The sequence below is a fragment of the Buteo buteo genome, chromosome 17 (assembly GCF_964188355.1).
Source record: "Buteo buteo chromosome 17, bButBut1.hap1.1, whole genome shotgun sequence".
Classification (NCBI taxonomy): domain Eukaryota; kingdom Metazoa; phylum Chordata; class Aves; order Accipitriformes; family Accipitridae; genus Buteo; species Buteo buteo.
In genome coordinates this window covers 20474546-20618724 of record NC_134187.1, presented here as the reverse complement: position 1 = coordinate 20618724, position 144179 = coordinate 20474546, and the positions used below count along the sequence as shown (strand labels likewise).

General features: G+C 37.7%; 1 protein-coding gene across 3 annotated transcripts; it reads right to left on the bottom strand.

The window, feature by feature from the left end:
• Positions 1–49605: 49605 nt before the first annotated feature.
• On the bottom strand, positions 49606–138487 carry PXDN (peroxidasin). Of its 3 annotated transcripts, XM_075049213.1 has the most exons (23): positions 138178–138487; positions 109837–109908; positions 108160–108231; positions 101156–101227; positions 93854–93925; positions 93195–93266; positions 91029–91198; positions 89560–89677; positions 87271–87440; positions 86060–86332; positions 84626–84742; positions 83323–83481; positions 80760–80872; positions 79581–79737; positions 75776–75884; positions 75200–75357; positions 69200–70703; positions 68225–68359; positions 65618–65826; positions 57202–57322; positions 54553–54685; positions 53215–53328; positions 49606–52570 (listed from the first exon to the last, which is right to left on the bottom strand). In XM_075049213.1, the coding sequence occupies exons 1-23, from the start codon at positions 138396–138398 to the stop codon at positions 52448–52450; spliced, it is 4464 nt and encodes a 1487-aa protein (XP_074905314.1). In that variant the 5' UTR covers positions 138399–138487; the 3' UTR covers positions 49606–52447. The 3 variants fall into 3 exon arrangements, with proteins under 3 accessions (XP_074905314.1, XP_074905315.1, XP_074905316.1); XM_075049214.1 differs by lacking the exon at positions 101156–101227; XM_075049215.1 differs by lacking the exons at positions 89560–89677; positions 91029–91198; positions 93195–93266; ... (3 more) ...; positions 109837–109908; positions 138178–138487 and adding an exon at positions 88540–88564.
• Between the last annotated feature and the right edge of the window lie 5692 nt (positions 138488–144179).

Below are 144179 nucleotides of genomic sequence, written 5' to 3'. Positions count from 1 at the left end.
CCTCTGGCTGACACTCTAATACCATATACACAAATAACATCCTGGTGCTTTTCCCACACTGCTCTGTCCCACATCCGTCATCCTCTCTGTTACTACAGCAGAGCAGAATACTCTCTCCTTTCTGCCTCTTAATTGCTGGCAGTGAGTGCTCTGCAGGGACAGGTGCAAAGCTCTGCCTCGCAAAATGTAATGCAATTTGTGTCCCTTTTTTTGCTTAGATACTCTTTAGGGGCTTAAATTTTCCTGTGGCTGCCTGTCTGGGGCAGATGTATCTACCTTACAGACTAGTTCTTTTTAGATTTCCTTCTCTGTGTCATTGATTTTTCAAATCAGATATACAGAAAATTTATGTTAAATAAAAAAATTCAGCATTTCTTTTTCAGCAGTAGTTACTATATGTACCAGAAATGCTCAGTAGTGAAATTTCAGTGTTTATTTCCAGTCACGAACAATAAAGATTTCACACTCCAAAGTGTATGTGAAAGTCATGATTCTTTTTATTCATCTTTTTTTTTCCCCTTGCCTTAAAATCCAGTTTTCTTCAATTTTCTTATTCACTGTATCAAAGACTGATGATATTCTTTCCCTTTCTTTTCCTGACATTCTGGATTTTTTCATTTCTTTCTGACACTTCGCATTGTCCAGAGAAATATATCAGTGTATTTCTCATAAGGACTCTGCTCAAGAACATTTCCTCAGAGAAGTTTAACAAAGTTCCTCTTCTTCCCATAGGCAGTGGTGTGTATGCACTGCTCCAAGGAATGAAACCTGTTCCCACAACAAATTGGCCCAAGAGGTGTCTTAGTAGTGTCCTAGCAATGTCTGGTTTGCTAACTGCTAATTATTATTCTGTTCCTTAGGGTCTGTCCTATTAATAAAGGCAAAACTTTCCAGGGGCCTTTCTGAGCACTGATTAACTAGCATCCAGCATAAGGTAATCTACACTATTTTGCCATGTAACTGCACCCAGTGCTGTGCCTTTGCTTTGTGGGCCTTTCTTTCTGTTATAACTGAAATTTTGAACCCTCTTTTTTTTTCTGCATATGAATTCTTTTTAGGTATGGCAGCTTTCCAAAATAACACTTATATGTAACAATATCAAGAGTACTTCACATTTTCCATGTATATCACATTAAGTGAACTGAAGTTAAACACTCAAATTGATGAAAGCGTGACATGTATTCCTGTGCTGGCACAATCACACAGTCTAAATCACAGATTTGTCACAAACCAAGATACAATGTCTGAGTAAATTCAGATATATCCTTTACATACTGACCTTAATAAAGGCTGTGTCAGTGCCAGGTTTGCAAAGATGCTATATCTGTTACAACCAGCCAGATTTAACGACATGCAGTGCCAGAGAAATGCGCCATTCACCAGGTAATTAATTCACCAGTGAAGTTATTCCACATTTCTTAGTGATTTTTTATGCTGAAAACATCAAGTCATGCTGAGACACAGAAGCTGATGATTGTCTTATAACAGCCCGTACGGGAGCACCTTCCAGTAATTCAGAGCTCACTCCTCAAGGATTGCACAGGGCTAAAGGACTGCAATGCAGTAACTTCCATGCAGAGTGATTAGGTATCACTCCCTGTTTCTCCAGTAGCAGTGTAAGGAGACAAAGTAGGAGAGCAGCTGCTGGTTCATGTATTTGATAAATAATTGAAAGCACCCCTTTGCCTATATTATCATTCTACTCAGTCTAAGATTGTCGCAGCCTTTCTAAGGATCATCCAACTTCAGAGATCTTAAAGGAAAGCCAGCACAGGTAACTAAATAAGCCAGCCCTTTCTTTGAAAGGGATACAATTTTCAATGAAAAATCAGAATATAACATTTTCTGGTGTTGAATCTCCCTGGAGAATATATTTCTGCCTGACTTGCTCATTTTTTCATTTTTAAAGTCTAACCACTATGTTTATTTTTATAAACATAAACATATTTTATTTTTTAAATCCTGTTTGATGGGGTAAAAGAGGAGAAATTCATGAATGTTTACTTTCAAATACCTAAGGGGAAAATGTAAGAACTGGCTGTGCTAATTGCTGTGTCTTCAAATGCAAGTCACATCCATTTACAAAATAAATGTCTGTGTAATTGTGGACTACTGGCGGACTATGAGGTTTCATGCCCAGTTAAGCCAAGATATAAAAGAAGGCCCTACCAGTGGCATGTGCCTAAGGTCACCTCCTATGGAGGCTCCACACTGCCACTGCACCCTGTTAGTATCTACTGCATGTTACTGCAGGCTCTTCTCTTTGTCCTTGTCCTTGCAGGCAGGAGTTTGGTTACCACACAGCAACACTCCTATTAACACTTCTATGCTGCGTTACTCTCCCCATGCTGCTCATTCATGTTCACATGGTACTTCTACACATTATTTCATACCAGTGCTGGGAAGGTTTGAAGCATGAATATCAGCCTTCAGCAAATGTTCATTTAGCACGTTGACTCCTGAGGAACTGAGGTTCAAGAGGCCTTGAGCCTTTATGTCTTATCTTATATGGGTTCATAATTCAAAATCTGAATTTCTGGACTCCATTTATTTGCAGAAAGCACGTCTGGACACAATATTGCCCCAACAACTTTTCTAGACCCACAGCCTACACTTGATCTCAGGCTGCTAGCCTGTGAAAAAGAGTTTTGTGACTAAATATAAACTGAAATTCATTTCTGTACAAAGCTGATTGGTGTCCAGGGAAACTTCTGGGTTTGTTTATTTCACTTACACTGCCTTTTTTTTTATTTACCAGTCACCACATGTCCTAAACTAGAATTTCCATTAAAAATCCTTTGAGATGTTACTACAAATATGTAAGCAAGGTGAATGTGGATAAAATTGAGGAGTTTTGTTTGTGACTTTGTTGGATACTATAGCTAGCTCCTTTTAAATTCTTACACCCATATTTCAGATCTAAATACTGACATTTTTTTCCCCTCAGTATTTGGGACTTGACTTGAAAAATTTAGAGTCTGCTTTTCAGAAGGCGGAGGCTATCTGCTTTAAAAAATGAAGCTGATTACAGTTGGGCAGCTTTTGAAGACATTAATTTTAATGCTTATATATTTTCCCTTACTTATCAAGGAGGCAAATTAAATCTGATTTTGTGTCTTCCCATATTTACTATAAATACACTTGCTTGCTGAGAAACATCCTGTGAGAAGAGAGCAACAGCAAGTTCCCTGCTTGAGAGCTCAAAAGATTAAGCCAATTGCAAAGTCTCTTTCCCTGAAAGAAAGTTTAGCCCAGAAAAACATAACAGTTTGCCCCAGGCTTAACTAACTAGAAGAATCAAATCTCCTGCCAGACATCTTAGCTATGGGTTAAAGCTGGTTTACCATAAATTGCAGATATCTACATTTACCAGCTCAAATGATGCACTGAGATTCTTGCAAAAAGGTCAGTGGCACAGATGAAACCCATACTGGGTACAATGGGAGAGACAAATTTTTTGTAATTATGTTGGAGATTTAAAAAGTTAACCAACATGTTGTGTTGTGGGGTGGAGAATGCCCCTGAGAAAATTAAGGAGTTTCCATACACTTCTCTGGTTTTGTTACTCATCCTCCCACATTTCTCCTTCCTTCCTCATTTCTGTCACAGCTGCACTTTAAATACTCTGGGCCTGATTTTGCTTTCCCTTGCCCCAGTTTCACTGCAGTCCATTGGGGTTAGAGCTTGTTTTGCTTCTTTATTTCAGGTAGTAGTAATGTTATATCCAGGGACAGGAAGACAGAATTTGAGAGAGTGACATAAAGTTTGGGAATGATGCTCTGAGAGAAAAAGTAGAGTGAAGACTATTTATTCACACACACACAGTTGCTAAACTATGGAGAAATATTTTGTCCAGTTCTTTGTCTGAAGACCAAAGCATCTGCATACAGAAGCTTTTTCCAGTTCTGCAGTGACTGTGGACGAGACATCATGTAGAAAATAGTGTTTACTGATTTGGGAGAATTTTTCTCCAGATATACTACTGAGATATTTGGTGCATGTTGCAGGAAAGAGTAAAGTGAATTTCAATAATTTCAACCCCCAAATTAACTTTGTTATCTATTATATCCTGGAGCATTTGTAAGAAATCTCCCTTCTATTTTGAGTGAATAATGTCCTAAATCATCTCTAAGAAACAGAATGGATTAGTGTTTGGAACACACTTAGATCTATGGCATTCAACACTTAGGTCTACAGTTCTAGCATGTCTAATAAATAATGAATCACAACCTGCACACATATCATGTAAAGAAAACTAATACACTTCATGCATACGAGATTTGGCCCAAATAACCTGAATTACCTGCTGTGAAGAAGATGAGATAAACTTTAAAAATGTGGCAGTACTAACTATTGATTATTACTATATGTGTTACAAGAATTCTTGTGATGTAGGGTTCCGTTTTTGATTTTTGACCCTACCTACCAGTTTCTGCCTTATTTAGGTGAAGGGACTGGTAAGCAGTCCAGAACCATTGCAGCTGTTTCATATTAAGAGGGAGTGTAAGAAAAAGATAGACATCTTCAATGATTTCAACTATGTTATCTAAGTGAAAACAAATATAATGAGAAAATTTCAGCTTTTCCCTTGAAGTAGTTTCAGAACTTATGGTATCTTGCAGAGGAAATGATCAAAAATCCTCTAAATCTCATTGTTCAGTTGACTGCAAAAAGATGCTAAGGTTGCCAGGTTTTTAGAATTTTGTCTGTAACCCATAAAGAAATGCAGAAACCAGGTGAAGTTGAACTGGATTTTTGTTTCTCAGTTCCTTCTGTGCCAGTGGGCAGGCAAGATGACAGGAACTCAGCAAGAGCTGCGGAGGACCAGCAATCCCTGTTCCACAGCCCTCTGTCCTTGTACAGATAGGGATTGCTCTCATGGGGATGCTGTTGGGCAGCATTTGGGAGGTAAGGTAGGAAGCTGGCAGAGAAACTACACCTGTGACATCATAAAATCTTGAGTTGTCTGGAAGAAGTAATTTTATGTATCATATAGGTGTCATACATCATATTCTCATGCTGCCATATGTTGCTTTTTCTTCTACCAAACCAGTGACTGGCTGAGATCTGAAAGCACTTTCATTTTGTAAGTGTGACCTTCCTGCCAGCAATCACCGACAGCAAGGTCTGGACCCAAACTTACAATCCTCTTAAAAAGGACAGCCATTGTTATCTCAAGCCTGCACTGAAAACCATATATCAGCTTTCCCAGGGCACCCTTAGTAGACAGTTTTCCCTCTCTCACAAGCACTGAATATGCACACAAATCAAGGAACACCTTGATGAGGAAAGAAGCACATGCAGTATCTAGAGAAAACACAGGCATGATATACTTAGTGACTTTAATAGATATTTTCAAAATCAACTCTCTGTTTGGTGTGATAACCCAAGAGGTAAGTGCCACTTTGTTACATTACTTCACTGTTCTTCACCTGGCAAGCCTTGCTAACATTTTGGTGTCAGTACAAAACCCCATCTCCAAGTGCACGTGTGTAATGGGCCAGGTTGGCCAATTGTCAGTGTCTAAGGGAGTACCTCTTGTTCCTATACCGTCATTCCCGTGGGAGCGGGTAACCACCGGGATCATGCAGGCCTGCAGGGCATCCTGGCAAAAGGCCCCCTGTGCTGTCAGCCACGTCTCTACAGCAGAGGCTGTAACACTTCTTTCTCTTGAGAAGGAACTGTACCTGAAGAAGGAACCCGTATTTCCTTTTACATTCTTGCAGTGCCACTTAGCAGTAACTTTTAAAACTACACGCTGCAAAAATTTTGGAGGCAGCATCCAGGTATTCATCTATCAGTGAACAGAAGAGCTCATCATTACAGGGATCGCTTCGTGTGCATGATCTATCCACTCAGGAGTCCTGGAGCCTCTGTCCAGATGTAGCCTTGGCTAAAATATACTGTGTAGATAAAACTAGCAGATTTCCTGCTGATCACCAAAAGATGGGAGCAGAGAGCTCCTTCATCTGCAGGGCACTAAGACACAGTGTTTACATAACATCCTTAATCATTTTTTTCAAATGTGTCACACAGAAGTTTTATAGTACTGCTCATCTCAAAGCTTCTTCCTTTCACGGTAAGAAAAAAGGCTGCCTTTGAGTCTAATCCAAGTTATTGTTCCAACTAAAGACAGATTAAGTTGCTGCATTGAGCAGACCTCTGTTTATAGCAGATTTTTTATATTTTTTGTATTTTAAAGGTAGGTACAGGTCTGGTCTCATCTCTTCAGGCATTCAAAGAGACCAACAGCATGTATTTAGTGAAAACAAGGGCTTAGATAATTTTTTTCATTGCATTTGAGGTACCTTGAGATTGTATAATATGTACAGAGTTCGTATACTGTCTATGTACTATACATAAAATGCAGTCAAGATGAGAAGGGCGTTGAATGAAAAGCACATTGTAAAACATTGCTAAATTATGACAAACAACTTGATTTTGAGTAGCGTATGAAGTATATCACAGCACTTATTCCTAAACTAAATCAACAAGACCTTTAAAAAGTTTTCCATTTGGCCCTTACTTTCTGAGATTATTCAGGGAAAATACACATTGAATGAAGTGCCACTGATCCAATGTACAAAGCATAAAAAGCCAAAAATAATGTTAGCGGGAAATCCACCTACTTCACACACAACATTTTATACTGCCAAGCTACTCTGTTTTCTTTTACATCCTGGAGATTTTAGCATAAATCATTGTTTTACAACTGACAGCTGTTAGCATTCATACTGTTCAGTCCACTCTAATGAACTTCATTTGAGATTGAATTATATTAAATCATTCCCCAATTAGTAAGCTATCCATTAGCAGTGACTTCCGATGATTCCTTATAAAGGCAGGAGACACTGAACGTATTCTTCACTACATCTACAAATCATATGCTAGGGTCAAACAACCCTAGGGTGGCAGAGAAACCCTGGAATTACTTTAGATAATGTGAAATAAGTTTCTGTGGCGGTTGCACAAAGAAAAGAAAAATACTCCTTCCAGATCAGGACTGAAAGAGTTGTTCAGCATTGGCAGACTAGCAGTCTGGAAAGAGGATATCCACATTCAAACAAGGATAGATGATACCTTAAGTCTGCAAAGGTTTGTCCCATCATTAAGCCTCAGCTAGAATTAAATTGAAAGAAGGTAATTCCTAAGAATTAGCTTTGAAAACAAACATTTATTAAGTTATTTATTTTTAATTACAGATTAAATGTCACTTTGGCAAGTTAAAAGCAGTAATAATAATTCCAGAACTATGTAATTTCAGTGAAAGGAAGGGTATGAGGATGCACATTAGAGCTCCTACAGAGCCGCTCCACTTTAGCACTTCTATCACGTTTCTGCTCTTCAGATTCCTTTCCAGTTTAATTTCTAACTATTCAGACAGAGCTGCTACTCATAACTTCTTGCTCATCTCATAAGGGTATGACAAGATAGTTGAAAATATTCCGCAGGCTGAAGGGAAAGATATTCACAACAGTCAGTTTTATACACCCAGCTTGGCTGACTAAATTGAAAAGCCGTTATGCCTTGAGCTGTGTCTGAAACTTGCTCCTTTGAGGGAGATTGAGACCAAGACTACGCCATGTGCTTTCTGGCTAGAACAGCAGGAGCTGGGGGCAACCAGCTGGAAAGCAGAGAAGGTCCTGGGGGTCCTGGTGATAGGAAGTTGACCATGAGCTAGCAAAGGGCCGACACAACAAAGGCCAACAGCCTCTTGGGCTGCACTAGGCAGAGTGTGGGCACCAAGATGAGGGAGGTAATCCTTCCCCTCTGGTCAGCACTGGTGAGACCCACCTCTGGAGTGCTGGGTACAGCTCTGAGCCCCTCAGGACAAGAGACACATGGACATACTGGAGCAAATCCAGCACAGGGCCATGAAGGTGATAAGCATCTGACATATGAGGAAAGGCTGAGGGAGCTGGGATTGTTCAGCCTAAAGAAGAGAAGGCTCAGGAGAACCTTATCAATGTATACAAATGCCTTCTCATTCCTATTTGAAACTTTTTCTTGCTTCTTGAAATATAAGTTATATCACCACTGTAATTTTCACATCAATAAATCACTTCTAAATGATCCTAATAGCATTATTTAGTGGTAGGAGTTTTGAAAGAACTAAGGGATTCTGATTTACACATCACCCTCATGCTTTTGGTCAAAGGCCATGAATATTTTGATCTGTTCACATACCACCCCTACATATAAAGCCATTTCTGATGAAGCAAAGTGATGCAATTCTAAATATATATTCACAGATAGAAAGGCCAGAGAGTTAGAGCCAGATCTCTGTTCTGGGCTTTGTACTACGTAGCCCATATACAGAACTTGCTAATTCTGCTCTGTACATATAATTCCTACACTTTAAGAGTTTTTACTTTTAGGAAGTTACCTTGCTATCAAGAAATGCACCAAGCATAAGGCATGAAAATAACCAGTACTAAAAACTTAATAAAAAAGTCCTTGAGCCAAAAAACAGATTGTAAATAGAAAAATAGAAAACACATTTCAGGAAGCATCTTGACAATAATGTTACAACTGCCTGGAAGAATCACACATTAGGCTCCTTTTACAGCCATCCTTCATACCAATTTTACTGTCCCTATCCCAGACAGCAGGCTAAATATAGGTATCACTAACATATATGAAACCAGACGGCAGCCAGTATTCTTGCATAGCTTCCAGCTCAGCTGTCATCCTGACTGATTCTCAGTGGGCTCAAATATAATCCATTGAAGATGTCATTCCCACAGGAAGCTGAGGATCAGTTCACACAGGACTTTGTGTTTGTTTGCATATGCGTATTCACTGTAGTTAATGTCATTTTACTGACTGCACTTAAAAATTGCCCTCCCCCCTGCACCGTGTGAAATGAGATTATCCTTCAAGCCATGAGACTGTTTCTGACAAAATACACACAAATCAAGTCACAGAATGTCTCCCACGTTCATGAGAACTACTGGTTTCAGAAAAAAAACACCTAAATAGCTTCACATCCTATTTTGTTGCATTACTCCCAATAGAAATAATGGATTGGTTACCTTTTTAAGCTTATGGTCCAGAATGGTTGCAAAGTGATCATAAGCAAAGCCTTTATGTCTCAGAGAGAGATAAACTTTTTCCTACAGGATGCTATGTCATATCATCTTCCCAGGATAAATTTTGAAAAAACTGAAACTGTTTTGACTCAAAAAAAAAAAAAAATATTGTAAGGATAAATGTGCAAATGAAAACAGCAAAAGCAGGACTAAATAATAGCATTCTTATCTATTAATGAAAACTTTACAGCATCTCCCACCGTATGAAGAAATGTTAATACAACAATCAAAAATCATAATGTAAGAGTCAGTTCATTTACAGATAGACTTAGAGGAGAATGCATGTTATGCCATTGAGCAGTGAGTGGTAAAGAACTGCTACAAAATCACCTTAAGCTCATTCTTCCAAATCAGTTCAAACTCACTTCCCATAAGCATTGCCTACCAGGCTCTTTTCTGCTCCAAATTCTATGAATTCATAAAAAGTTACCGTCTTCTGAGAAAAAAAGGAGATAGCAAAATTCTGCATTTAGTACAATGGACTATGCTAAAGAAACAGGGATTTGTACATATGTTAATGTCTGTATATAAATGTGTGTCTTTATGGAAGGCAAAAGCAAAAGGGAGCTAAATTGAAAAAAATATTGACTGCTGAGATTAAGCTGAAACAAGAGCAAGATAAATCTTAAAGAACTGTGTAATCCTAAACCAGAAAAGTCCAAATGAGGATTTGTAGTATATCTGTTACTGGTTTCTGACTGACTGTGGAAAAACTAGGTATAGTTTCAAGAAAAATCTTACTACAACACCTTTTAGCCAGCTGAATCTCTTGAAGTAAATGGAGACACATCAATTATTGAGAGAAAGGTTGCAAGACAATGAGGAAAACAAATTTTTTAGAGAAGAGCTCTATAATAAGGAATAGTTCCACAGCACAAAATGCAAGAATTACCTTTATTTGATACCCAGAGCAAAGGAAGAAAAAAAAGTTACTAGAGAAGGTGGTAAAATTCTATTCCAGAAACAAGCATCTGTCCACAAAGAATAGGGAAGATCCATTTTGTGATAAACTTGTGAGGTCCCACCACTGACTAGAAACACACGACTGTAAGAATATGAGGAGAACAAACATGCATTCCACAAAGCTGAAGAACTCATACAAATAAGAAAGAGAAAAACAGAATGCAAATGTTGCCAGCTAGGATAGTATACATGCAACAATAACCATCTTGTGTGTATTCTTAACTATAGGAAGTGTTCTATCTTTCTGTTTCATAGTGTCTTCATCAAATTTTAATGTCTTGTGTACCCTAGAATAAAAGTATAGCATCTTATATGCCATAGCTTCCAACTATAGCAAAGGCAGCCAACAGCCACTCACCAGTTATGATGTGTTAAGTGCCAAGTCTTTACAGTGGTTCAACTGACCACCAGTTTACACTGTCTGGATGACAGAGTACCCAGTACTGGTATTATAGGACAAATCTTTCCAAATTCTTTAACAACACTAATAATACAGATATTATCCTGTGCCTGGACACTGTCAAGAAGTGTGATGCAATCTCAGAGAAGAAATAAAAGATGCAGTAGGTGAAGAAGCACAAATATGAGATCATGGAAGACAGGTCAGAAAATGTGAGTAAGGAACTGAGTACATCTGCTTAAATAGGAAGTGTGGAAACATCCCTTCTGTTCCCCTTAAACCTTCCCTTTCCCAGTCTTCAGCTTTTGAAAAGGTGTCTGGGTCACCCTTCTAGGAATTCCCTTCATTTCTTGACCAAGTCTCTATCCAATAGGCAAACTCTTCTGCTAATGGCAGAATAGTTTTATACTTTAAAACACATGAGTTGTGTGGCACCCAGCTTTTGAGATCTAAATTCTGGGGCTTACCCAGAAAGTCTCTCTGTCAGGACCCATACTTTGTTCCAAGTGAGGAGGCCAATGCTGAAATATACTCAAGTAAGTATACTTAATTCTCCTGAGGAATGAATACCACCAAAGTTGGTGGGAAAAAGCTTTGAAAGATCAGATCCAAATTCCTTACTGTTTTCTGTTTTATTTCTGTTAGTTGGGTTTTTTACATGTTAGTAAATAAATAAAAAAAAATTTAACATGTACTGGAAAAATAGATAAATATTCAGGCACAGTTTGCAGTAACAAATGTTTCCAGAGAAATCTGCAAGGTGGTATGGAAACAAAAATCCTACTTGGCAAGAAGCCAGCTAATAAGAGGACTTTTGCAATGGAAAAGCATGCACAGAACATAACATGACAAAAATTCTGATAAACATTCTTACTGCTTCATCCCCAGATAAAAATCCCTTCTATATAACGACTACTGTTGCTGTGTGATCATCATCTCCTGCATGTCTCTATGAAGAACTAGTACTCCAGGGATTTTTTTGCTTTTGATGACTGATCAATTGTCCCAGCAGCCAGTGGGAGTTTGCCCTTGACTTCTACAGAAGCTGGGTCAAGATCCAGAATAAACAGTGACAGAGATTGCTATTCTGAGTTGTATGAACTGGGTGAAAAAAACAAGTATAAGTGCAAGAAAAGGGGACAATGAAATGAATGCAAGGGTAGGGAAGATTCTTTACCTGGGGCACCAAACAATACATTTTGGGTCAATACTATAGGCCCACATTTCTCATACCAAAGCAGAAGCATTCAAATAAAGCTAGTTAGTCCAACTTGGCAAACTTATCTGTTGTTTTAGTGGACAGGCCAAGGATTGACTAGACACTAGATCAGAGCTGGCAAAAATCCTCATGGTTGTACTAGATGATTGATTTATGCTGACTGAAGATCTACCAATACATTGTCCTCTAATAAAGTAAGGCATACAGGAGGCAATGTGCTAAAACTTTTGATGGCTTTCTCTGCACTGAATCTATATTACTAACAGAAGACGTCAGAATTAATTCTGGCAACATTGAAAAACATCTACTTGCAAAACTTTCAGAGTCAAGCCATTCTGGCAGCAAATACTTGGAATAGATTTGAAAGGTATTATCCATGGCAATCTTTTATTGAAAAAAAAACAAAAAAAGAGATATCTTGGCAAAAAGCATACACAAAAATTTTACTCTGTAAACCAGCAGAAATGTGAGCCCTTTTCTTTAGGTGTAGACTCTATTTTAGCAATTAGACATAAAAAGAAAAGAACTTTCAGCCTAGCATTACAGTAAATTCAAGGGATTGCTACTGATTGCATCTATGTATAATTTCAGTGAGATTATTTCTGATATGAATTTAACATATCTAAAGCTGATTCCAAAATATTTTAGCTTTTCATCCATCATAAAAATATTGTACAATGCCAGAGGAAGTACTTGCTTCACACAGAGTTACTTTCGTGATATCTCTAAGACACTTGCCACCTTCCCATTTGAGCAGGAACATCTGTTATTGTAAATAACACTAGTGTTATTTTCTTAATGTAAATAATGTGTCCCCTGCAGCTCTAGAATGCAACAATTTTAAAATCCCAATTGCAGCGATTCAACTAAAAGTTTCAATCTGAAACAAACAAGTAAGAAGAAAAATAGCAGATGGCCAAGAATCTGGAAATATACAGCTATCTTTGTTCCACAGTTCTTTAAGCTGTTGCATTATCAGCAAATTTCTGCTACTAGTTGTTCAGTTTCACCGGTTTTTAATTTGACTTCATACAATACCCCCATAAATGATTTTTATATGGATTCTTCTCCCTGATTTTATGGGACAACTGTTCTTAAATGTTGTTTCTTTGATTTGTGGAAAAAAATAATCGAACCAACTCTTCTCAAAGATCACAAGGTTTTTTTCCTAATTAACTATTTACTGTGTTCACGTGTTTATGTATAGCTAACATAACAGAAATGCAACTATGCAAAAATCCTCAGGGTAGGAGTAGTCAAGATTGACCAGTCAGTATTGGCCCACTGTCAGGCTGATTTCTGCTTTACTCCTAAACCAAACCTGTGATTCCCTGCCAAGATTAAAAGTCTGCCATAGGAAGTAATTCTTACAATTAATGTAGCCCCTTATCCTTCAGCTTTCCTTAATGTTACGCTCTGCTAGACTGGTATATGGAGAATATGTTTTAAAGCCCAAAGTCACAAAAAGTAGCAGAAACACAGTATTTAAAATATATGGTCTGGATCTGCAGCTGGTACAAACTTTACCTTACTGCAAATATTGACATAAGAACCCATTTGCAATGTTCTTTTGTTCTACAGTTCTCATGTCCAGGAACACAGAACTGGATTTTTCATTTTTTTCTCCTCTAAGTGGATCAGATATGTCACGGAGATGGGAAAGCCTTCACTTCACACACAAGTGGGACATTCCTGAATGCAGCTGTTTGCACAGGCAAAACCACCTAATGCCTAATGAGGGTTATGCTAAGGTTCACATTAGACAGAATTATGGAGCTTTACCTGGTGATTCTCCAAGTATTAGTCCTACTTACATTGCTACTATGCACACAGATGCTGTTCTTCACAGATTAGCGTTTTACCTATGCACGGTGCAAGGACCTCTTCTTGACTTGGAATAGACTATCTTCTGGAGAAATGTTTTCTAGACCACAAATGTTTGTGGATATAAGGGCATTCATGGCTGGACAGCGTTATGATAACACCGTAGTAAGTTTGTCTGCACAGAGTTCCTGAGCAAATGATGGAAAAACAAGTGCTTTATGAAAAGAAAAAAAAAAGAAAAAAAAAAAAGTTAGGACATTAAAAGTCCTCTTAAAAAAGAAATTTAACTCATTGTCCATTGACTTCTGTGGAATTATCACTGGATGACTCCTACTGCATCTTTATGTTATTAAAAAGCTTATTGCCACACATTATAATTTCCAGTTTTGAGATTGGTTTGTATGTTTTTAAAAAATTCCAAAAAGATTACTTGAGAATGTTATATTTGGTGGTATATGCCTGATTCACAGCTTATTGTGGTGAATGGAAATACTAGTAACATCAGTGTGCGTCAGTTTGTAAATTTGTTGGAAATCATTAGAAATTATATTGGGAATCAACAGGAAATCATACTATTACATTATATAACTTAGAATTTGGGGAAAAATAATGAATGGGGAAGACTGCCTGATTTGCATTAATCATACAGTGTAATTATTCAATGAATCCAAATGAGTACAATATATTTTTGACAACTAAAATAGTGTGAAACATTCACAAGAACAGCTAAACTCTTGTATATATTCTCTCAGGCAGATATACTGGCAAATGCCCCTTGGTATTCAGGCTCTTCTTTGGTTTAGGGTATTCACATGGACAATTAAAACTTCCATACTCTCAGTCTGAGGCCAAGGAAGACTTTGCTGGAATCCTTTAGCTGCCAGATGAGTAGAGTCCCAGAACTTTCACAGATTTTTCTTGCAACCTTCTGCAATAAAACAACTGCCAAGGTTAACTGTCAGATATTTGTAAGGAGCAGTAAATCTCACAGTGAGAAATGTATTTCCCATTGTTTAGTAAAAAAACTCATTGGAATATGTGTGAGAGGGAAAGACAAACTGTGTTTTGAAGCCTGAGCCTTTTTTAAGACTGAACATCCTGAGTCTTTGCACCAAGAAATATTTGCAAAGAATTAATATGTGAATGGGATCTAGCAATTCAGCAGCCATTATGGAGCGAATTATAGATCGTAGTCTGAGACTTTCCAGGGCACAGCCAGCTTTATATATTAAAAGAATGAATCTATTAGCATCATTTCTCCTGGTCTGGCTATGAATATAGCTCATGATTAGTTTATAGTTTCTAATGGGTGGTTCTGATTTTTCTAAGTGCCTAAATAAAATTCCTTCAGCAGTGTTTTCTGGCCAACACCACTCCTGTTCTTGTATACGGAGCACTTCCAAATTGGATTGCTTATGATATTTTCTTATTGCAAGTTAAATCAGTCAGAAACACCTGTGATTTTTGCATTCTTTCAGCATCTTAGTATTTATAGGCAGGATCTGATATTTACACTGTAAAAGCAGTAATCTTGCTGGTCCTCCAGGAAAAGAATAAAAAATGTAACCAAAACTGTGGGCAGTACCATTTTTAATCAAGATAAGAATGCAATTAAAATGCACAAAGTCTTGAGGATTGCTCCACAGAGCTAAAAGAATAGAAACTATTGATTTTTTCTACACAACCCTTGTTTCCCTACCCAAGGAATGAGGTGGAGTTTCCTATTCTCCTCCAGCTCAAGTGATGGAGCTTTCAGAAAAGTTCTTCTACTAGACCCCATTTGGCAGAGGAATTGACCGGATGAGGCTTTACTTTCTTGCCTGGAAACAGTTTTCAATTTCATATAGCCTGTGATTGCTACCCTAGATTAGAGAACATCCATGTTATCTGAACTTAAGTAATAACTACGGTGATGGACAGTGCATGTCTTCACACTCATCTTCCTATTACTCATTACAACAGGGTGCCAAAAAAAAGTAAATATCAAATTGTGCATGAGGTTTCATTCAGACTCCTCTCTGTGTTGTCAACCATCACTTATGGGTACAAAAATAACTCCGTTCATCTCTGTTTTCACACATCTTTTAGAATATGGATGATAGAACAGTGGAAAAAAATAGATTTGGGTATTTTCACATCAATAGCACTTAACAACAGTGCTCGTAAATAAAAAACAGGGAAGTAGGAAAAATAGAATTGAAAAACCAAATGAAAAATTATAGATGCAATACAATTGCCATAAAGTCAACAGAGAGTTGACTTAATGGAATCACAGCTGAACTCTAAACCATATAATAAGAAAGCCCAAATAATTAAACAGACTTACTCAGCTTACCTAAATATGCAAACTGGAAACAGGAGACATTCTCTTCCTAAACTCATTCTTATGGTAAATATCAGTGGAACATCAACTGTGATCTAGATTCTGTTTTCTTCCCTACCTGGAGCCAGAAGAAATGTCTTGGATATGAAATTAAATCATTCGTTAAATGAAATGAAACTAACCAATGATTAGAATCTTAAAATCAGTAGTTTATAATCTATATGGGAATCATTGTCTGGTAAAGTAACTCTTTTCACCAAAAATAATCTTAAAGGTTTAAAGATCAATGCTTTATAAGATAGAGTACAAGATGGAGTATTACTTGCTGTGTTTTGAAAATCTCCAACTTATTCTATAGAATAGGATGAGCAGGTCTGTGAACATCAGCCCAATGAATCAGGAAAAGAAATCTATTACATGGAGAAATCAATATGAATGAAATGCAAAAATGTGATGCTGACAGTACTTAAACATCCTTGAAATTTCAGCATGTATTACATAGTAGTTCTCTCATTCAATGGGAGTATATACCCAAGAAAGTGAAATCCCGTTGTGAGAGATAAAGAGGAATTGGTTGTATAAGTAAAAATGAATGGTAGTGTAAGTACAAAACATGTTTGATTACACTTTCTACATCAAGCACAATAAAGTCCAAAGTAATATATGTAATTAGTGCTTTGAAAAGAAGTATTTCCCAAAGCTGAAAAGAATTATTAGTCAAGTCAGCTAGCAGAAAGAATGTAAGCAGAAAAATCATATGGCTATTGGGAATCAGTTACGGATATTTTGCACCATGCCCAGAAAGTCATAATCCTATAAGCAAGAAAGAAATCTGGCTAAGAAAACCCCAACAAACAAAATGAGAAGACAGCTATAAAACCAGAGTGATGTCTAGAAAATTGGGAAAAGTGATACTAACAAATAGATATCAGGAGTTGGAAATTGGGAAGGAAAAGAATACAAAAAAATTAATCTCCAACAAGAATAAGGGCAATGAGAAAGAACACTTCAGTACACAAGAATCAAAGTTGCATAGGTCTATTATTCTATAGAAATGGTACATCCATAAAATGATACAGAAAATCCAAAAAAGATGGTCAGTATTGTTTGAATGTGGAAGGAATCATGGTAATGCTTCAGAACGGACAGGCTTAATGCCATCAGAATGATGTCTCAGAATTTTAAAATCAAATGAGATTGATCACTATCTATTTTTTTCAGTGATTTATCCAACAGAAAATACATTTTTAACTGCAACTTTCATATTTCCCTTCATCTATCACTTTCTCCATCCCTTTGCACCATTTTTCTCCTACGAATACTGTAATTTTCTGCAGAGCTCATCCTTTGCTAGTTGTGTCTCAAGTGTCATCCTAACTGTCTAAAACAAAAGGCTTTTGGCCACTTCTATGTTAACAAATCAAGCAGTGTCAGGGAACATTCCTGGGCACTGGAAATTGAACATGTTAAATTCTTAGAACATTCCCTGGCACCTTATTTCTTGGGCCAACAATTGCTCTATCAAACAATTTCCAGGCACAGCCTGAGTGTTAGTGCAATCCAGGGACTGACCTTGAGGGATGTACGCCCTGCTTTGGTGGCTAAGATGATGATGGATCCTCTTCCATGCCACTTGGCATCAGCACCAGAGGATAGTCCCAGGCACATAGTTTCCTTGTAAATATGTAGCTTTTTGTGTCAGGTCAAATAGAGACAGATTCAGAAATAATGTCTCAGACCCTGAGCCAATGTCCTCTCACATTTTTGGCAATGAGTTTTAACTGTTCCCAGAGCTAAGTCACTTGATTTTACTATTTTCAAGCTGTATTTTGGGTTTAATTATCCTGGCACTATAAGCCCCAGTTTTCTGTCCACTTTTCATATTGGGATCCTGATAATATAAGTTTTCTGTAGACAGTTTTATTAGCCGTAGGATGCTCCTTTCCTTTGTAAAAACTAGGTTTTGTTCAGAGTGGGCCTTGAATCTTTCCCAGTCATTTTAATCTGTCTTCCTTTTTTTTTCCCCCCGGCTTTGTTAGTTCCCAGCACTGCCAAACAAATCTAGTAGCTTTCTAAAGGATAGTATGCAAATACCTTGAAACCTGTAGTTTTCTGTATTGTCTTTCAAACTTAGCATGGTCTAGACAGGGAGCTGCTGGCTTTTTCCTGCTGAAGGTTCCCATTTAATGACAGTAGTATAGGTATGAAATGAGCATTTCATGATCTCATGGCAGTCTACCTGAATAACATTTAAAGTATAATATTTGCGAACCTGAAGTCTGCCTGTCTAAAATCAGTGCCTGACTTCCCTGTATAGTGGATGGAGACACCTCCCTAAACCAGAAAAGGGACAGTCGTTCTGCCTAGCAGAAGCATCTTATGCAGCTCCAGTGGCATACACCAAGCCCACCTTCATCTTAAGACTTTGGGTAATTTAGAAGTCTACATCTGCCTTTAAAAGTACACAGAATAAGGATGCAGCCTATCCTTGGCTTTTTCTTGATAAGGCCATGTAACCGTAATACAGTGGATGCACTTTTCTTTGGCCTAACAGATTAATGATTAGAGAATTCAAGCAGCAAAGAATAAATTTGAGTTCTTGGCTCAATTTTGTGCAAAAGAGAAATCTTTAAGCACACAAACATGGAGTAGCTGGATGGAAGCTCCTTGCCTTCCATTTTCTTTTGAAGGCAAAATGCTGAGCGCTGAAGTAAGCCAGACCTTGTTCTGGGACAGTAAGCAAGAAGGCACCACTTTCCTATGCTGTTGCTCAAGTAATTAGGTGAGACAAAGCAGAGACAGAGATCTGGTGCCTGCTTGCAGGGAAGTTTTATTTATTTTGTTAATAGTCTAAAACAAAATGTATACACCTTCCAAGAAACAAGATCTGAAAACCTAAACTGTCCCAGCACTAGCTGTTCAGCAACATTTAGGCTCCTCTTCCCTATTCTTTTTTCACACAAAGCAGTTTGCAGACTGAACTGCAGAATGGCCTTGACTTGAAGTGAATAATATTCTCCTCCACACTCATCACTTACAAATTAAGTAACCGTCTAGTAAGGGGAGTTCAATATCTTCGCATTGAAACCTGTGCCTCTCATCTTCTGAATTAGCGCTTTAACCACCTGGGTATCTTACAAGAAGTAAGTGCTATGGATGTCTGCAGAAACATGGACAAAAGCAAACCTCCCAGCAAAACAGCCCCTCTGCAGATAGATGAAAGATGCCTGAAAAGTCTCATGGGAACTTCCAAGCTGTATTAGGATGTGTCTAATAAGTAATGATGCCCAGAATTTTAGGACATCCTGAAGGTAAGACTGTTAAGATTCCTGTCTGAAACCTAGATGAGTTTGAGGAATTCAAATTCTAACTTGGAAGGAAGAGAGACCTTAGGACTACATACATGCGACTAAGTTAAAAATGTCCGGGAACTGCTTTTGGCACCAAGGCAACCCGGAAGGAAACAGCCCCTGTCATTAATAATAAATGTTTTTACCCCTCCAAAGCAGGGTGGCTTCATCCAAACTGCAAACTGGAATTATTATAGCACTGTTTAATTTATTGCTATAGATGTTTTAGGTGGAATGGATCTCATCCAAAATTATCACAGTTCCATATCTGAAACAATCTTCAGCAAAGTACTGTATTTTACCAGCTGTTTTTCTTCTCTGTTTTCCTCCACAAATGCATACATTTCTTCTATGTTTGATTAGTGGAGCCCATGCTCCTTAACTGGTTCTATGCTTATATGATCAATATTGTTAGAACAAAGAAGATTTACATTGTCCACAGTGCATACTTTTTCCAATTTTCCAAGAAGCGGTCTTTTTAATACACTTACAACCTTCTATTACCCTGGATCTTCATTTGCAGCTGTTATTGCTATAAGTGGGTGACATGGTTTAAGCCCAGACGGCAACAAAGCACCGGGAAGCCACTCGCTCACTCCTTCCCCCCTGGCCCCAGGGGCACGAGGAGAAAATACAAAGAAACACTCATAGGTCGAGACAAGGACAGGAAGCAATCACTCAGCACTTACGGTCATGGGCAAAAGACAGGCTCAACTTGGGGAAAAAACAAAATCAATTTAATTTGCTACCAATCAAATCAAAACAAGGATAATAGGAAATAAAACTAAATCTTAAAACACCTTTCCCCCACCCCTCCCTTCTTCTCATGCTCATCTTCACTCCTGGTTTTCTCTCCCTCCTCCTCCCGGCAGCGCAGGGGGACGGGGAATGGGGGTTGGGGTCGGTTCCTCACACCTTGTCCCTGCCGCTCCTTCCTCCTCAGGGGGAGGACTCCTCACTCGTCCCCTGCTCCACCGTGGGGTCCCTCCCACAGGAGACGGTCCTCCATGAACTTCTCCGGCATGAGTCCCTTCCACGGGCTGCAGTCCTTCAGTCAGAGCCTGCTCCGGTGCAGGTTTCCCCCTGGAGTCCCGGCCATCCTGGGGGGCATCCATCCCCCTGCTCTGGCGTGGGCTCCTCTCTCCCCGGGCTGCAGGTGGGCATCTGCTCCCCCGCTCCCCTCCATGGGCTGGGGGGGGACAGCCTGCCATCTCACCAGGGGCATCCCCTTCTCCCCCGCTCCTCCCCTCCACCTTCACTCACCCCGTATCTGCACAGGGGGTCCTCTCAGATCCCAAATCTCCAGGTTCCCCTTCTTAAATCTGTTCTCCCAGAGGTGTGACCACCATCGCTGATGGGTTCAGCCTTGGCCAGAGGTGGGTCCGACGTGGAGCCGGGGAAGCTCCTGGCAGCTTCTCACAGGAGCCAGCCCTGCAGGCCCTGTCCCACCTCCAAAACCCCACCACACGAACCCAAAACAGTGGGAGCTGGATATAGGGGTTAAAAACAAGCTGTTTCCTTTCAGGTCTGGTGTTAACACTTCTGTTTAACAACACTGAGTCATCACATTTGCTCCAATGCTGTTCACTTAGTATGAAAAAATTCAGATCTTCCTTCCATTCCAGCTCACAATTTTAGCAGAGTATCTCTCTGCTCTAAACACTGCATTTTATTCTGTTTCCAGTGCATGAATTTTGTTAGCTTGAATTTACTCTGTGTCATGAGATATTCCCATATGTTTTATGGGCTGTGAAGAGCGAATACATTTTGAGAAGAATCAGACATGACGTTACTGAAGCCAAAAAGCTTAGCTGTTTTCCAAAAAGTATTGGATCTTTGTATGAATAGTAAAATTATCCAGAGGATAGAAAAGATTCAGAGAACTTTTCTTTGATATTTAAGTCCTCAGGTTTTAAGGTATGAACCAGCTTCCAACTGCTGAAGGAGAAGGAACTTCCCCATAGGTAGTATCTGCCACAGCAGCCTGTGACACCAAGCTGAAACATCTGCTTCCAGCCACTGCTGGGCTGAAATACACACCTAGTTGTCTGACAATAATTAACATTTGTTGCTTTTACCATTATTAACATTTTTCACAAACATTTCTCATAATTATTCACAGTTTTAACATACTGAATTTCCCAGTGCCATACCCATTGTTTATTATCATCTTTCATCAGGTATGTCCGTACAAATGAATGCATATGAAAAAAGGTGGGAAACAAGTTGGTGTATGCATCCAAGTCAGACAGTCAATTATAAGAAATATATTCAGCCAACAGGGTTGAAAAATTAATCCAGATAAGTCATGCAAACTTTGCAAGTCAAGCGACAGCGGCTGACTTCTGGATTTCTCTGTTTGACTGCCAAATGAAAAAATAGAGAGTCAAATAGTAAGATATCCAGTCCTGTCAAAACTTACTGAGAATGCACTGAAGCTCAAACAGTAAAAATTTCCAGGAAAACTGGAATCCCGCTGTATGTGTTCCTCAGAGACGTCTTACAGCAAAGCAGATTGGACACATGCACATGATTAATTACAATGACCTGCCAGGAGTATCCACACCGCCACGATCCAAAAATGAGAGCAGAAAGGACAGCAAAGCTACAAAAAAGGCTGTGAAAAAAGTCTGAATGAAAGCAGAAGTGAAGAGGGAGCCAGCAAATTAGCTGTCAGGCCGGAGAAAACAAGACAGGAAAAGGAGTAGCTCAACGGGAGACAGAACATTCAAGGGCTCAAGCTGTCATAATAGAACAGCTGGAACAGAAGAGCCTTTTCCTATGGTGGCTATTTCTTCACATTTCTATTTTATGCTGGGATCTTGGGAGAAAAAACAGACTCCATGTATGCCTTCCCTTTTCTTTGTTCAGAAATTCACAGGAATATGGGGACTGAGATGACGTTAACGTCATTTAAGACAAATAAATTAGAAGTTACATCAGCAGAGATGCTTGCCAGTGAAGTCCTTTCTAACATGACCAAGCAAGCTGACAATGTTTTGTCCAAGTGTGAACATGAACATTCACCTAGTTTTGAATATCCATTAAAACTGACAGCAGTTTAAAAAAGAGCTCTCCTGACAGGAAACAGGCAAAATCATCTAAAGCTTTGAACACTGCTCTGGAAGGAACACATTTTGTTCCCAGTTCTGCCAATGAACTCCTGTTCTTTCTCCATCTGTCAAGTTTCTCAGGTCATGGTTGACAGTAATGAAGTGTTATCTAGAAATAAATACACCATAAACTTGATAAAGAGGCTTGATTAAAAAAATGCTATTAATTTTATTTAAGGGTGTTTTAATTAAGTAAATGTCAGCTGTTACCATGGACTTCGGGGTTTTTTCTCAATTAAAAAAAGAAAATAACTTCAGTTACTGGTGCTTTCTACCCTTCTTTTTTTTCTTTGGTCCCTCTATCCCCTAATTAAAAGTGATGTGAAAGCAATATTAAAGAAATCAGAATTTAACATTGCTTGGTTTGCATGTTGTTTAGAATCAAAAAAAATTCATTGATGGGTATCTCTGGTGCCATCTAGTCCAACCCGCTCCACAAACCAGGGCCAGCTACCAAGCCAGGTCAGGTTGTTCAGGGCCTTGCCAAGTTGAGTTTTGACTGTCTCAAGGACAAAGATCCCACAGCCTTTCTAGGCAACCTCCTCCAGGGCTTAACCACTGTCACAATGAAAATTTTATACTCACATCCAGCTGGAATTTCCCTTGCTACAACTTGTGGCTGTTGCCTCATTTTACTGACCATATCTAAGAAGAGTTTAAATCTGTCTTCCTCTGCTTAGGTAGCTGAAGATAACAGTTAGATATCGCCCCTTTTCCTTCTCTTCACTGAGATGAATAAGCCCATCTTTCTTAGACTCTTCCTACACTTTATGCACCAGACCACTGTCTGTCTTAGTGGATGTCTGCTGGACTTGCTCCAGTTCTTTAATATTTCTTTTGCACTGAAAGGCCCCAAATTGGACCCAACACTCCACATGTCATTTTGATGAATGCAAGGTAAAGGGGAATATTCATTTCCTTTGACCTGCTGACTACGCTCGGGCTAATGCAGTCCAGCATGTGGTGGCCCTGCATTGCAAGCATGCAGAGATGACACATACAACTTGCTATCCCCCAGGACGCCCAAGTCCTTGCTAGCAGACCTGCTCTCTTGCTGGTCATTCCCCAGTCAATACCATTGCTTGGGGCTGTTCTGTCCCTGGAGCAGGACTTTGCGTTTGTCTTTACTGAACTTCATGAGGTACCTGTTGGTCCATTGCTCCAGTTTGTCAAGGTCACTGTTGATGGCAGCACCAGTATATCACATATTGACTGCTTGCCTCAATTTTATGAATTTGCTGAGGATGTCTCTGTCCTATTCCCCAGGTTATTGATGAAGATCGTAAACAGCACTGACCCCAGCATCAGCCCCACAGGAACACAATTTGTAACTAGCTGCAAGTTAGATTGTAAACCACTAACCACTGTCCTGTGAGACCAAAAAGATCCATCCATTCAGTCCGCACAACAATTTTAGAGGAATGATATGCGAGATTGTGTTTAAAGCCTTGCTAAAATCAAATGAAACGACATCCACTGCAGCAAAGAAAAGTCATTTTAGTGCCAAATGAGCCTCAGCAATTTTGCTGCAACAATCTGGATCCAGGCCTCTGGCAAGCAGTGACATTCCCGACAGTGGGTCTGGTCAGCAGATAGGTGCTGCCTTTCCCCACAGAAGGCAGTCGGTGACCACTGTCACCCATTGCTTCCTCTTTGCAACACAGGTTCTACCCTCAGACAAGGCATGGTCAGCTACGACACCTCCCTCAGATAGCCTGGAACATTTCTTATGGAAAATGAATTTTTACTGATCTGGAAGAAAACTTTGTTCCTATGAACTCCATGCTTTGCCTTGGAAAAATCGTTTTTCCTTCAGTTTTAAGGAGTGTGACAAAAAAGTTTGAGGACAGGTGAAATTAATTTATTTTTGGACAGAGTGATACAAAAGAAAATACAGAGTGATCAGCTAAGCTTAAAGTTAATCTCTTTATATGAGCTTTGCACATGCCAGACACCTAGATACTGCTGTCCATTCTGGGGACATTCTGAAGTTAGTGATCAGGATTAAGATATTTTGATAATGAGTCTGAAGAACTGGGTGAACAAATGATTACATGAAAGAGACATCCTGAAAGCAATACCCAGAAAAGTATGGAGCTTGTAGCCATCATTCCTGAAACTGAAATACTATAAGATTTTTTTTTTTTAGGTATTAATGATCCAGAAATGGATTACAAACGTTTTTCTCATTTAGAATGAAAAATAACCCCAAGGACTAAAATCTAAGAGTACAACAGTTCTACTCCCATATGTTGAAAGAAAATTTTTTTGTTTCCTTTGCATATCATAAAACATTTCTCTGAAAAAAAAAGCATGAAAGAGATGTTGAAAGAGTTCTACAAATTCAGTTCAGGACTTGTAAAAATGTTTAATGTTAAGGAACACTGGGCATTCCTGGAGTTCTCTGCCAAGTGAAGACCTCATTAATCTTAGATTATAAAAGACCCTTACACTTGAAGGAAAATTCCCAGTCATTATTTAGACTTTGACAAGTAACTCAATTGAGCAAAGTTGAGATTGTGTATCCCTTACCAAATGTGTGCAATCATCTTGCACCTTTAAATGCTGCTCACAAGGAAATTCAAGTTACCATTCATTATGGATTTTAATTTTTCTCCATAACAAGGAGGAAGTCCATCACCTAAGACAGCATGTCCTAGGATTTGGGTGAAATCCCTACCTTTTCCTTTGTAATCTCAGCATCCCATTTTCTCTTTTCAGAGAAGGGAGGAACTGTGAGAAAATCTTTTACATTGCACTTACACGAGGATGAAAAAGAGCATTCCTTTCTCAGCAACGCAGTTCTTCCTCCTGCTAGGATGTATTATGGTCTTAAATTTGCAGTTAGAACACATACGTATCTATCAGCATGACAGGCTAAGTTCCAATTACAGTGTATGGAGTTCTAAAGTGTGCTGTCAATGGAGCCTGGAGAACGTTTCAGTTCCCCCTCTATTAAATGCATAGGGGTTGATTCAGTTTATCAGATGAATCCAGTGCCATTTGAAAGGTCCTAGGATCAACTGTTTGACCCCTTGCTGCCACCCGGAGAGCACAGGCATCCCCAGGTTCCTGTACGCCCTCTGCCATTCTGCTGTGGATGTCTGGGCCAGCCTGGGGCATCTCAGGCAGCACTCAGGAACCACTGTGCTGATGGGCTGGTTAAGTAAATAATCCTCAAATACTCAGAAATCACAGTGAAACATGTTTTCATTGCCTGCAGTGGAAGTTGCCTGCAGTGGAAGTTTAAGCATTTAAAATGCCTGTAGATATCTATCCCCAAGCATCTAAACGGAGGTGTCTTCTGTGCCCTCAGTGTCTGAGCTACCCTAATGCAGAGTGACAGAAGTGGCACTGCAAACATTACCTGTGGTAATGAGGCATCAGTAACAGTGGCTTTAGCCACTCTCTGCTAACAAGAGTGGTTCTAAAAATAGGTTTACAGCAGAATCGCTGAGCAATTTTAGAGAAATTGTCTGGGCAAGAATACAATGCAATTCAGCAAGAGTGAATGTCAAGTTCTGCACATAAGTAAGAGCAATCAGCTACATAATGATAGGATGAATAATTATGATCTCTGGTGCTACAGAAAAGGGTCTCAACTACAGTGAGTAACAAGTTGAAAATGATTAAATGTTAGGCTGCCACAAAAAAACCCAGAACATAGCATACTGGGATAGATAAACAATAGTTTTGTCTGCAAAACATGTGAAGTAACTCTTTCATTCTACTTGTCAGTAGTAGGAACTCGGGGGAGTACTGTGTCCATTTTAGGGCAGTGCAGATCAAGAAGAATGTGGGTCAGTCCAGACAAGCAACAAGAATGACTTAAAGTTCTAAAAACATGGCCCATAAAGAAAGGTTAAAGGAATTAGGATTGGGTAATCTAGATAGGGCTGGGGGGAGAAAATTTGACATGATTTAATCTTTTCTGCCTTTAAGAGTAACAAAGAGAATGAGGAGGAGAGAAAGACACAAGGCCATTTCTGATGCTGATCTCTACTAAAGACTTTTGTCCACTAGGATTTATTTCTCCCATGCGCGTGCATGAGGAGCAGGGTCCATGCAGCCAGTTCGTCCATCACTACTGCTTATCTCACCCTCATGAGCTAGACTTTTGGCAGGAGAAGGCTCTCTGGAAACATGGAGCTACTGCCAAATACTGAGGACTGTCCAATCTTGTAACCTTTTTTCCCCTATACTGGGTATCAGCTTGCATTTGTACAAAGTGTGTTTATACCACATCAAGAACTGCCTGAGTCAGAAACAGAGGCAAGCTACACAAATCATTTCATGAAGAAGCTTGACTATCTCTCTTTTTCTTTAAAGGCAGAATCAGACTCTAACTACCAGCTGAGGTTTAAACGGTGCTGCGGAGTTGTACAGAAAATGTACTTCTATTTAAAAAAAATAAAAAGAAAAAAGAAATCCATTGATCAAAACCTGATGTCAGGGAGCAGCAAGGGCCAACTGCTGCCTAAGGGCATGGGAGTCAAAGGTGATGCAGCACAAGCTGTGCCCTCCCCAAGAGCGCCCAGTCCCACAGGGGCTGAGCGTGGTGGACAGAGCCATGGGCTGGTAGCTGGGTCCATCAACAGCCCCGGACCCAGGTCCACACTCAATGCCGGGGATCCCACCAGTAGCAAAAGGAGACAGGGCCAGGGAAATGGCTGCAAACAGACACAGTAGCAAGATATTTTGGACAGGGACAGAGAACCCTGGGCTGAGCTGAAACTGGGTCCTGGGCCTACAGGCAAGGAAGGGGGAGGCCCAGTGGAAGCTGGGCAGGGCCAGTAAGGTCTGTTGGTGCTCTCAGGGCCCTGGAAATTTTCAAAGGAACAAAAAATAACTTACTCTTAATTTAATATGCACCTGACTGATTTTAAGGATATCTGTATTTCAAAACAGTTGATTCCACACAGCACTTGTAAGTCCTAAACATGACAGATAAAATTCAATAAACGCAATGATTTGCTCACTACTGTTGAATTCAAATATAGACAATTCTACCAGCAACAAAACATCAGATATATTTGCTAGTAAATATGGGCTGAGGGAAAGTTTTTTGGCCTTGGCTTAAGCTTGAAGGTTTAAGCTTACCAGAATTACAGTTTGGGTTGCTGGCAGAACCAACCGTGCCAACATCTTTTTGAACAGTTATGTGGTTTTGGCAGAAATCTCATGAAATCGCCTGAGAATTGTTGTTTTTTGAGAATCTGACTGCATCTTAAATGGGAAACAGGCTTTTCAAGCTTTGGGATCTCACTGGAAACCATAAGCATAAGAGTAATGTTGGAGCTGGGAATTCAAATGTTTCCCCGCCCTTCTTGGCCACAGATAAGATGAGTTGGATGTGACATCCTAGTTTCAATCCATCTGTTCTTTCAGGCACTATCAGATGCATAGCTCATTTAACTGACAGCAAATTCTCAGAATAATTTGTATTACTTGCATTCTGCAATAGCCTCGGTGATCTCTTCTCCTTCCCCACTTCACCCAGAGACACAGACTTAACTATTCATCATGTGTTCCTCACCTCATTGTACTATGAGACAGCTGTGCTCTTATGGATTGCTTTAGACCATTTGGCTGCAAAAGCTGGCTGGCAATCTTGTACAGCTGTAACCTTGGCCTGCTAACTTTCTAATGAAAGCCATGCCACCATGGGTACCAAGGGGAAAACAAATACCCTTTTGTCCATGGAAAGCCTGGCAGGGATGCAGATTCACTTTTGTTTCAATAGCAAATTTCCTTTGACTGCAGCCCTCTTTCAGTCACTCCTCTGATTTTTTTCACAGTTAGTCAAGTTGACTGAATAGTCAAGGACAGGAGAAGATCTGCAGTACCTCAGGCTACAGCTGCCAATTATTTGAAATTAAGAATCTATGAACAATTAGCAAAGAAACTCTGCTACAAGAGTTCTTAGAGTACTGCCTTACTGGGAGGTAGTTTCATTCCTCAAACTGGTTTCTTTTTCGTATGCACACACATTTAATAGAAAAGCCTTGAGCAGTGAGGAATGTCTGGCATTTCTGCTGTCAGTGTGCATGTACACTGGAGTGCGATATTTTTAGAAGCCCATCACATCCAAGTATGCATGAATTCTCACGTAACCTCACAGTGCGAACAGCTCACAGAGTCAGGGATGTGAGGGCTTATCAGATTAAGCGCACAACTTGGTTCCTGCTGAGTGTTCAGCACATAGTAAAGATGTGAAGTTTTCCACACAAACACACGCTGCATATTCCAATCCGGGGCAAAATATGCTGTAAGACTCAAATGGAGAAGAGAAGCAGGAAAGGCTATGGTAGCTTAAGTATGGCATAGATCTGCAGCACAGAGCTAAAATTCATTAGCCCGGAGACTGCGTGGGGAAAGCTGGACTTGCAGTGCACGGTAGACAGCCACATGCCTTTTGTAAGCATATCTAAGTTGTTTCTTTCTTAGGGGAAATTTTTTGTAAATAGGAGAATTCTGCTGGGTCTGCTGTAGTGTCCTGACCTATGATCAGAAATGAAGCCCTTGTTTCTTCTCTCTTGGCCTGACCACCTGACAAACAGCATTTAAGTGCCTTCACAGCAGGGTCAGCTTTACAAAGAACACCCAGGGAAGGTCAGCTGCAGAGAATGTCTAGTTTGAGACATACAGTTATTCACATAAGAAGGTGAACTTCAGAGAAAGGGGAAGTTTGGACTAGAACCTTTCTGGAGGTTTTTCAACTTCCTTTTATTTCCAAAAGGATAAGAATACCATTTATTACAATACCAAAGCCTAGCAAATGTAAGGAAAACATTTAAGAAAATATCCCAATGCTAGGGATAGAGGTTTCACTGGTAGAGCCACAGAAGAATTTTACAACAAGCTTCCACTTAAAGAGTGCACTGTTTTAAAGATAGGGTAAGTGTCTCTAAACTGCTGAGTGATTTTAGATCCTTGAAATTTTGTAGGCAACCAGAGGAGAGTTTAAAGAGCGTTGCATCTTTGCCCTAGCACTGAAACATCCAAAATCACTTGACACGTAACTGATTATGTGCACTGAAAAATAAACAGGACCATATTCCACCACGGTACTTTTGAAAAAAATTAATTTTTGCAGTAAAACAGGGCAGAAATAAATGTGAACCAGGGGTCAAGTATTTTTTAATTTTTTTTCATTAAAGTGCTTAATCAGACTTTAAGTACCTAATTTAATCACCAAAGCTTCGGCCTAAAGCCATTTGCTGAGTAAAATCCAAGTTTAGAACATAAATACAACATTCTCGCATAATGCAGCTTTGATCTAATGACTAATAACAAGGAAGGATTCTTGTTCTGTTACTCCCAGAACACAAATGAAATGGCCTTTGTGTTAACTTTCTCTAATCCTGATTTCATTTGTATGTCTTGTAAATCTAAGAGGGTGAGACAAAAGTAATTATAATTCCCTTAGCTTAAGGGCGATTTCTGGTTTTGGATCCAGTGATTTTAAAAAGGCTTGCAGTGACTTCTTTCTCTTCTTCTTTTTTTTTTTTTTTTTAAAGTTTCTTTAAAAAGAGAGAATGACGAAATGGAAAAAAAATGAGCTAACAAGATGGCCGGTGCTACTTGTTGCTTCTTGTGAACTTGTCTAGAATTCAGAATGCGTTTTTCCTTAAGAGAGGAGATAAAGTCTTAAATAAATAAAGATAACATGGTGTCAAGCTACTGTAATTGTACAGGCTCGTAGAGCAGCCTGCAAAAACACTGTGGAAGAATATGCTGAATGTCTTTCTAGTCCCTATGGTAACCACTGGAGCAATAAGTTATTCTGAGGACAAGTGGAAAAAAATGCTATGAGAAAAACAGACCCTGACTACAGCAAGGAAAAGGCATGATCTCTGCAGCCGCCTAGCAATAACGTACACTGTGATTATAACTTTAAGTATGCAAACAGAGATCCAAGTGTCACAAAGGGGTTGAAAAATAAAGAGCTGGCCCAATGCTCTTTGGTTTTATGATGGGGCTTGAGGTACAGAGGTAATTTTCAGCCTGTAATTAATATTTCCCTGCTACTGCCAAGGCTTCCACAGACTAATCTCTGCTCTTTCAGGGTTCCTAATTGGATATCCTCTGAACAAAGTCCCATGGCTCTAAGTAATACAATGATCACAATAAAATTACCACATAGCAGTTCTCCAAATACTTCCTAAGCACTGTAGGTGGCTCTGCTGCTGTTCCTTTATTTCCTAAGTTCTCACTTGCTCCCACAACCATCTCATCATTTTGCTCAGTGCCCAACATCAATTATCTTCAGAGGTGCATCCAAGCCACTGCCAGCCATGAGTGGGATTTCCTTACTCCAGGGCAGAAATACCTATTTCCATCAGCATAATATATCTGCAGCATTCCCATCAGAGCTCACTAAGCTGAATTTCTTGACACAGCAATATCTTATGTGAATTTACACAAGAGAAAAATATGATTTGCTCATAATTGAATGTATAAAAGATCAGCTTTGTATACTGAAGATAGGGAATCATGCTGCTTCTGCTGTAGAAATCTCAGAGACCAGGAAGGAAATGTTCCTGAGGAATGTGGGGGGAAAGGAAGAGGATCTGGAGCATGAATTTTCAGCACAGAATTGGAGGAACTAGCTGGGAAGATGAACACCTGGCATAGTAATTGAAGTACTTAACATGATTTTACATTTGAACATCATATCCATGACAAACATTTAAAACCATGTATACTAACTAGTTTCTAAAAACATATATTTATACTCCAAAACATATAAAAATGTCACTAGCATACAATGTATTAATAACTGTAATAGTGAACAGTTCATAGCCAGATAAATATTATACCTTATTTTAATCATTGTCTAAATGACTAACTGAGCAACCCACAATGCTCAAACTAGCAAAATAGTCTTTTCTGCCAAATACATGATTGCATAAAAGCATTTTCTTGCATCTCACTCTAAAGGTCAAAGAGCTCTCTCTTGCAGCTCACCAGAGCAATGACTGCCACTGAAAGGGACTCTTCACGTTATGCCTCTGATCTAGGAAACATTTGCTCTGAATACAAATTTAGAAAAACTTCACCTCATCATTCTCAGCAGCCATTGATATCTCTCTCCCATAACTTGAAAAGGAGGAAGAAAAAAATCCAACATATTTAGTTTGTTAAATAGAGAAAATATATTCTTCCTTCCTGTATACCACTTCCAGAATTTCAGCAACAGATGTAGCTGAACTACCAAAGCTTCTGAGACCAGAAGGGTTGCAAATTCCCGTCCTCCTGCCCTAGGTAAGGTAAACTGTTGTCTAGGCAGTTTTTGACTGGTATCTGCTAGGCAGAAATACATGTACGTGTGCTCCACAACACAAACGGAATGAGCTGGCCACAGATCCAGGACACATGGAGCCCACGGCATACGTGATGCACAGATTGACCTCTCTGAGCAGAAGTGTACATTTGCAATAGGTCTGGTCCATCTAAAACATGAGCTATCAGTGAACCATATGCACAACACAGTTAATACAGCAGTCCCAATATACATACTGCACTACTAGCCTCCATTGTAGTAGCTATAGTTAGTGGCTAACATAAGACAGATCATCCTCACAGATCCCTGTAATCCTCAAATTCCATTCAGATAAGATTTTCAGGTGAAAAAGAGGATGTATCCAGGACATGCCCACGTCCACCTGGTAAAGAACTCTACTTCTAGGGAATATTAACAGCATGTACCAATTTGCTCTCCAAATCTAGAAATTATATTTTCCACCTCTTATATCTCATGAGGCAGAAATTTTCAGTCATTTCTGTTATTGTCACTCTTATCTTGACTCAGGGAATGCAAATCCGCCCTGCTTAATTTTGCTGCATTTATTTACTTGCCAACACTCCTTCTCTCTCATTGCAGAACACAAGTGTCAGAAAAGTCATGGCCATGAAAGAATGCTGTTAGCAGCAGCAGGAAAAAGATGGATGGAAGATCCAGTTTTGACAAAGCTTCAAAGTAAGGACATATGCACTCTTGTCACCCTTTCATCTCCTTTCCCCTTTATCAAAACTCATCTCTTGCTACTGTTAGCAGGAGGCTCCAGGCATCCCAAGCAGCATGAAGTCTGTCAGTGTACCTTATAAAATCAGTGTAAGTCCCTAGGTCTGCAGGGCCATGGGGGAATGAATAGCGTCACTTCAATCACACGAGCACATAATTAATCAGACAGTAAAAAAGTGCTGGGCTTACCAAGTTGTACTCTTTCTCCAGTTACGCTGGACTCTATCACTTGCAGGAAACTGTTGGGAGAGCATGACAAAAGAAGGGAAAGAGCAAGGATTATGATGACTGCAAATATTGAACATCCTGGGCTGGGCACCCAATTCAGGTATCCACATGAAGGGCTGTTTTTCACTCCTGCATATGCTGAAGGAGAGCCTTAAGGAAGCTGTACAAAGGCAGACTGAAGATCATTGCTCACCCCTGCCACATACTTCCTGGCCAAAAATAGGAGAGGAAATAGTGAAGAATATACATAAGGGAAAACAAATACAAAAAGACTGAAAAGAGGTTCCAATAAAACAGAAATTGGAAACAGGAATAAGTTAAAAACAAGAAACGGTCTAAATAGAGACAGGCTGGCAGCAGTTCAAGCTATGGGACTTAAAATAATTTAGACAGTCACCTTTAAAAAGAAGTCATTAAAATGCCTTCGGCTGTATCAACAACTTAAGCCCTACTATACAGTAAAACCTCTGTTTCTCTTTCCTTCTTTTCCCTGTTTTCTCTGTTTTCTCATGCATCTTGTCATTTCCCTCAGGTCCTATCCCTCACAGATAATTTTCCTCATGTTCGGAAAAGTATTATTTAGACTACTTAAAAACATTTTTTAAATTATACTGATAAGCAATGGTATTATTCTGCATCTTTGACAAGGGGTGAACTTATTTAATACAACACAATTGTTTAACATGATATTCTACTGTATCACAGCTCAAAATAATAACAATACAATTAAAAGTGTAGACCTTTCTGAAGAAATAAAAATGGTTAAACATTGCCATCTATAAAGGTGAACAAATAAGAAAAACTAACATATGAAAATTAGGTTACCAAAATAAAACAGCCTGGTGTCCTTAAGGGGAACTTTTTTGTTGTTTAAATGGAGATTAAATGTTGTTGAAAACTCTTTAAAAAAAAAACTTTTATAGAATGCCCTGTCACAGAAAATATGAATGATGTTGGCTATGTCCCAGGTAGAAACAATCTAAAATATCCACTATGAGGTCATAACAATTTCCCAGGACCTCTTTGAAAATGTGAAGTGTGTCACAAGGGGGATTTTCCTGATGAAATAATGTATAAATAGCCTCAATAAAGTAAGCAAGGGAGTTAATTCTGGCAGAAGGGATCTGCTTTGAGTTACTGAGAACTTGCTCTCTCCTAATGTATCTTTTGCTGACAATTTAAATCAATGAATACTACAACTCAAACCACCAGAGCAGAGTAAAACCTGGGACTGGTAACTTATTACCTCATTCCCAATCATAGATCTTGGGCTGCCAGGAACCTCCTCTGTCCCTTTTTGGCTCAGCATAGGACACCATTCAACCCATCTGTCTACCCCGCTGCCTCCTTACCCCTTTACAAACATACACACAGAGGAAAATCTAGCTACAGCTAGCTAGTTTAGAAAAGATAATTTGTTCCAAGCTGTTATGTTTCTCAAGTGAATATCAGATGAATTCATAATTGTGGGAACTCTTGAAACATTTCCAGCTTTACACAACGTGTTTGTTTTAGGGCTCCGGTGACGTCTGTAATGTGTGGGTCTGCTGAGATTTGGAACAGATGCATTATTTTCCTCAGCCACCTGGAAGAAAGTAAAATATTGAGAAAAGCTGGTTTATAAGGACTCCCTGGTGTCCACAAACTGGTCTGGTTAATAAGAGAGAAAATATTTCTGATTTTTTTCAACTGCAAAACAAATGGCTAAACATATAATTACTGCTTTCTTTCAAGGAAATAAAAATGTCAAGAGACTTGCAAGGCTTAAAATTAACACACAGTAGCTTGCCTAGTGTCCCATTTTGGGGCGACACTAAGGATTTGGGAATGTGTTTTTCAGACCTATCCTGCAAACCTGAAACTGAAGAGACCAAAACCTCAAACCTGTGTGCAACTCAGTGTAAACTAGACAGCTTTAGCAGGAGTTAGAGGAAATTCAGGAGGTTGTTTTAAGTTCTTAAATTCTTTTACTGGGGAAAAGACGCAGTTGAAATATACACTTGAGGTTGAGAGCAAAAGATCTCTGCCAAAACAAATGCCCAAGTTCAAATGGCAGCCCAGAGAATGGGTTTTTATCCAGACAGAGGGATGTTCAGCTTGTTGCAAATGTCCTTCAAATTAACAGGCAAACTGCTTCCCATACACAGACATCACCAGCCATATCGTTTGCTGGAGTCTTCCTTCACTTCCCCTCAATACAATTCAATGTGGCAAAATAGTTTGCAATCTCCATTCCCTCTTTTGAAAGACAGGCATCTGACTTTATCTTTAGGCTGAAAAAAGGAAGCCTGTCCCCCACAACGCCGAGCCTGTGAGCAGACTGAGTGGACGTCATCTACCAACAGCCACTTCGTAGTTGGAGCAGAGCCTCAGGCAGGGATCAGGAGCACCTGAGGAGATCCTGCTCAGCTGCAGAGGAATCACAGGGCTCGATTTACTGTTCTGCTCACAAACAGTTGCATGGCCTCAGAGCGTCAGTGGTGGCCTCCATAATGTGAAATGCCAAAGTTGGCTCAAGATGGAGCTTCTCTTACGTACCTGTCATTTCTTAACAACTGTGTATAATGAATCTTCCTACGTGCAGAGGTCACGGGTTGCTACAAGAGAATATCAAGTTTAGCTGCAGTTTTCTTTTGTCTCTGCATTTTAGAGATTGAACGGCACTGATTAAAAGATGATTTTGCAACAAATATTTACGCATCACAACAAAACTCTTGCATTGTTCTTCTGTGTTGGCCATTGCATAAGACAACTCTTTACCACAGTCAGTTCATCTCATCTTTGAAATATTGTGACATTTGCATGGCAAGTGCTGTGTAAAGGGATTAATGTGAGAGAAGTAGTTGGCACTTCTTAAAAAAAAATAAACCAAATAAAATGTTTCTTTTTCAGCCTGCCCTCTGCAAAGTGAGCTAGAGTATAAAGACATTAGCTATAATACTAAGAAAATAAAATATGGCATACATTCCTCTCCCCTCACCCCCAAAAATCTAAATCTTCATTACCTAGCAATGTATAATTAGCTACATCTGCAAAACTGCATTGCTGCATTTGAAAATCCCAAAAGTCCTAGTGCCATTTCTAACAGATGTATTGCTGCTCTTACACAAAGGGGAATAATGGTTCGATCAGCTCTTCAGCCCACTAACCACAAGAAATACATCAAGTTATATATCCAACATCTGGTGATGATATCATGTCCCAGTTTGTTTTCCAGCATCTTACATGGACGTAGACCTAGGTCTGGCTGTGAAGCTCAGCAGAGAATTGTACTACAGTTCACTTCTTACTGCATTTTCAGAAATGCTATGAAATGTTTCATTGAAATGATAATGTATTTATGAAGTCTATTATTTAGTGAGCCATTTGTCATCCTTGTAATATGGAAATAATCCAGGTATCAGGTTGACAGGAAATGTCTGCTTATGTTAGACTAAAAATTGCTCTGCTGGGGCTTGTTGACATGCTTGAGTCTTCCAACTAAGCCCAACTTGGAGCCAAAGTGGGAGTGAGATGAGCAGACTTGGACAAAAAGCTAATGGGAGTAGAAGGATTAAGATGAGGAGTTAAGGATGCAGAGGAGGAAAAAGAACAAGCAACCACGGTGGCAGCACAGGAGAGAAGGCAAGCTGAAGGGTGCATCAGGGAAGTGACAGCAGGGCTAGATACAAATAGACATTGTCAGCTAACGCAGGAATTACATAGAATTGTAGCCTTCAAGCAGCTCACATAATTGCCACTTACACCAGGCATCATCTAGTCCATTGGCTTTTAGATGTCTAAAAATTACCACCCTTCAAAACTGATTGGCCTCATTGTGCCAAATTTTTTGAAAGTGCTAGCTGGAATGAGCTGAAAGTGTTCGGGTTCTTTCTAACAAAACACTCAAGTTTGCAGGTACGGAGCCTGCCATTGTTTTATTTACTGTCATCCAGAGCTTCATTATCCTGATCCCTTGGAGTCAACTGCATGTCAGCATCACTGCCCTGCCTTACAATCAGCTGTTCCTGCATTTAGAGCAGCCTGGTCTTGGGATAAAGTTGTTCTCAAGTCACTACAGGATTTTGCTGTGAATTTTCTCTGTGTTCATTCCATGAACATTTAATAGTAGACAACGCCTAGTTCTCTCTCAGCCTCTCAAGTACTCCTCTGCCACTTTACAAGTCATCAAATTACTATAAAAGCACTAAAAAAATAAAGTCTCAGTAGAGTTTTAAATTAAGTGTTAGCAAGTAGCTGAAAATTAGCAGTAGCATGCCTTTTCTCAGTTATATATGAAGGAAAATGCAAATTCACAGAAGTGATTGTTTTAGAAGGATGGCTAAGGTGTATGCTCAGTGCTGTTCCTTGAAACATGGAATGGTGCTTTGGACTCCATGGCAAATGGAAATAAAGTCCAGTCAGGGGTGATATTTAATACATAACCTTATTCTCAAGGTGACCCTTCTGGTTAGTATATGTTGCTCAGTGTTCACCATATTCTTTTTCATACATCCCATTTTCAGTTTCTTAACTCTCATTATGCAGTATATTAAGCTTAATATCCAACACTTTGATTTCAGACATTTTTGCAGGACCCGAGTACCTTAATGATAAATATTTATTTAAGGAAGTTCTTCAATTTTAAGAGAGTTACTTTTGAATGTTATCAAATTATTAACCAGCTAATGTGCTGATTTCTGTAGATTCCTAGAACCCTCACACTTGCAATTTGGACCTCTTATTTACCCACAGGCCAAAAAGTCACAGTACCCTGTGATCAATCGCTTTGGGCATAAATGAACATAGATGGACCATAGATGGATCCTGTTTAATGTCATTAATGATCTGGATGATGAGGCAGAGCGCACCCTCAGCAAGTTTGCAGATGACACAAAAATGGGAGGAGTGGCTGATACACCAGAGGGTTATGCTGTTATTCAGAGGGACCTCGTTAGGCTGGAGAAATGGGTCAACAAACCAAATATCCAAAATATTTGCTTGAAAGAATACATTCCTTTATCTGATAACCCTCTTCCTCTTAAACAGCAGATTTAGACCAGCTATCTATATGCAAAGGTCTGTTAATTTTTAAAGACATCCTGTTTCTCACTGAGAGTTAGGGCCACGCATCTCTTTTGCAAGGTCCCACTGATAGTTTCAATACTTACCTACAGAAATTATTATCCTGTGTTAATAATAAAGTAAACCATTATTTCTATGAAGGGCTTATATTTTTGCAAAACAACATCAGCATTGTAAAAAAATTGCCCATGCTGCACTTTGGGAAGGCCAGTGGGGACTACTGCACAGGTAATAAAAATTAGGACACTAATGCTGGTTTTCATTTGCGGATGTCTTATAAAATGCTGTTCTACAACATGGAAATGGGAACTGTGGAAACCCAGTCATGCGGTGTGTTTCATCATTAGAAAAATAGACCAGCATAGTGACAAGGAGTTTTCAAAAAGATTTAAAAGTTGGACTGCTTCTACCTCATGCTTTCTGTTATAACAACAGCATGCTTATTCCACCATAGGGTACATAAATGTAAAATGCCCACTGAGCAAGGCTAGAATATCACTCCTAGAGTCTTGAATACTATTAGACATCACCTAAGCAGAAAAAACCCCACAAAACCCAGCACAAAACCCCCCACCCTAACCTGGTCTCCTGCAACTGTAGACTCTTCTTTCTTGGCCTCCAAGTACAGCCTGACAATTTGTGGTGTTAATGGAAAGACACTTCAGGTCTTGCATGAGGCTACTAGAAACATGACCTTTGTGATCAAAATCCAAATCTGAAGCAAATTCTAAAAGAACAAGAGGTCAGTGCTTAATCCTTATCTAACAACAAATTTCTGAGATGCCCAAAATGATGTCATTGTAAGATTTTTGATGTGTTATTTTTTATATCACAGTAAAAATAATATTAATGTTTTTACTGAACTGTAATAAAACATCTATGCTGGCAATTTTAAAAATAAATAGTAAACACCCAGACACAACAGCTGTTAATCATGAAGAATTGTCCTTCCCACAGAACTGGTCTACCCAACACTAAGGCAACTCTTTCTTGTGGGCCCTGGAAACATCCTTGAAAAACAGAAAACTTGGATTATTTTATGGAAATGTGGAAAAAGCAAGCTGTGAAGGTCCAGAGTTGTAAATAAAGGAAAACCTGCATGGTATTTCACCTTTCATGCCAAGAGGGTTTTAGCTCATGTCTTTCTCTGACCATAATTTTAGTGGTATTTCTCATAAAGTAGCCATCTTCAGACAGATTTCCACTCATTTGAAAAATGCTGTATCGATTCAGTGTCTACTATTGTACACAGTATTTTCTGTCAACAGCATCTAGATGACTAGAAGGTTGTTTTTCCTACTAGGGATATATATTAATATAAATTTACTTTTGATGTTACACCATCAAGCAGTTAACAGTCATTCAGAAAATTTGCCAAAGTGTGACAAGATCACTGGTCATTATCATATGAATCTTTTTGTAAAAACACCCAGGCAAATGAGAGAAGGAATTTTAAGACTGACAGAGAGTAAGAGCATATCTAGGAACTGCTTTGCTTAGTTTTACCTCTGCTCAACTTTCCATAGGGAAATCTCTAGTTGAACTTCTTAAATGGAATTAAAGCTGTTAACCCCTTTTGGAAGAAAGGAATGAAAATGTAATTCATGCCTATAAAGACAGAGGTATCTTCAGTCAGAAGAACTTGAATTCAGCAGTGGAATGAATTAGTTAGCCTGTCTCTCATCCTTTATCAGATGTGTTTATGAAAGGGGACATCTCTACAACTTTATCAAGATGCCTGTGATGCAGAACTTGGAAGAAATAAGCGGCCTACTGCGGAAGAAGATTGGACATTGCATGGCTGCGGAAGCTCTAGTGTGTTGAAAAAGTGGAAGCATGTCTCATCTGATCCCATGTCTGCCTGGGAAAATTTAAGGAAGGAAAAGATGACAACAGGCTGCAAAGTCAATGTTTTCCAGATGAATTCAGGCCCGAGATTGTCTGAAAAAATATAAATTCTGATGAAAGATGGGCTTGAAGACTCATCCAACATCTCAGAAAGTTAAACTGATGAAAACTTAATTCTATCTGCTAGCAGTGCCAACATGCTCGTGTATGTCTCGTCTGACAATGATGATTTAAGTTCACTGGGGTTCAGTGAAATTCTGGGATGTTCTATGATTGTTTTCAAACTATATTAACTAACATTTTTCCTTCAGTTTCATTTCAGGTAGGTAATCTGAGGTTCAAGTGATCTGAGGATTTATTTTTAAGGGTATAGGCTATCTGACAGGAATTAGATATGCGTAAGTATAGTCTCGCTGTTACTAACTCTTCACATGCCTAATTCCATGCACACGAAAGGAAGGAAGAAAGGACAGAGAATGTCAATTCCAACCCTTAATCCCCTCTGCAGAGCAGCTGGTAGGAAATGACAGGCACCACAATGCCATTGTCAGCCACTCTCAGACCTAGAAAACTTCTATGATAATCAGATCATCAAGACTCAGATGGTTAAACCCCTTCTGGTTAAAAGTTCATGAAGGTGTTGTAAATGGTAGCTTTTTCTTCTTTTGGTCAACCAAATTCCTATTCAAAATAAAGGCAAAGATAGTAAAAATGAAAAATAAACAGGAAAGGGAAATAACACAGAAGAAGGAACAACAGTAAGCTTTCTCTGAAACATGACAGACCACTAGTGAGCTTCAGAAGATTTTAAAAGACTTTACAGAGGCCTGCATTATTATGTCTTTTTTACAGATGGGAGACTTAAATGTTGAGAGATTAAATTAATTGCCCAAGCATGCTGAAAGCTAATCCAAGAATAAAACCACTCTGTTCCTTATCTTCAAGGCCATCCTGCCTTCAATTAACTGTTCAAGATTTAGCCAGACAATGGTTAAGAGAGGTTTTTCCGTCTTTCTGGCTTGGTCCAGAATATTTTTTAGGATCAAGATGTCAAATAGTGTCAATGTAGAATCCAGCAACTCTGGAGACAGCAGGGCCAGCAGCTCCGTTAGCCACATATCCTTTCTAACCATCCAGCAGTCCAGATGGTTTCTTTTGAGCACTTCTGATAAACAATCTCTACAAACATGTTGCAGCCAAACCCTTTTAAATTACTCATTCAAAACACAAACCATTTTGATGTGTTTAACAGCAAAACCTCCTCCTGAATTCCATTTAACTGCTTGGGCTAACTCACATCTTGACTGGAAGTGTTAAAAACCATTTTCTCTCTTTCTTATTCTAGTTTGGAGAATTAATTCTACCTCTGAAAATTACTTAAAAAAATATTTTAGTTACATCATTTATATAAAAAGCATAAAATACAGGATATTGTATACAGACTGCAGAGTACTTACAAACAGCACATTTCCACTTCTCAGTACACAGGTCTGTGCTGACTTCAGATCAGGGAAACAGAATTGTAATAGAGAATAGAAAAGCCAGTTACTGAAAAGCAACTAAAATATGGATCAATATGTAAAAAATGCTTATGTTAATATCAAATACTGGGAAAAAGACTCCTAATCAGGATAATACTGTCATGTTAATATCATTAGCAAAGGAGTATACAATTTAGTAACACAGTAATAACAACTTATCACCTAAAAAAACCCCATTTCAAATACTGCAGATAGTTCTTACACCATGGTATTCCTTTCACAAAGAATGGAACTTTCTAGATACTGATAAATAAATCAGCATAAAAATAAAAGCAGGTATGATGTAGTTAGATATGCTGCAATTCTTGCAAATAAGCAATTTATTATTTATTTATTTTTGTGTACCCTGAACTTAATGTTGTGGAAATTCTACCATGAACTGAACAGATGAATCTCTTCAGTTTACTTCAGGGATTATTCCCCACTTTGAGGAATTGAATAGAGTTGCTCAATGCTTAGTAACCCTTTTTCTCCTCCAAAACTGTATTCTATTTAAACCACCTCAAACAACCCCTTCCTTCCATTTTTCCAAATATTGCCTTCAAAATAACTGAATTGTTGTCTTATTTAGTCACTTCACAATGGTCATTTGGCAAAAGCTCTTTTAACCTCCCTTATGAAACCAGTCCCTGTGGTACCATAAATGTTGTTTTTCTCCCAGATCCACCCCCTTCGACAGAATACTTTGGAAAGGACTTTGGATCCTTTTTTTAGGTACAGGGTCACCAGTGTCATGTAAGAGAGAGGCATGAGGACTATAGATGTAACTAGATAGGCGTAAGAAATACCATATGCATCACAGAAATAAGTACATGTAATCATTGCAGTCACAGAAGACTAACTCATAATAATATAAAATATCTCATAATTAAAAGAAAATACGTGTAATAAAGGAATACCATATTCAGTGGAAGTTTCCTTCCTGCCTACAGCTGCAAATTCATGTATTCCGTAGAGACATTTTAACTAATTGGCTCTCAAGTTTACAAGACAAAAGGGAAGTATGGTTTTTCTGCCTGATTGCCAAAGATTTTATTCAGGGCCTGAGAGAGACATGTTTTCATGTAAGTCATGATCCTGTGCATGCTTCCTTGGTGTGCTGTGCCAAGACTGATGTAACAAGCTTTGGGAATCTTCACTGAAGACCAAAATGCGCTGAGATCTGAGACAGCAGCCATTATCCCGACAGTCTGGCAAGGTGCCTAGGAGAATTCTCTATATCTGCTGGGAGAGTTACGGATATTCTCTAAAGAGTGAATGATTTCCTGAAATCTGGCCAAAAACACATAAGTTAGTTTTTACACGGATTTCAATTTCATTTGTAGCTAGGCACTCACAGGGATGGACCTTGTGTAATAAAATGACCTAGAAAAAAATTAAGAATTATTTTCAAGGGTAATGTCACCAAGGCTTTTATTACAAAATGACAAACCTGATGGTCTCCTGTAAAAGGAATTCCTTTAGTGAAATCTGTCCTTAAACTGTAGTCACATACTATCTCTAGCAATCTAATTAAGAAAAATTTGTAAGTAAATTGGTTATACACGTTCCTTCAGATACTTCTCTTTTCAGGAACTGCAACTGTTCTGTTTATTCAGTTCTGTTGTACTGGGCACATGTGTAAACAAGCAAGAGTCAGGACATGGGCCTGGGAAGTTACAGAGGATAGGATTTCTTCCTAATAAAAATATATTGTTCAGTGCTGTTGTATTGACCTGTAGTAGACTGACATTATTGAAACTGATCTCCCAATCTTTTATCTTAGACACCAAATTCCTTCTCCCTCTTAACACACAAAATCCAGAGCTACAGGAATATTATTAGATTATTTGGGGTGCAATCCTGGCCCAACGAGGGTCCTTCCCAGGACCGACCATGCAGTGTTGATGACATTACCACATTGGCTTAGCAGAGACAAGATTCCAGCCCTGTCTTTTATCTCCTGTTAACAGATTTTTATGGAATTTCAGAATGAAAAAAAAGCCACCTGGCTGGAGGAAGATAGGAAGGCAAAACAGAAAATTAATGGTCCAGTTAAGGAAGCAGTTTCTACAGCACTTTTGCGAGAACATACCTTATTAAAATCCTGAATCATAATGCTTGAATTTTCCATAATCCCATAGGAAAATTAAAACCCATGATTTTAAAACGGCTGAAATGAGCTGGCACAGTCATTGCTGTCAGCTTTCTTCAGACCAGACTTAGTACTACTGTCTTGTTTGTTTTGCAAGAATCTGCGACAGTAACACTACATCATTTTCTATAAAGTCTGGGATGAACAATCTAGTTTGTTTTCTAGTAATAAGCAGTCAACCACTCAATTTTTGGTTTACAAAATAAAGGTGTGATTGTCGTGGTATTTGCATTTTCTTTTTCTATTTTGTAATACCCTTTTATTTTTACCATTTAAAGTAGTAAATAATAATTAAAAAAAACCATGCAAGAAACTCTTCTGTGTATAAATATACTAACATTTCAAATAATAAATATTATGGGTTTTAAGGTGGCCATAGTTATATACTACTGCTAATCTGAATGCTTCTAGAAGACAGGTAAGATGGTTTGCAGTGTTTCTAAAGGAGAAGCAAACCCATTATCAGTAATTCTGCACAGAACAGAGAGATACTCCTTTCTATCCCCTTGCAAACAAGTAATTTTCACAAAACCCACCAAGACCGGTACTGGCAGTGTTAGTCTCAACAGAGACACCAAGGCTTGAATGAGCTCAGGTCTTCATCTGTGTCTGAATAATTTTCCAGAGCCGTGATGGAGTTCACTGGCACTAGGAAGTTCTCACATCTGCAAACCATGGCTGTTCAGTAGGCCAATAAGGCATTTTATTTTCCAGTGGTGCAAATCCAACACTAAAATATGCAAAATTCCTGACCACAGCTATAGCTTAATGTAGCTCAAACTCTTTAAACTTCTAACATAAACATTTTCCCTATCCATATTTTTCTGCTCTTTCATAAGTGTGGGTATTCTTATTTTAATTTAATTTAAATTAAAGACAGAACTACAGGCTGCAATACAGACAAGCTTGTGGCCTGAAAGGGAAAGGAGAGACGAGATTAGCACTAGGAACACACAACCTACACAGTGTGTTACTACAGCGTAAATCCTGACTTTCTTATCAAAGCCTCTCTCTCAAAGCTTTCATACTTTTAAATAGTGCATCAAGAGTGAAGCAAACAGCAGCAGATGGGAAAAAACCCCAGCAACTGTCGCCAGACTGTTCCCTTTTGTGAATAACTTCTCACCACAGAAAGCAAGCAGCAGCTCAGCCTTTCTTTATTTTTCCTTTACTTTCTTGCGCTCTCAAGTGTGATTAGTCATACTTGGCTGATTTTTGCTACAAGGAATGTAAGAGAGGGATTCACCTGTAGCTTCATCAGAACATATATATCAGATTAAATAATTTGAAACCTTAAGTAAGTTACTTTCTAAAATGAAAATTAAAATAATTACAGATAAATCTGGATTGCTTTCTTGACTGAGTTTATCTGATTAGTGTAACACAGCTAAATGCAAAATCATGCATGGGAGAATAAAGAATGTGATTCCTATTAACAAAATTAGGGGCTATAAAGTAGGTAAAAGCAGCTTCAGGATCTGACTGAATTTGAATTCTTGGTGTGATACAGTGAATAAGAGTTATCTTAAACTGTGAATGTGCACCCATAAAACCGGGTAGTTTTTAAAAAAAGAAATAAGAAGCATGACCTATTTTGCAAATAAAAGTGAAACTAAGGGTCGGGATGAGCAGTACAGTAGCTGAATACCTGCACATACACACATAAACTATTGTAGTCTGAAATTCTTTGTGAGAGTAAGTAAGCCACTATTACAATTTACATTATGGTGATGCAGAAGTCACATTTTAAGATTTTCCATCAAGACTGCATGTCTTTTTAAGACAGTATTGAAAGGCAAGACAATGTCTTAATGTAAAAAACACTGGATGAATTGAGTTTAACATGCTGTGCAGATGCTAGACAAGACTGCAGTGACTTCTCTGGGCTTTAAAAGTCTATTAATCTAGAAGCAATAGGTAGGCGCTATGCCCCTTTTTGTCATTTCCAATGTGTGAAACCCTTGATCTTAAAAAAAGTAAAAAGTGACACGTTTTCTGAATACATCTGCAGTTCAAATGGAAAAAAATACTAGCTGCTTGTGAGGTAAGATTTGGGGTAACAATAGCATTCCACTGCAGAAAAAAGAAAGAATGTAAGATGAAGGTTTTAAAATCCACATTAACATTCGCCTGCACCAGAAACAAGATGTCATTTTCTGACCTCAAGGCAGCTATTGTTTGTTATTGCCTGAATCAATTGTTGATATAAAGGAAAATCCAAATAATCCCATGGCAATCTTTAAATACTCTCATATAAGAGAATAGCCTGGCAACAAGTAAGGCTGTATGCAACCATGCCAAGCCAGTTCAGCTGAAAGAAAACATTTATTCCACTCCTACAATGTCTGCAGTCTGCTGCACTGCATTCAAGAAGGCCCCTTCTACAAAGCCTAATTAAAAAAAAAAAAAAAAAAAAAAGGTCTTCCTTTCCTGTGACAGCATTTGAAGTTTTAACTTTTCACCCAGAGGGAGAGAAAACCCCTGATTAAAACAGCTTGAGTATTCCTTCAGCAACTGGGATTGGTCTCTGTATGAAAGCTGCCATACTTGCCTCTCACGTGTAGCAAGAAGGTGGCTTTCTGCGGGAAGAGTGACTTAGGAAAGAGCGAGCCCTCAGACTGGTGTCTCCTCGCAGAGTTCCTCAGAAGTGTGAAACCTGTATTACGGAAATTTGTAACAGACAGTGCCAAATCTGGCAGCCACGCGCAGGAAAAGGACAGGGACCCCAGTATGCCCCTTTGGCTAATGCTTCCAACTGGCTGACTCTGAACCCTCCTCCGAAGCGTCCCATTCAGGCCTCTAAGTAAGTCCTTGTTCACCAGCTAGGACCTGCCACTCTAAGGGGCCAGGCTGATGATTTGCTCCAATAAATTTTTTGGCTTGTAGTCTTGACTTCATACTTAAGGCCCTTAGCTGTGAAAGCATGGAGGATGAAAAAAACAAAAGGGGATCTTCACTGAAAGAGAGGCAAAGCCTCAGAGTGGAGGTAAGGGACTGAAAGCCTGCTTTACTATCACTCAGTAGCTGGTCCAATAAATGGCAAAATTGATTCCCATTCCCTGGGGGCTCTCTATTGCAGTCTAGTATATGTGTTGCTTTGGTATATTTAATGAGTTCCTATATTCTGATGAACTGTTGCATTCTGCCTGAAAAGAAAGTCACAGTGCTTGATGAAATCTTTTTTTCCTCCCCACTACAACAAAGCAATAGTTTCTTCTCCTTTTTCAGGACAATTCCTGATTATGTTTTTCCCTCTGGGTACTTTTTTCATGCTAATCTCTATGAAAAGAGACATGAAGCACTTTAGTGCACTGATCCTTCAAATGGCTGCGAGCCAGGTTAACAACAGAAAATATCTCATAAAGATATAGTTACAGAATCATAGAATGATTGGTAGAATCATGGAATGGTAAGGGGGACCTTAAAGATCATCTCGTTCCAACCCCCCTGCCATGGGCAGGGACACCTTCCACTAGACCAGGTTGCTCCAAGCCCCATCCAACCTGGCCTTGAACACTTCCAGGGATGGGGCAGCCACAGCCTCTCTGGGCAACCTGTTCCAGAGCCTCACCACCCTCACAGGGAAGAACTTCTCCCTTACATCTAATCTAAATCCATCCTCTTTCAGTTTAAAGCCATTACCCCTTGACCTATCACTACGTGCCCTAGTAAAAAGTCTGTTCCCATCTTTCTTATAAGCTCCCTTTAAGTACTGGAAGGCTGCTAGAAGGTCTCCCCGGAGCCTTCTCTTCTCCAGGCTGAACAACCCCAACTCTCTCAGCCTGTCTTCGCAGGAGAGGTGCTCCAGACCCCTGATCATTCTAAGTAGGTAATGGGATTTATTTCGGCAACACAGCAACATTTTTAAAGCATGTGACTTGTGGGAATGTAAAGTTGTATCACTGAGGGAGGCATCAAATAGACACAAACATCTTTACTGAATGCAACGATTAGGTTTATTCCTTTATCACAGGAATTGCTGTTCTGTTCCATTTCTGAATCTAAACAGAGATATTAAATTCATAGCTTTTCAGCTAAATACAGCTAGCCAGATCTTCTTCTAACTTAGACATATTTGATCTGTATTCTGCTCCGTCTGTTACCAGGCTGGAATGCTAAAGTGCAGTGAAAGGACCATTCATAACACTGCTGGATGGACAGCAAAGATGTTGGGCAGAAAAGGAAAAGTGTGTTGGAGGTGCAGAGGTTTCCTTGCCATGTCACAGCAGGCTAAGTGTGAAAAAAAGGAAAGAAAAGGAACTATTGCATGAAACTAAGCAGCCAGGATAACTGCAAAGTAACAGTCTGCTATTGCTAGCATCTCTGCTTTAAAATACGCTATTAGCAGACAACACTGCTTTTTCATGACTCAGTACAATCTCCTGACTAGGTACATCATAATGCAAAGCTGGTTACAACAGTGTTAGTATCTAGTAATTTATTACATATTTAGTAATTCATTGGTTCCCATTAATTTTAATAAGGATAATGTTGTTTCATTCCACTGGGAGCCTGACAAACTTTCAGCATGAATGAGATATGTGCATATGCTCATATTGGTATTTTTTGTTGACGTATTCTATCTAACAGGCTTTTTGTCACACATCTGATCTCATTTTTTCTTGTACGTAATAAAAATTAGTGAAATGAATTCTGAAATATACTTCATGGAACCCCACATTGTAGATGGGAGATACCATGAGAGGACAGTAAACAGTCTTTTTTTCTATTGGTAATTTTATTGTTCTGTTATCCTGTATATGCAAAACATTTAATCTATTTTAACAATACAACAACAGAATAATGCAGAAGTTTTGAGAAAATTAGTCAAATATACCAGCTTTTGATACCTTATTCAGGTTTCCAAATTAAAGCCATTGAACAGTCCCAACATGTCTAAAAATCTCACTGCAAAGAATTCTGATTTGGTAAATACTATAGGAAAAAAGCATGAAACTAGTAGGGGATTAAAAAGAAAATATAAGCAAAAATATTTTAGATCATATAATGACATAATACTATGGCAGCAAAACAAAGTTACTGAGTATGGGAGGTCATTCCCTATAAAAACAACTTTAATCATACTGCGGCCAAATGATTCTTAGCTGTAATCAACCAAAAGGAATAAAAGTCAATCTACTTAGATTATTTCAAATATAACTGAATCTTTCTCAAAATATATGAGTCCAACAGTTTTATTCTAAATGTCTAAACTTCGTGGTTTGTTTTTTTTTTTTTAATAACTGTTAGCAAACTTCTTGGCAATTAACTGTGTTGAACCCTGGCTGTTGTCTTGTTTGGACTAACAGAAAGTTATTTACTGAAACTAAACCTTCTTTTCAAATCTCTGCCTGTTTCAGTCTAATGGTAACAACAACAAAAAAAGCATGCATTACTCATCTAAGTTACTAAAAAAATGTATACCAGTACTTTGTCTAACTAATTTTATCTGAATTTGGAGAAAAAAAATAGTCTGATTGCCCTAAAATTTTTAGAGGATACTGACTGAATACTATTCATCAACATTTTGGAAGAGCAAGAGGATATTTCAGCAGCCTGCTGGAACACACATAAATGAAGCTATTGTAGTTCTGCTTTTCTAGATTTGCCTTATGCAATACTCAAAGTCAAACTACAGTGAGGCACAGTTAACTGCAACCTGAAAACGATTCTTAACTCTGTGCCTTGGAGTCCATCTTTAACTTCTCCCATTTCACTGTAAGGCAACTTAGAATTATATTCATTGCAATGACACTGTATTACAAAATGCTTTACTGTATGAAGTTGTGAAGAAACAGATGACTCTCAGGTGGATCTAACAAAGGAGCTGACCCAGTGCCCTAGATATCCTAACAACTCACCAAAGGATGAGAGTAACTCTTCATGTGTTCAGCAGTAATTCATATCCCGTGATGGAGAAACAAGATGAGGTAAATAAGAAGATCTCTTTTGCACAGAAAACTCATTTTGAGCTGAGATTGCATGAACCTGGATATCCATTTGTGAAACAATGTGGATAAAGAATGAATGTAGAATCAAGTGCATTGGAAGGTAAGCCATGACTGGATATATTTGAAGATGTGAAGAAGTGAAGAAAATGTGTAAGAACAGGCTGTATGTAAATATTTTGACATTCCCATAAAAAATGTGAAAAAAAAAAAAATGTTCAGCACTAAGAGTTTTCAAATACACATTTGTGCTAAGAAATAAGTGTATTTTTAAATATCCTTTCTGAGTCTGCATGTATTTTTTTCCCATCACCTAGAAGAGAACAGTGAATATGTATTTTAATTCTATGTGTCATAATATTAAAGAACCTACTGAATCTACATGATTCATTAGCTCATTGCTTAGTTCTCAGATATCTTGATCATGAAAATCCTGCATAAGATAAGTAATATGGATCTTTGATAAAAGCCTACTGGAATCATCAGCAAATAATCTAAACAATACATGTATCGAGAAGAAATCACTTGGAATTTACTTGGAAATGTGGCCCATTTTATTTTAACTGAAAAGCATTCATTATACAGTGCAAACAGTTCTTTGGTAAATTTACTGATTAAAATAAAAACAACAAAGACTTTGTTTTAGGTAACATTAAAAAAGAAAATAAATATGTAAAATTTGCAACATATTACAGCAATATTCTCACAGTGGATACTGAGGAAATGGTCATCTAGCCATTGGCCACTGTTTCAGAAATGTTAAAATCAATGCTGATTCTGCAGACACTGCAATAAAACTGAATTAGTACAACCCATGACTGATTACATTTTAAACTGTGGATAAAGACCTGTTTTTCCTGAATGGTTTATAATCAGATGGATGGCAGAAAATAACTCAATATTACACTTGTTTAAGCATATCCAGACTCCTAAGCCCATTTTTTTTTATATACCATATGAATAAACAGTGAACAACGAAGAAAACCTCCCACTTTACTCTGGAGGCTGGAAAAAAGGAACAATCAGATATAAGGTACTATTTTATAATGTATAAATGGAAACTCTCTTCTCCTATACGCGGAAATCTTGAGAAAGTTTATTTAATATAAAATTGGAATAAAGAATGCAAGTAGTAACCAGCTGGATGTATTACTGCCTTATTTAACTGTTTAGACAGTTAAATTATATTTGGTTTAGCTCCGCAATCCTTCCTCTTTGAGGAATTCCTGCTATAGGTCAATGGGAGTTCCATCTGAGTTGGAATTACAGGACGAGACATGTGGTTTGGACTCTCAACAAAAGTCAACAAAATACCAGAGTATCAAAGAAATACAGGAATGACAACCTCTAGGAACCATATGATACTCAAACATGCTCGCCACACACAATTTCTAAAAGTATTAACATAGAAAATTACATAAATCAAAACGTTGTATATAAAATCAATTAAAATATTCTTAAAAATATAAATTGTAGTTCCATGTGTACCTTTACCACACACCTTTAACACAGCACTCACGTGTACATATTGCTCCTACCATAGTATGAAACAAGTTTCTGTAGTAAGGTTTAAAGATACACCAAAGTTTGAGTGTGTGTCACGGTATCAGTTTATCAAATTAGAAATTATTAATGTTAGTAATCAGAGAAATTATGTGCCAAAATATTATAGTGGAACTCTTATTGCTGTGCTAGGTTAGTTATTAGATAGGTATTTGATCTACCATGCAATAATTAAGTATTCAGTCTGTTTGCATAATCTGAAATGTTTATGATGAGAATGTTTAATTTTGTGCAGATTTCTTTGATACCCAAATCTCTGTTCCCTACATTTGAATAATAAACTCAGAAGGCAGTAAACTATATAACTAAAGAATAGCTCTGGTTCTAGTTAGTCCTGACTTAGGACTTAAGGACAGACAGAGCCATAAATTCTAACATATTAAGTATTCAGGGAGAGAATCAATTCTGAATAAACACAAAAAAGCTGTAAAATGAGGTATGATAGTTGTCCTTCACTGAATATAATATATAATTCCTGGTCAAAAATGTGCAGTTTATATTCTAAAAAGTACACAACTTTGAAATGCTAGTGTAGACATATACTCTATAATGTTGAACATTTATTAATTGGGAAATAAAGTCCATTGGCAGACCATTTTTAACATGAATGATAAAAATATTGAGGTAAAAATACATATGCATTAGATGAAACTGGAAAAAAACTAAAATATCAAATACCTTGTCTGAAAAAGTAGTCAATCCACAATTAATCATGATGCTTGAATTTGATTGTTCTTTTTTTCAACAAACAGTGCCACAATATAATCCGGAACATATGTCGATTGACAATATGCACAATGAATCAGTAGGAATCTTTGTACACAAAATGGCATGTGACATCTTTTCACATTTTCAAAACAGGGCCATAGAAATACGTGAGCTGATCCGAGCTCAAGAGAAGCATGCTTTAAAACTGGACTGGATGGTCATGTTACAATGATTTAAAATAAATGAAACGAACAACAAAAAAAAAAAGGTTGCCAAGCAATTACATATGTTTTGACAAAAAGGATTATGTTCATTTTAAGATCAAATGCTACTCTGTCACGTATGTTTTCCTAGAATGAGGAACACTGTCAATTACATCTGTAATATATATTCAGTTGCTTTTTGTATCTTCCAATTACATTTATTTTTATTGCCTTACTAATTCTAGTTTTTTCGGTTTGAAAATTTTGATTAATTTTGCTCCTTGAATTAATGAAAGAATGTTGAAAGGTGCCATGTAGTTTTCTTTATTTCCTTGCTGGCCAGGCGCAGAAATGATAGTGTGATTCAACAGAATTTCCATGCACAGGTGTTTGCAGAAACTGGCCCTCTATGGCATTGCTTTGGGCACAGTGACCTTGTGTTTTCCTTTTCCCTGCATTTACCAAATAATAACAAAGAGCTAAATATCAAGTCAGACTGGTACTGAAAAGGGATAGTAAACTTTTAATATTGCTAATTAAAGATAGGAAACAAAGTGTTCATTTTAGAGTAAGTCTTAAGCCCAGTCATTTTGGGTACCTAAAACTACCTGACAGTGTTCTCTTAAAGTAGCACCAGTTTGAGTTTGTCTAACCTGAGAAGTTTAACACACAATTATCTTTGACCTGTTTGCTAATTTCCCTTTCATTCATTTTTGCATTGTGATTACCATCATGGGCAGAAAATAAAATGATACATTATGTTATACTGTTACAGCACCATTAGAATATTGTAAATCTTCATTTCTTGCTGTTGTTAAGACTGTAGTTACCTGGTTTTGCCATCAGCAGGCATCAATATGATTTGAGGAGTATGCACCCTAAATTCTTAAAAAGCAGACTTATGGCTTCTTTTTATTGATATTTTGTTTTAGGCAGACTGGACAACAATCTCCTTTAACCTTCACAGGTGCTTCGCAGTCAGCCGGCGGGCATGATTCTACAAAACAGGTAATCTGACCAACCTGTGTCAGCAAAAAAAGTAACAAAACCAGAACATACTTAGCTACATGTTCCAAACAAGAAATACCTTTTTCACATTATTGAAGAACACATTCTCATTCATCTTCTCTAAGATCTTGGCTACTATGATTAATTCCACGTAGTTTATTTCAGCATAAACTTATATTGAGAAGGCTCTTTGTATTATACCATCTTTAATGGAGCAGTATATCATTTTATCTAATGCTGAGGCATGAAACTCTGGGATAACAAGTACTGACATATTTCTTTTACTACCTTTTAAAAAAATTTCACCATGATAAAAGAAAATTAAAATCTAGCTCTAAGTTAGATAAGCTTTTATTGATTTTTTTATGCATTTTAGTAGAGTTTTTCAAGAAGACTCTCACTTTGCAGTTAATTTTGCCAGTGCAACTATACATCAGTGAAAATGGAGATACAATAAAAGTATATAAAGGCTGGATTGAAAACCAGTGTCAAGGGCAGTGATACCTGAACAATATTTTTTGCACCAAATAACTGAAGATCCGTAAAAAAACAATTAGCAACTATTACCCAGAAATTAGCAGGCACAAAACTGGAACTGCTGTTTTAGCAGCAGAACCTAATATAATTTCTATCTCAGAATGGATTTCTGCATACTTACTTTGCATTCACACACAGTACAAGGGTCCCTTTTCCAGGTTTCATTGCTGGAATATGATTTACCCTTTTCATCAGTGCAATCAGTTTTACTGAGGCGTGATTCAAGTTTTTTAATCTGAAAACATTAAAAAAAAGTTAATAACTGAACCAAAGAAAGGTTTTTATTTGTGCAAGGTATTCTGTCTTTTCTCTTATGCTACATAATCCATGATTAATACTTGTCTGGGTTTTTCTTCTCACTTCTTAGTTTTCATAACGCTAAAAGATTGGAAACAGGTAATACGTATGGAACCAGCCTTTCAAAAGAAAACTAACAGAAGATACATCTTTCCATTGGAATATAAAACTAGAGCATACAAAGAGAAGCAAACTACATGTGACATATATGGAAAGACAAATCTAAACTTTAAAAATGTCTGAATGTAAAGGGGGTGAAATAAAAAACCCCAAACCTTAATTAAAAATGTGTGCTTGGATTTTTTACTATCTCTATTTTTTTCCCTAATGATGAAAAAAGGAGTTACATAATTATTTTATCTTGCTGATTGTATGCTTCTTGGAAACAGCAATTAGGAAGGCACAGTTTTTAATAATCCCTCAGTCTTCTTTACATCCAACAAAGACAGAAGAACTGACTGAAATGTAATAAGTCTTAACATCGCATTTCCGCTGTCAAAATGGGAGCACTGAAGATGAGTACAACAATGATGACATAATACCATCAAAGATCAAATTAAGTTACTATGTAAATAAATATATGATTTGTATCTAGAAATTACATGGAAAAGCTGCAAACATTTTGGCCTACTTTGGATTTTTCTGTCCTGTATGGTATACATTTTCAAAACGGAATTCCACTATGGCTGAGTTATTCTGAATAAAGAGTTTCTTTAAGCCACATTGTAAGTCTTCCTTAAGTGATCTAGACCTTAACTATGTTTATAGCTATAGTCTGGCATATTACTTCTTATGAAGTCTACATTTTAATCACAGTTTTACATAGATTCCATATATTTCAGGTAGGAAAAAAAAGATTTTATTAACTATACAGACAAAATTTTAGAGAAAGACTAATTCTATGTTTAGTATACAATGGTTACACAAGGCTTCAGGTTCAAAAGTCAAGAGGGTCTAATCGTAGAGTATTTCAGTAAGATTTCAAAAGAACATAGAAATAAAGAATAATAACACACCAAGTTCTGTGTTGTGTTTTGTTTGAGATAATATGTGGTGTTTTTTGGTTGCAGTGGATGTTTAAATATTAAAAACGTAAGAGTGATGTTAGAAAAACATTATAAATTAAGTCTACAATTAGAAACTATCCATTATAGCACCTTACCTGGTTTCTGAGGCCTGAAATAGTTTTTTGCATTTCCAGAACGAATTCTTTGAAGTCATTCACTGCGGGCATGTTTGTATTTTCATTAGATGCTGATGTGGCATTACGAAAATATTTACTCTGTTTCACAGAACTGCAACAAATGAATGCCAAGTCAGGATATTAATCTAACTCATTTTTATTTGGCTAGATATTTTAGAACACTTAGCAAAAATGTAAAAGAAGAGCAACCAACAAATGTAGGAACTGTATGAACCACAACAGCGCACAAGACCCACTGGTGCTGAAGACAGAGTCAGGTCAGGTGAGCTGCGGATTATTGTTAATATCACTAGCAACAGGGAATTTCTTCTACTTAGAAAAATAATGTATATATTTCATGCAGGGGGACAAACAAAGTTGTCATCAGTGACACTGTAGAGTATCACCTTAAATTCACTGAGATCTCTCTTGAGCCTCCAATATGAAAGCAGACAAAAGTGAGTCTTAAAAAAGTGTTACTTCCAAACATGAAATTCACATTTCACATTCAGATTCATAGCTTCTCTCTCTATACGCCCATTAGCAAAGCGTGTCTTTAAAGAAATATGACTTTAAGAAGGAAAAAGTTGCATTTTATAAATAAATGAGAAGTACTTTTAGATATGAACATATTCCTGTGTCCCATTTTAACTAACAATTTGAAATCAATACTGATTATCATACACAAGATCTACAGTCTGTTGTCTATAGCACTTTCCAGCTGTTATCTGATAAGAGATGTACAAGACTGAATTGTGTTAATCTATTCAAACTGTTGAGGGGCAACAGTTATCAAAGGAACTGTCCGTAACTAATAATATATTATTTAGCACCACTTAAGAAAACATGTATTCAAAAACAAGGATAACACTAATTACTAAAGTCACTTATTACATTAAGATCCTTGAATCCACACAAGCATTCCTGTTTTGTTAGCATGCCTTCTCCAGAGCTAAGAGATACCCAAAGAATGAACTGGCAAAGAAATCCTCTCTCATATAATAGGGCTCATGATTTATAATCTTCTTGCATAAATTAAAACAGCACTTATTGGCAGGTGTTCAAGCTACTTAGTTTCCCATAGTTTTTCATCTAAATTAAAGAAAAAGAACTCTAAACAACATAACATGCCAAAATTCAAGTAAACCAGCTGCTATTGTATAACAAAAAGTTTAATCTTCCCCACCTGTTCAAGTTATTGAAAATGAGAAGAAAAAAAGGAGAAAAAAATCTTCTCACCAAAATACAATTTAAATAAAACAATGAGCATGAGAGCTGGTGAGAATGTTAAAGGACTGAGATTGCCTTAGCTTTATTTAAGCTATAAATAAAGTATTGTAACTTTACTATTTTGTAGTCCTAATTAGTAATTGGACTGTTGTAGATTTCTGAGCTTCATTTCTGAAACACAGTCAAACAGCAAGTTAACAAAAACAAGCTGCTTCTCAGATACAAGCGTTTCTTTTTTCTTGCTTTCATTTTTATTTAAACCCTTCTACAGTTTTAGAATTATGGGACTAGCATCTTTAAAAAGTGAATTGCTGTTTTGTAGATTTAAAAACTTATAACACTTCATTTGCAAACATCCTTCTTCAAGGATTACTTCAAAAGAACCTTTCTTTTTCTATTGTCTATAAATAAGCTTATACCTAGCTGCTGTCTTCTCTTGTCTAAAATCCTAAACTCTTCAAGGCTCTGTTACTTTAGGACAGCTTCCTATTAATTAAGTGAAATACAATGGTGGTGTTTCTTCAGTGCTGTAACACTCACATGAGCATTTGAAGCTGCTGAAATAAATTTACCTGTCTAATTATCTGTGTAGCTGCTTTCCTTGCCAGAGTGGGTAGACTACCTGGTCATCTCGGTCAAGTGGATATCTTCTTTGCTAAAAGAACACATGCTATATGGAAAGAGCTATAATTCAAGAGTCTCAAATTCACTCCTCATGAAGGATCTTTACAAGAAATATTTGGTCTAAGCAGAACTAATTTCATTTCACTAATTCATAGATAAGTTTTGACTCCCTGGAAATTGCAGGGACCCTGTGCAGTTGATCATTTGTGACTGACATTGTGATTTACTTCCTTGCTAGAGTATTTTGAGGATTAGGGAGTTATAAACAACATTGTCTATAGCACTACTGTTCTCCATTCCTGCTCTGAGTATTTTGGTACTAGAAGCAATCCCTACATCCCCACAAAATTTGAATCACAAATTTGTATGCTAGCATTATGAACATTTGGTTTCATCCTATTTCTACAGGAGGCCCTAGCAGTTCCAAGGAGGAAAGGAAATAATTTAGTTTGGTTACTGCAGGCACAGTAGGAATGCAGGATTCCAAATCCCCCAAATTATGCTTTATCACTGAGTTTTTTCATGAAAAGCACAGGAAGAACAAAAGCATTATACTATGTCACTCATAAAGGATCTTACACAAACCTGAGCTTGAAAAAAAAGTGGTTTACTGTTAGCAGCTATGCAGAAGTGTCAGAATGAGATACATCAATCATAAACTTAAGAAAGGAGACATTGGCAAAAAGTAGTATGCACTTACAAAGAAATCATTCAGTTTCATTCCATTTTGAAAACAAATGTTTTTTCACACTACTTTGAAAAAAAAAATCTCACCTTACTGTTTTGGACATTTTCATTTTCTTCAAGGGCTTGTCCTCCTGAAAGCTGTAATCAAGAGAACGTCTTCCCCGAAAGTGATATGAAAATGCATTAAACTGTCCTCTAGTTCTACAGTCTGAAATTAGACAAGAAATTATGCATTATAAACTACATAATTCAGCAGTTATTAATATGGTTTTACAGTGTCTTCTAAATTGGCAAAGGCAATTCATACATTCAGTCTGATCCCTCTGGAATCAGTTTGATGGCAGCTGAACATGTCTCAGTGATACAACATTTAAGCCATCTAGATGCAGAGAATTTGGTTATTCACAGACCAGCTTTTTGGTATGAAACAAAGGAATAAATATTATTTTCATAAATATATCAGTGCTACTTCAACTAATCTTTTCACTTCTGAAATCTCCACTCTCTTTACTTTTAATTATTTTCTGCTTTTGGAGTGGGGTAGTTACATATGGATGAAAACAGTGACAGAAAAAACAGCCTGTTGCTACCTCATCTATTCCAGACATTATTATTTGTTATTTTTGGCATCTGAAAGAGAATCTTTAATTAAATCCTGAAGAACATTTGCAGACACACTTTACTGGCTGACAAGCCCTACTTCCAAATTTGAGGGATTTGAAGGTATCACCAGTCACTTAGACCTTAAGATACTTCCCACCACAGAGTGAAAATCTCAAGCCTGAGAATAATCATGACAGAAATCTTCTCCTGAGATCCTAAGAGGATGGCTTCACAGGATGAAGTATGTCTCTTCTTCAGCTCACTTTATTTAGCCTTCCAACACACCAAGTGAGTATTTGGAAGGCGTCCCATTTCAAAAAGGAAAACAAAACAAAACTGCAACAGCACTTTGGAGGGTAGACAATGAGAAAACAGAAGTTTTCTCATTTGTGTTCCCAGAAGCATTAAAAGAAAAAGTTACAATCGGCCAAGCTGCAGCAGGAACCAACAGCATGTTCAACTGTTAGAAGCAAAGAGACTGCTAAGAAAACAGAAGGGAAAACTGAAATACAGAATGCCATGGACATAACCCAGCTGAGCCTGGTATTAGCAGAATGAGCCAAGAAAGCAACTGAACAGGGGAAGAAGTCATTTTCCCTAATGTTTCTCTTAACTTGCACCAAAACAAATTTATTCAGAAAGTCATTAACATTTTATAAAGTATTTTTCTGGAATTTAGCAGTAGCTATATAGAATACCTAAAGTATTAACATGAATTGTTGCACAAGTTGCAATTCAATGACAGAGCCTCAAAACACTGTTGAACTGAGCAATTTGAGAAACAAATGTAAAGTTGCTCTGTGATTATACAAAAATAAGTATCTTGGACTACTTTTAATTGTATTGGACTTTTATTTAAATTAGACTGTTACAATTGCCCTGTTAGGAGAAACTTAGTTTGTCCATCACTTTATATCAATTAAGACAGGAAAAAAAAAAAAAGACTAACAACAACAACAACAAAAAGTACTGATTGATTTTCAGTACAAAAACAATACCTACAGATCATTCTTGAACACAATTTATCCACAATTCTCCTTCCCTTTTCTCTCCTTGCAGCTTGCCCCATTCTTGAGGAAATTTACTACCTTCCTCCTATAATAACAGCATCACCAAAGAACTAGATGATATTTACTGCCAGCATATCGTTCATTCTTCTTGTGTGTTCTGCTGTTTTTCACACAATCTTCTTGCTGTGCACTCAGAAACTAAGCTCTTTCAGACGGGAATAGACTGCTGTGTCTAAGATGCTTGGCATGAAGGCATTTTTGATCATCCTTAGACACTTCTGTATTTAATATAGTGAGAAAGGGAGTCACACTCTGAAGGGCCACTGGAGAAAGAACTAGTTTTGGTCAGAGCAATTTTTTTCTTAAAGCAATCTGTTGCTTAAAGTTTTCCTGAGCATCATAGACATTTTAGTTTCTCCTGGAAGCAATTTGTGAAAGGTTTCTGCTATCCTCCTTTGTTTAATAACTGCTAAGGTCATCTCACATAATATAGATTTTTATTTTTTTTGGTACAATAACACAATGGCCCATTGTTTTTTTATTCCTAGGTTGGTTTTTAGAAACAAGGGTGTGAGATCTTGGGACAGTTTTATCACCTTAGACTAGTAAATATAAGAACCATATGTTCAGTGGCAGCTTCAAGTACACAGAACTGACATTTCTACAGTTTTTAAAGACTCAAATATCTCAACTTGCCAAATGAACAACTCTTGTTCTTTGTTTCTGTTTCAGGTATGAGGTAGAGGACTGTCACTGCTGAGAGGTGCAGGACAGAATGCTCTAGTCTTCAGAAAGCCCAAACCATGAAGAATACCTTAGCAGTAGTAGTAAGTGAGAAAAATGAGCCTTAAATTCTGCTTTTTTTCAGCCCACCCCAAATTAGCTATACCCAGTCCAATTCATTTTCTGCACAAAAGCTGAATGTTTAAAAGCAACCCAAGAATTCTTTTTCTCTATTGACAATATTTTCTTCCAGAACCTAGGTATTGTTACACTGCAAGTGTGAAGATAAACCATTTGTATATGGAAGCCATGTTCACATCTTCAGAAAATACCCTGTTTCCCACAAGGTTTTAAAAATGCATCTATAATGTAAACTGGATAGAAACCCCCCTGACATTTCAAAGTATTGAGCACTCTTAATTCCCAGTGAATCACCTCTCAAAATCTGGGTCAAGGAGTATTAATCTAACAGTAGATTAAACCAAAACAACTTGAGAGACTAAGGGAATATGACAAAAAGCACATATAATGTAACTATTGCTTCTATTTCTTAATACTTCAATTCTCTGATATTTATTGTACTGAATTGAGTTGTTGTTACTGTAAGCATTTGTATGTATCTAAGAACTCGTAGTCATGCCAGTAGGAGCAGTAAAAGGGAGGAGAAACATTGAAAATGTCTGAAATGTCAAAAGATTTTTTTGAGCAGATGTTTTCACAAAGCAGCTACTTAAAAATTATACAACATGGGAAAAAGACATTTCACCTCAAATGAAGCCCTAACTCAAAATAGCTGTTTTTGCTGTTGCTAAATAAGCCACATCCCTTGACATTACACTGCACCTCTTCATTTCTTCTGTTGAATAAGATAAATTAAATAGCAGCAAAAAATGTAATATGTTGGTCTAAAATCCAACACTGATCTGCTCAGATTGAAACAGGTGCACTTTGCATAAACATTATTTAAACATCTGGACAAAAATAACAGTATAGAAGGTAGAAGATAAAGTGACAACCCAGACTGTCATCTCCCAGCTGATATACTGGGGAATTCTAATAACAAAGATGTTCTCTGTAGTTGACCTCAAAGCCCACAGACTGATGCTACCAAAACTAGAATGCTCAGGCATCATTGGAAAGCAAATATCCAGATATTTTACAGAAAATGACTATATAAATTGTTAATATATGGCCAATGGTAGCCTTAAGACATTTAAAAACATATAAACAACATTAAAGACATATCACGTCTTCGTGATCTGAATAGGTTTTGGACAGCCTGCAGGAAGATAAAGGAGAGCCATTAGGTTCTTGACACCAAACGAAAGCAAATCCAACCTCCCCAGCAGAAAAATTAAACAGGACTAGTTAGAAAATTTTGCAGATCAAAACCATGCCTCTTTTGGAATATAAATATCAAAGACCAGTGAGTAAAAATAATTTCAGGCAGACTGAAAATCCATGGAAATTTGGAAATTTGAAAAGTGAGGACACTAAGAACTGACTTGCCCATTAGACTGTGAAGGTATCTGTCTTAGAAAGGCAGTGACAGTCCACAGGGAAGAAGGAAATCCTCCAACTGCCTAGTTTTGCAGAAATCACCCAGACAACTCCATTAGGACCCTTTCTTACCCATGTTTCGTTTACAGTCAATGGACATTGACACAGGAAGAAACTGCAGCCTGAATTGTCCTCTAGAGGCATCTCTTCCTCTACTGCCTGCAGCGGGACTTCGACAGGCTGGGATCTTCCATCTGGGGACTCATTCAGGAGTTTGGGTTTAAACACAACGACTGACAGCCTATTGTTTCCCTGTTACAGCTTTTTCACTATGGATGGCAACTACTGGCATGAGACCCCTGGTAGCAAAGACAAAGCAATGCCATAGATTAAGTCTCCTTATTTTGAGTTTATGAATTAGAACTTTATTTTACTGATCATGGATACCTGAAAAATATTCAGGTATTAAAATATTCTTGGGTTGGATGAAATATAAATAAAAATACCGATTCTCTCAATAAAATTTGTAATCAAACAGAAATGTTGGACTATATTATATGTACTTCTGTTCAAAGAAAAAAGAATGTAATCCTTAAAATTACAGACTACAGAACTTTATTTTAGTAGCCTGGCATAGTCTGAATTGTTATTAAGATAACAGATACCATCCTTAAATACAAATTTAAATGTAAAAAGATACATTTGATTGTAGAAAGCAAAAATAAATTTGACATGACAGAAGCAAACCACAAGATCTGTGTAAAGAGAAAACATGTTCAGGCATAAATTGCATCATTTTGGTGTTTTGAAGAGTTCTTGTTAAACAATTTCCACTGTCACAAAAGATCTTGCAGTATCACACTGAGATTGCTGTTAACATTTAAAATGTTAGTCTTCCACAACATTTAGTGCTTAGCCCAGTGTTGCTTAGTATTTTCATTGAAGATAAAAGGGCATAATGAGAAGGGCATAATAAAATATAATACTAGAAGTAAAAGCCAGATGATCTTTAACTTTGAATAAAACACAATTGTTAAAACAAATAGCTGATGGCTTTCTAGAAGCAATGCTTAAATCAAAGAGATTAATGTGGTCAGTACAGAAACAACAGATGGCATAATTTTTCGTCTGGTCTTAAAATGCAGGAGTTTACAAATATAGGTCTATACTAATGGAGGACCATGTATAAATGCACTCAGATTAAGAATGTGTCTTAACTCTTCTAATGAAATTCAGTGGGATTTAAACATGTTTAATCATAACTTGTATAAGGCTGTTTTCCTGAATTAAACAAAAAAGAACAGTATCTGATACAGGAGATACTTTGGTTGCTTACTGAGAACCAGTTAAGAAAAATCATCTTCCTAAATCAGTTTACGTTTATGAGGATGACTTGCATCTTGTCTGAATCACTGCCTCCTGGGTCATTGTTTGACACAAAACAAAAGGCTAAAGAAATTTTTCATTTTGATTTACAAAAAAAGAAGTGTGAAAGTTTTAAAGACTCACATTGGAAAACATTTCAAATGTACATATTTGGACTAAAATCATGTTTCTATTTAAGCCAGTATGTCCTTGCACTTAATTTCTAGTCTTTTTTTTTTACATAATTAATCTCACAAAATTATTTGGCATAACAGTAACAGTATGTTTATATTCAAGGGAAGAGAGGTTTATTGTTTCAATGTTTTGGTTCAGAACTGAGATACAATGTCAGTAAGAGTAATCATGGAAGCGTAGGCTGAGTACTTAAAAAAAAAAAAAGGCTTTTTTTGTACTAGAGAGCCTGAAAAAAGCACCAAAAGTTTCTTGTTTGGAAAATCTGAAGCTTGGATGCTCTTTGCTCAAGTAAAGAGCCGTAGTAAATCTGCAGTAAATCCTCACCATCTCTGACAAGACAAAGAAAGGTAGAAAGTGAAGGAAACCAGAAGAAAAACTTGTGTACCTCAGTGGAATACCTTCTTTTTCCCACCATCAACTAGTAATTCTGTTGTATGATTCGTTAACTGGAATCTAAAGGTAATCTGGTATTGTTATTATAAAAAGCAATAATTCTCTGCTTTATAAGAAATAAATACTAGCTTTACTCAAGAAATCTAAGAAGTAGCTTTTTGTAACTAAGAAGTTTTTCTGTTCTTCATATGGAAAAGTATTTTGACTTGAACAAAACAGGAAGGATAACAAAAACAGATGTGTTTTTTAACCAAACTGAAACAGCTGAACATATGGGTCACTTATTAAACATACATAAAGTGCAATGAACACTATTCTGTATTCTAAATTTTAACTTAGGATAATTTTAATTATAAAATAATCAGAATTATTTTAAATGTGGTGAATAGTTTTTTTTTTTTCTTTTTAATAATAAATTAAAAGAAATAAAACCCCCAGAATGTATCTAACTTAAAGTAAATGCTGGTCCTGGATGTACGTTGTGTATATCCCCCACTTCAGACTAATGGTGAGTCCCTAGTGCCACAGAATGAAAGAATTTTTTTAAATTAATTGCTTACATATGCATTCCCACAGAAAACATCACACCCATTCATACACGTAAGAAAGCAGTTCAAGCCATGCATACTTTGTTTTTTTTCATTAACCTTTGCACAGACATCAAGAGTTCAGAAAGGGATACAGATAGGCAATTTTTTAAAGAACATTAGTTATTTACCCTTTCTTTTGCTTGGCCTTTGTCTAACTACTGCATCCAGTAGTACTCTCTGGTAGTAACATTCTTGAATGAAAATACAAGCTAGGCTGTTGAATGACTGAATACTCTAAAGACTTTCCAAAGATAACATCTGCTCTAGAAGGCTCAGTGATAACATAACATTTAGAGAATCAACACATAATTTCTCAGAACAGCTTTACAATTTTTCCAAATTGATATAATTAATGTATTTGTGAAACTGTCTGTCAAGCTTCATGAACCATGGCAAAGTGAACTTATCCTGAACTGGTAGAATATGATTTATTTGCTTATGATAAAGCATTTGAAGAGTGATAATTGATTTTGTCTCAATGCTTCTGGCATATGTCAGGGTTATTTTGAAGAGATTCTAGGATACTTTGCATTAAAATTACAATGTGTCAACCATATCTAGAGTTTTATAAGCTATTATCATCTATTTGGGAATGGCAAAGCTGGTAAATATTGTTTAAAAAAATCTGAACAACCTAAAAAACAAACCCTGGTAAAAATTAGAGTAAGACCTGAATGAGATGATATCAGGAGGGAACTGTACAACATTTCATTGAAATCTAAATTATTTATTTCTCCTAGTCTCACACAGATAACTGACATTTTGAACCCAGTATTCCAGCGAAGAATTTTCTTAGACAGTGATTTATTATTAAAGAGTTATTCACTGGACAAGACAATACAATAGTCAGTTTAAAAGCTAAATTGTGCAGTATCTTTGAATAGTAAATCTCCATCTACTTTTTTCATTTTTAATGATACCTGAGCTTGTTCTCGTGGTAAAGTCACTAGTTAGAATCCTTCCCAAGTATTTACTGTAACTGTACCAGGTTGAAGGGACATCCTCCATCAGTTTACCCTTTACCTACTGCCTTAAATTCTGAGCTATATCACCAAAGGACTCTTTCTCATCAGGGACAATTATATCTTACCAAAAGAGTTAAATGGACACTAGTGGAAGAGTATGACCCCTCAGAAATATAATCCACTGGTTCTTTATTCATGCATATCTTTTGACAGAATATTGAATAGCCTAATCAGCAGGAGTAAACTCAAGAGAATCAGCAGTAGAAAAGATGAAGAACTCCGATCTGGATACCTTTCATCAGCAAACCTACAAGATACTGGTATTGAAAGCTAGGTTCTTACTAGGTAAATTATAAGATTCTAGTAATTGTCAACTGATGGTACCATTACTCTCTCTAAAAAGAGTAAGTTTTTTCCAGCTAGTAATTTGTTTGTCAGCAATTTCTAGATAATCAGAGTTCCACAGAGGAATTCCCAAAATTCCCGAATATACTTTTTCAGTCAGGGCATGTCATTTGAGTTTTGTCAAAAGAAAATGATAATAACACTGTCAAGGAGATCTCAATAAAGAGAGGTCAATGTCCTCTGAAGTATTTTGTTGTTGATGCTACTGCAAATCATTCTGCAAATCTGTGTGATCCAAAAGATTCTCTTGGGAAAGGATCTTCTAACCATGTTACAGATGCAGTGAAGTCTGATGGGATGATGGCTAAAGAGGGGCCATGCAAAAAATCTGTATGTGAGATAGAAGCCAACATACAGGCTACCAAGCAACATGGGATTCTCAGTGTCCTGTGCTTCATGCAGCTAAGTAAACCCTGTTTCTGGAGAAAAATAGTTTATTTCTGAAGAAAAACAAATCACCCCACTGTCCTAACTTTTGAAGATGGCAATGAACAAGAATATTTATCCACAAAAGGAAGAAAACAGGAAAACAGTTATCTACACCATGCAATGCTCAAATCTATGCTATGTTTTGAATGTGTCCATTCAATATAAAATATGGAATGATTGCTCACTTAACAAGGGTTGCGCTCCAGATTTAAGTTTGTAACATCTTAACAAAAACTGAACAACAGTCAAATACCTTCTTAAAATAAGATGAACAGACACTAAATAAAGCGCACATTAATACACCCAAATCCACCTGTATACAGACCTTCACAGCAATCTTGCCACATCCTGAGGTCCAGTTTAGGAATATCTTCGCAGCTACTATATCCATGTGGGAATTCAGCCACCTTGAAGACATCATGTTGTACCCTGGTTATGTTGTCTCCATTGTCACACAAAACTCTGGCAAGAGATGTCTGCTTGATCTGAGTGAGCTGAGCAGGCGTGAACACACCCGGGTTCTCATACCATAACCTGTAATCTCACAGAAAAGACAAATTTGCTAGTGAAAAAACAAACCACACAGTTTTCCAGAGATATTACAATAATGTATTCAGAATGAAATTAATTATTCCATAAATCCTGTTCTCAACTTTACATCGTATCTGAGGGAGTGATCCAGATGCCAAAATGTAAGCGCTTGGTGTCACTTCAGCCCTACTTGGTGTCATGCTGACACTCTGAAAGGACCAAAGTCTTCAACAAATCCTTTGATTTCTCTTCTAGTCCCATTTCGATGTCTTGGGTATCTTTGAACATCTAAAATGGCACTAGACTACCAAGTTTAGGGTTCTTTTAAGGCAGAGGCTTAAACTACCATAGATATCTTTCTCCAGGCAACTTTCCTATAGGTATGAAAAAATTTTGATAGAATTGCTGAGATTAGAAGAATGGTTAATCTATACCTAGGTAATTATCAAGATAAGTGAGAATGTTTAATTTACTAAGGAATTTTTTTCTGTAAAACTATTTTAATGACTATACTAATTCAGGGACTTATTAATATATGCTCAGTTAATTAATTATATTCAAGGAGGAAACACTGTGGTTTCAAATATATTTTTTTTTCATACGTAAAGGGCTAAAAGCCTGTTATCAATAAAAAATAAAAATAATACATTACTATGAAAAGCAAGCCAGCCCTTGGAAAAGAAAACGTTTTAAGTTACTGTCCTGGATTTGAAAACATTTTACACTATTCTAACACATAAGAATTGCTCACTGTGATATTGTTTACATCTCACAGAACTGTAAAGTTATAATTCTCTATTGATAAGTTTTTCCCCCATTTCAACCAAAAATAAGTAGGAGGCTCTTTAAACTTTATGAAAAATCAATAACAATTTTATACTAAACTTAGAAGAATGGTCAACAAATTTCATTTTACCTACTTATTGTATCATTTTCATAAGGCATTGGACAGCGGCCAATGAATTTCCAAGTACAGGGATCAGAAAAACAGCTTCTGAAATTTCCATTTTGACATAAAGTTAGGCTGCCTTCAAACATCACTCCTTTTCCCTGCACAGGCACATTTGTTTTGCATGGTGCTGGTAACTTTGATCCTCTGCCCATCGTAAAGGCTTTTCAAACAAGTGAGAGTTGCTTTCATTATGTCTAATAATATTTTACTATTTGCTGGCATGTTGCTTCAAAACATTTGTATTCTTTGGACAGCAGAATCCCATTTCCTAAATATTCAATGTTTTCCTATAGTTTCTGAATGTTGTTTCAGAAAAAAAAGGGGGGGAAAAAAAAGCGCTTTTGCTGGAAAAATGCAAACAGACACACACAAAAAAGCAGTATCACTATCCTGTTGTGACACAAATAGGTACTTGTCACCAGCAATCTGGAGCTCATACTGCATATATTTCTCTTTTACTCCTTCTGCCTGCAGGCACGAGAGTTTTATGTTTCACAGCTTAATTTTTAAACAGATTTCATGAAAGAAAGTTGTTTTTAAAAAAAGCATACAAAAAGGTTTGTGTTAGTGACTACAGAAATAAAAAAGCCTTTATATTATGTTGGTAGCAATTTTATAACTTAAATAAAGCAAATAACATTAGATAAAGTGAATCAAATTTAATTTCCGAATTCTTCCCGTTTCCCTTTCACTAGGATGGGACTAATCAGCATAAGTCTTTCTACCCTCATGCCATACAAAAACCAGGATTCCAGCTCATAAATTATGTTAAAATGAGGGAAATGTTAATCTTCAGATTCTGAACGAGTGTGCTGAAAGTATGCAAAGGAGATCTGGCTGCTGTAACAACAGCAATGACTATTTTCTTACTTCAAGTACTGTAGAAACTGAAAATGAGGAATTGCTCATAATGTGCATGTAAAGTAATTTAAGAACAATTATCAAATTGTGTTCTTTGTGATAACCTGTCTGCTTTTAAGACTCTCTTGGTGCACAGACTTCTTGTATTGAAATATGTATAGGGGTTATATACACCGAATGATACTTTTCCAACCTGTGCTGAAGTAACGGAGATGGTGAAAGTGTCTCAACCACCACAATTCCTTTGCCAATAAAATAATTAAATAACAATGAAAGGACATGAGTAACACCCAGTTTTCAGAAAGGTAAGTGACTTGAATAACCGGTAAAAGGAAACTCAGCATGTGTTTGCTGTGCTGCTTTTTGGAGGCCAGTATGACATACTCACCATAAAAAGTACAGATTTTAAAAATAAATTAATCACGGCTTCTAACAATGTTTTAAACTTGTATTCTTCATCTTTTTGACTATATATTAAAATCATAAATGAAAATAAAATGCACTTTGATTTGGAAACAAGACGTTGCAACTGTTATTAAGCATCCTCAAGTCAAAACTAATTTTGGTTTCCGTGGTATTTCGATTTACCTGTCTCCATCCCGAATACGCCTAAACTGTGTGCTTAACAGACACAGCAAAGTTGGCCCCAGTCGGCTCCCTGGAACTAAGTCTTCTACCATTAGAGCAGGAAATAGGTCTATGTTCAGTGGGGAACCATACAACCTATAAATAGAAAAACACAAATATTTAATACCAAATATTTTACAGTTACAAAATAACCAGTATGTGGTAAAACTAAGGGCAAGAGAGATGAACAACTCACAGTAAAAATGACAGTGATAGTGCTACATCTTTTGTGAACAACCTGTGTGTGTATATGCAAGAAATCCTGCAATGTAGCTTGTATATGTGACTAACATCACAGGGGTCTGCAAGTCTACTCCACAATTTCCTTTCTCCTAGTAGCTTTCTTCTGATTTCTTGGAACAGTTTCTTTTTCAATGGCCCCTCTTTCCTGCCTCTCTGTACACTTTTTCTTTTACCGTAGCTGAGACATTCTGTCTCTGATTTTGTGTGGACAAGCTAGGGGTGGCAGGTAGCTGAAGACTTATTTTCAAACTCTGAAGCTCTAAAGAAGAGCAGTTTACTGGTAGTGAAGGATGTCCACATGAAAATACAGTGAACGATATTCCTGTTTGGTTTAGTGTAGGGAATGGGTGGAACTGAACATGTAAATACTTGCATAAGACTGGCATTAAATATGACCTTACATTGAAATAACATTCATATTTAAAAGCATTTATAAAATCAGACATTTCAAATTGATAATTTCATGAACACATACAGTATATATTAACTTCTTATTGTTCACAGACATGTAGAAGTGGAGAAATTACCTGCATGTGGGAATTTTCTACACCTATTTCCTGGTATGGACGGAAGTTTCTTAAAAAATCCCTTTACCCCTTTCTTAACAATTATTTTCTTCTAGATAAGACATTTAGCTACTAATTTTGCATGCACATTTAGATAATTGATTGTTTTTCTTCACCTCAGGCTCACCTGCTAAGTTTCTCCCTGATTTCAGGATTCTTAATTTCATTTTTCAGATCTTCAAAAGTCTGAGCTGAAGAAAGATTACAGTAAACTCTAAAATCATGGTAGGGAGGAATTCCATGATCTCTGCCTCTCTGAATATTCATAGCTGCCAGATCTAAAGCCACAGTACGTGCCATGGAGAAGAGTCTTTCTGTTAATTCTGTATTGAGTAATTGTGATGGGACACGCATCTTACCAGCAACACCAAACAATCCCCTTAGAAGTGGATCAATGCCTCCTTCATTTACAATCCGAAATGGAGAGAAGAATGCCTTATGAAGAGGTAGATGGCCTTGTGGAATAGGTTCAAAGTTTTCATCCAGTCGATACAGAAAAGGATTAATGAGTGTGTGACCAAACCTAAAAGCGGCAGTTGCAAACTCATTAGTTATGCCAGAATTAACACTGGGATCATAACCCTTATATTCGCCAAGCATCTTCATGCCTACCTCTCCAAAGATCTTAGGTAGCCAGTGGCTAAATGTTATGTGTTGCATTTCTGCACCAACAATTTTGCGTGTTTCGTGATATATTGTGTCACCATCCCAGTGTGGATTGAGTTTCAGTAGCTCTGTGGCAATTCTGTTGTGTTCTCTAAACCACAAGGTGTGGATGCTGGTAAGACCCAGCTGCTCATTAGAACGCTGATCACCAGCTAAAAAGCAGGGAATTGGGCTCTCATTTTCATCTCTCATACATTCTGTTGGTGGGCCAGTAGCAAATGGAAGGAGGGGCTTGCCAGATCTCTGTACGATGCCCTGCCTCAGAAGACCCCTCTGACTTGCCAAGTCTCTGATTTCTAGTGCTTCATGGTCCGAACTGCCATACACATTGGACGCATCGATGTATGAAGTCAGCTGGTTGATCTGTTCTCGTGGGTACACAGAATTCATCAGGAGGGATGTCATGCCGCTTCCACAAACCGGACTGGAGCGTACGAAAAACATGCAGCGTGCGCCGTTTCGAACTCTGGGATCATTTGGTGGTATCATGATCGAAAAGCATGGAGGATCATTTGTACAAACTGAACTGCAATGCTGACCATCTGAAAACCTGGCCTCACTTAGGGCAGCCACAGTGAGGTCAAGGTCGTGGTCGAGAAACTGCCCCCACTGCATGAGCATGTGAGTATACTGGTCATCGGGAGTTATTGTTTCCGTTCCGATCAAAGTGGTCGAAACCAAGCGAGGCATTGGGAGTGCATAGCCGTTAGAGAGCCTCTTGGGTTCAATTCCCCGAGGCAAATTAAATCCATTTTCATAGACTGACTTCAACAGACGTTCAAAGGCTGTCAGAGAAGCACCCCACATGGGATGCTGAAGGTTGTTGCACGTTCCATCGTGTGTCCTGTACTTCTGGTGGAAGCACATATCTGAGCAGTTGTTCACTCGTCGATGGGCTGTACAGCCTGAGAGATTAGCTATCAGATTCAGGTACTGTGGGGATACAAGGTCATTATAGTGATAACCTGAAACCAGAAGAGAGACAAAGGGAAAATCAAAGACTTCATAGACTCATGGTGCCCACAGATCCATGAATTTATTTGATATGTTATTTTATTATATTGCATTTCCCATCAGATTAAATACCCCCATTCTTTAAAAAGAACAATAGTAATCACATATGTATATTAGAGCAACAACCACTATTAGGTCAGGAGGGAACTTCGTAAAATGCCAACTCATGTACAACTTTTACAAAATGTTCACAAAAAGAGCTCATTACTTATTTGGTCACTTAAGAAAGCAGAGATATTTTTAGAAATAAAAGCCTCATATTGAGACAAATGGGAAATTTTCCCCATGTTAGTAAAAGCATTTTAAAAACTGTCAGTAACATTTACTTGGACTTCAAGACTTTATCTTTTGAGACTTGATAATGCACGGAACATTACTATTTTGTTTTGCTTTATTACAGCAGAAGTTCCAGAATTTTAATAAAAAAAATTCAACAAGAACCACAAAAGAACATAACCACAGGCAATACAGCTAAACAGAAGAGTGATCTCTAGGACAAGTGCTGTGGAGTAACTCACATTCACATTACCCGGGACCAGTTTCTAAAGAAAACTGCTGTGTGCATATCACTTGGCACAGGTTTCCTCTGCAATCCACACCATTCACTTCTGGGACTACAACATACTTACTACTTTCCTGCATTTTTTCTCAGTTCATAGAAAAATAATATATACAAAATATATACCATAATTCATTAGAATTATGTTTCTGTAACTTCAAACTAAGGCTATGTGTTGCATGATCTCTGCTGTGGTATGATGGCATGCGGAAGGATTGAAGACTGTAAGGACTCCCAGTACAGTGTTGGATGACTGCAAATAGCAGAACAGTCAGGTTGTGCCTTGTCCATGCTGCCTATTAGGAGTCATTCTAAAAGTGATTTTTTTCTTAGAAACATTTGGGCTCAATTTCAGGGAAAAAAAGTCATTAATTTGGGCTATATCTACATTATCAACTTGTGTAGACCAAGAGAAATGTGTGTGTAGAATGAAATTTTGGATGCTGAGAAAGACATCCCTACTGTATCCATTATGCAACAGGAGCAGGCTTCCTTCAGAAAAGCTTTACTTTGTTCTCCCGGACTGAATGTGGCCCTGGACCACATTTTTCACTTAATTTGAAAAGACTCCACACGGTTCAAGACCATACCACAACTCACACCAAAGCACAGCAAGTGGGGACAGCTGGGAGATTCACTTCAAATGGGCCCTGCTGATCCAAAGCGCAGGCACACCTTGAGTGATTAATGGCAATTGAGTGGATGGCAATATTTGGCAGTGTAGACATACTTTTAGCCAACTAGAAACCATCATACACCACCATGGTTCTTCATCTGGAAAGCTTGCACTAAGGAGCAAAACTGAACAAGCAGAATAAAGGCAGAAGGAAAAAAAGAAATGAGTGAGTGTACAGTGGTACTGTGTTCCCACAGGCTCAAGGGGTTCCGACCATGATGGTAATCACTCAAGATTATTGAGTGAACGCAGTTTTGCAAGAGGTTGGTGCAGGCTAATTGCACACAGTCGGGAAATGTTCCTTTTAGTCTGGAGCTCGGTCCCAGCGTGCCTGCAGACACTCACCTTCATCTACATTCAACACATCAATGTGTGCTAGACACATTGGCTCTCTGCCAATTTCTACAATGCAGGGCAATTTCAAACAAACTACCTAAAGCCCCTCTTTGTCTTCGCCTTGAAACGGACTGGATTGCTCGTAGCTGCTCAGCTGGGACAGGACCTGTGCTCAGTCAGGGGATCTATGTTTTCTCAGCCTCAGGCTACATGTACTTTGAGTGGTTTACAAGTCAAAGCAAAGATACTAGAGACCTAGTGCTTCCATTAGGCAAAACTAACCTGGTTTTGTAGACATACTTAAATTATTTTACAGAATACTCCAGACTAGGAAAAAGAAAAACAAACCACAGAGCAAAACCAGTAAGTGCCACTGGCTAATGCAGCAAAGTAAACTCTTTGAGAATATTACTGATAACATATTATAGTATGCTGGGTACTAGGGCAGTTTAATTCTAAAACTACACCCAGAAAACATATCTTCTTTATAATAACAATCCTTTTCAAATGATCTTCATTCATCATGGAGTTCTTTCCTTACGATCATTATTCATGCACTCTTTACATAAACATTTGTCTGCTGTTGTTATCCTGGTTGCCACCCACATTTCTGAAATCAAGTTGTGAGCAAAACTCAACTATGAATGTTTTGGGTGGAATGACCTTCATTACCAACTTAAAAGGTTCAGCTTCTCTGTTTAAAAGTTCAAGTGGGAGGCAATGTGTCATCTATGGATTAGATTCCATGGCTTTCTGAGCAGAGTGGAGGTTGCCATAAATGCCATTCTCAGACCCTTAATTACCCCTCGCACTGTAGGCACTAACTCTGGCTCTGCTTTCTAAAAGGCTGGGCGCTGAGCATTTCCAGTGCTTAGAAGCTGGCTAGCTCAATTCACATACTATTAGCTATACTTTTTTCCAAACTGCAAAGAAGATGTTTCATAGTCATAGAAATATTGATTAGAAGGGACCTTTTACCCAGACCAAGCTCCTGCTTGAAGCAAGGCTGTCTCCAACACTGGATCAGCTCAGCTGTATCCCTGTCTAGTCGGCTTGAAAACCTCCAGAGACCGAGAATCTTCTGCCTTTCTGGATAAATTGTTCCAGCACTGCACTGGCCTCCTGGTGAGAAAGTGTTTCCTAACATCCAATCTGAACCTCCCAAGCAGCAATTTGTGGCCATTCCCCTTGTTATACAGTCTGGCACTGCAGAGGGAATTTGGCTCCATAGTCTTTCCTTGGGATATTCCAAGATTTTACATAAAAAATGTCTCTGAATGGGAAATTGTCAAGTTTCTCAACTGTTCCCAATGCAAAAGTGCTAAATAGCACCTTCCATTGGGCTTTGCATTTTGAAATAAAACCAAATAAGGACAAATACGAGTATTAAAATCTGAGCATTAGGCTATTTAAATGAAAACAGATTTCTTTTACTATCCAAGTTTCCCTAAAAGCCAGCTTTCTATGGATTTTGTAGGGCTGAGAAGCAAGCTCTGGTTGTGAACAGGATTTCCAGTATCACAGAAAGTTGCCTGATTTTGTGTTCATTAATTTGTACTGTATGCTTTAATGCCAATTTTTTGTAAACTTTAGATGATTGAATTTCACTATTACAAATCCTAGTAAAAAGTAGTCAAGCAATTCTCACACATCAGATTTCATAAATTCCTAGTATTATATTTGATATGCTTGCATATGCATCTAATCAGAGAACTGAATTAAATCGCGTTGCTCTTATAAAACACAAGCCTTCAAAAAATTTTGAGTAAGTTTTTGTGGTAAACTATTCATCGCAAATTATTTACACAGCTCTGATAACGAGTAACAAGATTCTTTTACTAGCAAATGTTACAGTAATCTACAAAGCTTGCAGTCTTTGGTCTTATAAATACTCGCCTAGTTCACAGTCAGAGTTAAGGTTTTCGGAAGTTACAATAAATACTCAATTATAAACATCAAAAAGAATATAATAAGTAAAAATATTTCCTCTAGATCTTCAGAGTAGCTTTTGGCTATGTCTGAAGTCTCAAAAGCTCTCCTAAAACTCTATCATTATTTCCAAATGCTTCAGTCCTATGTCTCAAGCCTATCCACACACATATCTACACATTAGTTGTATATGCTCCAGCTGGACTTCATGAATTTGAACTTGGACTTCAGTAACTAAAAGGCAGAAATAGTAAACCTTGCATTTTTCCACTATTTGTAAAAAGCAGCAAAAACTGTATTTCTCATTACATCAGATCAGTGTTAAAGGAAACAATTAGCTTAGTTTGACATGCACTTAAAGAATGCGTGGCAAATAATTCTTTGAATATTTTTGTGGTACATACAGAAACCCTGGTTTGTAAAGTATACAAACCTTTCTTGTTATATCATCTTTTCTCCTTGCCAAGGCATGCCGACACTAAATGGTTTTACTTAAAGAAACATGAACAAAATACTGATTATTTTTAATACATAACAGAAAAGTCTGTTCTGCTATGAAACAATGGTCCTAATGAATTAACACACAGGGGGTTAACAAACGGTATGCATTACGCACTTCTGTTATGCCAAATTTGATCAGTAGAAGAATCTGAACATGAATTTTTCCTTAATATGTCAATGTGAGGAAAAATAAAAACACTCTACTTGGAGAGCTCAAGCAAACTGAGTTACACCATAATGCAGCAATGTGCAAACCAAGGACTGAATTGGGCAAACACATATATATATTTGGTAAAGTTTTGCAAAGTTAGATATTCCACTGATTTCAATGTAATGGTTCTGCAATTGGGACCCAGACTTGGAAAATAAATGTCTCTTGAAGTATAATGACTTAAGAAGGCAAATACACTTCAACACAGAAAAATAAGGAAAGAGTGAGTACTGACTTGTTCCATTCAGGTCAACCATTAGACCATCTTGTACATGATCTTGAATAAGCTGTAATGTCCTTTCAAATATTTCCCCAGCTCTTGCTTGCTCAACAGTGTATGGATCCCTTGGGTATCGAAATAAGGCTAGCAAATCATTTGGAGAACGAGGACGACTGATAGATAATTTGAAAAAAATAGTTAAGTGTACACAGGAGTTACAAAATAACAAAACTACATAAATCATGTAAACGTTCAGCAACATGATTAGTACATACCTTGGTTACTCATCTCAAAATGGAAGGCAAACAAAAAAAATAATAAAACATAAAACATTTAGTAGCAATTAAACATTTAATAGCCTTTTAATACACATTATCTCAGCAGAAAAACTGCTGTAGTGAATAGAGATCTCAACATGAGTGTTTAAGCAACAGGGAACCTTACGTGTTAAACTGTTAGTACTCCCAGAACTAACCAGATGTTAACAATGTCATTTAAATAATAAAATGACTTCTTGCTTAATAAATCTTCCATCATTCCCAGTGTATGCAAAATTAATTTTGACTTCTCAGTATAAAAAAAGGGGGATACCTGTCAAACAGATGTGTACGTGTTGAATTTATTGCTCTGTCAACAGTTGCAATTGCTTCCACAATTGATGTTTGTACAAAAGGATCTCCATTTCGGCTGACATTAGGGACTACAGAAAGAGGAATTCACATGTTATTGCAAAAACGGCCACACACAAAAAGATACTTCTATAAAACAAAGTCTAGACACGACATCATTTCAGTTCTACAAAGTAAACCCCTGTTCTTTAAGCATTAGTTTGTCCAAATATAAAATTCTTAACCATTTTGAAGTTCTATCAAAGCATATTACAGTAGAGGAAAATACATTTAAAGGAGAAGTTATCGTAAGTTTAAAAGTCAGCTTGCTTATAATTCTAAAACAAAATAAAGTGAAGATAAATGCATACAGTGTTTAACTGTCCATTAATTAGTCCTACAATTTCAAGTAAAAATGACCAAAGAAAAAATGAATTATTATTAAGCGTTTTTTTTCTGGTGTGGTGTATTATCAGCTTTTAGGTGTTGATATCAAGAGTCTGGCCTATAACCACTGAAATCAATGCAAGTATTCCCTTTGACTGCAATTAGTACTGAATTCAATTTAAGAATTTAAAGGGTTTTCAGGAATGTGTTACAAGTGAAAAATACTGACGGACTTAGTTTGACTTTTAGAACACATAAATTCAAAGAAAATTCACAAAAAAATGAATAAACACACACAAAGAAAAACCCAACCAAAAAACCCACAGAATTCTATATATTCCAAAATAGATACAATAAATTAACATTGCTCCTCTTCTGAGCTTAGTCTAGTAAGCAACACACGTTAATTTTAAAGGGCTATAAATGTTTTATTTATTTTGATCACTACTTTGTTTTCTACTTTAAAATTATCTAGCTTTTTAATACTACATTAAAAATCACATGCTTGAAAGTTATTTAACGACTCTGTATAATACTGGAAACTCACTAACGCATAGGCCCATTCATCTGCCTTTTTATACGGTACTCAGTTGCAGCTGGATGTTTGTACAACATATCTAAGGCTAATAACCTTCCTTTCAGTCTAAACCAAGAACTACTAGATCCAGGGGCAACAGCTAACAATTTCCAGAGTATGTTTAGATTGGAAAAGTCACACAGGAAGAAGGGTAAAGTAGGGAAAAAGTCCAAAGCAAATACACTGGAATAAAATCAGCAGATGTACAAAATCAGCTGACATAAAAACTGTTGTTTGCAAGCTTTTCATGACTTTTTCTTTTCTTTTCTAGGCAATATTTCGTTATTCCTTCATAACTGCCAGCTTAGGCTGTGTCTATGTGGGTTGCAGAGTCTAGACCTGGGTAATCAAACGTAACCATCTATACCGTCACATAAAGCAATCCCTGGCACTCTACAGCTGTAGCTGAAGCCCCTTTCTCTGCCCTGAGGCCTGCTGCCTTGGGCTGCTGACAACATACTCCCAGCATCCAAAATGAGCTGATCCTTTCCTCAGCGCTCAATGGCGATGGTCCCTGACCTGTCCTAATTACCAGCTGTCCTCCTTGCTTGACAGCTTCATTTTCATAGTAACCATACAGAAACATCATCAAATAAGCTAATTATTTTAGGAAGAACTATCATCTACAGGTTTGCTATCCCCATTTTAGTTGTTTCAGAGAGTGCTTGTGTGCTATGAACCATCCTAACACTGCAACACTGCAGACTGTAAAAATCCAGTTGCTGGTTACCTTCCCTAGTGCTGTCTATGACGGATGTCATCTCGGTGTTCACTTTAGATATGTGTCTTGCAGAGCTATCTTTCTGATTAATGGTACATGTGGGCTGAATCATAAATCTTGGTCAGATGTTAACTAGGCTGTACTTTATTTTTGTTTAGACTATTTGCTGCCAGTAGATCTCTTTTTAGACTGATAAATATTAAAGCTCCATGCAAGCCTTTTGCACAATACCTTTTTTGGGGCGAGGGAAGGGGGGGGGGGGGGGGGAATGGCAATTTTTTTAAGCAACGAAAACATAATCCACACACATCCTGCCTTATACTTAAGCCAGAGACTTTTACAAAACAACAGAAAAGGACAGAAGAAAATGGCAAAAGAAAAGCATCTTTAAAATATTATCAAACATGAACAGCAAAACCTGCCCCCGCCGAGCTTCTACACATTTGCCTTTATTCTGTCTCAACGTTAAGAAAAGATTTTTATGCATTAGGAACATGCATAAAACATTAACTTTGTTTAAAAGAAATGCTGACATGCAAGTGTTTAGGCATTTCTGGCTACAGCATTATTACTACTATCCAGATAGCAAGTATCCAGTACTTTTAATCTGTCCACTTGTCTTCCTTGCTTCTCTGACAGCTTCATTTATATAGGAACCATAGAGAAACAGTATCTGATATCCCACTAGTTTTAAGGAGAAACATCATTTACAGTTTCAGACTGAATGCAGATTAATCAAGGGTAGTTTCACTAATTTTAGGTTTATTGATTATAAGAAAAATAACCACATTACAATTAAATACTGCAGATCAGCTAGCACCAAGTTTTGTAGTTTGCTAATTTCAGCAGATGAGAATGAGCAGTTGACACCTGCACTAAGTGAATTAAACTGGTTTCCATTGGGGTTATAGTTCAATTCATGGTTTCATTTTTCAGAGGTCTTATTGATATTTTTTTTTTATTTATTTAAAAAAAACACAAAAAACTTATTTTTCTATGCAACTCCAGAGTAACCAAGATTAACTGGTTTTTAGGGACTTTCATTTGCAGATTTCATATATGTGGATGAAACCTTATCATTGAGTGATTCCCAGTCCTGCAATTTTTGTCTCAGAAATCATAATTACGGATCGAAGAAATACTATTTTTGATAAAGGAGGGGATAGACTAATAGTCTACTAAAAGCAACTTAAGCCAGGGAACATCATAGTTTTATTGATACTATGTGATTGATATCATGGAAATCAATACATTAGAAAAATCACTGATATATATTCATGAATTTAGTAAACAAAATACTGAGCATCGGACACAACACTGGGAAGCAATATCCAATATGTTAAAGAAATCACTGCTCAATACTCATTTTTCAATGATACAAAAATATTGTGTCATATTTTCTACTGAAAGACAAAAAACCCACACAGTTTCCTTAATATTTTCCATCAAAATTAGTCTGAAAAATGAGCAGGTTTACTCAATAAGTCAGAAAAGCATTAGGGTCAATCTGTGTAACAGTTATTTCCATAGCCTCTTTGGCTGCTTTATTACCAATTATTATGTATTAATAATTGATAAGTATTATTTGCCATTATTACTTTCAAATAATTAGAATAAGCTCAAATATTCTCCTTTTCTTTCTGTTTTCTCTTTTAGCTTCTTAAGATCATTAAGGCTTTCCTGAATTCTTTCACAATGGTTGCAGTCTAATCTTCAACCAACTGCTGTAAGTGCCCCTTTAAAGATGCTACAGGACTTTTTGTCAAGTTATCCATAAAGATTAGACTGTGTATTCAACTAGCAAGTTCTAATAGGTCCAAATAATATCTCAAGAGGAAAGCAGTGTGACTAACCGGAGCCCAAAGCACTGTTTATTTTGAAGCTTAACTCCTAGAGACATTTTAGCTTATATATTCCCATCTTACTCACATCTGTGCAGATAGTTGCCTGAATTAAATGAAGGAAAAAAAAAAAAAAAGATGATTATGGGCGAAAAAGAAAAATATGAATAAAAGAAAGAATTTAACATTTGATTAACTTACAAATTAAGCAATTAGAATAAGACTAATAATCTAACTCATACCTCTGATTCATACACCTTACCGTTAACACTAAGCACCATACTAACAGAGGAGTATCCTATGGTATTCCGGGCAACACACTCGTATCGACCTTCATCAGCTGTTCCAACATCGCGAATGGTAAGAAATCCCTCTGGACTAACATGAAATTTTCCACTTTCAGTTACCTGTACTCCATCCTGCAGCAAAGCACAATGTTTAGTTATTCTAAACACTCTTTGTTTTCAAACCTGATTTTTTGTCTTCTTTTTCTTTTTTATTTTTACATTTTATTTTATATTTATATTTTGTATGCCAAGATAATAGTCAACTAGATTTAGATTAACTTATATAAAAAACTCACACAGTTATGTTGACAGTAGGATTTGCATGTATTTCTAAATTGTACAGTGTATTTACATACTTTTAAAAGTACTCATTATTATAAATCAAAGTATTTTAATAGTTATAGGTCCTCACCACATAAAATTTAAGACCCAAAAATAAGATAGCACCTTTTGAGAACATATATATTTGATTTTACTCAAAATTAACCAACTAAAAAGGATCTCAAGAGCTTTATATGTATCAATTCTTCATGTGCTATGCATTTAGAAGCTATTTAAGGTACACTAAAGTACATTTTCTAATTCTCGCTAATTGAAGAGAAGATGATATTCATGAAAATTGAAGATCAATATTAGCAACCCATTAATTCACCAGTACCTCTGCTAGTAACGCTAACTAACAGTTTGATATAATAATTATTGCACCAATGGAAAACAAAGCCACAGAGAGGTTACTGAAGAGTTACCGAAACATGTCCTGGTTGAACTGTCGACGTAACAGTGTCAAAGAGCTCAGCAACAGAGTATTTTTTATTGCTTTATATCTGTAATATCACTGAAAGTGTGAACATTAATAGGATATTCACACAGAACTGTCACTAACATACATAGGACTTTTAAGGCCTACGTTACGAATTTTAGCTGGTCTGTGTAATGATTTGCCTAACCACACATATATATTTTATATATATAAAATTCAGGTCTGGTATCTGTATACATGCTCTGTATTAAAGAAGATTTGCTGATCAAACTTTGGGTAATGTTTTCAGACACCAGAGTGAGCAGTAATTTGACAATGTGCTCTTTAAATAGCTAGTTATGAAGAGATGGAAAGGCTACTGCCTTTTTGCAACAACCAAACAAATATCTAGTACCTTATTCCATGTAATTACTGGCTCCGGCTCTCCTTGAGCGCTGCATGGGATCTGCACATTTGTGCCAACCTCCACTGTCATGTCACTGGGAACGCTGGCAAATACAGGAGTCACTAAAAAAACAAATGATACATTGACAAGGTATGAAATACAACTTGTGCAAAAGACGATCTAAAAAGAGGTCAGCACTGTTTAATTTTTCAGTTAGCCAACATTTCTTAATCTATAACCCTATTCTGTCTGCAAGTTTTTAGTTGCTTTTAAGTTTGTCTTAGAGATAAAATTCCTTATTCCTGATGTCTGCTTCAGGCTGATTTTTACGTACTCTTAACTTCTAAGAAAACAGGCTAGTAGTTGCTCAAAAGACTTAAGTTCCATAAATTAAAAGCTCTGAAAAAAATTTCTGTGAATAGCTAAATCTGAACAAAGTCACCAGAATGAATATCCCATCAACTTGACAATTTTTTTAAGTTTTAATTTTTTAAATAGCAACAACAGAGATCTCTTAGATGATAAAAGCAAAACCTTCCACAACTCATTCAACTGTGATTCCCCCAGCCCAACCTGCTGAGGTCCTAAGCCTTCACAGAGCTCCTACCCTCCTGACACCAATGAGCCCTAGCCCTTAAAACATCAAAAAATTACCTTCAATTTTAAGGACACAGGGTACACAGCCACCTAAACCCAGTGTGAAAAAAATGAATGCATTTTTTAATCCTAATTTCCTTCAAATCCGGGTTGACATCCAGCAGTCAGATATCACCATGAGAAGCACATACGAGATCACGAAGACACTAAGAATTGTATTTCTGCTGTAACATATCAGTATTTTGGGGGGAGTGGGAGGGGGCTGTGCTTTTACAAAGAAGTATTTGGTCACACAGCATACATTTATACTACCAACCAAATCTGGCCCTGGTGTTAAATTGTTTGTATGCAAATGGCTGTCAAGGAGCATCGACCATTTCAAATAAGGCATCCAGAGGCAGGCGACCAGCACCGGGAGCTCAGAGAGTCTGGCTCTGTGGATGTGAGCCATGTCATGCCAGCAAACAGACCTGGACCATTAAGTATTCATTAATACAGATTTAGCCACAGTAACCACTGACTAGACATTCCTCAGATGAACAGTCCTTTTCGTTAGAAGCGCAGAAGAAAAAGTTTTCTCTTCTTGCACAATTGAAAACAGAGTTGCAATGAATGTATGGAGAGCTCCAATTTCAGGCTGCATGTGCAGCCTTCAGTCTTGTATTTACTATCTTTTGGTGATTGGAATCTGCAACCCGAGTTTCACAAAAATAATTTTCTTAAACTTTACTCAAGTTCAGTGATGTTCAGTTGATGGAAGGCTATAAAACTTTGTAAAACTGAGGGGTTTTTTATGGCATTAAAGTCAACAATTTTATATAGGTGAAAAAAATCTCTATTTTGACAAATCAATCTTCCAGTACTACTCTTAAGTATGAAAAATTAATGGAATTTTTTTCTGACAAACATCTAAGCTCAGGAAGACATTTGAGCCCCTTTCACTAAAATACTGTTTAAAATGAGGTCACTAACAAGAAATGCTTTGAATTAAATGTTTAATCTCCCTGAATTTAGTTAAACACCAAAGTACTTAACTAAATTATAAATATTAATATGATTCTAATTAATCCTAGAAGTAGCTTACTTAGAATTTACTTGAAGAAATGCATAAGAAAAACGGAGTGGGTTTTTTTTCTTGTGTCAGCTTATTTTAAGTATAAGGAATGACTTTTCATTGTGAAGGTCATTCTGCTGTTGTAAAATAAAGTGTTCTGTTTCTGGACATCAAAACATTATGTTAATAACACTATTTAGTTAACAGCACAGTGTCTTATAAGAACCTAGTCTTTTCACAAAACAAAATATTTTCCCAAGCATGGGAATACTGTCATCCTCAAAACAAACCTTCATTCTTTACAAAAAAGAGTAAATCAGATAAATGTCTTCCACAGAAGACAAACTGTTCCAAAGGAATGACACTCTCTACAAATACTAATAAGTATCCATACATGTTACTTATTAAAAAACACCTGGAATCTAAAAATAGATATACTCAGTAATAATAAACAGAAATGTGAAATGTTAGCAATACCCTGGACAGCAAGTTTTTTAAACAACAAAAGATATCACCTCATTCTAACAAGCTTTTATCAAAAAAGGCCATGTTTAGTTGTAAGCTTATGTTGTCTCCAAGTGACTTTGAACAAAGTCTATCAGGGCACACTGTCCCACATGCTCAATTTATAAAAACTAATAAAACACCTTATAATTCAAAATCAGGAACATAGAATCATTGTAAAACACAGCAAAAGTCCTGAAGAAAAACCCAAGCACTATTCAAGCTGTTTCAAAAGCTTTTTTAATTCTAAACAAAGTTAAACTACTTCATATCAACATTTTGTGCCGTCAAAAATAATTAGTTCTCAATCTTACATTTTAAGAAAAAAAACCCCAAACACAATACTGTGTATTTTAGTGTAAGCTTAAATCTTCTTTTCTTTTTTTTTTCCCCAGCAGCTGTACATGGAGATCATACCTCTAGGCTGTACAGTCAGGTATACAACAATTCGTTGAGATCCGATAATGTTGACAGCTTGGCATTCATACTGTCCCTGGTCATGCAAAGCAACCCTGGAAATCCTTAGGGTTCCAGAGGATAAAACTAAGTGTCTTCTGTCAACAGACAACTGGCCTCCTGAAACACAGAGCAACAGCATTTGCTATTTATAGCAGTGCAGAACAAAGTCCCTTTGTGTCAGAAAAAGGGAAATCCAGAAGATTTTGAATTAGATAAAACGTTGAGATAAACATGCAAAGCAAACAAAACATACATATGCACACAATCATAATCCTGATCTCTTCTCTGTTTGTGGTAGCAATAAATATTTTCATTTAAGGACCATGATAAAGCATCCAAATGAGAAGGCATCATAAGAAGAACACCAACAGGTATTACTGTTCATTTTGTATTATTGCCATGTGTGTAAGACACAATTCATCTTATCTACCTAGGCCATCTAGAGAATCCATAGAAAAATACATACAGCCCTGAAAAAAAGGTAATATAATAAAGATGAAATAAAAGGCACACCAGTGTCTGTCTGTACCCTATTCCTCCTTTCTGGACATTTCATTTGATTGGAGCAATCTTGGTAGAGAGAGAAACATGGACATTATCAGCATCAAAATGATCAAGAGTTTGTTAAAAATCTGCTTTATTTAGGACTTCCTAAGAGTTGTTTTGCTTGCTAGAGCTATTTCATTTGATTCAACTGGAATATTTAATTACTGGTAAAACATCCACTACAGTATTTCCTCCTGCTGGATTTGGCTTAATGCCTTTACAGCCATGACCTGATAAAACAGTCAGCAGTGTGCACCCCAGTATTCCTGTCAATGCGCATTAAGTGACAGAAATGCAGTTATACTGATGCCAATTACAGGTTGGACTGTTTTGGTTTCTGAAGAGAGCACATCCCACCTAATTGCAGATCTCCAGTTAATGGTGGTCATCTCCATTTCTTCTGCAGTAAACCGGCAGTGATAGGTATTGCCACATGTGATTTACCTCATATTTCTTAAACATTTATTATTAGGAATCTATTATGGAGACACAGATTTTAGTGACTCTTTTTACTGAATAATGAAAAACGTTTGGGCAGCTAGCTTCTGTGGGACACCTTGCCTTTTCTAGCTAAAGCAGAAAGAGATGAGCCCTGTTTCCTTCAGAGACTGAAGCATCTAAACAAATACATGCAATTCCTTTCAATGCAGGAGCGATTCCAAAATGACAGCTAAACTATTCTAGTAGCTCAAAAGTAAAAATGGAACACGCTTACCTCCTTTAGTCCAGGCAATAACAGGCTGGGGATAGCCCTGCGCTTCACAAGGGAAGTCAACAGTTTGTCCCTCAATCACCATTTTGTCTTGAGGAGTGACAGTAAATTGAGGTAGAGCTACAGAAGAGAAAATAAACTGGCTAAAGAAAAACAACTGAAAAATGCACGACTGCCTGAAATTACATACTATTTCCTGTGTGACTTGAATAACTCTCATTGGTGGGAAAAGAGATGCTAATGGGACTCTTTTATATTGTGACAGCTATAGGGCAGAGAGTCAGGGCAGCCACCTGTGCAACAGGAACATCTCCCTCACAACCTGGCCCTGGTGTCAGTGAAGGCCTCTGGGATCTGCTGCCGTAGATCTGAACTAAGAGGTATGGTTAAGACTTGTAGAATCAAACACAGAGTGTTCCCTGGATTAAAAATACCTCCTTCTCTTTCTCTGAAAAATTCCTCAGTTAAATTGTGAAGAAAATGCAATGCGGTCAAAACCATCCTAAGCTCCTTGTTTTATTCTTTACGCAAAAGGAAAGCAGTGAGTGAAGCGTGGGCCAATTTCTGCAGCAACATCATGGCATTATCAGTGGGAGAAGTAATTTGTTCAGCTCTCAAAACAGTCATCCGTTGGTGAATAATAAATGAACAAACCACATGGACAAGTTGTTTTGTATAGCTTTAAAAACTGAACTCATTAACAAAGCATTTGCAACCTAAACTGTTTGCCAACTAGAGATCTTAATATGAGAAAAGAAACAAACTCAAATTTAAAGGTTACTCAAAATGTTTTGCAAATAGAAGTTCCAGCATGAAAACATTTGCAAAAAATATTCTCCATATATATATAGGAGGCTTTTGATATATTGTGCCTGAAATACTTTATATTTCGTATATACTTTGACTTTGTTTTGCAGAAAAGCTTTGCTAACACCTCAGCTGGCAGAGTGATAGTTTCCACGAAACTCAGCCAAAAATATTCCCACATTCACTGAAGTGTCTACAAAAGAAAGACAGCACAGATCTGTACTTGAAACTCCATTTCTAGTACTCCAGGCACAAATTCTAATCTCTAGGATTGCTGCCTATTACAGAAAATATTTAATTAATCCCCCACAAATTTGACACTGCTTGTTTATTCCTACAGGCAAACAAAACATAATAACAAATAAACATTTCAAGACACCAATGATTAACTTCTGAGAATAATCAGTGAAACTTAACTTTCAGAGAATTAGTATATATTATCGTACTCCGAATGAAATGTATAGCAACTTTTCTACAGATTACACTAGAACAGTGTAATTAAAAGAAAAAAATTAAGGTTTTAGTTCCACTCTGACAATTCAGAAAAAAATACAAAACCACACAATTTAAAGTAATATACTCTTCCTAATATGTTTTACAGCTTGTCACTCCTAGTTTAACGTTACTCACCTTGGACTATGATGTATGCAGTCGCGTGGATATTATCTATGCTGTTAGTTGCAAAACAGGTATACTCGCCACTGTCCTCCTGCTTCACATTTTGTATGTAAAGTCCTCCTGAGGGAGTTATCGTGATGCGAGGGTCACTTGGTAAAGGGGTTCTGTCACCTTTGGTCCAGGTAATTCGTGGCTGAGGGTGCCCAGTTGCGCTGCACTCCAAGGTAACACTCTCTCCAACTAGCACTTCGGTATTTTGTGGGTGAATCACAAAACTTGGCCGGGCTGCGAGAAATGAGCGATGCCTAAATATGACTTTTAGCTCACATAGCACTAATTTAGCTGAATACTGCAACAGTTTGGGGAATCTAGCTGGTTTTTAATAGCTCTGTTCCAACATACTTCTAATCTTGGTGCAAACTGTGTCTCACTTTAAGCCTAATCTAGCTGCAGACATTTATAAATATCAATAGATAAAAAATGAAAGCCCATATAATCGCACTGATGTTTTTTCTTAACTCCCATTAAAACAATTTTCAAACATTTCCCTCTCATTTCCTGATCTTTATAAAGGTCTCTTCAGAGGCATAGACACTGAGACACAGAAAACAAACCGGCTAAAATTTGTCATAAGTGCACAAAAAGAGAAAACTGATTAAACTATATTTTAGTAACTTTTCCCAACTACATCTGTGCTTCGCAGTGACATTTTAAGTTTACCTGATGCCGAGTGTCAAAACAAAATTTCCTCACAGCAAAGTTTGGAATTTGAAAACATTACAGTCCTGGACAGGAATTTAGTGCTTGCAAACACAAAGCCCTGGCTAGACAGAGATTCAGGTGAAAAAGTTCCTGAGCAAGGATGGCTGCACCGTGTGTGCCAAAGCCTTCAGGAGTGGCCTATTTGAAGCTTGTGGTTTTCAGGTATCCAGAGAGCACGCTACTGCACTGAGCAACGTGCAGCCTCTCTTCCTAACTCTTCTACAAACAGCCTACCAGACTATCATCAGAATTGCATACTACAATAAACATTTTAATTAACTGGCTGATTTGCATTTTTGTTCTAGGGATATTATAACTTAATGATCTAGTTCTTAAGATGCCCAAGCACAAGAAATCTACACGTCAAGAACATAAAACAGCCAAAGCATCTTATTTTTAGCAATCTTATTATCAAAACAATTCTCTATCTGAATGGAAAATTCAGACTTGATGTTCTTTACCTGGTGACTCAAAGTATCTAAGAGTAACTTCCTGAGTTTTCACTTCTCCAGCCACATTTTTTGCCATGCACTGGTAAATGCCTTGGTCTGTTTCTTGAGTATTCTGAATCATTAATGTGCCATCATCCAGCAAGTTTAGACGGGAATCTTCTTTCATACTGAGCTCATTACTGTGAAGAAAAGAATCTTCTGGAGTTAAACCTTTAAATCTCAAGCACAGAAAACTGCCAAATAAAAAAACCCAAAATATATTACCCAAAATAACTTGGGGAAAAAAAAAAGTTCTACTGTGTTAAGTAAAATAATAGAACTTCTAGTTTTCTCCTAAAGAGAAGAAGAAGAAGGAAAATAAAAAATGAGCCAATTTTGCTTATGCAAGTATTAGATCCTCAAAATGAAAAGCCAAAATACTTTTATGAGTAAAAGCTTACAGGGAAAAAAGTGAACAAAATACACATACCTGGCCTGTCTCATTTTCCTTTAAGGCTGTTCTAACTGGCAAATCAATTTAAAATGTTTCCACTGGAAGTACATCATGTAAGTTCAACACTCAAGAGACTTTCTACTAGGAGAGGGGTTAGTTGCTATAAAATCAGCTTTGTGCCAGCATCTGTCTGGATTGCTCAAGGAGCACTAATGAACCTGATAATAATTTGTACTGGCTTGAAATACAAGTTAAGATCATGTCTTCAGGCTATGTCATGGATGCATTTCTGTGACATTAACCAAGAACGGTTATGGGTTTTTATTAAAGGAACTGTTTCTCACTCCATCCCTCACTACATGATGAAGAAAGCACAGAGGAGGGATGAGATCTCACCCCCTATGAACAAAACCCAGCCTGACTGCTGATCTATTCAACATACTGCTCAACAGGTCAATGGCTTTTGACTGAAATCTTGCCATATTCAACTACCTTGCAAAGAGCTTTGGTCTCATTCATGCAGCCAGGAAACAAGCCAGAGTCAATAATCCCACACCCCAAGCTCAAATTTCTTCTTAAAACTCTTTCATATGTGTATTCTGAATACATGTTTTCTTTGTTTATTATAAAAAGTACACGAGCCAAAGAAAATTTTAATGAAATAATTACACCAAGTTCAAGGCTCTGTTCTTGACATACTCTATAAACACTGTACCCTTGCTGCACGTGGGGTTCTCACTGACATCAGCAGAAAGCTATAGAACCAGGGCTCTACGTTGTTCCATTCTATCAGCAACCAACAAACTAAAATGGTTCATTTGCTAATATCAAGTGAGGGAATTTACCTTCGAGATCAGGTTCTCCATTTGTGTAAGAGCATTATTAAGCCAAAGTCTGATGAAGCTAGTGGTAAATTCACAATTCACGTGTCCATCATAAATTCCCATCAGTTTAAGGGGGGCGATGGGCTGCCACGTGGCTGGTTCAGCTGTGCTGTGCCTAGTGCTGCTGGAGGGAGCCAGGTTCTGGGCAGAGCTTGAGCAGCCACTCTGCAGCAGGCTGGCCCTTGGGCTGCTGAAAGACACACATCCTTTATAGGTCCTTCCCTCCATCCCCTAAGCAGCGAGGAAAAGCAATGGAGCAGGTTGCCCGGAGAGCTTCTGCTACCTTCATCACTGGAGGCTTTTAAGACCCAACTGGATAAAGCAAGCTGGTATGAACCCGCTTTAAGCAGAAGGCTGCACTGGAGATCTCTTGAGATCCCCTCCAACCTGAATTACCCTACAGTCCTAAGATACAAGCACTTGCCTGCCTGCCTGTCATGTACCAGCCTGGGGAGCCTGGAAATAGATGTATCTCTCCTCTCCTGGAATGGAACTACACCTCAGAGGAAAGCTGCCTCCGAGGAGCTGGGGCTCACGGAAGACCTCCTCTGAAACCTAACGCTTATCCAGCTGGGGTTCTTTAAAAAAGTAGCTTTTGCTCTGCCTCAAAATGTATGCAAACACTAGCTAACCTACAAACTGCACGTGCAACATGTCCATATTGAATTGCCTGGTACTTACATATAAATGATTTAATTTTACAGGTGTGAGCAACTTTGCAGGTATAACTACAGTTGAAGATCTTACCAATAGTATTATAGTCATAAATTAATATTTTCTAAAGTTATCAGCTCTTAAGTGTTCAGAATTACTAATAAAACAAATCTGTGCCATTATTACTTCATATACTTCTTTTAATCATATGTTTCTGCTGTAACTATTCCATATATTAGCATGTAATGCGTGTGGACACGCACCCAGAAATGTACACACACCCAAACATAGTTACATCAAGTTTCTCTCTTCCTCTTTTAAACTTACTTGTTTCGAAGCCAGATAATTTCTGGTTTAGGATTGCCTTCAGCTCTGCAAGTGAAGTACACTGTATTCCCTGAGGTAACGTCCACATCCTGAGGCTCTGATGTAATTCTTGGCCTCTCTGTATCAACAATAAAACCTGTAAGGAGCTCTTACTTGTTTTAAAACTACTAAAGAATGGTAAATAAAAAATTTTCCATACACCTTGTAGAAAAATAATTTTTCACAAATGTTTTAACTTAAAATATTTATACGCTTAATCAGGATCAAACATACTTTTCCCTGTGCAAAAGTGACTGCAGGCATTCTGACCTCTTCCATTGTTCCTTAGGACTTTTAGCAGACTGGAAATGGATTGTGCAAATTTGTATCAGGTTCTAAAGTAGCTGTTTTATTTATTTGAACTGAGGCTGAATTTGCTTATGAAGAAAAACTTTAAAGCAGCAAGCACAAGTGCCATTTAAAATAACTTCCTCTAGATAAATATCAGTGCCTAACCTGCCTCCTACAGAATAATTTGTTGAGCTTGCTTCCTGCAGTTTGCATATTCCTGCTCCTTAGATGTGCAGAGAGCTGGTAGGATGCCATGTGAATTATTCTTGCACCAAATCCCCTTTTTACTATCTTTTTCACGAACCTTGTAGAAGCTTATGGTCATAATTCTCATGATAAGAATTATATCCAACACATAACCAAAAGGACAATTTACTTATTTTATATCTTGGCCTCATCATGTCGCTGGGCAGGCAAATGCCCATAGCTTGATGAGAAATCTGCATTTTGATTTCAGAACACAAGAGGTGTGGGGCCAAGTCCCAGGGTGCCCATGGGGCCAAGCCTTTGCACCCCTAGGCTGAAGGAATACAGACGAACAAAAGGATTATAATGGAAGTGCTTATCCATTAATCCTTCAGTGGCAGAGGATTTCAGTACCTGTGCAGGGCACTCCTTGTAAGTATAGCTGAGTAAAAAAGAAATTCAGTGGCCAACCCTGATTCCAATAATGTCAACAAGAGTTTTAACAATAAGATCTGTGAAATCAGGAGCAGTTCTGTACAGCTTCTTTCTTCCCCTTCCCTTGTACAGAAGGGAATAAAGGACACAAAACAACATTAACATAACACCAAAGACCCTAGCTGACAATCTTTTTGTGATCAAAACTGAAATATAAACAGGAAAAATAAACTCTTTCCAGATAATCACATTTAGTTCCTCAAGGAGATATTTCAAACATGGCTATACTTGTTTCATTAAAGATAGGCTAAGGCGTAAAAGCAATCAGTTCTGTCAGAAGCAGACAAGTGAGAAGGAACACAGGAAAATTTCTGGAAATAACCAATGTTGACCAGAGGTGGTTGGTGTTATCAAAGGGAACATAACAAATTCTAACAAAACAAAACAAAATAAAAAAACCACAACAGTTTAGGTACATTTAACACATTCAAGAAGCCATCAGGCAGTGGCAAACCCACCACAGTTAAGTTCTTCTGGTGTTATCATGGCCACTGATCTTCCCTGGATTCTTCGTGGGTACTCACAGGTAGCTGCTGCTTGAGCATTACCCGACTCTGCATATGTCTTCAGCAGCTCCGCCAGCCACAGGATTTCACAGTCACAGTGAAGAGCGTTTGAATCCAAACGCCTGCACAAAACAAGAAGCACCCACAAACACCTATTAGCAAGCTTCAACTATTTTGCTAGGATTAAAATGGTTCTGCAATACCAACAGCACCTTTATCTGCGAAGACAGACAAGGGGCAATATGGAATACAGGTGATGGTCACATGCTTGTGTGCATTCTGGTAGCCTTTATTACAAAAATGCTATTATTTTTACTGCACAGGCAGGATTGTGTTCAACACAGTAAACGTCTAAATAACATTTCTTTTTTAACGCAAGCATTCAGTGAATAAATCAGGTTTTATTTAGCTGTTATACAAACTTTGCTTAAATAAGGAACTTATACTATTCTCCCCACATTTTTTTCTTTTTAATACTTGTTACTGTAGTAACTTCACAGCTAACCTGACATTTTTAGAACTTCCCATTTTGCCGATTGGGCAACTGAGATAAAGACCCACAGTTTTATTCAAGCATTAAGCTCTCATTGAGTTCAGTGGGTCAGTAACTTTGTAAAACACCTGCCTATTGCAGATAACAAGAACCCATAAATTCTGTTGACTTTCTTTCCAGTAGTGAAGGGCCCTGTTACTACGTGGAGCACTGCACTTTCTGGTGGAGGGCCCTGTAGGACAATAAAAACATTAAGTACAGATATCTGTACCATTAAATATATCTATATATAGATTGGAAATAAAATTGCATGGCAAAGCAACCTAAGTTTGGTGTATCTTTGGGGGTAGTAAACTTTTTGATCATTTTGTCTTTCCGTATTTTTTTAACCTTTTGTACAAATGCCCAGATATTATTTCTTCCCTGTTCTCCTGCGAAAAATAGGCAAGAACAAGCAAAACTATTTTAAAAGTTACTGTACAAATGTCTTCTAGTATATCAGATGTTACAGGTAAAATTTAAATCCAGAACACGAAAGTCACGATGTGACCTTCAGGGACAAGCTGTCCCACGTCAGAGGACACCAGGTTCACCTAGCCCAGTGTCCTGTTCCACTCATAGCCACTACTAAAATTCCCCTGGACCTAGGAATTATGTGATGAAGCATCCCTTTCTGTTCGCTTGAACTGCATAAGAATTTAAGGGAGGTATGAGTGAAGCACCCACTAATGGAAGGTGCATACGTCATGAAAATTTACTTCATTCTGCCTTTTGCCCACAGTTAAAGGTACGGTTTCCTAAGCCAGCAGGACAACCTTCCTGTTACGTCCCTTGAGTTCTCTTTTCCCGGTAGAGTTAGCACTGTGACTCGTGGCACAGCACACCCTCAGCAGTCCCCCCTGGCAAGGAGGGGTATGAATGCACGAGTGCCTTTCTCAAAACGGCAGTCGTGGATCATTTAAAGAATGTTTATCCTAGATCAGTGGAGATCCAAAGTGAGGGAGAGAAAATCCTCTGAAAGTCACCTTACTATGGTACTTCTATTGAGTTCCAGTTTTCAAATGCTACTGAGGGACTAAGAAGCCTCTAATTTTCCAAGTTAATGGCATTTCAAGAAGTAGCTTCTGGAGTTGCTTTTGAAAGTAATACTTATATTCTTAAACCATCAAGCACCTTTTTATAACCACGTTTTTATCATAAGATAAGGACAAGCAAAACAATTAAAAGAAAAAAACAAAATAATCATATTGAAAGACATTGAAGGATCACCCAGTAAAACATAGACAAGGGGGGGGGGGGGGCAACTCCCAAACAAAACAAAAAAACAAAGAAGGATCCGTGTATATTATTTAGTCTACAAAAAAAGACCATATGATTACAAACAATTCCAAGACAGTAAACAAACAAAAGGGTTTAGTCAGTCACTAAAGAGAGTAGGATATGAAGCAATGGTCTCAATCTATGTACGTAAACAACCGGAGCACAGCTTAGGAAAAATTATTTAATATGTAAAATAATTACACAATGAAAGGCATTTGCAAGAAAGATAACTATTGCAAGATGAGATACAGTATAATTAGGTTATTTAAACTTTCTTTCGTTCAGTAATAATTCAATTTACTTACAGTCTCTTCATAGATTCTAAGTGACTAAATGTTCCAGGAATCAAATGAGCTATTCTGTTGTTATGCAAAAATCTGTTAAAAAGCACAGAAATATGCATGTAATAATTCAGACTTTGAGATGTACTCATTTCATTTACATTCTTCTGAAAGTCCTTTAAGAAGAAGTAATTTTACAAAATTAAAAAGAAAATGAACTTTTTTCAGCAATTCATTGGCTGCTATTTTTTAAGTGGCCTCCAAGGTGTATTTGGTGTGTCCATATGGGGAAAAAGAAGCCATAAAAAGATAAAGTATCCAAAAGGAAGGGAGTTCATAAGCATTCAAATGAGAAACTCAAAAAAAAAAAAGTCATAATATAAATATTCTACTTCGTCATTCATAACATTTATTTTAGGCCAAACATTGATCACAGCCCTTTGGGAAATGGTTTTATAATAGAAAAATATACCACAGGCAATGCTCACTTCTGCATGTCTCTAAGGTCAGCCTGACCAAAGTGTTCTTGGCAAAGACAATGTAGTAGCTACAATAAAAAATTTAAATTAAAAATAATCTATGGGAATGATAAAAATATTATTTTCCAGTTTCAAACATTTGATTTAATTCAAACAAAGAAGCAAGCTGACTTCTGAATCTTACCCCAAGAAAAACAAACTTACAGCCTTTCAAGTTTTGGAAGATGGGTAAAGGATTCAGGTTCCAACGTTTCTATTTGATTAAAGTGCAGATACCTGAAAACATGTTAAACAAAAAGAAAAATACTGAAACAGTTTTCTTAATGAAGCTGAAATATTATTAAGCATTTGTTATTATTTACACACTGTTTACACATCTAAATGGTGATAGTGATGTAGTGGATTAACTTTCTTCTGTTATCATCTGAATCCTGCACTTGAATCTGAGAAATACAAGACATGACAAGCAAGTAGGGTTTGCAGACCACTACAGTGTGTGTGTGTATGTGTCCGAGTGTGTGCAAAAAAAAAATTCTTTGAAAACCATTACTTTAGAGATTATGGAGATACTACTTTGAACAATCTTTTGCCAAGTCTAATATTCATTAGTATGCATACTTGAAAAAATATTTATGGAAAAAATTATGATTTTTAACAGGAAAATGTTGCAGGTTGTTTAGAAAACATTCAGTTTCCAACAGAACAACATTTTAGTGGGCACCTGTTTTCATTGCTATCACACTGAATGAAAATTTCAAAAGATGCGGAGAAGTAACCTGCTCTAGTCCATGAATACTGACATTTTAAGCTATGAACACTCTCAAAAGCCAAACAAATTCATAATATAAAACCAAGTTTGACTGAATTGCTTTTAGACAAAGGGCTTCCCAGCAATTGGTGTACAATTAACCACCACAGCTGTGCTCTGTTTGATGCTCTGTTGATGCTTATGTAAGCTATTAATATTACACAGCAACAAATACTACACTGAAAAAGTCTAATGTGACAAGACAATTAACCAGATTATTAATCTGTAACTGCTGTGAAAATGGACAGCAAAGGCAGGATCATTTCAGTCTTGACTATGTTGTGGAGGTACTCCATAACCTTGCAGATGAGAAAGCAAGAAGTAATTGATAAGACTTGCACAAGGAACTGTGCAAATGATTTATAGACTTTGGATCCTGATCATATCCAAATGTATCCAAACCTCCTAAAGTTTCTTATTTGACCTCTGACAAACTCAGGAACATCTGGAGAATGTGCATATATAGAAATCAGTGTGGGCTGAAGAGCGAAAAAGCCCACCATTTAAAAACAAAAACAAAATCTCAGACCCCCAAATCTCCTGAAAAATCAGTCCTTCAGCAGGAAAAGTAAAAGGATGTGGGAACTCCCTTGCGCTGGAACACCGCATGTGCTCTACTCCCGGATCCGAGCCGGACGGTCACCGCGGAGAGAGGAAAGCGGGAACAAGTGGCGATTACGGTAGAGAGCCGTTGTGGCGAGCCCTGGAAGGCGCGTGCGGCGGGGAAGCCAGGCATGTGCCTGGCAGCCTCCCAGATCCCCCGCCAGCAGCAGCACGGCCCGAGCGCGAGCCAGCAAGCGATGCCAGGGAGCAATGAATGGGGACCACAGAAAAAGCCAATAAATCAGCACGGATGGGATCAGGCACATCGGAGCGTCAAGTCTGCTTACTGCCAGTGCAACGCGTGGCCACACACTGTAGCGAGCATAGAGCATGATCCTGTTTGCATAAGGAAAGAAGAAGTCCGTAATCACGCTATGCCTGCCAGTCTTCATCTCCCTTTTGAAAAAACAGGCCAATTTCATCTAAATTAAAAACCCAGACATCTCAAAGGCAGATACTTCCTGCAAGGTTCATGCGAGTTGCCGGCGGAGGGAAGGGAGACCTCAGTCTGGTTCAGCCCCGAGGAAGGACCGGCAGGACGGGGCCGGTATCGGCCCCGCGGGCAGGGCCCGGCCACGAGGTGGGCAGGCACAGCTCACCGCGGCCAGGGCTCTGCTCGCCCAACTGCCCAGCATCAGCAGCATTTGGGAGGGGGCACGGCAAGGTGGGGATCACTGCGGTGAAAGAGGACAAAGGGAAAAACCAGGCACAACTATAGGGTTTGTTACTTCTTCTGAAGCAGCTTGGACTTCGGAAAAAAAGTACATACGCTACTTCTTGTGCAGCCAACAGGGATTTTTTCCTCTTTGACTTTGTTAATTCTACTTGCATTTTTATGATTCATGAGCACCTTGCAAACGTATCTCCTTATCTTCCTGATAAATTAATCTCTTGTATGTCTTTGGCATTGACAAGGCAAGATTTGTAGGTACAAGTCATACTTCTTACTAGAGCAACAAATAATGTTGGTAAAAGCAGGCACACTGAGGCACGCAACCCCTTCTTCAGGTCCGTGGATCAGAGGTGAGATTAGCAGAGAGAAAAAGAAAGGACACCTCTCTCAGATGGTTTAAATGATGTATGTATACATCATTAAACTCAAAGCAACAGCTCATAACTGCTCTTTAGTATTCACTACTGTAAGTGCAGATGTAAAGAATACTTTTTGTGCCTGAAAACTCAACTTGTTTTTCCAAGCAAATTATTCAGTCTAATTAAAACAATACTTCTGTTATAAACCTTGCCTTGTTTACAACCTCAAATCATCACAGATACAACTACAATAATTCAGGCACTGAAACACAGTACAACAGTTAACTTTACCTCATCAGAAATCATGCTGCCTAAAGTAGCTCAAAAAATCAAATCATGAAGTCCAACTGGAAAATACTCCTAACTGCTTCATATGACAAGTTAGTTGGGTTTTGCAAATCTTTAAATTATGACCTCAAAAAAGCCCTGAGGAACTTCTCAGGCAATTTATGAACACAACAAGGTACTAAATATGTGGGCAAAGTAATTAGCAGCAAGTGTAATTCTAAAAAAATAGATGCAGAAACCAGATTGCATTGTAAGTCTACAATAAAAGAATAGAAAAATCCTTGGCTTTACAACCTACACTTTAATCACATTTTATCACTTAGGTTTATCACTTACATTCTTTTATTCTATGTACGACATTAATGCTTTTTTAAAGGATTTTTAATATTTTAATTAATATGAAAATTTCTTGGACAGGAAATTCACTTTAAAGGTAATCAAATTCAGGAAACAATCTCACACTGACATGTCTTTATAGATATCTTTTATGTTCAGAGTATAAAATGCTCTTAAAAATAGTAGTATGATGTAATGAATTTGATATTAAAAAGACTTTAATAATGGAAATTTAAACAAAAAACATTCAAGAGTGATTTTTAAATACCCCTGTGTCTTCCTTTTCTAATTTTGAATTCGCTATCAAGGATGAAACAGAAGGGAAGGAAATACTTAAAGGAAAAAAAAGTCTAAACCAAACATACCTAGAGGAAGATAAAGATTTGATCAAATAAGCATGGTGCAGACTTTGTCTTTGTTATTATTAATCTTGGAGGGTGAACATTTAAACTAAAATTCAGTCCCAGTGGCATTTTTCACAGCACTATATTTAGGATTACATCTTCTGTAGTATAGGATTTTTGTAGAGGATTACTTCTATCATATATGCCAATTGTTCATTTCTGATACTATCTCCACATCTTTGGGGAAGTACTTAAAGTCCATTAGTTGAATATAATCTATGTTCTGAATATTTAAATAGCATGTTTGCTTTTTGATTATTTGAAAGAGAATGAACAAACATATTTTTCCCACATTTATCAAAGAACTTTCCCTGCCCGGGGGTATGACAAGAAGTAACAGGCTTAAGCCACAAGGAAAGAGATTTAAATAGGATGTTACAGTAATGATATAAAATATTGGAACAAGATAATTAAGGAAATTATGGAATCCTCTCTTTGAAGACTTTTAAAATAACACTAGATAAATATCTGTTTCCAGTCATCTAGGTTTGTTGTCCCTAGCTGATCTTATTTTAGAATAGTAAGAATATACTTCTCAAGCCCCCTTTCATACCTTTTGGGTTGGTTGGTTTGTTTATTAATTAATTCTCTTTCATTATTCTTTACCATGGGAATTTTTAGCAGCAATGAGACTTTAATCAGGTTCCACTGTGTTAAATGTGCATAACTGCTCACATACAGTTATGCAAAAACCAGGAACTCTTTGTAATATAAAACTTCAAAAATTTCATAGCAACATTTCAAAGACACTGAAAATTGAATTGAGGGAAATAAAATGAATATAACAAGCTGCATCACTATATGTAAGATAACATTTTTATCTATTAATTTCCCCCCAAATATGTACATGTGTATATAAACTACAGCATACCTCTAATAACAGCCTATAAAGAGCAAAATTAGTAAGTTAATATGAACATTAAAAGAAAATGTATAATTAGTATTCAACTAAGATTAGATAAACAGATTTAAATAATTCCATTAGTATTTGGGGATCCCACTAGTTAAGGACTCAAGTGAACACTTTTTGTCTCTGATACATACAGCTCATAAGCTGAGCTCTCAAAAAATATAGCAGATATTTGGAAGAAAAGCAACGTACACACATCTGGAAATAGAGTGCCTTTAGAACTCGATCTTGGGATCCAGATACAGCAAACTCATGACCTCCCAAGCCAGTTATTTGTGATATTTCAGGTGGGATTCAGTTGTCTAAGCACAGGCATATAGAGCCATATAGCGGTTGTCTAAGTGCAAGCATATAGAGGCAGCTTTCGTTGCCTTTCGGGTGCTCTGGCTGCCTTCTGGCTGCTGCTCTGAAAAAATGCAAGTTTCCTGCAGCTTTGTGTTGCGCTTGCCAGACCCAAACATATGTCTTGCAGATTTAATGGGGTCTAAACTGGTACTAAGCAGCTACTTTTCATCAGCTGACTTTCTCCCTTCATGCCCTGCCATGACTGAAGAGTTAGGTGACGAAATATGTATGGCTCAGTGCATTCAAGCATCTAAAACTGCCAAGGTTTTTCAGAATTTACTCTAGCACAAGTGAGTTTCAAGATCTGATTCAAAGATCTTATTCCCTTGGCAGAAATTTCTGAAGAAAAAGATACCTCTACTACATCAGCAGCTAAAAATTCTGCCATGGAGGTTTAAGAAGGATCCTGCCAGCCACAGTAAATACTGGGTTTGGGTTTTTTTCCATTATATATGCAACAGGTCTCCTAAATCAAACTATATTTACAGTTTCTCTTAAACAACAACAACAAAACAACAAACAAAAAAACACATAAAAGTGTTTGCTTTGCTCTTCAGGTTTTTTTAAGAAAATAACTATCAGTTTCATTCTGCTTCACTGAACTAGAAGAAATTACTATGAGTCAAGTCTTTCCCTGAGATGTGGACCACAGCATCTACTTCTGAGAACTCTGCTGAGCATTGAGAAGAGCATTTGGCTGAATCAACACATCCAGTAGCAAAATCCATTTGATAACTTGAGGCCATAGAAGACTCAAGTGCAGAAATATCGACTGAGTAGTCGATACAGTCCCAAACTGAAGTTAGAGGACTTGTGAACTTCTTCACAAAGACTAACTTCTGTCTTATGAACAGTGTTTCTACAAAGACAATGTGATAAAACAGACTGTATAGTCAGAACCTATTTTTACGCTAAAGATGCATAAATGACAAATCTCTCATAAACTACAAATCTCAATGAATACCCTCCATTAAATTTATTTCCAGGTCTGCCACTGGCTTCCTGCGCTCCCGTGTTCCCACCTGACAAGCCTTCTTTTTAAGATCTGCCCAGAAGAAGGGCTCTAAAAGAAGTGAGCTTTCTGATACGCAGCCAGCAGGGCAGTAAACCCCTCGGCAGCTCACCAGACCAGCCATAGGCACTACTTGTGGCAGCCGATGCCGTGACACGAAGGGCAGTCACTGAGCAGTGACTCTGCCAGGCTCTGTTTCCATACTTCCCGGCTAAAGATGAGACTCAAACCCTCTTTAAAACTTAATTTCATACAGAAAAAATGTTGATGTCTCCAATTTGAGCTTAAGCTGATACAGTGTGGTATCACCGCAGACAGAGACACTTAACTGCAACCTAGCGGAAAAGCACATTCAGAAGGTTTTAATAATTCCAAAGTGACTCATGTTTTTCAGTCATAACATAGATCAACAGGAAGTAGAGCAAAAGAAAAAAGGACAAATGTTGCCACTTGCAGCGTATCAGGCTTGTGGCATGGGGAAGAGTATTATTTTGGAAGCATTAGTAATTCAATAAATGCACCTCAATATTTAAAATTCTACAAAGAAAATAAGAATTGCTATTAGCATGCAAGTAAGCCCTACCAGTTGCTGTCAATATGCTGCAGTAATCATTTCTAGAGTAGGAGGAAGAGGAAGAGAAAGGAAACAAATGACATATTTATATATGTTTTATACTTATCACTTTTGTTTTATATAGAAGCTCTTCCTTCAAAAGGCATCTATTGCCCTCTAAAATGAGCTTTTATGATTTTGTACCCATCCGAAGTGTCATTTCATTTCAGATACACACTGTGTCCACTAATATCCACAAGAGGTTTATAACAACAAGGAAACTGTTACATATCATAGAAAATTTGTAATACACCAATAACTGTCAGGAGTTTCAAAATTTATGTTGCTCCTAGAAGAAAGATGTTCAGCCCCCAAAATTTATATGCTACAAAACTCATTGGTCTAGTACTGTTATTTGGCAGCCAAACTGTGAAACAGCTATGCATTTATAGCTTTCTGTTTTTCTAAACATTACCACAATGAATGTATAACAATGCTTTCCGATTATAAGACAAAATATAAACTTAATGGTATCAATACAATCTGTATTTTGTCATGCTAAGGACTGCATTTTTCATTCTTTTTCAATAGAAATTATTTTTCAGTCATTATACAGGAAAAGGAGTATGATTTTAATCAATCTTTCTAGAAGACATTACTGAAGCATCTACATTACAAATAATGAACTTTCTTACTTTTTAAACAACTGTATATGGTAATTATTAACACATATCCATAATAGTAAGGTTTTAATTTTAAAAACTCTTCTTGTATTAAAATATAACAAAACTGGGTTAAACTTCAGGAGGCTAATTCAGCTTTAGTTATGCTGCATAAAACAAAGTAACTGCTGCAGTCAAAGGAATTGCAATGTTATAACACCTACAGAAATGAAATCAGAATCTCTCTCTAAGCAATACACATTAGTTTTCAACATTTTCCACAATAATGCTTCTTCTTCGTCAAAGCTATGTAACAATGTATAGGGACACCGGGAATGCAAATCACAAATAAAAGACAAACATAGAAATGAGGAATTTGACACAGAGATCAATTGTGTTTTTTCACATGCAAATGATTATGAGGCTCTCTGCCTAACAACCCAGGGAGTGCGGACATGCAGAGCATGCAGGCAGGATGTACGGATCAAGGCGTGCACTTTTCCTCTGCAGGGGAACCATGGAGATGACAGCACAGAAGAGAAAAGGCACTTACAGTTGTTCTAGAGAGGCAAGTCCTTTAAATGCTTGCCTGTCAATTGACTGGATTTCATTCTTGTACAAATAGCTGAAACAAGAAACAATCAGTAATATTAGTACACAAACAAGAGCTACATGAAGGTGGAAAAGAAGAATTAAGTTGACACGTGAAGACAGTTTTTCAACTACATATTAGGAAAAAAATACAAAACAAAAAATAAACACACATAAAAATACTTTGTCCTTCAGATTTCATCCCAAATGTTTGCCAGGAAAGACAAAAGTCTGGGGCCTTGTAGGCCCTCAGGCTGTCACCCGGATGGTCTTGGGCTTCCCAGTGCTCACTGTTACTACTTACTGTTTCTTTGCCCCTCAGTTTCTTGATGGGCTTGCCAAAGTCAAAATAAATTCAACTCAATGGGACAGAATTGCATCAGAAGTGCCTTTACCAGAACACACCAGGGATGCCATTGGCCTCTTGCTTTCTTTAAAATATCTCATCTGAATACTGGTACAAATATTCAAATTATGATGGAATAAGTCTTTTTATTGGACTTGGAGAACAAACTGAGAATTTCTATAACTCTGCCAGAGTCACCTTTTGAATATTTACAAAAAAATACAAGTTAGAATATTGGTAGTGCATTCATAAAACAGCATTGTATGTTTGTTTTATCACTGTGTAGAAGATGGACATTAGGTCCCCAATGATACTCTAAACAGAATAAACATATGCAGGCTACCAGTATGTTCACATGTGTTGTCTGTATCTTTTCTACAGAATTAAAATAAGTGGGGATGGATCAGTGTACATGCTCATGTTCATAATGCTTTTAACAGCAAGGGTAGTTTAGTCAGAGGGTGTTGGAAAAAAATCACACAGTTTAGCTGATGACTGCAGTTTCTGCATGGAGGCAGCAAATGAAAATACTTTTGGGGTTCAGTGTCAGTCACCCTCTTTTTGTGTTAGGTTAGGAACAGGTTTGCAGTTAAGAACTTTCTCACAATTATTTGACAAATGATTTGAAACTCAGTTAATCAGGCACGGATTTCTATGAAAAAGGGATGAAGAGACTTTGGACCACAAATGGCTTTATTAGCAGGCATTTTATTAGTAGTGGGTTTGGCTTTTCTATTATTACAGTTTTCAGTAACTTACTGGAAATATTGCAAACTTCTTTTGATGCAACAGATAAATACTGGCTCTGCTGGAGTTGGTGGCAGTTTTTACACCAACTTGACAACAGGCAGTATTTCACAATAGGCCCTAAAAAGGAAAAAAGTTGTGCGTATCTGATGTTCAACTCATGACAACTTTGAAGGACAATATGGAGTAGTATCCTTCCCTTGAGTCTAAATTTAATTTTCCAATGCATTGCTTGCTGCGATTCCAACACATTAATATACAGAGACTCAGGTGTGCTTAATTAACATCGATATGCACCTGAACAAAAAGCAGAGTTCTTCCAATAACAGAATAATAAGGAAGGAAAAAATTCTGAGGTTTTTAAAATGCTCGAAATTATGAACAAATTAAACTGGAAAAAAACCACTGCCATATGAAATTACTGTAAAAACTTTAAAAATAATTTGAAAAAAGAGAGAGTAGATGTATTACACATTTTGGATGTGGAATTAGTTTTTATTCTATTTGAAAAAAAAATTTTTTCACAAGTATTCAAATATTTGTTTTGACTCAGATTCATCTGAGGATCATAGTCATTACAATTTTGTCTCTCCTTAATTTTCCTCTCTGTATGATATTAAACTCCTATCTTATTTTCCAGCGAGAATTTTAAATGCACCATTTCTTTTCACTCCTCAGAAAATTTCAAGGACTGAACAGCTAAAGCGTTATTTGCCTTTCTTAATACACTCCACTTGGCAGTGTGGAAATTCCTCCTATTCCTCTGAGTACAAAACTTCTGATCAGACCAGTGAACCAGAGTGGGCTAAGATGGTTTTAATAACCAACCTCAGATAAGTATCTCTTGTGGGCATTTGAACAATTTTATTCAAGAAATCTGAATTAATCCAATTTTTAAAAAAAAGTTTTACCAGAATCAGTCATGTTACTTTTATTTACTTTCTGCAGACAAAGTAAGGCAGAGTGAAAAATAAAGGTGTGTCAGAGAAAAATAAAGGTGCAATAATGACTTTGTAGTTTTGCAAACTTTTACCACCATACTGCAGGGAAGAGAGCAGCCCTTCATGTCCCCTTTTGGAGCTCTTACCAAGCCACCATAGTGGGACTTTATTTCGGATTCAGCTTTAAACCACAACTTTTTCCATTCGGATCAGAAAACCCTCACCTACAGGACACTCAACTGACCTCAGTCCATCACGTCCCTCCTCCACAGAGAAACCCCAGCAACCCCAAGGCTATAAACACGTATGTCCTATGGCAGATGTGTTAACCAGACTTTCATTTAATTGTGTAGATGTTTCACTGAGGATATTAACAGAAAGAAAATTTTATAAATATTTGCCTAATGGAGAGAGATGACAGAATACAAAATACAAATAAGTAGCACTCACAAAAAATATTTGTCTTTCTAAAGTGCTACTGTGCCTAACAAGTAAAACTTTGTAAACACTGCACTAATCTTTAACAAAAACATTCTCAAAATTTATCCCAGTTAATTAGCATAAAACAGATTTAGAGTATAATTAGGGAAAAAGTAATTTATCATTTAATTTACCTAAAAGCTCTCTTACAGAACTAAACCATTAGATTTTCCAAAGAATGAATAAACAGTGGATTAAGATGAAAAAGGGATACATTATACTAAGACATTAAATTATTTTCTGGCAATTACTACTAACTGTTTTCAGAAGAGTTGAAAAACCCAGCATTTTTCCAGAAATGCAAGCAAGGCTGATAGAGGCTAGAGGTACTGGTCACATACTTGGGAAATGAAAAAAACAAATAGGTAACCAGTTATCAGAAAATTAGAAAAAAAGTAGTTTTAATTAAAAAGTTTGCTAGATCCCCCATGAGGATAATTTTGGGGTTTTTGGGGTTTTTTTTGTTTTGTTTTTTTTTTTAATGGACCATATTAAAAGTCATGTGATTTAAGGCAAGTAAGGTCCAGATGTATTTGTTTGGAACTAGAGGGAAAAAAAAGTAAAAAGTAATAGCAATATCAGGCCTTGTAGAATTAAACCTGACAAGTAAATAAATACAGCAAAGAGAGATTTATATAGAAACATAAAGGAGACAGTGGAATTAGCAACATGAATTGAAAAGAAATGAGATCCAGAATCACTGGAGCTTGTCAAAGGACAAAGTAACATGACCACGACAGCACCAGTGGCAGAAGGCACAGAAGGAAACTTGACTTAATCCCATTTCTAGAAGGGCGAGGTCAGCAACTCAGCACTTTGGCACACCTATAATGTATCTTCTACCACTATTACTTCATTCACCAAAGGCAAAACAAACCTTGCATGTTCCCTTTTAGTATTTCCAGAACTGATACATTTCATACAATCTTAATTTCCATTTATCATATGCGTATCGCAATGTTGTCATGTCTGATTCCTCACCTCTCCATTTCTTACTAAGTGAACGTCTCAATGTTGTTGCCAAAGTTATTTTCATTCTCCATTTTTATTTCCTTCACACTAGCTTCTAGTTTACTGCTTTGTAATGCTCTGACCAAGTACCTTCTCTGTAACTGGAAAGGTTTTTTTAATCACTAATCTGTATTTCATATTTTTCCATATCTCCTCCCTAAATTCTTTCTTTTTAACTTAACCTCATTTTTTTCCACTGCTGATTCCAAATCTTCTAGTATCCTACATGTTAAAACAGTAGTATGTGTCTACCTTCAATTCCCAATTATCTTCTCTCTTGGAGAATAAACTGTTGACTTTCAGGATCAGGAAGGATTACCCTACCAAGTTGCCACAAATCTGCCTGCATCTACATTATAAGGTTGGGAAACTTTTTTTTCTCGTCTTTCTGCACTACCACCTCTAGTCAGTAAACTAAATAACTCACAGGAAGTCAATTAAATATATTCAGTGTACCATATACATCATGTACACATATACCTATACATCTTGTATCAGGAACAACAAATTGCAAACATGTTACCAATTATTTTGCTCATATGAAGACAACTTTTAAAGTTTATTTTAGACAGGAGTGTTTACAGTACCCTTTGCAGAAGGGGAACATAAGACCCAAAACATTACACAGAATCACTGAAGTGGAGATATGAACTATATTATGGATGGGGTCCAAGTTACTAATGCTTTCTTGATCCTTACTAAAGAACCATATTGCCAACACTAAGGTATACCTAAGGTATACGAAATAAAGACAGACAGACAGAAAGGCAGAAAGGCAGCAAAAAAAAAAAAAAGTATTCTCTTTGTTTCATAGCAAAACAGTAATAATAATTTCTTTCCAACTTTTAGTATGAATTCAAAGGCAAATTATTGCCACAAACAGCACAGCAAGATCACGCAAAACTGTTTATAGAACTGTTGAAATTTCAATTACATAAAGAACAAGATAACAAGATAACAAATATTCCTATAAATAAGCTTCAAAATTGTATGTGCATAATTTTCTTTTTATAATGTAAAGACCAACTTCTCCAATGATGAATATTTTTAATGTACAGAAAATTAAGGAAGTATCATTACTCTTTGTCAAAATTTGTTCTTCAGATAGAGAATTCTGAAAACATACACCTCATAAAACTCCAAGCTCAATTTCAGAAATAGTACAAAGAACCATTTGAAAATGCTAGGCCTTCTTTGACACTTGCTGGAAAAAAGTTTTGTCCGAAAGCACAAAAACTGATCTTCAGCAGAGATACAGGAATGGGCCTTGACATCTAATCACTCAGACTCTGGCTTTTTTTTTTATTATACACTGTATCATGTTTTATACTTACATATTTTATATATAACTATATAGTTACAGGTATTTTTATACATAGTCAAATATTCATATTTACTAATAGTTCTACAGTTTATATTTATATACACTTATATTTTGCTAAATAAAAGCCACTGAGAAATGACAGGCTTTCTAAAATTACTCAGTGAATTATATATTTTCAGAACCATCTGCAGTCCAGTACGTGAGTTCTCATAAGAACACAACTAACATCATGGACCAATGATCTCATTTTATGAAACACAACAATACAAGTTAGGTTTGCAAATATCCATAGGATCAGGCCATACAAAACCTCAATTATTCCAGATGATTTGGTTTTATAATATGAAATTCTTAACAATGTTTCTAACTTTTGTACAATCTCTCCCTCCTAATTTCTACTTCAGTTGATCCTATTGAGAAAAAAATGGTCTGTTTGTTCCCTTTGTTCCATAGAATACAGTTAGCATGTACTTAGCTGAAATCTTCACAGCTGAACTGTATGTATTTGGCACATTTAAGCCTTCCGCATTGATTATCTGACCAGTTTCAGCATTTTAATAACTTTAAGGCTGTATAGTTTAAAGCTAAACGTTTATATCGCAGCCACTGAAATAGGCAAAAAGATCTTAAAGTTTATTTTAGCAAAATGGGGGACGGCTTTAAAGAAGAGCTCTCTGCAGTTGAATGACCTACCACATTGAATTTTATATTCAAATTTCCAGGGGACAAGAGAAAAGGAAAAGATCTTCCTCTTAACAACATAGATATGGATAAACATTACTACATGTATATGAAAACAAATCATAGTTATCTCTTTTCACTCTTTTATTGAACTGAACAGAGTGCACAGTTGAGTTTTATCTCAGGTTTACTACAGGCAGGCAAAGGCAAGCATGTGAAAACAAAGAACTAATAAGAACCAACTAGTATTTTTGCACAGTGGCTGACTACGGAAAGAAGTTTAGCCATCCTGAATCAGCAGACCTGACGTACTCCACTACCAGGTCCACCATACAAACACATCTTGTAACAAATAAAAACATCATGGATTTTAATAATTCGTTTGGGATAGTTTTTTCAATATTCTTTTTCCTGCCATTATATATAGAAAAAAGAATTTTATTACTGAAAAACAATACACTTAAAAATGAGACCAGGAAGTGTAATCAAACACAGCTTGGAAAACCAGGTAATGTGTCTGCACAAAACTATGTGATTTTTGTTTTCCTCCCTTCTCCCACCTCCTTAGAGCTATTCAGGCTGCATTCTTGAAAACTAGATGGAAAATAAGGCTTCTGAATTGTTTCCAAAACAATGAAATCTCAAAGTGACCATTTTTTTCTGTACAGCATTCAAGCAGTGATCAATACTCCAAGACAAGGGAGTGAAACTTTTCTATGCGACACTACATAAGGTGGACTCCAGAGACTAGACCTGAGAATCCATGACAATTTACTATTCAGCTTTAGTCTTTTATACAGATAAAAATAACATTTTTGATGCCTTTTGTTTATTTGGATAATGAATACACTTGATATATTTGTTAAAAATGGGAGGAGTTAGTCTTAAAATATACAGGGTGCCTGAAGACATAGAGCTTAGGGCAAATCATACAGGTACTTTTCTATTTTGTCTTTGACTTAATTTTTCTCTTATGAATTTATACTGCGATAAGTGAATAATTTAGGAGCAGTTAAAAAGCTTATATAAGTTACAAGCTTCTGCAGACACAAATCTTGGACTAGCTGCTTTTAAACCACTTTTCAAAACACAAACTTAAAAAGTACCTGTATGAAGGTTTCGGTGAACCTTAAAGAGGTGACTTCCTAAACATTTCAACATATCCCTTTTTATATTATCTTTTAAGTTGCATATAGTAAACAGCAACTAGCAAGCCCTTTAAAATCTACTGCCTACAGATATCACAGTCTTATATTAGCAAATCTCAAAGCACCTATTTATAGAAACAAAGGTTCACAGTTGCCCCATCCCATAAATTAATTTCACAGTTTTTCAAAGCAGTTTATCTCCTGATATACTGAGTCAGATTAAAACACTTTCCCATTAAAGAAGTTCAGTTACACATTGATGCAAAAAGTGACATTCATTTAACTTACAGATATTTCAGATTTTCAAGGTCTTCAAATGCCCCACTAGGTATTCTTTTGATTTGATTATTGTTTAGAAGCCTATAAAAAGAAATAAACAGCCATTGATTTTAACATACAGGCACACTAGGGGAAAAAAAAGTGTAATAGCAGGTGTAATGTAGCATTAAAGGAAAACTTTAAAAAAAATAACAAAACAAAACACTTTCCCCTAACCGTAACTGTTAGAAGAATAAGTGATGTGCTTACAGCTGCTCAGTCACTGCCCTGCAGGAGAAAACTCTGAAAAAAATAGACAGAAAGAAAAAAAGAAGAAAAAAAAATAAATCTAAAAATTGATACAATGTGGCTTTTTGTAGGTATCCGAGATGAAGATGAAGGGAAAAAAAATCTTGGTCTCAAGTCTACACATCAGTTTGAAATTGATAAAATCACTGTTAACAAAGATTTGTCATTAGCAGGGGCATTAAAGTGAATGTTCCTAGATGATGCTTAGCAATATTCTGTGTACTGGGCCCTTTACATCATACAGGAACACAACTGCCTATTCACAGATTTGCACTCATCCCTCACACAGTGGTTTTATGAAGAGAAGGGAATCCAAACTTAACGAATCCTGTCTTTATCCGGGACTACTGGATCTCAGATCAGTGATTTGGACAGTTAAAACTTGAGGTTGAGAAATTGTAATTCAAAACTGGGGATCAACTGCAAACAGAGGTATGATCAAAAGTGACTGAAAGTAAGGATAGCTGGTAAAAACATCTTGGTAGCACAGATTTGGACAATATACTTTTGGGGGAACATCCTATCATTTATTCTGGTGTGAATATACACTACAAGATGTCTCAATACATTTGTTGTTATGTGCTTGCGAGATAAATAGATAATAGTGATCCAAAGCTCACTGATATTACTACTGTATTTCAGTTCACACACTACTTCTGTTCTAGAAAACAGTCAAATTTGTAATATATACATAAATTATGTACATTTAAAAGTAAAAATAACCATCTTACTTCTTCCTCAAGTCTGCTAATATATTAGAGAAACATGCATGCATTTGTCTTAAAAGTGATGTTTGAAGTAATGACAAAGATACGAACTTAAAACTATAATACACATACTATTTGCACTACAGTTTGTAAAAAGTCCTTTAGAAAACACAGACTTCTCTTCACAAACATATCTGATAACAAAGACCTCCATAAAAGGCAGCTCAGTGGGAGCAAAACCTTCCAACTTCTGCCAGTCCTGGTGAGCACGTTAGAACAGGGAAGTTCAAAACATTAGTTTGTCAAATATTTTTGTAACTGCAACACACTTGTACATCTGAGCCTTTGAACAGCTTTGTTGTAACTCCACAACTTATTATGTGATATTCCACGAAAGTAATTTTGCACAATTTGGAAAAAGTATACAGTAAAGCCCTGTATTTCTCATACCTCCAATTAAAGTATGTTAATAAAACATGAGGATGTAAATAATTTCTTTTTTTATTTTAATCAGGCTGGTTTTGCTTTCAAATCCTTTGGGCCTGAACCCCACTTCCGTCACCTGTGTAAATACTACAGCTGAAATTTGTGAGACTACTTACCTGTGATAAGTGAGCAAATTTGACACATTATCAAATTAATCATATTAAATCAAAAGGGGAAAGGGCCTTAGGGTTGAAAAAGAACTTACAGTGTGTTCAGGTTTTTAAGCCGTCTAAACTCTCCAGGCTGGATTTCTTTAATCCTATTAAATCTTAGGTCTCTGTAGAATAAAGAAAGAAGAATCATGTTATAAAAAACATCTATGTATTTCTTCATGTGAAAAAACGAACTAAGCAAAAGTCATTTATGACTACTGTGACTGGCCTCCATCCACAAACCATAGATTTTGACCAAAGGAGGAGGCAAAACAAACCCAAACACTGTTTGACAAGTTTAAGCAGAGGGTTGACCAAACCCAGCCTCAGCGGTCAATACTGAAGGCTGCATCAAAGCTGAACCTATGGGCATGAAGGATGTTCTCTTCCACAGTGGAGCAACTTGTAATGGGATGATGAATTGTATTTCACTAAACTGAACTGACTCCGTATTTTAAAAGCTGCTTGCAAATAATACAGGAAATAAAAATGCTTGTAAATAAAAAGATATAGAAAAATTGGGATCAGAGAGAAAAAAAAGCTCAGGAAAAAGAGACAGCTTTCAAGACTTTTAAGCTACTCCATTCTTTTGTTTTGGGTAAGGAGGCTTAAGTGCCTTATGTTGTCCTGCTTTTAAAAACTGTAAATCCAGCTGCCTGAAGCTATTTATGCTCTTATTCAATTTTACTTTCTCTTAGTTTTTCATATGGTTTTACCGTCTTCAGTTTCCTGTTAGATCTATAGCCTAATTAGAACCTCTCCCAGAAGAACGAAACCGCTTTCTCAAGCGAGATGCTGCAGAGCGAGCAAGGACAGGGAGCGAGGCGGCAGCAGCGTGCGGACGGGGGAAACGCCGTGGCCGCTCCAGTCCCACACTCTCTGCTGCTGGAGGAAGGCGGCAGGGTCTTCCACCTCCACCCACCTCCTGTCCGCCCCCGGCCCCGAGTCGCACGGTCTCGCTGCTTGCCTCCACTGGCTGTTGCATCCCCAGTGGCTCAGAAACTCAGGACCAGCAATAAACCCATGCAAAAAAAAAAAACCAAAGAACCCAGGAAATAATTTTCTGCCTGATTAGCAAACTGAACGGGCTTCCTGGGAGGGCACACAGGTGAGAGAGGGACTGCAAGGAGAGATCAGGACCAGGGGAAAGGAAGAAGGGCGGCAGGTCTGTCCTCCTCCCTAGCAGCAGACCAAGGACACCAGGACCTTAGGGTCTCTGGCAAGTGAACAGAAGGGAAGCAAACGGAAAGTAAGTAAAATCTGAAAGACTGTGATCACACCTATTGCACTGTCCTTCCTAGAACACACACTTAACCAATTGCTTTCAAAAGTAGGACATAAACATGTCATAACTTCAATCTTTGCACCAAAAGCAGTCCTAATTAAAACATAAATATGCACTGCGTTTTAACGGGTAATATGGCATCAAGAAGTCTCTTGGGAATTTGGTACTTAGTCAAAGGAAATACAGAAAAGCAGACAAAAAGTCAGCTGCATACTAATCCCATATAACCCCACTGTACGTAATGGAGGGTATAGTTGCCTGAAGTCTTTTGCAAAGAGCATACTTAAGCATCATTCCTCATGAATCAGCCCAACAGGGCTTATTCAGCTCTGGAATAATGGCCTCAGAAGGACTTTTTCTACATAAGTGGTTTAGGATGTGGCCTACTGTTCATTGTAAGGAAAGGATTAGACATGTGGTTCTGTTTGCATTACACTCCACCAAAATATTTGATCAGTGACTGGAATAAATGAGGGATGTAAACTGCTATCCCTTATTTAGATGCGTAGTTAAACTGCCTGTAGACATGCAGGACAGCCCCATTACTCAACTCCTAGCTCAACTGAGGATTTCCAGATTTAGAAGCACAAATTGTCATAGCTTGAATTTGTTCTTTACCAAAGCACCTTCTTCAGTTACTGCTAAACAGCATTACGTTTTGTTCATCACTCACACAAGAAATACTCACTTATCACATACGAAACACACATACCCCTGATGAGAGGGATGCTGCCTATGAATCACTGAATCTCAGGTGCCGATATTTTCTACACGAGCATTGAATGTCATAGCCTGCACTGAGAGAAGATACAGCAGATCCCTCTGTAAGCATCATTGGACATGACATTCCACTTTACTGAAGCTTTTTCTAGATTGTCTGAAAGTTTATTGTGTTTCAAGGAAGTGTTTTAATTTTTATTAAAATAATCAAAAGTGCAAAAATCCAATATTCATTAATGGAATATTGGAAACTGAGAATTTTTCAAAAGCCTCAAAATACCATTACAACTAGCAATATTTAGCTCCTAAACAACACAGGACTTCTCAAATTGATATTTCTTTTTTAAAGTTCCACAGTTAAAAATAAATCTTTACCCAAACTAAGCACAGACAGAATGCAGAATGTCTTTTTAGCTAAAAAAAAAACCCCATACATTCATCCATATGAAAAGCAATTCCCTACAGTGAAGCAAAGCTGATAAATAAGTACGTAACTTTCACGAATGCAATGAAGGAGCCGGTCCTCTGAGTCAGCATCAAAATGAGCACCCTTTTGATGTATCAAATTCATTCTGCAGTAAATTGCTAGGATAACTAGGGATTAGCAACATCAATCAAAATAATTTATATTATTTTACTATCTCTGCTTATAGTGGTATTTTATCCCAGCTCCTGACACTATTGCCCTTCTCCTATGAAGTTGGTAAGACTAAACAATACATTGTTTGAAACCCTACCCATTCGTTTTTGCTCTGCATAAAGGTATTAAAAAAGAGCTGTAATAAAGCACAGCACCCAAATTTTCTCTAGAGCCCAGTGCATTTGCTATCTCTAAGGAGATACCATAGAAAGCTATGATGATGATGATACATTTTTATAAAGATTAATTATATGTTTTGTTTAAAGTTAGTACCACAATTACTTTAAAATTGGAGAAAAAACAATGTTAATCTTACTAAAATGTAGGATTACAATTTTGGTACATTCCTTCAAAGGGGAGCTCTTTCTTCAAAGGAAGTAACACTTCTAAGTGCTAACTTGAAGTTTTTTCATTAATTTTTCAGCACAAAATCCCCCAAAATAAAGAGTGAGGCTGATCACAAACGCTGCTCAAAATAAAGAACACACAAACTCTTTTGTTCTCTAAATTAATATAATTATACTTCAAGAGGTATTTCTTGTACACAGAAAAGTTAAGTCATAACCACTGTAAATTTCTCAAGAAGAAATTCTGTCAAACTGTCTTAATTTATTTATATAACAGGATAATAACCCAAGTGGATAAAGGAGATAGAGTATACATTGCATACATTAGTTTAAGGGTTTTGATACAGGCCATTCACATAAACAAACCACAGAAATATGGTTTAGAGGAAATCTCTGTAAACCAAGTGTTCAACTGGTTGGGAAAAAGAGGATAAGCAAAGACCAGTTATTGAACTGAAAGGTTGTATCGGATAGATTTGGGCAGAAATCTGCCATAAGGTACTAAATATTTTAAGACAAGGTTGGTAGAACTAAAAAATAAGCTTTTCAAGTTTGCAGATGTTAGCAAATTTGGAGTGGCTGTAACAATTCTGGAAGATGTTTGAGATTAGAAACAAGCCTGAAGTTATAAATCCCTGAGAAGTGGAAATAACCAAACAGCTATGAGACAAGGAAGAATCAGACAGCCACCAGATCTTTCAAAGACAATTAAGGTTTCAGTAGATGCTGAAAAAAAAAGTTAAAAAGCCTCAGTCACCACTGCCATACCATTGTAGAAAACAAAATATTCCATACTAAACAGGAATATCATTTCTCAGGCTTGAAATGTCATCCTCCCATGGTGGTGACCCCATGTCCAGCTTATGGGAACTGACCGCATTTCAGAGGACAGGAGAGGAGCTCAGAGAAAAAGTGTAACAGCAAGGGGAGCACAGGGAAACATCCCCTCGGAGAGTGAACGGCAGGAATGAGGACTGTGTTAGATTGAAAAAGGAGTAAGGGTAGCTCAAGCAGGCCATTATGATCCAGACCTTCAAAGACACTTTGTGCTGCTGAAATAATGTGTGGTTAATCAGCATGATGAGGTTTCTTGTCCCTTTTTTTCAGACTAGCTCCTGCCCAACCATGCTGCCACATGACTTTTTACTCACAAAAGCCTGTTCCATGCCCATTCATTTCTCTTTCACCTTTTTCGTTGTTCCTCATTTCGCTCTTACAAACTGACTGCATCCTGGCTGCATGCTGTGCTTTGGGGCTTAGCAAGCCCAACTTCCACTGACCAGCCAGAGTGCAGCAAAAGGTTAAACCAGCAGACTGAGGGAGTCCACCCCAGTTGCTGACTGTCATTTGTCCCCTCCCTAATCTCTAAATAATAAATGAAACAACCAATAAAAATTATGCATACACCTATGATGATGGCATGGGATTTTAGGGTACTATAATAACTTTTGCATAATAATGCAAACCGAAATGTCATGCATTCAGTTTTTCAAATAAAAATCTAGTACACCTAACTCCTAATTCAGATTGTCTCCTGTATTATGTGTTTCACAGTGAAAATATTTACTCCGTAAAATGATGCCTAGACAACATAATAATATTTTAGGGAAGAGTACGCTACTGCTGCTTTCTTGTATTGAATTCTCTTAAGTTGTGGACCTGTACCTAAGCATCTTCCTTCAGAGAAATTCTGCCTGACCTCCAAAAAGTCTTTGCTAACAGTGTTATCTCTTGGCTCTCATTCTCAAACACAGCCATGTGTATATACATATGTAAAAAGAGAGTAATTACAATGAAAATGACCTTTCCCTTCTACATAAAGCCCTAAAAGTCGTTTTTCTGTCAATTCACAAAAACATCCTAAATACTAATGGTTACCACTCTCCTTCTTCTTGCACCCTCTGCAGCTCAACGATTTAAGTTGTGAAAATACACTTCAACTACACAGACTCCCACAGAAGCTAAGCCTGTCACTTTGAAGCATTACATCTCCCTTGAACAACACAAACAAAAGAAAATGTCGACGACACCTAGTAAACTGAATACTCCCAGGATTATTTTCCTGGCCCCACGTCATCTGCTCTGTGCTAATTCACGGAGTGGGATCAGGAAATGTTCAGCAGAGCACGAGGCTGTGTGGGCCAAGAGCGTGCCAGGGAGCACGCTGACAATTTAGCAATTGGATGCCCCTGAGAGTCACATTCCAGTGCCTGGGAACGGTCGGGGTCCCAGAGCATCACCAACAGTCGTGGGTCAGGAAACATGCCAAGCAGTACGCAGCAAACAGGGTGCTTATGCACAGTTGCTTAGCAGGCTTCCTATGCGCCGTTACGTGAACGAGGTTTTATGAAAATCTGTAAGATCTAGGTGTATGGCATGTAAACAAATACAATATTTGTATGTTTTCTTTTCTGTGACAAAGCAAATGAGAACTGTGCTGCAGACACTTTTTGTCTGGACAGAAATAAATTCTGTTCCTAATAAATTCTTTATTTGAACTAACTGTGTCCATTTGTCTCCCCACCTTAGACTGCCCATTCTTAACAACAGTAAACTATTTCCAATTTAGAAGTGAGAATTAACTTTTAACAATACTTTTATCTAACCAGTGAAAACTTCTAAATACATAAATATTAAAAAACATTACACAGCTGCTACTGTCCCATACAATCCAATGCTCCTGTGGCAGCTCCTGGCACTCCAGAACGCCCTATTGAAAGTTAGTACTGACAGTGCGCCGTAATGAAAACTGTGGGTTCTCTGTTAATGCATCCTGATGGGGCAAGGCAACATTTGGGCATATAAATTCTTTGCAAGTTTACAAAATAGTAGTTTATAAAATAAATAAAGCAATAAACACTAAAAGGCATTAATACATATTTGGAATATGAAATTCATACAGGATATGCAGCAAACAATACAGCTTTCAAATATATTGACCTTAAACATCAAGCAACTTATAAAAAAAGTCAATTAAAGAAGTTTCATATCACTCTCTGTTTGAAATACAGGAATCCCTTTTAGAGAAGGGACTGTTTTTGTTCAGAACAAACCAGGCACTGAAATTAAAACTGTAACTTTTTTATTAAAAAAACATTAAGTGCGGTTTTCCTTTATTCTTTTGTTTTCTAAATTATTGCAAAATGACATATGGGGAGGAGAGTTAAGGCTTTACATTTCATCAATTTTATAAAAGATTAATAATCTTAATTCAGATTTTGCATATGTTTGACTTTTAAAGATTCTGTTGCTTCATCAAACTAAGAAGAATCATGAACTGTTCTAAATCAAACTGATTTTAAAGTAGGGCTGCCAAGACAACGTCATGTACCCCTGTCATGCACCTCAAAAGGTGGCAGTCTGCAGATCAAGTTGTGGATACTCAACACCAAAACAAGTCATCCCCAGTCATTACCCCTATTTGATGCCAAGTAATAAGCACTCACTAATCGGCAGCTAATACAAAAGGTGTTGCCCTATGCGCGGCAAATGGGCAAAATCTTTATGAAGAACTGTTGGAGCAGCAGCAGGAAGGAGGACACCAGGGCTCCTCCTCTGCTTGCTCGAGCCCAACCATGTCCTTCTCATCTCTGCCTGCAGACTGGGTACCCTGCTGCTTATTACAGCTTGGAGGACTTCCCTGAGATCCCTTCATTGCTATAGAGAGAGTATGTAGGAAATGGCTTTCAATTTTTTTCAATTTTAATTTGTGTCAGAAAAAATTATCATGACACAAAACCATTATACTAAGATCTTTAATAAAAAAGGAAAAAAAAAACCCTTTAAGCTACTGCTTCATTTATAGCCATGTGTCTCTCTCTCTCTCTACATATAATTAGCCAATTCTAACCTGGATATAGAAACACTGTATAATGCGATGATTTAATTAAAAACATTTATCTTGTGACATAATGTATGTATGAAAGCATACTGCCAGGGCATTAGCAAAGAACTCTATACATCACACTCACGTCAAACAGAAATGCTGCAATTACACAGATTTCAAATCTAGTGCCACAACTACAAGTATTCCTGCCATTTTTAAAGGTTATGCAAGTTTTTTATTATACACAGTCTTCTATGAATTAATTCTAGTGCACTTAAATCCAAATGCAAAAGCTTTCAGAACATTAACTTTAAATAAAATATTTTGTAAGAGCAAAGACACCTTCCTGGCTGCAGGATGGAAATAAAAGCAAAAATAAAACTGAAGGCTTGTTTGCTAGGGTGTAACAATAAGATTTACAAAATGATATGTGCAAAATCTTAAACTAAAGTAAGAGAGATAACTTAGTTTGCTTTGGACACTTTTTGTCCTGTTATTAAAAAATGCTTGAGAGAACGTTATGTGCAAATGGAAAATTTTAAGCACAATGTGTAACTTCATCTTCTGTTTATGGCCCTCCTGATTTTGATAAAGACCAAAACAAAAATAGGCTATCAATCCTATTTCCCTCTCAGATTAAATAATAAATTGTAAATAATACCTTTATTTGTTAGTGTTTTCACCGTTGAGGCTCAGGAGGACAAGCAGCTTATCTAATCAAGCATTCATTGCTTGTACTAACCCCCAAAAATTCTGTGACATGAGACTATGTCTTACTTAGTACTTTTTGGGTAGACCTGCTGTTCCACATCACCTATATTTTCCAACTGGGTAATCTCCCAGCATTTGTCATAAGTTTTTCTTGTCCAAGAATGAAAATATTCTGTTGCTTTGCTTGGTAATGTTAGATGCAATCAACAGAACAAACTTAACACCATGTTACACTTTTTGCTCTGAAGGACTATTTCCAGCATACCACTCTCAGATATAATAGATCATAAATCACATTCATACGTTTATGCTAAGAAACACTACATGAAAATCAGACTAAGTGAAACAAGAAAAACAAAAAAAAATTCCCCCAAAAGTAGGACTTCCAAGTTTCTCCAAAACCAGGATCCATCAAGACAGAATAATGACAAACCGCTGGCAAACTAGAATAATGCGTTTAAACTCAAGTTTAGAAGATCTGCATTTGTATTAGCCTATCATATTGAAAGCATCTGATTTCATACTTTAAATTGAAAATATTTTTATATCTTTTAGCTTTGGACAAGAAAAAGGCAATGTGGATGAAATCAACACAGTCGTATAATACACGTGATGTTTGAAACATGATGTTGACATTTTAATGACTTCTATTATCAATCTTCATTAAAAAGAAAAATACTGAAGCATTTACCAATGAACTCAAATCTTGATTTTTTTGTTAGCAGTGAAGGTAATTATCTCATTGCCTTGTTTCAAGGGTTAGCCAGTACTTCAGCATTGATTTAGGACATGAACAAACTTAAATTCAGAGGTATTTCCTCAGATAAGCAAAATCACCACAGCAGCAAACTGGAAATATCTGAAAGGATAGTACTGTCTTAAGTACCTTAAAAACTGAAAGGTTCTGAAATGGTAAGTGTGGATCATAAAAGAACAAGCCCCATGCCCAACTGCCTGCCTCAAAGTTAGACACTTTTAAAAGGTCCAGTGAAAACTATTTAAAGCTAAAACTCTTCCTCTATATGTGATTCTAAACTGTATGGTAATATAATCTTTATTATTTTAATTTGATAAATTAAAAGGAGGCATTGGCTTTGGTTTGGTAAGAATCAGCAGGAATAATGCAAACTACTTTCAAAGGATGGATTTCTTACTGTTATGACTTTCTTATATTGAGAGATATAAAAAGTCTGAAAAAGATGTGTATGTGAAAGACAATGCACTCTTACTCATTCATCTATAAGGCTAGTTATGAAATGATGATTGGCAACATGAAGTGTCAAAACAGAAAAATAACAATTCCTTCAGCTGCAGGATACCTACTGAACCTGGAAAAAAAGTGCAAACTAGTTTATCTCCTTTTCCTTTAAAAAAAGGAAGGAGCAATTTAATAGATAAATATTAGATTTGTAGATCTATTACATTTAATAGGCTAAATTAATAATCTAAGTTAATGAATGACCATTGCCTTTATCATTTGTTTAGCTCTCTTCAGCTGTTTTAATAAGGTAGGAATTGTCATAACTGGATCACTTGGCCATTGGCAAATTCAAAAGAACAAAATAAGAGAAAAACATTTAATTTTTTCTAACCATCGAAGATTAATTACTACCCAGCAGAAATAACCTATACCATAAATGCCAAACTACTATGTTTCTCAACACAGAACAAAAGATCTGCAAATGCCAGCAAGACTACATTGCTTATGTCTACTTTATTCTTACTCTTTTTTTATTCAAGGTCATCCCAGCAGGAAATGAAAAACAGCCATCAGCATAGTAAAAACATTCAAACAGAGCAGAGCATGAAAATTGCACAAAAGAGGTTATATAATCAAGTCAGTGCAGTAACTGGATGATGTCAATGGCACTTTAATGCTGCTTTAACTACTGCCCTGTAAAAAAATGTGTCACTTTGTTGAACAAACAAAGAGAAGGCCACCACTTTAAAAAAATAAAACCAAACCCCACTTTCAGCTATAGCACTACTTATAGTAATCCTCACTGCTAGCAGCGTAAAAGTTTCTAGAATACCAGAGGAACCAAGATTTTTTTTTTTTTTTTTTTTGCCTGGTCTTAAGATTTAGCCCAAGTGATTCTTTTACAGACAAAATTGCATCGTTCTCCTTTTTCTTGGCAATTCATTTTCTGGATTAATTCTTCCCCATTCTAATTACTAGACACAATATGCGGTTTTCTCTAATTTACATTGAGAGATTTTTATTATCTCTACATCAGCACTCAGCACATAAAATAAAGCCACTGTATTTTTAGATGGGAAACTAAAACACAATTACATGGTGAGTGGGTATCATAGTCAATAATATTTAGTATACCATAATTTCAGTAACAAAAGCAAATGGTAGGATCACTAAAATACTGAAATCTGTAGAAGAGAATGCAGAACATTTGGCAGTACTCAACTTGACCATAAACCCATGTTTATGAAAATAAGAAGAATAAAATCCGGATGCTCTATCAATTATCTAATTAAAATAACACCTGATTTGCACAAGTATGTAAGATTTGTTGAAAGGGACTTCAAGTTTAAAAGTCATAAAAAATATATTTATCAGATACAGCTTTGGTGAATGGAGAGCTTATGATACAGCCTTCTCCAAGAACTAAGGATTTGTTTCAACTAACAATTATTTTGCCATTAGAGTTGAAAGGAAAAGATTTAAATGTGAACACAATGAAAAGCAATACAGTATTGTCTTACTAAGTCTGTAGATGCCTCTGCTGCCCTTGTTGCCAATTTTTCCAACCAGCTATGCAGTGCCATTAATAGGACTCAAGTGGGATTTGCTGGTTCAAGTTTTAGGCATGTAGGCTTAATTGTCAAGAATTATACATGGCAATTTTACTCTGGCATGATCATGGCTCTTTGTATCATCCACTTTCAGAGTCTTCCAAAATCCATCCACTACATAAATACGTATTTTGAAATTAGAAATTTTATAATTGTTTCTAATTCTCATGCTATCTTAAAAAAACCCAACAAAACACCAAACAACAACAACAAAACAAAACCAAACCAAAACACACAACCAAAACCCCCTCCTTTTAACAGTACAGGTAGAATTCAAAGACACGTAATGCTATTTTTGCAGTCTGAAGAAGTAACAAAAACACGCGAAATCTGTCTTTTTCCTCTGAGGAGGATATATTTCTAAAACCAAACAATGAAAATGTCATTGACAGTACAGCCATATGATTCATTACTGATTATTTTTGACAGAAATATCCTTGGGAAAGGGCTGTATTCTTGTCCTGCATTTGTGCCATGCCTGATAAAATAGGGCACGATAGTTGCGCCTGAGTGCTGTGCTACCACAAATGTGTGATGGTTAAGGTCTTGCATCAAGCAAACAGTGAACTAATGGCACAGTCTGTATTGTAAAGAGCTACGGATACATCAAAATATATTTAGAGGATTAGCGACAGTTGGAGATGCAGCCTCTTCTCAGTTTCGTTCTCAGTATTTATTGTTTCAACTGCACTTTTCAAGCAAAAAAAAAAGTTTCTCCTCTGTAGTAGGCTAAAGAAGACACCAAAAAGGGAAGCTGACTAGTTTATGGCATACCATGAACCACTGAAACAAATGTGGTAACAGTTATGTGTGGTTTTGTAGTTAACAGTCGTGAAATTCTGTGTGAAACCCACAGAAATACTGCTTTTATGCTATAGCTGTAAATTAGTCTTCCCCCGCCCCGTCTATCATTTTGCAAAATAAATAATGTTTCTGCACTTCTCTGTCTCACAGGGTTGCTTAAGTGTAAACTCTACATTCATGAAATACTGATATTCTCAGAGGAAAGAACTGAAAGCCAGAAAGAAATATCATCCCCTGACCTCCCACACAGGACAAGTCACACAACAGTAGAGAAGTTCCCGTCTTAAGGCAATTCAGTCAGAGCTAAACCATCCCTTTGAGAAAAACATAAAATGGTGATTCAAAAAGACCATGAATCAAGCAAAACCTAATGACTTGCTAGTCATTCTAGTAGTTAACTATATTCACTGTTAAAAATGGGATAGTCTCACCCTGCTTCCAGCTTGGGTGTGTTTATCTTCAGTTTCTGCTCACTGGAAGTAAACAGCTTTAAGTGAGGAGTAGCACTGACCATTTTTCTTAAAACAGGTCCAGAGGAGTTAAGCACTGAAGTTCATACACGAATTACTTTTGCAGCAGTTCTTAAAGATTAAAAAAAAAATAAATAAATAAATGCTAAAACTTCAAATATGGGTGGGCAGGAAAATACACTCACAATTCTTTCTGATTTTTCTCTTTTGTTCTATGGCAGATTAGTTCTTTCTTTCTTTACTGTCAGGAAAGTGGATGCAGGTGCAATGCAAGCAAATGAGCGTGCATATTCATAAAAGAAAATACGCACTGATACAGAAGAGTCACCTGCGTTTTACCAGAGTGCCAGATGTCAGATCGCTTCTGAAGCCTCCTTCTAGCTCTGACACTTCAGCCCCTCTCCCACAGGAGTACCCAGCTGGGTACACCCCGCTCTGGGTGAGCATCAGTGCAGAGCTGAGGGCAGCGAGCTCTCAGCAGCAGCAGATCCTACACCTGAAAACAGGGATGTGAGCGAGGACTGGGTTAAAGAAGTAACAGACTGAGCAGGTAAACTAATATACTAGTATGGAAGTGTGATTTCCCCATCAGTGCAGTTTTGGGGCCTTTTCTCTCCTCAGGGCAGGAAGCCTCATTGATGCAGTGCATGTGGGCTTCCATTGTATTTATTACACCAATAAATAACATCCAGCATCTACAATGTCAATGACCTTACTGAAGAATGCCCATTTTGTCTCCTTCAATTCAAAAAGAAGTCTTGCAATACAAGATGAACATCAAGCCAAAGGATGTGGAAAATTGAAGGAATTACTGCATCTAAAAATAACATCTAAATTTGACTTAAAAGCCTTTATTCATTGTAAATCTATGCGTCACTCCTCTCTCTACTAGGCGGATTTTATCGGAACGTATTTCCAACCGTTATGTACTTTCCAGTTATTTCCAATACAGAGTTTGCCATATTAGATTCAAACAGACTCGGAGGTGTTGTTAGAATTTATCTGGATACTTGTTCTTATAGAATGCCAAGGACACTTTACTATTAATATGAAAAGCACTATTGGCTTGCATAAAGAGTAAAAACAAAAATTCAGGTACTCTATCACTTGGCTGCAGACCAGCTTCCTGGTTTCAGACAAAGCAACGGCTCTTCCTTCCACTTTATGGAAAATCCCAGGTCACCTCACTGAAAAGGCTGCAGCTCTTGGAATCCTATTTTCTGCTTCCTGAGGTTAACAACAGGCTGCCAGAGCAGATAAGTGAACTATTTTCTTGCTCTGCCTCCAGCTCCTCCTCCTCCTCCTGGCAAAGCAAACTCAGAACAAGACCTGGGAGTGACAGCACTGTGTTAGGACTCCTCCGATATTTATCTCCTCACTCGTCATCAGTGCAGCCTCAGCAAAGGCATCTGTGCATTCCTGTCTCTTGGGAGAAGAGAAGCTGCTTCTACTTACAAAGAGCAATGGAAGCAGCTACTGCAAGAAGACATTCAACCTTAAAGTACCCAGCTGAATGATTTTCAGTGAAGGGAATCTCTGGAAACAAAGATTATTCCTTCCTTTTTATTCTTACTATGTCCATCCTAATATCAACATCAAAATTATAAACAAAAAACAATGAAAGCCATTTTGGAGCTACTACTCATTTCCTATTCCTGCTTCCTCCTCATTAGGGAAAAAGTTATCTTACAGAACGCACCAAGAGAATAAGTATAGTATAATAATAAAAAATATTGCTTTATATATTTTAATCATATCCTGCAACATGTAGTATCAATCAACACCCATCTCACTTCACCTCACATGCTGAAACTAGGATTGAATTAAACAAAATGCCTACAACTTCTTTCCCTGCACAATTCTTTTCTTCTTTCTTTACTCAAAGTAATTCTGGGTTGACCAGATTAAAACGACTTGGAAAACTGGATTGCTGCAAATTACAGATATGTCTGAAATTTCCAGATAAGCGTTACTAGTCTTGTGTGTGTTTGTTAGTTATTTAAAATTCCAGTGGCCTCGAGATCACATCTATTTTGCTTTAAGTCATGCACCCTCTTCCTAGCAGTTCTAATATTGGCAGTATTAAGTCAACAACTAATTAGAAAGCACTTTTTAGTATCTCTGTAATTATTTCCTCACATTAACAAAGTACTAAAAATACCAGAAAGAAGCATGAAACACTTTTAGACAAAATGTTTCTACACTTACCTGTTGTTCCTAAGGCCAAAAAGTTCATTTCTGAGTATAAGGGAAGGCAATTCTGTACTACTTCAGTCTTCACAGTTTAATACCATTTTTAAAATAATAATTCAATCTGATTTTTCCATTTTGAACACATTTCAGTTTACATCCTTGTTTTCATCACCCCTCATCAGTTACAAACTAGCTATCACTCAGGCCATATAAATACCATTTGGGCCACATGGAGAGCAACTTCACAGGCTTCCCAGTAACACGTTACAGCTAACATTGACTCTCAAGGGGTCTTTTCTAGTCTTCAAACAGAAAGGAAAATATTTTCAACCACATGTGTATGCAAAAAAATGGGTAAAAGATAAAACATTTGATTAGTCTTGCCAAAGTAGAACGAAAAAAAAAATATTAGAAATATCTCTAAAACATTAAATTAAATACAAACCTGCCTTTTAGGAAAATCGGGTGTTTTAAAAGAAATACCTAGCATGACAACTCAATACATGGGAGGTTAATTAAAAATTAATTCAGGAAAGTAAAAATCGTAAACGTTTCCAAAGCAAGACATTAGCCTTTGCTGCTGGGCAGGGGCCGCATGCCCGGGGAGGCGCAGAGAGGGGGGCGAGGAGGGAAAGCAGCAGGGGACTTTCTCTGCAAGGAGGTCTCACAGGGGCACCTGCAGTCCTCTGCCTACGCAGAACCTGGCCCTTCAAGTTGTATCACAAACTCGGCTTATTTCTAAGGTTTTCCCTGAGGGCAGGCCTACCCCGTTGAGGCCCCACGGCCCAGTTAACAGGTTCCCTCAGGAAGCAGTTCCTCCTCTCCCACCACCTGCCAGCCCACCTCTTCACTGGCTAACAGGAGCAGCCACCAACATCACAGGCCACAAAATCAGTGACATGATTCAAGTGAAACCAAATGGGTTTTCCCTTGTTTATTTTTCAGCTAACTCTTGAGAACTGACTCAGAAGACCAAGGGCAGGAACAAGGCGCTACTGCTGGCACCCAGCAGCCAAAAGAAACCCAAATACCACTCACTGGGTGTTTCTGGGTTGGGTTTTTTTAATGGCAAAGGGTACAATCTCTCTTTTGTAAATTAAAACAAAAAAAATTAAACAAAACAAGTAGGTACATACTAGCATTAATATACTAAATAGACCAGCTACTTAAATGTATTACTTAATATTTTCTTTTACTATACGGTGTAAATAGTCATCTCAAAAGAAAAAAAGTTTGAGTATAACCCACAGCCAAAAGTTAAAAAAAAAAAATCTTAGGTTTAATAAGCAGATATAGCTACTAATCACTTTTCAGCTTTGAATAATAGATTCTTAGAATGTTTGTTCTACCCCAAAATACATATTTACATATCTTGGAAATGTATAAACTACTAGTACTCCACTTGACTAAGACCACTACCATATATATGGCTTAAAAGCCAGTGAAAAAATTCTTTCCCACAAATAGTATTCACCAAATTTTAAGTTCACCTGAAAAAGAACCCTCTTGGACCCACAGCTAAACTATCACTGCTGTAAGACTGATCAGAAGAACAAATACACCCTCTGATCCAGAGGCATACAAATACCAATTTATGGCTGGGATTTCCACAAATACTTAAGACACCTTAAGTAGAATTTAAGAGGATGAGGAGTGCAAGCCACAATGTCGGCAGGCATCAGAAGTTGGGCTACTACAGTAGTGTCATGGCTGAAATCTCTCCTGAGAGACTATGTACTTGCTCTGGTCTCTGGAGGGACAAATCCTTCCCATGTTCAAACCATAGGGCTAAAGAGAATGCTGAGCTGAATGGGCATTTTATTTCCCACCCACTGTAGGTTTGTCACTATGCAGTTAAAAACAACATATTTATGGAGCAAAAGAGACACCAACCAAGAGAAAAAAAAGGCAAATTTTAAATCCACAAAGGCATTCAACAAGTTTTTCATATACTGCTGTTACCAGAAATTTCTTATATGTGGGTCCAGATCTTAAAAAGAATTTTTTTATGGGTATCCACCATCATGTCCAATTATCTCCCAACTTCAAAGTTAAAACATAAAATAAATTAATTCCACCCCAATCATCAGCTTTTTTTAAAAGCAATTTTTTGTTTATACTGTCCAGAAGATTGGCTCCTGAAAAATGAAATATCCCTTCAGAGAAATAAGGATATTTTCAAAGCTAAGTCAACCTGCTAAATCCAATAAGTAAATAAAAGTTACTTCAATATTTAAGGATCTTATAAATGCCAATTCTACTTCAGGTAACAGACTAAGATGTATTTAGTATTAAAGACTAATGTTGAGATACATTTTTTTCTGCTTTTCATGAAAAAAGTTTGGGAAGGTAGTTACAGCAACAACAACAAAAAAAACCACAAAAAACAACCAGGATACAAATTCTATCATAAACAATGTCTGACAAGCAAGGCTAATGCTATTACAAAACAATTCCTCATGGATATCCACAGAAAAAAAGTAAATGAAAGGTAATGGAAAACTGTTACCTGCAGAATCTGGGTTGCACTGATATTACTGGGTTTGTATATATTGGGGGAATTCAGAATGTTACCAATCTTGAAAAGAAAGCTAGTTTGAATCCAAACTGATATTGCTGAATGGTGAGTGCCAAACCACAACTAGTTCTTATCTCTTCCTTTGGTGAATAAGGGGTTATAAACAGATGCCATGGAGTTACAAAACTGACCTACATAATACACCTGAGTACCTGAGTATGTGGGCTGTACAGAAGTTATTTACCTACCTTTTATATCTGTTCTCTAAGTGTTGGTCACATTGCAAGTTCATCAAAATAGAAAACTTCCCCTATACTACCTAATGTGTTTGGCATACCCACAGATTTCTTCAAAAGATAGTTATATCTTACATCCATTGATGGATAGTTATCTTTTATACAGATATGACCAGTATAAAGATTGACACTGAATGCTGCTTAATTTTTTTTTTTATAAATCTTGCTTTCTGCCACTTAAATTACTTTGTCAAACTGTTCAGCTGGAAATCTCCAAAGAATATTGTTGCAGACTATTTCTACATTTTAGACAGTATTTCTTCTGTTTCCACTACTTTTATTCAATTCTTCACATGAAAGATGTATCCAAAATATATAAAGAAAATAGAAGATGTCAAAAAGAAAACATCTACTCCAGAAAGACCATGAAGCTGACACAGTATAAAACATCTCAGAAAATACTCATGTCATAATGGGAAGATTAGAAGATTTTCTGGCTAAGTTTTCAAAACTGTCATTCACTGGATCAAGAAAGATGTTTCGGCATGTATCAAAATTTTAGAAATTTCAAGTGATTTAGCTTATTCATAGAACACTCAGGAAAAGGAATAGCTTGAGTTTTAAAAATTGTTTTAAATAAGGTATAGGTGTTTCTTTACTAAGAAAGGTCTTTACAGACCTTTAATAATTGCCTGGTAGCAATTATTTACACTCCTGACAGCTATGTCTTCAATCTACACATAAAACATGCTTTATCTATACATAAAAGTCTAAGTAGCGAATATTATAATTGATTTACTTTAGCTGGTTCTACCCCCTACATAGGTGCTATTACACTTACTTAAGCTTTGCCCAGGCCAATAAAATTAAATCAGAAAGTTAATGACTTCAATCCGGCCAGAGCAAATCACCTACTCACATTATCAAATTGCTCTCATTGGCTCTTGCAGCCCCATCACAGCTCTGCAGTTCTTCCTGCCCGACGAAAGTCTGTCCTTTCTCTGGCACTTTAAACCAAATGCCTGGGCCTTTTTTATTGGAGACAGAGAATGTTACCTAAGCCAAAGATCTGAATTTTATGATTCAGTTTATGTCTTTAAAAAATAACTTAAAGCACTCCCACCTCTTAAATATCTCAGAGAGTTTATCAAAATACCATCAAACCAAAACTTTTTTCTTGAACCCAAATTAGTTATTATCCCAAAGTGTGACAAAATATCCCTTAAAAGGCATCCTGCTTTGATAGGCAGCTTCCCAGCAGCAAATCAATCACTGTTTATTTTTTATAGATATATGCCACACCATCACACTGCTGCTCCAGCTTTTCACAGTACCTTAGCAGACAAGGTAATGCTGCATATATATTTTTTTAATTTATTTTGAGTTTTGAATGGCTCACTAGAGCTATTTGTGCACCAGACCACACACTGCCCCACATATTTTCCAAAATATTTTTGAAAAATTGAAAAAAAAAAAGTTGCCTCATCCACCATTATAAGACTTTGATTCAGACACACTTTAAAGATTTGAATACTGATGACAGATTTAATCTGATTCTCATGAAATTTATCTGATTGTCATGATAATCATTAAATAGAAGCCACCATGAGATATCAGAGTGCGATTTTATATCAATGTGGCCGATCAAAGCTATATAAAACCAAAATATTTACCTTCCGTAGAGCACGGTGGACATTGGACAGAGGTCTGAATAAGCCTCTGAATTCAACTCTTTTGAGAATTCTGCACTGAATTTCATGCTGCCCCAGCTATGCCTCACACTGCCTGGAGATAAATCAAAGCAAGCATGGACTCACTTATTCTATATTTTTTCTCGTACAAAGGAAACCGGCAGCCATATGGCTAATAAAAGGCTATTAAATTCATTAATCTGGCTAACACAACGCAAATAACTTGACACTTAGCAGTCATCATCCTGCTTACCAAAACCAGTCATTAGTTAAGGTAATACCATGTACTAAGTAATATTCTTTTCCTTTTTTAGACCAGCCAGGCAATGAGCAGACTGTTGTAATAAGTGATTTAAGGGGAAAGAATGCTGAAAGAAAATGTTTCTGAAAGATCCGGGGAGTGGCAATTGGAAAGAGAATAAAAGATCTGAAAGTCTGAATAACAACACCACAGCACACCAGAAAAGGGAGCAATGTCACAGCCACTAAAACTAATTTTGGAGTTGAATACAAATGCTCATCATTTTGCTTAGTAAAACATAGAAAAAACTCAGAAAAAAACCCAAGAGAGAACACTACATCATACCAAACTTCACAGTGTTGATTCTGCAAACTTTCACAAGGTTCAAGAAACGATGCCAGGCACTGCACAAACTCTTCAATGTCCTAATCTTTTTTAATCTGTGTAAATACAGATTAAACAAAAAGACGTAAAACTGAGAACCCACACCAGTCTCTCCCTCATGTCTTTCTCAAGAAGTTTGAGAATCTTTGTTATTTGCAATGAATCAAACATTCATTCAATTTTCTTTTTAAAAGAATCTCTTGACTCTTATTAGCAACAGTAATAATTCCATACCAAAAAGAAATCAAATTTGGCAGCCTGATAAGCAAAGGAAGGAAAAGGAAATATTTGAGTCACTCCGTTCCAGCTCAGCCAGCTCTCATTGCACCATCTCTTTGGATTGTCTTGAAACTGTGCCCGTGTTTGCAATAAAGCCTGTAAAGCTATTTTTGTTTTGGTTTTGTTTTTTTTCATCAAATCCAAATGGAACAAATGACAAAGACAATTTGGCCTCGTTGTTTCCATTTTACTGTATATATGTCTATATACACACACACACACAATATATAGCATGTGTGTGTATGTATATATAAACAGACATACACACAAGTATTTAAAATATTAACTTATTTTTATACATAAATTTCTCCAGAAAGACAAGCAACTATAAATATTTAGCTTGTATGATAATAGATTTTAAATGTCACCTTTATAAATGGACCTTTTCTGTAAGTGAAGTCTTAGCCTATAAGGCTGTAAACACTTTGGCTTGCTGGAAAAAGACTCAGCAAATATCCAAGGCCAGAAGAATCGGAAGCCTGGGGATTACTCATGTATACAAAGCTAAGCATAAGTTCACATTTGCGAGATGAGATCTAAAGTGTACAAAATATTCAATCACAGAATAATATATGAAGTGGGGAAAAATACTGTAAACAAACTATAGTAAGCTTTGAAAGTCTCAGAAATATGAATCCAAAAAGAAATAATTGAAAAAATACCATTCTGAGAGATGAATCAAGATGGGTGAGAATTTAGTTTGTTTTTCAATTGTTCAAAATAGAATTGGGGCCTGAAAACATTAATCTAGCATTTTCATTTTACCCATTATATGCAGTAAAATATTCCTGTAAAAGGACATTTTGTAATTAAAAAAATAAAATATTATGCAATTTTACACATCATGCACTATTTCTCCTCCTCTTTTGTTATTTTCTGAATAGTTGTCTGCTATTTTTTCATGTCATAATAGCAATTTCTTCTATTATATTGTTTCCTTTCCACAGCTTCCTTCTATGTTTACCCCGAGCTCCGTTCTCTTCTTTACTGGCTATAGTTTCTATTTTTCTTTTCTGCTGGACTTTCAACCTTTTAATTTAGTTTACTTACAAGCCAATCCATAAGCACACGTGGGCAGCCTAACATTCATTTAATATCTAAATCACCAAGTTTTCTGCTGGTTGGTGACATCCCCCTCTCATCTCTTAATGAACACTGACCTCACCTGGGAGAGAATTCAGTAAGAGCTATTCAGAAAAATGGAGGTTGGAATATTTATTAGTCATATTTTTCTCTTAGGCATGTGTTTACCACAACATTAGACAAGACAGTCACCCCTCTCCTTGTGTCTCAGATCCAGAACCTCCTGATGATGCAAGGGATAGGCATCTCCCTCTTAATTTTTCACCAGCCTTCTTTGGGAATTAGGAAAGAGTATATTTACTCACGTCCAAGCATCCATTTCTTACTCTTTACAGTGAGTAATCCCATGTTTGTCTCTGCTACTCAAAAATTTCTTTTTCAGTGTCCCTCATGCCCCTAAATTCCCCAAAGTAATGATGAAAATTGATGTAACTCGTCACTTTTAATTTTGTTGTTTGGGAAAACTGAATAACAGCAGAGGCACTGAAGCTACCTTCTAGCAGAAGCTAGCAGAAAAATGTTTAAAACTGTGATTTTCAACTTGGGACCTCAACAACAATACCAAGCGAACCACTGATTTATATAATCTTCACGGCTTTCTAAAATGTTTCAGTAGAGCAAACGAAAAAATCTTGTGCTGTCCACAGTCCAAATTCCCAAAGCTTTGGGAATTAGGAGACAATCTTTTGAAACAAACAGCTAGAAAGCAAATATCCTACACAGTCCAGATGAGCATATAAAGAGATGTTTGTACTAAATGGCAAATTTTCATAGTGGGGAACGATACCAGTAGAGTTTCATAGAGAGCTGTGATGGGTTCTGCATTGCTCAATTTATTCAAAAGTGGAAGAGGGATGAACAACAGAGAGAACAAAGTTTTGCTTATGATATTTATCTATTTTAACAAAGTCTGAATAGGAAGAACAGTGGAAGGACCTGTCAACAGTCCATGAATGGCTTTTAAAATGGAGACCTAATGCAAAAGCGATGATTCTCCCCCTCTACTCCGCTCTCGTAAGACCCCACCTGCAGTACTGCGTTCAGCTCTGGGGTCCCCAACATAAGAAGGACATGGACCTGTTGGAGCGAGTCCAGAGGAGGGCCACAAAGATGATCAGGGGGCTGGAGCACCTCTCCTATGAAGACAGGCTGAGAGAGTTGGGGTTGTTCAGCCTGGAGAAGAGAAGGCTCCAGGGAGACCTTATAGCAGCCTTCCAGTACCTAAAGGAGACCTACAAGAAAGCTGGAGAGGGACTTTTTACAAGGGCATGTAGTGACAGAACAAGGAGTAATGGCTTTAAACTGAAAGAGGATGGATTTAGATTAGATGTAAGGCAGTAAGGCAGATGTTCTTCACTGTGAGGGTGGTGAGACACTGGAACAGGTTGCCCAGAGAGGTTGTGGCTGCCCCATCCCTGGAAGTGTCCAAGGCCAGGCTGGATGGGGCTTTGAGCAACCTGGTCTAAGTGGAAGGTGTCCCTGCCCATGGCAGGGGGGGTTGGAACTAGATCATCTTTCAGGCCCCTTCCAACCCAAACCATTCTATGATTCTATGATATTAATATAAAGTAACGTATATGGAGAAAAACAAACTTTACAAATAAAATGGTGGGCCTGGAACTGATCATTACTATTTATGGACAAGATCTTAAGCTACCCTTGATAATTCCATGAAAACAACAGTTCAAGAGAAGGAAATATGATGTTGGGAATTATTAGGAAAGGAACAGAAAATGAAAACAGAGATGATCCTAGTGATGGTGTATAAATCCCCAGTTAGCCCACATACCAGATCTGTCCATGTAAATACTGGGAAAGTTATAATTCCCTCAACTCAAAATACAGCAGAGCAGGGAAGGAGCAATTCAGATGATGAGAAGTTAAGAACATCGACCTTTCAGTGAAAAGACTCCTCAACTTTAAAAAGAAACGAATGGAGAAGCTTAGGATCAAAGGTCATAAAATCATGGCTGGCATTGAGATGATAGAGAGGTATCGAGTATTCACTGTCTTTTCCAACAGAAGAAATGGGGGACACCAACTTGCAGACTTCAAACAAAAGAGAGCAATTTACACCATGTAGTTTGTGTAGTACTCCTCCTCACCAAAAGTTATCAGTGTAACAGCTAAATTAGTTGAAAAAAAGAGGTTAAACAATTTGTGGAGGAGAAATTCATCAAGTTTTACATATAATATGGAAATAACCTTTAGCTCAGAAAATCCCTAAACTGCAAATTATTATAAGGATGAACCACTATATGCTGCTCTATGCTGTCTACTTGTTTATAAGCTGCCCTTTCAGTCACGCTCAAAGAACACATATTAGGTCAAATGGATCTTTGGTTCTACTCATTACAGAGATCTTTCTGTAAACAAAGACATATTTAGCATTTTAACACTCAAATGTTAAGTATTTACTGGTCAAAAACACATCTTAGTAAAAAAGAAGAAAACAAGAAATTATATTTATTAACTGTAACATGAGACAATGTATTCCTCTGATGACAGTGTGTTAAATATGCAGTAAGATACTTGCAGGAAACAATGGGTATGATTTTGCTGCACACATTTTCCCGTTCTTTAACAAAGAATTTGATGAGGGTTAACTTGCCGCTGAGATGACACAAATACTTTCCCACTAGTGGGTCTAGTGACTTGCAGACGAAGACTCATTTGCATCCCTCAGCAGCTTTGCCTAATGTCTCCCAGTAAATGCCAAACACTCTATCAATGTAGTGCCCTTGTGCCCCCGGCTAACAACCAAGCACATACTGCACGCTCTGCAAATGTGCCCTTCACACATTCATGCCTTGGCCCTAGCTCGTTCCATCCAGCAGTACAGACAGATTGCCTGGGAATGGCTTTGGCAGAGTTAACATCCCCCACACACTCCAAAGCTGCTTTGCAGGGGAGGTTTGGTATCTTTTGCAGTATCCATTTGATTTGTCGGTACTCAGAGAATAGGGCTTAATGGAGGAGAAATACTCTCCTTTTAGCAACAACTAACATACTTTAAAGTAGGTTACTTTCTGTATTGTGTATGACCCCTTAGCCTGATTTTTGCAAGGAGTTTCTTTCTGTCAAAAATACTATGAAAACATTCTCTTCTGAAAAATATTTCAAGCTTCTGTTGAGGCAAAGAAATATCAACATCTACACACAGATGTTTAAACTCCTTTTATTGTCACCAGAAGACTAGTCAACACACTCATGCTAGAGAAGGCTGGAGAATGAATAAACTGCCCAAACAGTAGCAGCTTAATTCAGTTGTCCTAACAGTGGTGCCTGCTGTTAGTTTAGATGTCCTAGGCTGAGACATCTGTTGGGAGCAAGCAGGTATGACACAGACCCAATAGGAGACCTGTGTCCTTTTTGGAGAAGCAGCTGGAAGCCAGAAACTATTTTCTCAAGGGAATTCAAATACTATAGTTAGCAAATTAATCAAGTCCTAGGTGTCCCCCTTCCTCCGAGGTGAGTCCTGCTCCCGGCACTATGGACTGTTGGCTAAGTTGCTACTCGCTAGAAGGGAAGCTCAGACACCAAACATGGCTGTAGGCTCCTGTGTATAGAGACCTAAATGTAGGTGTTTTAATCTCAAATTTAATCCTGCATGTGGTCTTAAAATCTCCATGAGGGAAGACCTAAGATAATTTTTATTGAAATAATCTTATGCTTTCCCCCTGCTTTGTGCAATTCAGGCAAATCATCATTGGCATCTAATGCAGTTTGCTGCGTAGCCACAAGTCTGTCAAGATCTGCGTTCGTATTCAGTTATTCTCAAGTAAACACTTCAAGTAAACCTTCAGTATTTGTTCTTTTTTGAACACTATGTATATACAAATCTCTGCGTCTTAACTAAAATCTTATACCAGTGTCATATCTCTCGACTACCTCCCATACATAAATTGATGCTCAGCAGTGAAGTGATCGAGTTTACTCACAGTCCAGATTTGAGACTACATACAATCCTTTGTCCTTCACAGTGCTGAGGTGCATTTATTTGTTGTCTTAATTGCTCAATCTACTGGAAGTTTTCTAAAAGGGTTTCAAAGATCTGATCGGAAGCAAGGATCCTGCATTTTTCCAATGAGAATGGGCTGGTGGTTTGCTGACTGATGATGTATCATTTGCAAAGAGCAGATCTGCGAATAGCATGCATCCTTCTGCTATGATAGCCCAGAGACTCATGCACTGACAGAATTCATACATACCACCCATTTCTTTTCCCTAAATGCCTCTGTTAAGAGGCATAATGTTATCACAAATCAACACCGAAATGCGAAATGTCATTATGTTTCCATTACCTCTATCTCTTTGGTAATTCATGTACACTCCAAACAGATGTGTGATTTGTGTAATTCAGTTATTTTTTTTTAAATTGTATTAAGATAGATGCGCTTGAAAAGCAGCAGTAATGGTTTTCACTGGCTTCATGAGCGTACATCAGATTCCACAAAAATTGTCATGGAGCTGTGAAAAAAATATAAGTACCTCTTACACAGCTGTCTGGAAAGTCACCATAGAATTAAACAACTAATGCTTTCCCCTTTCCCTTTGCATGGATCCTTGACATTCACACTACAAACTAGAAATTAAAATAAATAAATAGGTATGCACTGTAACCTATCCAGTTTGTAGAATATGTTGGAATCACGTAAACAAAAGCAGTAACAAGCAACACTGAGACCGTTGCCTTCAATTTAGTTTCAGCTGCCAAGAAAACCTTTGAACAAATTTTAGTATTGGTTTGAGCATGTGTAAGGAGCACTGTAGACAGGTTTGGATTTTGGTCCTGTTTAGGCAAGATACAAATAGTAACATACTGCATCAATACTCAAAGGACCCCTGTCAGAATTACAAACACCATGAACTAAAAGTGGCTGTAAAAGACAGAAATACCCTAAATAAATGCAAGATAGGATACAATTCAGGGAAGAAAGGACAGCAATAGTACTGTATCCAGAATTTTACATTCCTCAACCATTTAAATGGTCTAATATAAATATGTTTCAGCAATTTGCATGAATACACAAGCACTCTATATTTAATCAAAGATGAAAGGAAACTTCCAGGACCGCACTTAAGGCATGAAGTGGTTTTGCAAACCACTTTGAAGGTGGGTCTCCATTCTTAAGGGAAGTCAGCACAGGACCTGCTGACTGGGATGCTGGCCCTAGTCCTCCAAAGAGCCTGGGCAATAATCTCACCCTGGGTAAAACCATGTACTCACAAGGCTCCACGAGCACTTTCAAAGCTGGCAGAATCCACTCAGCAGAAGAAATCAAAGCTGTGGATCCCAGCCTGCAGCAGGGAAAGGGGAAGTGCCAGAAAGTGGGGGAAGCAGGAGGGAGTGAGAAAATGTACAGCCAGAAGTAGCACTGGCAAGGTCAGCAACTAGTAATGTTATGAACAGTTTTCAAAAGAGAGCCTGAGATTAGGAGTAGACATTTTTGATATGTGGGGAAAAACATTTGGCTGCACTGTTGGTCTGGGCCCCATGCTGTTTTAATCCATATAACAAATTATATGTGAAGTAGAGCAAAGTCAACTCAGCTTCCAAAATGGGACAGTTTTCAGAACCAGTGCTCAGTAAAAACCAAAATAACTATATACTTATAAATGAGGAAAAACTTATGGTGATTTTTTTTTACAAAATTACTTTGCACGATCAATCTGTGTCCTAGGAAGAAAGAAAACAGACAAGAATGTGGAATTTACCAATGCCAGTAAAAATGGGCTTAACCCATCAGCAACACACTTTGCAGCATTTTCTTAAAGGGGAAGGGGTTCAATTGAAATTAATTAATTATTTCTAATTATCTAGCTATCAACACCACTACTAAAGAAAATTCGTTTAATATACAGGCTCCACATGAAAGATGAACTGTGGAAGTGAAACCAGAGATGAAATACCTGCTTCTTATTTTCATGCTTAAAAAAGAAATTATTTCTTGAGTACAGAAAGCCTTCTGTGGGTGATGGGCTACCTCTATGAAGTATAACACTGCTGTGTAGAACTGAAGTTCTACGTAGCAGTAAGGTAAAAATGAGTAGTAAACCACCTGGTAATTCAGTGAGTACCTCAGAAATGTAATAATTAATCTGAAAGTACATCCTACAGCCAAAGGTAGGAAATTCATACACAGTAGGTAAGCTATTTATGTATAATTGGTATCTTCAAACTACTGATTATTGAATGAATTGTACCATTGTTCTTTGTCCCAGAGATTCATATTGCCTGACTATCTCCTGGCCCATCTCCTCCCCATTCACAGCCATTCAGCAGAACTGTAGCAGGAGTAATTGTGTATTTACAGATGTAGCATTACTTATTTTATTTATAACAGTCCCCTAGTCGGTTGGTGAAAAAGGAGAATACCCATTACCAGATGACAAGTAAGGGCCACCATTATGTTTTAAAGAATGCTGGTCATCCACAGGTGTATTTTGATAATTACTGTTCTTCGTCAAGTTGAAAAAATGTTTTTAACTTCTTTTTCATTACTTCTGCTGCATTGTAGTTTGCATTATACTGGAATGATAATTCAGATTTGGGATACTAGACAATATGATATATTAGTGGGGTTAGACAGGTATAATGCTTGCATTGTTCACACATTCTCCTCTGACTCACTGCAAGATTATAAATACCCACCGTAAGGGGAGCTCCACCCTGGCTAGGTTTAATCTAATACTTTCTGCTGTTGCAGGCCCTTCTACCTTTAACATGAAACTAAGCCATTGATACTTGATTCCATACTCTAAGGATTTTTTTTTTTCCACATTTCAGATGATACACGAAACTAGCTTTACACAGTTTCCTGTAATCTCAAAGCAAAAGGTGTTCTGTAAATGTACTTTGTTTGAAATGTAAGAAACATTAACCACCCACTTCCTGTATTGTTCCCTAAAAGGTTTACAAGTACTGCAGTACTAATCCCATTCTGCCAAAAGGCTGCGCTTCTTGCCAAAGAGGGACTCAGTTAATGTTAAATGACTGTACTCTTCACCTTAAATAATACTTGGAAGCTGAAACACACCAAGGCTTTATAGATGCCTTTTGAAAATATCTGACAAAGTCACAAGTCAATTTATTACAGGAGGCCCTGCAGAAAATTCCCAGGGCCAAGCTCTGCTGAGCCTCCACGGCTGCGTGTGTGTAAGGGAAGGACGGGGCTGGCGCCAAGAGCTTTCTGAGCCCAAGTAACGCAGAAGCGGGTCAGTGGAAGAAATCCGTCCCTCACAGTAAGCCTCGAAACAAAATAGCTTGCGATGTGCGTTTAGATCTTTGCATTTATGACAGGCAAATATGCCTGGAAAGGACAGCGTTGCAGTAAAATCAACGTGAGCGAAATAAATTTTAATCCTTGCCAACACCGAATTTCATTGCCAACACAATCCTACTCAAAACAGTGGCTGGACCCTAGAGAAGAGCGGCCGGGCGCTTCAACTGACGCATTAGTGCCTGAATTAAGAAATCGGACAGAGAACTGTAAGTTCGCATGTCCTCAGTCCTTTGCAGGGACTTGAACCGGGTCAGTCTTCGGGTAAGCCCAGGCTCTGGGTCCCGCTTTGCTCACACATCCCCACCGCGCCTCGGAACGGAACGGAACGGGCTACATCTACCGCTGCCGATCCTCCTGCCAGCTCAGTGGGCTTTTTAAGCGGGATACGAAGGAAGCGGCCAAATCCTTCGGGGGACGATGAAGCTGGAGACACGCTGCCCGCAGGTTAACCAGAATCTCCACCTCTGACCGCCCCCGCAGGACCAGGGACACCCCCACCCAAAGCCGGGCAGGAGCGCGCCGGGGCACCGCCACCCCCCGGCACCGGCCGCGGGGCCCAGCGGGCAGCGGGGCCGGGGGGCGCCGAGCCCAGCCGAGCCGAGCGGAGGGCAGCCTCGGGCCGCCCCTCGCCGAGGAGCCCCGCCAGCAGCGGCGGGGGGGGCGGCCGGGCTGAGCCACCGCCGCCGGTCCAGCCCCCCTCCCCCGACCGCAGACAAAGGGCTGAGGCTCCACCGCCACCCAAAGTGCCTCCCACCCCAGGTATCCCCTCCTCCTCCTCTCCTCCTCCTCCTCTGCCCTCCCTCCGCCTCCCTCGCTGCCCGCCGGGCCGCCGCTCGCCCCGCCGCGCCAGCCCCCGCCCGGCTACTCACAGGATGGTGGTCTGGGGGGACACGGCGGGGACGCTCTCCAGCATCAGATGCATGCAGCGCACCGTGCTGCGGAAGCAGAGGCAGCGGCTGGGGCACCACACGCTCCCGCGCTGCGGCGGCGGGGGCTGCGCGGCGGCGGGGGGGGCGAGCCCCCCGCTGCGGAGCAGCAGCAGGAGCAGGAGGCAGAGGCCGGGGGCGGCCGCCGCTCCGCGCCGGGCCATGCCGCAGGACGCGGGACAGGAGGAGGAGGAGGAGGAGGAGGAGGAGAGGGGCTCCGGCAGCTCCGCGTCGCGCCCGCTCCGCTCCCCGGCCGCGGCTGCCGCTCTGGTCGGCGGCGGGGCGATCCCGTCCCCCCGCGCAGGCTGGAGGAGGGGACGGCGGTGGGCCCGCCCCGGCCGGCGGCGGGCTGGGCTGGGCGGCCGCCCCGCCGCGGGGGCTCCGCGCCGCCCTGCGCACGCAGCGCGCCCCGGGCGGAGGGACCCGGCCGCCGGGACGCGGCCCCCGCTGCTCCGCTTTCCCCGCTGCTCCCCGGCCCCCGCTGCTCCCCGGCCCTCGCCTCCATCCCCGGGAAGGGAGGGGGCGAAGGTAGCCCCCCGAGGTGGGCGACGGCGTGCACCTCGGGAGAGGAGGGAAGGAAGGGGAAAGGAAAGGGAAGCCAGGAGAGGAGTGGGGCAGAAGGGAAAGAAAAAGGAAGGGAAAGGAGAGCAGAAAGCAAAGAGAAGAGGCGAGGAAGAAAAAGAGACGGGGAAAAGAAACCCTTGTGGGCAGAGGCAGGTTCAACCTTCAGTTTTTAAGTCCCGTTTCTGCCCTGCTCTGAAAGACTGGTGTGCACAGCCCTTGGACTACCCCCTCGTAGTGCTGCAACTTTTGCTGCTGGGCCAGGAAAATCTGTCTGATTCGCCCTGAACTACGTTCAGCTGATGGTTTTGGGTAGGTGTGTACACTGGCAAGAAGTTGTAAGAGGACCACCAGAATGCAACCGTGCTTACAATAATGGTTGCGGCCTTAGGTCCCATGGTCTCAGCACTTTCTCCAAACAAGTCTTCTGTGAGAACACAAAACTGGATTACCTTTGAGATTTTTAACATTGCCCTAAATATGTTGTCATGTGATGTCAGGTCCAAAGTAGGTAGGTACCTTTTCTCCAGCTCTCTCCATGCTTTGACTATCCCAGGTGAAAACATTGGAATGTCATGTCTAGGATGACAATAACAGTGATCACAACTAACCTATTGAGTGTAACAACAACATATTCTTTCACAAATGATGGGTGTCAGCACCTCCAGTTCCACCCCAGAAATCAGCCCTGGCACTTCTGCAGGGTTGCCTGCGTGACTTTTTCTTCAAGGAACAATGTAGGGGCCATTCTTGCCTAAAACTTAACTATGGTAATGTTTACTCTGAGTCTTACTAGCACGTGAGTCAGGGAATTACTTTTTTTTTTTTTTTAACACGAAGTCAAACACCTCATGTAGGACATCAGAGCCTGGAAGTGTGCTACGACGAGTGCTGGATATCACTGATGGACCCAGAATCAAAATATGCTGAGATGAGTCAGTATCTGTAACTTACTTTCTGCAGAAGTACTATTTGACTATGTTTTTCTTGAGTCACTATGTCTCTCTTCTCTAAAGCAAGACATGACTGCTTATATCTTAAAAAGGAGTTAGCTAATGGAAGCATAGAAGTGTTTTTCTTGTTCCAAGGAGTCCTGAATCCTTGAAAACACCCTTCAACCTCCCCGTGAGCTGGAGGCTGGCTAAATGGGAGCCTGTGGGCTTAATCTGTGTCTGGAGATATGGGAGGCTTACTGATGTGCCATCAGCAGTGTAATTACTGAGTTTCTAGGGTAGTCAGATGTAGCGTTCGCTACATATCAAGGTGCCATGCTTAGATCACTGGTCGGCCCGGACCAGGGAAAGAGACAGATATCACACACAGTGTGAGCGCCAACTTCCACCTTTTATTGCGCAGTTAATTCCTTTTATACTAACAAAGGGAGGTGGGGTTACGGGTATATCACAAGGCTGCGACTAACCCTCTAACTTTCCGTGACATCGCGAGATCTTCCGAACGCCGAACCCTACAGTCAGAGACGCCTGTAAGACTCTTTCTTACCATTTAGATACACTTCTAAATTGGGTACATTTCTAAATCCTGTTGCAGAGCTGGGCTTAGTCTACTATTTCAACACACCAAGTGCTCAGAAACTCATATACATACATGTCAGCTGTTTCACAGTGGAGGATACCAGTCTGAAGTAGAAGAATTTTTACAGAAGATTAAAATGTTCATCACCTCAGTGTCAATTCAGCAAGCAGCTGCTATGTGTATCACCTCCTCCGCGTTTGCAATCAGTGTTGGGATATATGCATGCCTTAATCTGAAAATTAAATTTGTTTCCTGGTCCAGTAAAAGCTCAGGCACTTCTGACCTACGAAGTGCAAGTGTTGGCACAAGTAAGTTTTTGTCCCGGAAATGCCACTCACATTAGAGCATCTTGGCAGTTGTAAATCTGTCATCCCGCAGTGCCCATACTAAGAGCAGCAGAACATCTGAGGCTAGATAATTAAACACAGTAATATAGAGATAACACTAAATTGGGATATTCATAGCATTTAGGAAAATATGACGACAGTTTACTTTTTGGCATTTTGGTGCTTTATGATGGTTCTTTTCAAAAATAAAGCACACAGTCAAAATTGATTATGTTTTTCTATAGGGAATTAAAATTGTTCTGAAAAGTTTTTAGCACTTGGGGACTTGCTAGACTATTGTACTATGCATTACAAGTAATTATGCTATACATATGTAATCCTGAGAGTGAGATTAAAATAGATATTTTCACTCTAATTAGGCAATTTAACCTTAACATGCTATATAGCATTCTTGCCATTTACTTTAAGTTACATGTAACCTCCAGGCTCTTGGTTAATATATTATTAGTGCCTCATAAGTCATTTAAGTTAGACTTTTTTCATGCCCTGTGGAATCTGGTAGAGTATGAGGTGTTAGGTTTATGGTCGGACTTGATGATCTTAAAGGTCTTTTCCAACCTGAACAATTCTATGATTTTAATATTCATTGCATGCTATTCTAAATTGCTGGCAGGAAAGGTTTCTGATAAATAAGACCTCCAAATGGTTTTGATATATCTTTCTGTTCTTAGCCAGTTTTCATAGAATGATTTTTAGAAAATGTGTAGGGTCATTTTTATTGACCCTGCCTATAAATATCCATGGGAAATTTGTCTTCTGTTTCCAATTTCTCTAGTTGAGGAATTGACCTAACAAAAAAATAAGATATTTATGCTGGAAAGGAGATACTTTTCTTTCTGAATGCTAGAAGTGCTTACCTTATATTTAGATATAATGTAAATCTCCATTTGCTTTTAAAAGTTTTCTACTTACCTCTCAGATTTTTGTCAAATACTGCCACTTGCTGGTTTTATTCCATACCAGTAATTTAATTTTACAGCTTTTGCTTTGCTGAAGTACTAAAAAAAAACTTTCTAAAAGATCAAATAGTTAATACTTTTATCTTTTGGTTTGCTAAAAATTCAGATATAAGAAATATAAGCTCAAATCCTCTTCAGTTTAGTTCATATCTCTGTGTTAGCATTCTACCTCTGGATATAAAATGAGGCATTCAAGACATTTCAATATGTCTTCAGATACCTGACAATGGAAATGCTTTGCATTGACTTTGGCAGACACAGAATCATGACCTAGTTTATTATTTAGGACCATTTTGGTCAACAATAACAGTAACAGTTAAGAGGAACAGATTGTCAAAATAACTGATGAAAAAGCACCATAGAAACTTATATTTAAAGTGGTTTTATTATAATATAATAGCACAGGACTCTTAAGCTTAAACACATCTGATCTTTAATTTTTTGAAGGCAGAAGCAAAACTCAGACTCGTTTTGAAAGCATATAATCTTGCCTTTTATTTCTATTATACGTGCAAAGTGAATGTCATGGAGTAGCTGGATGGCACATTAGCAAGTGTGCTAAACTCAAAGTACCAGCTAAACAAATTATTTAAACTCCTAAATGCTTGTTCATAAGCTTTTCTCAACTATGCAGGAAATCTTATGCTATACTCAGATACATACTTCTTGAAATACCTCATGCTTCTTCATAGGCAGATCAGTCAGAGGCAATATAACTTTTCCTCTGACCATGGGCATTCAAGACTTTATGATTTCTGCTAGCCCAGCAAAGAAGATTGAGGATGTTGTCTCCACAGAAGCCAGGCTCACATATCCTTCTTCTCAGTTGGGAAAGTGATGGTGCTGATATCTTTAAAAGCTGCCATTCTCCTTTCCTGAATATAATATGAATTTCTGAGGAAAATTACTCCTTCACTGGTTACATTATGAAAAAGATTCCTTCCAAGTTCAAACAAGAGTGTGCCTAGCACCGGAATGTACTAGGGTATCTTTATTTGCCTCGTGTCTTGCAGATCACCTGAACATGCATTGTTAGCTTCTTTATAACAAGAAATTCCTGGGACAGGTTCTGTATAAACTGGCAAAAAAAGAAAAGGTTGTCTTCTAAAACATCTTTGAAACTTCACTTCAACCAGGCGACCTGGTGCTATTGTATGTGTCCAAGGAAAGATGCTTACCGTATCTTAAATCAACCAGTATAACTTAGATTTGCCAGATATTTCGGTTCTTTCACACAATGTGTTTTAATGTGTCCTCCCTTTCAAAGAGAGAGTTTGTTAGGTGTAGCTATAGGAAATGGACCTTGCTAACCCATTATCTGATATTTAGGAAAATGCCCAAAAGCTTTGTTATTTTTACTAACTGTGCAGTATGGATCTCTTAGATCTAATTCCTTTGTTGTTTTTTTTTGATCCCACGCAACTATCACAGGTAACACAGTGGAGGTAAAACACTTATCAACCTGCACTGTCTAGTGAAGTCAGGGTTGAAAAGTAGATAGTGCAATAGGATAACCTGCTTTTTATCCTTCTGGCTTTTTAAATGATATACTAAGAAAAAATATTAAATAAAAATGAAAGATAATATTAAGCCCTGCTTTGACAAGCTGCTTAAAATATAGGAAAACATAGGCCCTGACTCAATAGCCAGCTGATGTACCTAGTGGAAGAGTTGGCCTGTAATGATAAAGGAAAACAGTCTCTGACGAGACTTTCCCAAAGGAAAATGTACTCGAACCAATGAGCTCCCGCTTTCCCACAGAGTAATTTTCCTTAATATCAGCATAACGGGAAATTGGGTGTTATTAGTTTAATCTCTTGCCTACACTGAGGAAATACCTCACCCAGAAGAGATTCCAGGCTATTATTTGTACTACAGCTGTGCCTGGAGGCCTCAGCCAGTATCAGAGCCGTGCAGCCACATGTTTTACAGACATAAATAAAAAACAGTGCCTTCTCTGAAGACGGGCAAATGCAGTAGGACTGTGCCCATTCCCCAGACGGGTACTGACAGGATCCTGGGCACCTTGAGACCTGGGGCCTGGCCGCTGGGATGCAGGGCCAGCCTGGGAAGAGCAGAGCTGGTCCCTGAGGAGAAGGAGCTGCTGTGGGGAAAGCTAGCCCCCTGCCGCGAGGGCAAGCAGCCCTACTTTTAGGCTAACTGCCATGCCCAGCCTGGTCTCAGCTCAGGCCCATCCCCATGGCCCTGCCTGCCCAGCCATCCCACGGCTGCGTCTGACCCCCGTTCCCCCAGTGGGCCTGATCCCAACCCCAACCCACGGGTCAAAATCCTGGCCCAGCCTTGGCTCATCCCAGTCTAACGCCCGGGGCTGGGGCAGCCCCGGTGCCCCCCGGCTGTCCTGCTCCTGGCTGGGGAGTGGGACAGGCCCTGGTGCCCTGGGGAGCCCCTGCCGCTCCTGGCCATGGGGATATCAAACCCTGGGAAGGGTCCCAGAGGCAGCATTGAACAAACCCTGTTGAACTCTCCAGAGCAGTGTAAATGCTTTCTGTTCTTAATTTTAAAAGAACGAGCATCATCGGGAGAA

Bases quoted from the DNA above. Each gene is read 5' to 3' on its own strand.
- PXDN (XM_075049213.1), bottom strand. From the start codon at position 138,398: ATGGCCCGGCGCGGAGCGGCGGCCGCCCCCGGCCTCTGCCTCCTGCTC. The intron at 80,873-83,322 runs GTATGATCTCCA...TTGTTTTTTTAG, and splicing joins CCTGACTGTACAGCCTAGAG to TGACTCCTGTATTTGCCAGC. The intron at 57,323-65,617 runs GTCTGTATACAG...GTCTAATTTCAG, and splicing joins GTGGCAAGATTGCTGTGAAG to ACTGTAGAACTAGAGGACAG.